This window comes from Centropristis striata, chromosome 4 (genome assembly GCF_030273125.1).
Source record: "Centropristis striata isolate RG_2023a ecotype Rhode Island chromosome 4, C.striata_1.0, whole genome shotgun sequence".
NCBI classification, from domain to species: Eukaryota; Metazoa; Chordata; class Actinopteri; order Perciformes; family Serranidae; genus Centropristis; species Centropristis striata.
The window spans coordinates 7951012-8095190 of record NC_081520.1 but is presented as its reverse complement, the minus strand read 5'-3'; the positions used below and the strand labels follow the sequence as shown (position 1 = coordinate 8095190).

General features: G+C 38.0%; 3 protein-coding genes across 4 annotated transcripts; all 3 read right to left on the bottom strand.

Annotated features, from left to right (window-relative positions):
* Positions 1-27093: 27093 nt before the first annotated feature.
* wsb1 (WD repeat and SOCS box containing 1) lies at positions 27094-44799 on the bottom strand. Its single transcript, XM_059331049.1, has 9 exons — positions 44406-44799; positions 41938-42106; positions 38745-39028; positions 37195-37326; positions 34947-35047; positions 32414-32586; positions 31294-31407; positions 29196-29303; positions 27094-28545 (listed from the first exon to the last, which is right to left on the bottom strand). The coding sequence occupies exons 1-9, from the start codon at positions 44443-44445 to the stop codon at positions 28383-28385; spliced, it is 1284 nt and encodes a 427-aa protein (XP_059187032.1). The 5' UTR covers positions 44446-44799; the 3' UTR covers positions 27094-28382.
* An 8609-nt stretch (positions 44800-53408) lies between these two features.
* Positions 53409-84439, bottom strand: cuedc1b (CUE domain containing 1b). 2 transcript variants are annotated; one of them, XM_059331051.1, is made up of 11 exons: positions 84093-84439; positions 68628-69306; positions 67618-67745; positions 66308-66434; positions 63546-63807; positions 59991-60056; positions 59675-59755; positions 59473-59566; positions 58302-58360; positions 57726-57795; positions 53409-54253 (listed from the first exon to the last, which is right to left on the bottom strand). In XM_059331051.1, coding segments are annotated over exons 2-11 (1200 nt in total). In that variant the 5' UTR covers positions 68940-69306; positions 84093-84439; the 3' UTR covers positions 53409-54252. The 2 variants fall into 2 exon arrangements, with proteins under 2 accessions (XP_059187034.1, XP_059187033.1); XM_059331050.1 differs by having other exon boundaries at positions 63546-63810; positions 84093-84437.
* A 16449-nt stretch (positions 84440-100888) lies between these two features.
* On the bottom strand, positions 100889-132991 carry akap1b (A kinase (PRKA) anchor protein 1b). Its single transcript, XM_059331045.1, has 11 exons — positions 132636-132991; positions 122355-123961; positions 113231-113355; positions 111686-111812; positions 111468-111595; positions 109355-109532; positions 107548-107698; positions 106719-106786; positions 105819-105892; positions 105667-105732; positions 100889-102020 (listed from the first exon to the last, which is right to left on the bottom strand). Exons 2-11 carry the CDS (start codon positions 123934-123936, stop codon positions 101958-101960), a joined length of 2562 nt encoding a protein of 853 aa, XP_059187028.1. The 5' UTR covers positions 123937-123961; positions 132636-132991; the 3' UTR covers positions 100889-101957.
* Positions 132992-144179: the final 11188 nt, after the last annotated feature.

Here is a 144179-nt window from a genome sequence, read left to right as displayed (position 1 = left end):
ACAGCCTTTATAGGCTCTGCTGCAAACGTTCACTTGAATTTATCTGTTTAAGATAATAAAGCTCTACATGGTTCAGTTTATGGTAACAGTGTAGTTAAATGTAGGCATGGGCACGAATATAAATGCACCCAGAACGTGCCAGTGATTAATTGTGACACAGGTCAATTAGTCAGAACTAAAGTTGACTGGTCAGGAAGTACGTAATGTGCACAGTGATTTTGAAGATACAGGTTGTGCTCTCCCTAGTGGCTAAGCAAAAAAACCCCGAATCTGAACTAAAAATGAACTCCTTGATGTCTGTTTTATGTTGTGTCAAAGTTTTAGATTTCAATTTTGCTTTATTTCAGAGAAATAACTATATAAAAAAATTCAGTAACTACATTTTTTGGCCTAAAACAGTGATTTAAGTTTGTAAAACTTGGAAATATATTTTTTTGACATTTAGGGCTATAATGTAAGTTAGCACAACAAAGGAAGCCAGTTTTATGCTCAAAAACAAGTTGGTGAGTTGTTGTTACTTATATCTTTAAGTTGGGGTTCACAACAAGGGACAATAGTTCTGCTAACTCTTATTTCTTTGATGTGAAATGCGGGAAAGCGGTGAAATTCATTAGCGTAAGCTAGCGGCTAACTGACGCTAACGCCGCTGCTTGTTACAGCTACAAGAGTAGCCATTAGCGTATCAATGCTAGCTCAAAATTGTGGTCACAACATTAGCTGACATTTCATAGCGGCGTACTGGCGTTACAATCGTGCCAATTCAGCACATTGCAGAAGTTAGCAGAAGTAAGGATTAAAAGTTATTACAGTGTAAAATTATAAATTAGTACAACTTACAGTTGAGTTGACAAAAATCTGAATTCAGAGTTGAGCAAACTCAAAAACAAAACTTAAAATATTTAGTTTATTGTCCAACTTCAAATTTTATTGAAGTCTGTTGCCTTGAAATTTTGAGTTCACCCAACTTTTCTTTTTTTGCAGTGTACAAAATCCAACTCAAAACCTAAGCAGACCGCGGTAATTGCACACGGTCACACTTTGGATATATATTAATTTAAACATAAGACCAAAACAGACCTTGTATTTCTTCATGTGTTGAATAGTGAAGACAAGACTAATACAAACTATGGGGCATCACACCACAGAGGCTCAGTTCTCGACCCGGGTTCTAATCCGGCTCGGAGTCCTCTCTCTGTCTCCCCCTTCACTCTCAGTATCGGTACTATCAACAAAAGCTACAAAATGCCCAAAAAACATCTTAAAAAAGAATAATAGAAACGATAAGTGAATTTGATAGGGAAATTATTATCTAGATATTGATTAAGTAAAAAAAAGTAAGATAAAATTATATTACGACTAAAATATTATAAATAAAATATGACTTTATAATATTAAGTCTAAAATATGCTAATCTTTGAATAGAGCTGTTAAACACTTTTAAATACACTTGTAACAAAATCAATTTGAAAATGTTTATTCACTGAAAACAAAATATAAAAGCTGAAATAAGACGACAACATTGTATCTACTGCACTATGTTTGTGCATTACTATTAGAACCTTTAATGCACAAGCAGAGTGCAGTAACTACATTTTTGGGGTCAAATAAAAAAAATTGTCATGATTTTTTAGCATAAAAATTACATCTTCAATAAATAAGTGTACATATCTATCATCTATCATCATATCATAAGTGTACTTATCTACCTACAACCCATTTTGCTGGCAACAACATTTTCAAACTTTAAAACAGTTTTCATCAGTTTTATCCTTTCCGTAGTTACTGCAGTTTGGCTTTGTAATGCAGTATAAACGTCAATGATAGCAATCATCAGTCAAGTCAAGTCAAGTCAGTCAAATCAAGTCTCCAAATGTTTTGTCAGTAGAATCACTGCACGTTTACGCTAAGGCTGCCCCCTGCAGACTGAACATGATTCAAATCAGTTGTCAAAGCATGCAGACTTCTTCCTGCTGCGTCATCATACACAAAGCAAAGCAGGATGACAACATGGAAGGCTATAGAATTTGAACTAGCCCGCTCTTCTTTCTTCTTTTACTTGCAATTAAGATCAGCGTTAAAGGCTAGTAGAACTCCTTGGGCGCAACCCCCTCACACCACATCTATTTCATAAAACTTTGCACAGCACAAGAGGTACAAAAGGCCTAGTCTCCAAACTTTATGGGTTTATATTACGACGGGCATATAAACCTCTGGCATTGGATAGTATGTGGAGAACCGATGTTCCCGACTTGGACACAGTGTTGGATTGGGACAAAGTCTGGTTTAACATACCGTATTTCCTCAATTTAAAGCCGGGCCCCTATTAATGACCGGCCTCATTTAGTAACCGGGTGTAAAAACTATTTTTAGTAAATAAAAGCCGGCCTCTTTTATAAGCCGGGTGTCTTACCGGTGTTATGTCAAAGTCTGTTCCCCCGTCGATATGTGTCCCCCTTACCTTAACCTGCACCAACCTGACCCCTGACCCCAACCAGTCCTCCTTTAAGTTGTTAACATGAGCCCAAGTTTACCTTAACCCCAAAGAGTTCTCTCTACAAGGCCTAACCTTAAACTTAAATCCTAACTCCAACCGTGGAGGTGATGCTACGGAGAACACCATTCAGGAAACATCATTTGACGGGTAACAGATTTCAACACAACACCTGTATTTTCAAGTTTGGCCACACGAGTTAGTACTGTAGGTAAATATGGTTGTTTCTCCCGCTGTCCTAGTCATTCTCTGTAAAGTCGAGCCGTTTTCACACGTTCTTCTGGGCTTTTTTAGTAGTTTAGACATTTTAAATCCTGCTTAAAATGAACATTCAGCGTGCTGTTCATTGTTTGTTTACATCCGAGTACTTCCAATATGGCTGACATCCGGGTAACTGGCTACAATGCGCTGTGTAAAACACTCTAAAAAGTGCTGGTCAGAGCTGCTCTGATTTTCCTTTTTTAATAAAAGCCTCCTTCAAATAATAGCCTGCCCCTATTATTAGCCGGGTCCCAAACTGATTTTTTATTAATAGAAGCCCCGGCTACTATTTGAGAAAATATGGTACTTCTGTCTTCCAGAAACCCTGATCACCATTAAATACATTATAACTTTATTAACAGAACATATCTGACACAGAGGAAGCTCTGTTTGATGAAAATGATAGATGACTCCCCCTGCTGTCTGTGTACTGCGAAGGCCGTAGGTACCTATTTTCATATGTTCTGGGAGTGCTCTCCAGTGGCTAGGTTTTGGGTGTTAGTTGCGTCTAACCTCTCAGAGATGTTTGAGACTAATGTTTCTTGTTCACCCATTACTCATTTTGAATGATCAGTCCAAGTTAGGCTTGACACTGGTTAGAAAACAAGCGTTACTAGCCACAATAGAGATGTGGCAGTCACTTTCAGTGAGCCTAAAAAAATCTTGTGTCATTTTTTATCTCTTTCTTTTCTCTCTTGTTTAAATTTAGTTTGTACCTTTTGTAATACATGTTCGTTATTCAACATATTGTTTGGAAGTGGCTCTGACAGATTGTATTGCCTTAACTGTCATTGAATACTTGACATTGTACATTGCTGGATGTTCAATAAAAGGAAAAATTTGATCACAAAAAATGAATGTTTTTGTTAAATGTTAAATGATATGACTTGATTTGCTCTAAGTCACTTCTGGAAAGGCCACCACTCTATAAAACAGAGAAAAAAGTTTTGACTAAATCAGTCTCATAAAATTACTAAATTATCAATTCGGAACTCTGATTAATAATTACCATATCAATATTTAGTAAAAGGTTGAAGGAATTTGGAGGTCCAGAGAGGGGAAAGGCCAAGCCTGTGTGGCAACAAGCACTGTTCTTCGAAAGTCCAAGGATACGTTTTTTGCTGTCGAAAAGCAAGAAACTGGTTCAATATTAGGCTCAGAAACCAGCCCTGAAACTGTCTTGGTTGAAACGGGGAAGGAGAGAAAAAAAGGTGGACAAGAGGGAACAACGATATAAAAATGTTTTTTTATAACTTGGAGTACCCTGTTGTGCCAGAGGTTGTTCAGCCTGGTTGAGGCTGAGCTCCTCTCATAAAGGTGTGAAACTGTGAGGGATCCTAGGAAACAGAGTTTGGTGACTGTCTCCACCAAAAAAGGAGATTGTAGCTGCCACATGAACCCATTTAAGCCGGGAGAGCATTATCGCATTTCTACCATTAAAACCGGGATCGCTGTTACGTTATTCTACCATTAAAGCCGGGAAAGCGGATACATGGTTTTGTAGGTTTTTTTCACCTATTTTCGGTCTCTTGGCCAATGAAGTGCATCAGAATACATGTGGTAGTGTCACAATGCAGCACGTGGTTTTTTAAAAACTTTATTAAAGGTTTGGACAAATAAACTCAACTTCTCATGAAAGCCACATATATAAGCTATCAAATACTTTGAATTTCATTTCTTTCTGCTTAAGAGGCTGAAAAATCTGTTATTTAGTAGGCGTTGACACTTTGTTGAATTTCCAGAAAAACTCACATCGCCTTAGTGGGTTAAAAGGCTGACAAATGTAAAATCATGGTGCATTTTCCATTAAAATCAGTCCAAAAGCCACAAATTAATAAAATCCATCTGGGGTAGACTTGTGGTTCCAACAATGACAAATAAAATGTTCTATTGAACAGCACAAAGAAGGTAATGAATGAGTATGAGCACCATAGAAGGAGAGAGAGATTCTCTATTGGTTGATCAACTGATTGTTTCAGCTCTGCTAAGTCTATCTATAAACACATGCATGTATTGAAATTAAGAGCTTGCAGTAGCTGACAGGAGGAGTCTTATTGCATGCATTATGCAGAACAGCCTCCAGCAGGCAACTCTCTTTATCTCTGCTTCTTCATGTATTTTATTGAACTGTCAAAGTCATGTTGATATTGTGGGAACATGTCTGATCCAAGCTCTGCCCCTTAGGGGCATTGCTCACCTCTTCCACAGCAATACATGACAGGAACACACATGCAACATGTCAAACCAGGGACATATTTATACTGATGAACTATATGAAAAGATATACAATAACAAACTGACTCTTTGAGATTTGAGATATCACAATGTACAAAAGAGATTGTAGACAGATGCTACAAAATACTGTAACACTTTTGCTGTTCGTGTCCCCTGGAGGCTACAAAGTCCATCACACCTTACAAATAGAAAGCAGCCAGTATGATTCATCTGCTTTTCATGTGGTCAAATATTTCAGAAACTCCCTCCACCAACACCTTTCCAACATCACTTTGAGGGGGTGTAGGTGTGGGGGTGTAGCTTGGTGACACAACTATTTATTTTACTTTTTCACATGAACAACCAAGTGCAATACTATAAATGTTTCTATGACAGCCAGCTTTTTTAATCTGCCTTCCAATCTATTATGGTTAATTCTATTTTCCACTAGATCTTAACAATCAGTTGGACAAATCAATTAATAATCAACAACTATTTTGATAGAAAATTAACTAGTAATTTTTAGAGCAGAAAAAAAAACATTCGCTGCTTCCACCTCCACCTCCACCTTCGCCTCCAGTTAGATACAGGATGAATCTAACTGTTGGGGGAGTTAAAGATCAGCAGGAGCCCCTTACTTACTACCACCAATAGCCGTGTTTCCACTAGGGGAAAAAGTGTCCACTGGGAAAGTCTCAGGCCACACCCTCTGTAAAGTCCGCTCACTCTGCGTGTCTCCACTACAAGTTAGCCCCCAGAGGGATTTAGAGACTCCGGAGGTGACGTTTGGTTTTCGCCCTAGCTAACTGTACACAACATCAGCAGCTGTAAGCAGCATGGCTAATTATGCACAGAGTCTCCGCTGATCATTAACATAGTGAATGTGAATTAACCAGCATCGCTAACTGTGCACAGAGTGTCTGGTGCTTGTTGTAAACAAACAGAGATCGCTAAGTGAACACCTCCTGCAGCAGCAGCACATACACACTGTACTGCTACAGAGCTAACTGTAGCTAACTGCTGCTAACGGCACGTAACGCAGTGAAAAGGAGTTGCTGGATTTGTCTCCAGTCGCTTTCTTGAAAAATAGTAGCTAAGGGGGTCTGAAAAGTCACTAAATATAGCAACAAAGTCGCTAAATTGGGAACACTGCTTCGCCGGCTTTTACAAATGTCGGGTAGAGTACTACGTCACATCCTGTTTAGAGATCTATCCAATCAGCAACCAGGCTTTTTTCAGGGGAGAACAAAAACCCTGCTCTTCGACAGGGCCAAAAAAGTCCTGACAAAAGTCCGCTCCGGACTGCTCGTATTCAAATTAGGGGCATTTCAGCGAGTGAGACCCGCCTCATTCCGGGTATTGGGCGGTAGTGGAAACAGCACTAATGAGATGCCCTCGGGGAAGTCCCTCCAGTGAGCTGCTCAGTGACCACTGGTCAGACTGGTTGTACTGTGTATGATTGAAGTGTTCCTGAAACTGCTCTCAGTGAAACTTCCATGGACGAGTAAAGGTTAAAAGAAGCATTGAAACTTTGCATGAATGAGATGAAACTCTTACATTTGGCTCCTTCTTGTGGAAAAGTAAACTTTTTGGCCTGATGGTGGTGTTAGTGGAAAGGTCATGGGATCAAACAAATTAGAAATATCCTGATATGTGAGGATTGACATCATTACATTCTAGCACAAGTAGTACAAACATGTAGAATGCATGTGATAGTTATAAACTGATACTCAGTCACACATTTATAGATGCTGACAAATAAAGCATACACAGACGTGGTCAGAAACAGAAACTGACAGCAACCGGTGTTACCTATTATAAACTTATTTTGCTCAGTGACCAAACATTCCTGCAGAGTGACTCATAGTGTGAAGCGAGCCACAGTTCACAGAATGACTACTGTTGCTGGTCAGGACACAGAGGGCTGCCAGGGACTAGGACACACTTCAATGGCTCCAACCTGAACCTGGGAAACTAAAACCACTGAAACATAAACTGTTGTTCCTTTTACCAGTGCCTCTGATGACACACAACTAAGTACAACCATTTAAGAGAGGTTGTATTATAGTCTTAGATATTTCAAACCAGCTTTATTAATAAGGGGACTGCATTTTTTTTTGGTTAGTTCTGTGGTGGGAAGGACCAAATACTGTGTCTACACAGGAGGCGTTTCTGATCCTCCACTCATTCAGTCTCACTTTTTTTTATCATTTCACAAACAGACCCCAACACACTTGAGTTAAGAAGAAAAAAAAAACTTCAATTGATGCTCAGGGACTTGCTTAAGCACATGTAACAGAAGTAAATCACAAGCCATTATAATTATTAATTAAGACAGTGCATGTGAAGAAATAACAACTTAGAAGCCTATTATACGTGTTGTAAAACAACATAAATCCCACTCAACCAGTAATGCATCAAAACAATAACTATGGCAGACACATGCCTTTGCTGCACCTACGAAGCCTCGTCAACAGACTGATTTAGGTTTGCTGGTGACAACAGAACAGAGCAAATGGTTTGAAATGATTCACCTCTTTAAACAGTAACTACATTTTTAGTGTAGAGGGACAATATTCTCTCCTCTCTGTGACTAAAGATTTTAATTCCTCTTAGGGGAAAAAGCATGAATCCAAAGAAACAGTGCACCATATAATATAGACTTGTTGTCCTACCTCAGCGTCCTACATGTGATCCTGTGAGACTGATAAAAGCCTAGCTGCTCCCATGCAGTGTCTCTCTGCTGCTCTGCGTCTCTCAGCCCACCTGTCGCTTCCTCCTCAACACAGTGTCAGGAAAAAAGTGAGTCACCCTGAGGCACAGCTCTAACCCTGCCTCCACTGTGTTCACTATTGTTTACAAGTCACTTTCAAGTCTGCTGAGCTGTGTGTAAGTGTGTGCCTGTGTGTAGATCAACCAACATGTGTATGTGCTTGTTCCTGTGTGTGTGTGTGTGTGTGTGTGTGTGCGGTTGGTATGTGTAGAGGCTGGTTTGGGTGTGTATAAATAGCACACTGGGGAGGGACAGAGGCTTGCAGAGCAGCTGACTCAACACATTCTAGTTTGGGTGAGTGCTCATCACAAAGAGCAGTATGGCTGCTGCTATTCAAAACACTGCAGGACTCTGTCCAACCAACACACTGCTGCACATAGCTGCCAGACCTCACTCGTACTGTCAACATAACAGTAAAGAATTTAAGATCCACTGAAATTCAAGTTATCGAAGGCTCTCCTGCATACTTTTTCAGAAACTATGCATTCACATTGTTGGGAAATTGACTTAAAAGTACAAAATAACATTATTATTAAAATCTTTTTATTGGTTTTCGAGTTCTTTATCTGTTACACACACATAGCTCGGTTGATATGTACAACATCACACTACAAACAAACAAATCAGCAAATAAATAAATAAATACATGAATAAATAAATATATTAATTAATTTAGAAAAAATAAAAAGTAATAAATAAAATAATTTGGGTGGGTGGGGGGGTCATTGTATTCTTCACAGTGGGGAATCCATGTTCAAAGTACTTTAACAAAGGTTGCCAAACCTGAAAGTAGGTCTGGGTGGAGCTTCAAGTTGTTGACTATTTTATCTGCTCCAGTTTCAGATGCCTATAGCCTCCTCCATCCATCGCTTATGCATTGGTAGGGCTGTGACTTTCCAATTGTGGAGAATAAGGTGCCTAGCTAATAGTGTGGAACAGGTTATGGCCTCATGCTACCAAATACCGCTACAGAAGAATCAGGGCAAATTTCCTTATCACATATATACGTTAAAGTTTCAAAAATGGTCGTCTGGGACAAGACTAACTTAGGACAAGACCAGTACATGTGACCAAGGGTGTACTGGTGACACCAAGTCCAGGATAAATCTTAATGAGCCGACTTTAAGAAGGGTCGAGTCTTTGCAGGGGCGGACTTACCATTAGGCAAACACAGGGAATTGCCTGGGGCCCCAAGATTTCCAGGGCCCCCAAACATCTCATAAAAACTGATTAATAAAGATTTCTTCAATGTAACACAATTATTATTGTTTTAGTCTTAATTTGTGTTTAAAAATACATAAAAATGCTTAATCTATCATGATCGTTTTGACTGCTCTCATTCTCTTCTCATGCAGTGGACTATTCCATGTTACTGCACATGTGCAGGCTTGATTCAGGAGAACGGTACCAAAACAAAGTTGTTGGCGCGGTTTTGAGTTGAGAAAAATGAAGCGGAGTTATCCTAGTGGGGTCAGTGAAGTGCTGCTCCATCAGCACTTCACAAAAAGGTTTTGGGATAAACACAGGAATTGTCTGAAACAGGAACAGAAACCTTGGCATTATTGCCATTTTAACAACATTTATCCTACCAGCAAGCGACAGTGGGAGTGTGGACTACCATGCCATGCCTTGTTTGGCTTTCTCAGAAGCTGTCTTAAAGTTGTGTTTAAAGAGATCTGTGTATTTGCAAGCCACACTAACTCCCAGTTATGTAAAGGAGTCAATAATTACTTTGAATGGATATTTGTCAAATAACATTAGCCGAGCTTCGTCATTTATAAGAAAAAGAAGTGAAGTTACTTTTGTAGCCAGATATCTGTCCAAAGTTGGAAATTATCTCCAATGCTCGGGGTATTGATATGTTCAGTTCTGACAGAAAGAGAAGGAGATCATCTGCATATAACGAGAGCTTATGAGTCTGGCCACCCCTCTCTATTCCCACTAAGCCTGCAGTTCTTCTTAGGGAGATGGCTAAAGGTTCAATTGCAATATTAAACAATAATGTGACAATGTACAGCCTTGTCTTGTCCCCCTAAAAAGGGGAAAGTATTTAGATGTTATACTGTTCATACAGACTGATGCCTGTGGGGAACAATATAGCACCCCTATCCACCTAGAAAATATTTCAAATGGTCAGTGCTACAAGAACACTGTCAACTTGTACTCAGTACAGGTCAAACTACGTCTTAGTATGGAAAGTGTCAATTGAACTGATGCCAATCTTCAACTATCACCACTATGTTTAGCATTCTATCCTGGTCTGGAGTATAGATAGCATTCAAACCAGAAAAGCTGATTTCATCACTTGGACTACAGATGACATATCAGTGTTTAATACTTCAAGTGAAACCTCAAATGTGCTTTTGTTTGAACTGCAAGTTACACAAAAATTCTCACATGCAAACAATAAAGATTTTAAGACATATAAATATCTTTCCATACATCCATCCATTTTCACCATCTTATTCGGGGCCGGGTCGCGGGGGCAGCAGGCTAAGCTGGGCATTCCAGGCGTCCCTCTCCCCAGCTGCAACGTCCATCTCCTCCTGGGGGACCTCTGGGCTTTCTCAGGCCAGGCGAGAAATATAATCCCTCTAGCATGTTCTGGGTCTTCCCCGGGGCCTCCTAGCAGTCGGACGTGCCCAGAACACCTCTAACGGGAGGCACCCGGGAGGATCCTTACCAGATGCCCAAACCACCTCAGCTGGCTACTTTCAACGCGAAGGAGCAGCGGCTCTACTCCGAGCTCCCTCCAGATGTCTGAGCTCCTCCCCCTATCTCTAAGGCTGAGCCCAGCCACCCTACGGAGGAAACTCATTTTAACCACACTGCAAAAAAGCAAACTTGTATTTTTTGGCCTGAAACAGTGATTTAAGTTGGTAAAACTTAGAAATATCAATTATTGATATTTAGGGCAATAATGTAAGTTAGCACAACAAAGCAAGCCAGTTGTATGCTCAAAAACAAGTTGGTGAGTTGTTGTTACTTATATCTTTACGTTGGGGTTCAAAACAAGGGACAATAGTTCTGCTAACTCTTATTTCGTTGTTGTGAAATGCGGAAAGCCAACTTTCCGAGTTGCACTTGAAGTCTCATTGTGGCTGTGCTGCCTCCAGCTGGAGTCCACACAAAAATGACAAAAATCAGAATTCAGAGTTGAGCAAACTCAAAAGCAAAACTTAAAATATTTAGTTTAATTGTCCAACTTAATTTTATCAAAGTTTGTTGCCTTGAAATTTTGAGTTCACCCAACATTTCTTTTTTTGCAGTGCACTTGTATCCACGATCTTATTATTTTGGTCACTACGCAAGGCTAATGACCATAGGTGAGGGTTTGTAATGTAGATGGACCAGTAAATCGAGAGCTTTACCTTCTGGCTCAGCTCCTTCTTCACCGGTCACATTTATATAGCCTGAGAACACATAGGGAAAGTAGCCTTATCTAATGAGCTTTCCCTAGTCCTCTCTCGAAATATTCATCATCAGAGTATCTGTCCCTAACACCAGAAGCAGTCAGAATTTACCTGTTGTTATTGTTATTTGCATGCCTGTGTCTTTTGTTAGACAGAGAGGAGAGAAGCAGAGCAATGTGTATCCACGGCAACGTGTCAATAAAGTTATATATAACGTTATATAGATATAAAAAAGGACGTTTACCAGTTTACTGGTCTCATAACTTTGACCCTTTCACTGTATTTTCACTTAATGACAGTTTATTTGAACGTTTTTTTCATTAAATGTCTTGTTCAGCATTTGGTTGGGCTAATAGACACTCCAAGTAATCGCTGTTCAGTTTTCTGAGGTAAGTAACTTTCCAAGGTTTTTTTTTGCTAGCAAAAAAAACTAACATCCCAGTTAATGCTCCAGTTAATGCTAACATGAATTAGCAGCAGCTTCTCTCAGTCAGGTTGAGGTGTACAATAGAGAGGCTGTAGTCAGTGATCAGATCCCTCTCACTCCTCCACAGTCCAGATATGGTCTGCTCTGCGTATCGGAAACAAGATGGCGACGAGTGTAACGCTAAACTCAATGCTTCCAACGGGCCACAAACCAATGGGTGACGTCACGGTGACTACGTCCATTATTTATATACTGTCTATGATTTAACCTGTGCTGGACCTGTTCAGCTGTCACTCTGTCACTGTTATAGCTTCTCCAGTCTGCAAAGTACTTAATTCACTTCATTGATGAACCAGAGAATTATACAGCAACAATCGGCTACATTATAGTTTTTTTATCATATCTACACTTCCGACCATAATGGCACGCTGCCTCTTTCTCTTTTATAAAAGCGATCACTTCCTCTCCCTTTCTATCTCTCTCTCTCTCTCTCTCTCTCTCTCTCTCTCTCTCTCTCTCTCTCTCCCTCTCTCTCTCTCTCGGGTAGTCAGTTATGTTAAAGACAATTAACCACACATTAAAAAAGGCTCCAAACCTTTATTTTGATCAGTCTTTTATTTTTTATTTTTTAAAACAACTGAAAAAGCATTCTCAGTGATAAGCTTATTTTGATTTATATAGGCTATTTGTGTTATGTTATTTTTTATTTACATATTTTGCAGCTGAATATTTTCAACAGTGCAGGAAACCCTCTCTGCATAATATTTTGATTGCACTCTTTGAATATAAGTGGTGGTGATATTTCACATGTGGTTTTGACTTACAACTGAACATTTAGGCCACTTTGAAGTAAATACTGAGATATACACACATATTCTGCACCACCATTCAGCCTAAAAATACAGAGCCACATTGCCCAGCTCTAGTCAGTGTTGAAGGAAACTCACCACCACTGCCAAATGCCCTGAGGGAAATCAGACAACACTAAAAAACACAGTTCCAGCCCTGTTCCTAATTTGCATATTCCTTCAAAATACAAGACTCCAGACCTTGTGACCTATACGGTTATTCTGTCCTCTGCTTGATTCTGTGCAATGGCGCCACCTAGATGTCTCTATGTGGGTCTGTTGCACACAGGTATCAAGAAGCCATACACCAACAACAGAAGGAATTAATACGCTCAAGAAAACAATGACAAGTTTTTCATTTATTTTATTTTTTAATTAAATTTTGTTAATTAATTAATTAATGTTTCTATCAAGGTAATTTGGAATTTTCTTTTTCTTCATAGTTTTAATGACAACAACGTGCATGTAAAGTTAATACTTCACCTCCTGTCTGCAGGTAAGAGTTTTATACTGCAGGTGTTTATCCTTCGTGTCAGCTCACTCTGAGCAGTTTCAATAAATTTACCATAAACATCACAATACGGGCGCACTCCATATATAGGGGCGACTGGTTTGACTACGAAGAAGCGAATGGCGACTCACTTGACCGCAGCAACCAATCAGGAAGAGGATCAGTGTCCAATATGTACCTAACTTTTCTGCTAAAAGGTGCCATATAAATAGTTGTTTTTATTGTTATTATTACATGTTTTAGATGTTACACCTAATCAGCTCCTTCATTATTCAAACATGTAATGAGAGATATTATTCTGTTTTTTCAGTGACCCCTGCTTTCTGTAAACTGTAGAAGGCATTAAGTGTTGAAAGATGTGGTAAAGCTGAGTCCCTCCATCAGACCTCACTGCTTGAAGCTTTACAGGATTTTCCAAGTTTTCATATTAATTGTAATGCTTTGCAGATAAATAATAGGCTGCCTAAAATCCTTCTTTGGTGTTTTTGTAATGTATTGTAATTGCCAGTATTTCTTTTCTTTCTCCAAAGCCCCTACCGCATCATCATCATGACCAATAATAGGGTGACCATATTTTGATTTCCAAAAAAGAGGACAATCAGCACGGCCTCGAGACACAAATTCAGACAGGCTTCTCGGAGGTTGATGAACATGCTTTATTATGCTTCAATTGTGCAAAATTAACTTCTGTAATAAAATAAAATGAAATCTGTAAAAACTTGTAACAAAATAATAGCTCTCGTAGACTCTTTTCAAATAAATGAATAAATAATATGAAATAATGTTCTAGATATGAACTCTTCTGTTAGAAAATCTAGCTTCAACAATATATCTCTTAATAACTGCAATAAGATAAATAATAGAAGAGTCTCACAAAGATACTAACTTGAGCTTTGAGATCTCCAGCACCTTCATTAGACACTGAGACATATGTGCCAGCTTTGCACACGGTGCACTCCGCCTCCCACCTGTCCCAACCGGGACACATTTTTTTTTGCAGTTCATCTGTGAAGCTGCACTTACGCTTTGGCATTTCCCGTGCAATGTTGCTCCGCTGTTCGATCTGCCCTCTGTCTGCTCTGCTCTCTGTCTCTCTGTCTCTCTCTGTGTGTGTGCACGGCGCTGACCCGCCCACAAGGCAGCCTCTTGGTAATTACGTCTCGTAAAATTGTGTGCAAAGCGCCGGTCAATTTACGTGCACGTGTACTGGTCCTATGAAAAACAGTGAACACCGGACATTTTCATAAATTTATAAAACCCGGCCGGACGCCCCGGACAGGACGTAAAAAGTGGACATGTCCGGGCAAAAGAGGACGCTTGGTCACCCTAACCAATAAGACCAATGAAAACATGTATCATTCATTTGATTTGATTTGTTTATCTTCAGTGTGATTGATTCGGGCTAGTGTTTGTGGGCTAATGTTAGCTGGCTAGCGTTAGCTTACAACAAAGGCTAGCATTAACATTTCATGTTTCCATAGGCCACAGATGCCATTAATATTAATTTTAATGTTAATGGACTGCACTTGTATAGCGCTTTTCTGGTCACTTTGCAACCACTCAAAGCACTTTAACACTACAGACTGCCCTCACTCACCCGTTCACACACACTTTCATACTGGTGGCAGAGGCTACCCTATATGGTGCCACCTGCCACCATCAGGAATTAATTTATACACAGATGAACGCAGCATCAGGAGCTATTTGCTGTTCAGTATCCTGCCAAGGGATACTTCGACATGTAGGCTCAGTTAACCCTATTCAGTGTTAATAAGAATGCAATTCTTCATCCATAGCATTCAAGACGAGCGTGTGTTGACATATTCACATGTCAATGTAGGCTCGCAAAGCCAGGAGCAACATTTGTAAAAGACATGATGAAGACCCTTGTTGTTATTATGCTTGCGGAGACGTATACAGTTTTGTTTGACAACCTCCTGTACTCAGCCAGGACACTGAAAGTGGGTCGTCTTCCAGCACGACAATGACCCAAAACATCGGCCAAGGCAACAAAGGAGGGGCTCGAGAAAGAGCCTGTTAAGGTCATGGAGTGGTCTAGCCATTCTCCAGACCTTAATCCCATAGAGGGAGCTGAAGCTTCGAGTTGCCATGTGGCAAAGAGGAGTGGACCAAAATCCTTCCTGAGATGTGACCAACTACAAGAAATGTCTGACCTCTGTGCTTGCCAACAAATCATGTTTTGATTGAAAATATTCTGTCTCTCACTGTTAAAATAAACCTACCATTAAAATTATGGACAGTTCATTTATTTGTAAGTGCAAAAATCACAAAATGGCCAAGGGATCCAAAACTTATTTCCCTCACTGTAAGGTCAGGTAAGCGAACACATCTTTGAAAACAAACCTTGACCTTTTTACACCAACCATAAATGTCAAGTAGTGTTTGTATTCAAAGCAGGAAAGCAGTCTTTTCAGACAACTTTTAGGCTGTAATGAGACTAAAAGCAAGTAGGCTATAAAATTGTAATAATTAAGCAGCTCTTTAATGTACAGTGGGAGACTCAAATCCTCCCACACATTGCAATGATTTTTAATCTCATATTGAAATAATCAACACATGTTAATGATGTTAATGACGTAGTGAAGAACTCTCAGGTTTCTTAATAGTAATCAAAGGGGTCATGTGACCTCTGATGTCATGATAGCCCTACTCACCATGCTACTTTATGATATCATGCATCTTAAGGCAGAAACCAGATAAGAGGAAATGCTTTTTCTCATGCATTTATTTTTGTCTACTGTATTTGAATATTTCTGCATACTAAGGTCTCTAAACAGGCTGTGAATTGCATAAATGATCATTTGGAACACTGATACTCTTGTGGATGCAATAATCCCAGTTTTATTCATGTAAGATTATGTTGGTCATCAGTAGTAGCCAGTTCATTGCATTGAGGGAATTTCATGAAACTTGACCTCCCTGTATAAAATGAGCTGCTGTGATCTCTTTAGTATAATCACAGCCTCATGATACTTTAAAACCAAAAGAGAACCAGTGCTTTCAGAATATGTATGGCTTTCACAGTATTAAACAAGGGTTTTTCTCAGCAATTTAAAGAACAAAAGTGCTTGCCATTCAATCGCTGATAATACAGAAATAACCAAAAAGTTATAGAAACGAAATCACAGCATGGATTTTTCTGTGTTGTTTCAAAGGTCTCGTATCGACATGTATTGAGGTGTATTGATGCAATATCAGGTGGCAACCTCCATGTCTGAGCATGAAGGCAAACCAGGAAGTGCCTTAAGCTGCATTGTACTGAAAATTCCAGCAGGGGGCGCTACGTTTGGCTGCAAAAACATTTCTGTCCATTCATTTCAATACAAAATGAGAAAACTTCTCACTTGATTTATTTCCTCAGAAATGTGTTTTAGGACAACACTATGGTCTCAATCACTAGTAAAAAATCTTCTTCAAGACAATTTGATGTTAATAATGTAAATAATGACCCTATTTCAGAGAAAATAGAAGATAAAGAATCATATGATTTGGGGCGTGGCTACCTTTGATTGACAGGTCACCAACAAGGCGAGCCGTCATCAGGAGAAAAGAAAACATGTCAATAAAGTTATATATAATTTATACGTCCATTATTTATATACAGTCTATGTGTAATATTCTGGGATTTCTTATCATTTTTATCTGTTTTCGATATTTTAAAAAATTGCCTAGGTTATTGCCACTTTTTGAATTGAATTACTGACACAAATAAACTTTTCCATTACTGATATTCTAATTTATTGAGATACACCTGTATATCCTCATCTAGTCTAACAGCAGTAGAAGTGCTCATAAACATCAGATTGAAAACAAAAAGATGTTTGCAAAAACAGAAATGTGACCTAAGAATTATGTATTTTACATCTCATCTTTAGTTTCTCTGTACATTGCATTTCTTTCATCCCTAAGAGTTACTGTGAACCATTTAGACATGGCTCATTTGAAACTATAACGTTTCTTTTTGAGGAAGGGCGTCGTTCTCACCTTGTCTATTAAACCAAACTCTGTCTGAATCCTCTGCTGTAGTCATGCTTGGGGTGAGCTCCATTGCTGCTTAACGTAGCTAATGTTCTGCCATGTTTCCAGAAAACTCTCATTAAACCTGAAATATGTTTGCAAGAGGTTATGAAAATATGATCCAGACTAAAAAAAAAATCCATTTCCAATAGTTCAAGTCAAATAGCCCCAACCAAGTATTGAGTGCATGTACATTTCCATATTAAACATACTTTTTAAAACGTGTCCTTTGTAATATTCAGTTTTTTTGAGACACTGAATTTTAGGTCTTCATTAAATGTAAGCCATAATCATTATAATTAGAAGAAATTAAATCAATTAAGACATAAAATGTTTCATTCTGTGTAATGGATCTATATAATGTGTTATTTCGACTTTTTTGATTTTTTAAAATTGAATTACTGACATAAATAAACGTTTCTATGATATTCTAATTAATTGAGATGCATCTGTATCTGTCATCATCAGTCTGTGTCCGGTAGCTTATGAGTGTGGGTACAGACTTGTTGTTCATTCCCACCATTGCTTAGCTGCACATTGTCTTTTGGAAGAAGTAGTGTAAGTGTGTGGGCCCTTAACCCATTGAGGCCTGAAACGCCTGTAAAACCTCCCTAAAACCTGAAGCTTTTCTGGAAATTCAACAGAAGTGTCAACGCTTCTACTAAATAATAGATTTTTCAGCCTCTGTAGCAGATAGAAATGAAATTCAAAAAGTATTTGAGAGCTTATACAAATACTACAAAACGACGTATCTGCTTTCAAGGCTTGATTGATTGATTGAGAATTTATTTGAACACAAAATAAAAGATGAACATTTAAAAACAAACGAACAACAATAAATACAAGACAACAACACAAATGAAACCACAACAAGACTCAACACTTATTTGTGTTCAAAAGGAGTGGGAAGAAGCCAAAGCTTATTAAATCCCACCCCTTCTCCCTATGTTAATTTACTATATTCAGTTATATAACAATAATATTTATATATATGTATGTATAACACATGTAGTTTATAAACTCATTATTACCATTATTAACACACATAACTTGTTATTAACTTACAAACACATAAGTACACATACACCCACGTAGTCCTAATGAGACAACAATGAACAAACAAACAACAATAACACACAAAAAAGAAAAAAATAGTAACACATTTAAAAAATAAAACGTCAACAATAACCACCTACTGTCATTTTACACACCCGTTTTCATCCCTATATCGTGTGAAGACATGCTTTTTATATTTGATTTTTAAGTGTTTCATGTTTGAAGATTGTTTTATTTCTTCAAGGCTTCAATGGGTTAAGGAGGGATGCTATATACAGTCTATGCTTAAACCCCTGGATGCCATTACAGAGTGTGTGAGGTGTGGAAACAGTGCCCTCTACTGTGTCTGCTGCAGGTCACAGCTGCTCTTCAGTAAATACTGATGAACACTGCAGCCTGCTGGGGGCAATAACAGAGCATGTCTGAGGCTCTGTTACTGTGTTGGCTGATATTTCTGACCTGATTTGATCCTCAAAAAAAAATGAATGCCAATGCAAACACATTCTGCAGTATGATGGTGAGTCATTTCTGTGCCATTTGCATATTTTTTTTTCACATGAGCATGACAACTGTGTAAACAAGTTATCATTCTAAAGTCCTCCACCCTGAGTGTCCCTTTATTTCTCCAACAGAGTTCAGAATCTTCTAGAAACATGAGCAGCTATGTGCACTGACAGGATTCCTGCAGCCTCTGTCAGGCTAATGCTATCTGCTGGTTATTTGCATGTATCTCTGCAGCTGCCTGTTTGTACATGCTTTGTTGAAGGAATGCCAGGGCAGGGTGTAGTCCTGCTCAGGACCCTGCAGTCACCACAGACCCCTACGCAGATTATGTATCATTTGAAGAGACAAGTTGACGACTTGCACTGTTTTTGTATTTGTACATTGCATGGGGAAACTGAAATGAAATGTATTTATATTACTTATCCTTATCAGTTTGTTCCTGATAAAAAACCTACTGACATATTTGCCTTGCATTTGTTCGAGATATATCTAACACACACACACACACACACACACACACACACACACACATCCTTGTACTTCTATCTTTGTGAGGACCCTCATTGAAATAGTGAATTCCCTGCCCCTTATCCTAACCCTAACCTTCACCATCACAACTAAATGCCCAACCCTAACCCTAACATTCACCTAGTCATAACCTTAACCCTAAAACAAAGTCTGAACCCTCAAACAAGCCTTTAAAGAAGTGAGGACCGGCCGAAATGTCCTCAATTCACAAAAATGTCCTCACTCTGTTGGTTAAAAACATGTTCCTGTCCTCACTATGTAGGGAGTACAAGAACACACACACACACACACACACACACACACACACACACACACATTCTTGTACTTCTATATTTGTGAGGGCCCTCATTGGATCAAGGTTTTAATAATTTTGAATTTTTCATTAGTTTTAGTTTTAATTGGGTTGTGAATTTTTGTTTTCAAATTCAGTTATTTTTAATGAGTTTTTAGAGTGAGTTTGCTAGTTTTAGTTTGGTATTTATTTTTTTGAAATGCTATAGTTTTAATTAAGTTTTTATTAGTTTTAGTTTTTTGTAATGGGGTATTTGTTGGGTGGGAGATTAAAAGAGGTCACAGTAAATTTTGCCTTCATTTCCTTTGTCTAATCCATCTTCATTATGTATGAAAAAAGTTGACAAAGACGAAAAACGAAGGACATTTTCACTGTAATTTTAGTTAGTTTTATAACCACACAATACAGTTTCAGTTAGTTATCATTATCATGTAGCCTTAACCCTTAAAACAAGCCTGAAATCTCAAAAAAGCCTTTAAAGAAGTGAGGACCGGCCGAAATGTCCTCACTCTGTTGGTTAAAAACGTGTGCTCACTATGTAGGACACACACACACACACACACACACACACACACACACCTTATTGCCTCTGTTTGCCTCAGCAGGCAGCTGTGAGTGCCATAACTGTGAGTGTGTAGCTGTGGGGAGGAACCAGATCTGCTTCTTCAACAGGATTCTGTGTGCAGTCTGACACGTATCACATTCCTCCTCCACAGCAGCTCCCCACCCAACTATCAGGGAATATTCACAGTTTACCGTGTGTCTTACATTCTGGTTCTGCGATTATAATTTGTCATGTAACAGAATTATAGACACAAGGCTAAACCAAGTAACTGGCAATAAAAGTAAATGAAAAACCAGAAGCCTGCAGAGTGTTTTTTCTCTGCGTGCTGACTGCTCCACTCTACTGTCCTTTAGAGCCCATAACACAGCGATGACTCACTTCCTGTGTGTGTTGAAATCTTTCTCTCAGATCCTCATGAAGCCTTGTCATGATGACCTAACAAATTATATTGGAACATTTCAATCATACCTAATTTGAACAAAGTGTACAAACACAAGATGTTTAATGTGATGCTAGTTCTGCAGAGCTGGTAACCTTGACTCAAAAAAAAAAAAAAGAAAAGAAACTTGAACAAAGTAGTTCTAAGAAATCACGATGAAATGTTTATTTTATTTCATTATAATGCAGGCTTACTGTAGCTTTAGTATGCACTATGCAGTTTTATATGTTAAATGAAATATTAAATATAAATAATATAATATAATATAATATAATATAATATAATATAATATAATGTAATATAATATATATAAATACTCTCAATATTTAAATTCCATCTCAAACGTTGTGTTTTTTTTCTGCTAGGGCATGAAACCTGTTTTCCCCTATGAGAAAAAAATGAAAGGGATACATTATAAATCATATGTTTTAGTTAGTTTTAGTTAGATTGTGTCCCTCTATAGCTTTGTCTGAATGCCATTAATTCTCCATTTGCATAAATAGAGAGACCTTATTTCCATACAGCCACTCAAATCTCCTCTAACATGAACATGTCTTGTCCTGCATGTTAGCTTGTTGCAGAGTAACAGCCCTGATGACAGCAGACTGCAGCATGAAGGCCACAGCAAGTGTCTTTTGTCTGTCTTTGTCTTTGTCTTGTCCCTGCTGGGACTCACACTGCCAGCTTCTGTCAATACCAAACACAGATAAGGACATTTTTTACTTCATTGTTTTACTCAAAAATAACTAAGAGGATCTTGACATAACTGTATATTGCACTACATTTATTTGACAGTTTTGTTACTTTTCAGATCAAGGTTTTATGTTGTTAAACAACATTTAAAAATCTTATAAAATTCTCATTTTAATTATCTGTGAGACAAGACTTGCATTGGTTCCCCTTCATTTATAAAGTCTTGTTAGGCGACATGCCACCATACCTCAGCACTTTATTAAACTGGTCACATAGTGATTATCCAACACGCTCTAGTGATTAATGATTAATGCTAAATGTTCCCTGGAAAAATACTGAATTTGGAAAAACTGCTTTCAGTTTTTCTGCTGCATCTACCTGGAACATCTTACATTCACTCAAACTCAACACAGTTATAACTCTGGGCCAGTTTAAACTATGAAACTATAAAAACTACTGCCTTTCACTGTAACTGTTTTTAATGTTTTTGCATGTGTTTTCTCTGCACTCTGTTTTGTGTTCTCTCTGTACTCTCGACATCATTGTAAATGAGGGGTTGCCCTCAATGATTCCTCGGGAAAATAAATAAAAGATTAAATTATAAAAGTATTTTTCCACTTGTATCTGCCACCATTGGACTCTGCTCTTATTTTTCCTCTGTGCAGTTACAAAAGAACAAAACTTGTTTCACTCTTGTTGTATGGTATTTGTTATTGTTTCTCATCTATTTTATTATCTTATCTACATTTGACATTTTGGGGCTTTTTTATTACATTTTCATCACTTATTTTCTGTTGTGAATCAGCTGTTGCTATCATCAGCTTGCCATTTGTTTGTCAGCACTTTGCATTGCACAAACCTGTACAAAAGGCACTGTACACAGACAGTTCAGCAGTAGTCAGTGAGTTATCATGAGGAAATGGTGTTGCTGCTGAGTTTTTCAAATGGCCTTCAGAGCTCAGCAAATAGTGTCAATTAGATTATTTGTGCTAGCAGCCTGAAAAGCTAGCCCTTCAAAATAAATAAATATGAGTTTTCACAGCTGGTGTAATCAATATTTAGTACTTAAACTCTCAATGAAGACAGAAGCTGAGCTTTTTGATCTCTAGTCTCTCAGATCATGTGCACACTGAGCACAGAGCTGCATGTGTGTATGTGTGTGTGTGTGTGTGTGTGTGTGGGTGTGTGTGTGTGTGTGTGTGTGTGTGTGTGTTCAGTGCTGGTAGTTTTCCATTCATAGGAGGATCCCTGAAGGTCAGGAAGTATTTTTCCAATCAGTGTTGTCAGAGTTTTACAGTGTTTGTCCAGATATTTATAACCACTATTTCCTTATCAGTTATTGTGATATTGTACCGCCGGCAATTTTTTTGTTTTTTTTGTTCAAGCTTTAAATTGTAAATTAAAATGTACGGTTTCCAATATTCCTTTAATGTTAACTTCTTTATTAATGTACAATTTTTAATGTAACCTGCTGCAATAGTCAAATATGGATTTTAAGGAAAGCGAGAGCTTTTATTCTATAAGTGTCAATCTCCTGTGATTGACAGACACATCTCTCATTATCTGGAGAGACAGAAAACACACACTGACGCTCATATGATATCATTTTATACTAATATGAAAAATACAAGTGTGAATTACACATTGAAGGATCTTTGACTCACTGAAGAAGTTATTACATGTGTATCTTTTCTCTGGGAAAATGAATGCCTCCATATTGTTGGTTGAAGTGCAAATATGTGTCCAGACCAAATAAACAAGACATCGTGTCCAAAAGACCGGAGAGACAAAGAATGCAGATAAAACTGAATTTACCACATTCCTCAGAAATCATGCGAAGACTATGACCTTTAATACAACTATCCGAAGACTTACACTGAGACTACGCTGTAAAAAATGTTTGTAGAAATTACAGTAAAACACTGTCAAAAAGTATCATAAATAGGGCGTAAAATAAAAAAAATTGTATATCACTGTAGTATATACTTAATTACCATAAATCAAGAAATAGTACAAAACTTAAACTGTAAAAATATTTAAAGAAAAATGTATGTAAAATGAATGGAGAAACACCATAATGTCATAAAGACACAATTACCCTAGAAATAACTTATTATTCAGTCTCAATTATAGGTTTTGCTGTATTTACATTAAAATTTACATTAGAAAATGCACTCACTGTGTTTTTTACGGTGAATTCTGGCAACCACAGCTGCCGGTATTTTGTATATATATATATATATATATATAAATACTCTACTCTTCTCTTCTTCAGTGTACACTCCTGTAGCGATTACAGTTGGCTCTTTAACTTATGTGCTTACTTGATTCCTGTGGTCTAAGGCTAGTACCATCAGGTTGAATGCACTTATTGTAACTTGCTTTGGACAAAAGTGTCAGCTAAATGACATGTAATTATAATGTAAATAATGTAAATGTATTCTCTCCCTAATATCAGTTGTCTCCCATCATAACTCCAGTATGACCACCTTGACCCTGGCTCCCTCTCCTCTCTGCCGAGTCACCAGATTTATGCTGGTTTTCTATCTGACCACTATGCAAAAAAACAAACTTCTTTGAGGATTGATTGCAAAATCAGAACAGACCAAACAAACAAACAGTAACTCCAGATCACTCTCTTGATCAAACCCTCAAGAAAAACAGATGTTGGAGCCCTTTTCAGCACGTCTTACCCTGTCTCCACCCTTCAGTCTGTATCTCTGGAAAGCTACTGTAGCAACATCCTTTATAATCCCTCCCAATCAGCATGTACTCCACCAGAGAATAATCACGTTTAATAACATTTTCATTTCCTTAATGGAAAGAGAGTCGCCGCCAGCCTGGGACATCTTTTCTTTTCTTTTTTTTAAACTTTCTTTTTATTGAACATTTGAACAAACATTTTGCATACATCTGGTATACATAAATCAAACCCCTCCAATAATGCATCCTCAGATTACACTTGCCATCTTTCCTCAATCTTTCATCTTGGATCAGATATGAAATAACTTTACTTTTTTATTCACTCCAATAAAATTGTGCAACTGAAATAGTAGTCATCCAATAATTATGACTAATCAAAGAGCAATTTGTTCCAGTGTAGCATAATTAGATAGATAAAAATAATAATATTCATAAAAGAAAAAAAATAAATCAAATTATAAATAATTGTAATAATAATAATAATAATAATAATAATAATAATAATAATAAAACATAACTTTTCAACTTCTGTAGCTACGAACCAGGGTACTTTTCCTTCTAATGATGGTCATCTCAGATAAAGTCAGACCTAATTGGTTTTATGTACTTAGCAATTTTTCCATATTCTTTTAAATCTGTCCTCCTCCAGTCTCACGGAGAGAGTTAATTTTGGGACATCTTTTCAACTGTCGAACTATCCTGCCATGATTTATTTCCAGTAGCTGCAAATAATCAGGCTATATGTGATCAAGTTAAACCAACATTGTCGAGGCTGTGCTCTCTCTCTAGTCCCTGCAATGACTCCCAGTGGGTGAACATTCATTCACGACACACTCCCGTCTGTGCTCTTCTCCCTGCTTTCACATGGGTCGGGCTCAGTTAGGAAAAATCTGCTTCTGATTACAAATCAATGTGGCGTAATACTTCATTTAAAATGTGATGACGGTCATGTGGTTGTTTCAAATCCACTGCCAAGCAAATCTGATTAAATACTGATTTCCCCCTCCAATTTAAACTTTGACTGATAGTAGTTCATTTTATGAAGAAATGTATAAGATTTGAAAGCAGATTTTCAGTGGCTTTAAGTCCTTTAAACTTTATCATGTAGGTCAGGGATGGGCAACTGGAGGCCCGGGGGGCGCATACGGCCCGCACCCTCCCTTGAAGTGGCCCTCAGTACAACTACATGCATTTGAGCATGAAATCTTCAAAGTGCAGTGTAAAAATGCACAAAATTACTTCTTGCAATTAATGTTAGTCTGCTGTTCTTGCACTGAAAAAAAAAATCACAGTAAGTGATTATTTTTTATTTGCTTCAAACCTTTTATATTCCTATTTATACTGTTATACACTGCACATTATTTGGTTCTTAAGATAAAACAAACTTAGATTTAGAAGTGTTAGATAATTTATCTTGTTTTAAGAGTTAATTTCTTATTTTAAGTGTACAGCATGCTTTTTTCTAGATCTAACAATCTTAATTTAAGAAATCTTGTCAAGTGAAATTATCTGTCTAAGCAGCAAGATAATTTCCCTCAAATTTTGTGTTTTATCTTGTTTTTAGACACACCTTTTTTGCAGTGTACATGCATTTGAGCATGAAATATGTTAAGTTACTGCACTGTAAACATATTTAAAATTGCAGTTTCATCATATCTGGTGAAGTGCACGGTCCTATATGTGGCCCTGTGGTAGTGTCAATGAAAAATTGTGGCCCCCTCCAGCATTTAAGTTGCCCATCCCTGATGTAGGTTAATACAGGTGGCCCTCAAGGATCACAAATTCATCGAAACATTTTAGACTCTCAAATGAATAACCATTATTTGTCAAAAACCTTTATTGAAAACTTGAAACTGCAAACAGACAAAAAAAATACATGAAACTTTATACATTCATATATATTTGATATATTTACCACATCATACTGCAACTCACTGAGGCAGGACTGTGTTTCTCCCATCACAATGGTTACATGTATACACATCATGTAATGCAGAGCCCCGTTCAGCCTCTGGATAGAGAACTAAACCCTGCTGCCCGTTCAGGAGAACCCCCCCCCCCTCCCTCCCTCCCCCCGCCATCTCTACACAACATGATGAGCACTCAAAAGTATTTGAAAAGGATAAACCTTTGGCATTAGCACTGACTGCCTGAGAACTTATTGCCAAGAATGATTGACAGCAGTTCTGCACCCACCTTCCTACAGAAACACAAACAGGACGATACTAAACGCTCACTTTCCCTTCTTCACACCTCATGTCACCGACACAAACTGAAAACGACAATCCAGAAACAGAAGATTCTGCTGCATCTTAAAGGGTCACTGTGATTTATCATGTGAAGGGCCAAGGCAGAGTGATTGGTTGGTATCTTTTTTTGATTACTTTCAGGGTTGTGACCTGTGGGGACATGTAATATACCTTTTCTTTCTGGGCTGGAGCTTTAAGACGTAGTTATTTTAGACATTTTCACATTTAAAGGAGAACAGAAATACAAAAATTCAACAGAACTGGATATAAATGACAAAGTGGGAAAACATCTTAAATCTTTATAGACATGATACAATTTTATATATACATACCTAACACATGGAACTCTGTATACAGCAGCAGAGATGCTTTGCTTTAATGAGAAACCATCACCGGCTTTGTGCTGGCAGGGCACACTGTGTCAAGTCTATTCAAGCATAGCATCATTAAGGTCCCCAGTCTGGAGACTGTGGGTGGGCTACACCAGCATCATGTCAGGGTTGGAGCAATTGAATGGTTGTAATTAAGTGAAACTCTGAGGACAAGTAGTTAGTTAGTATGGTTTGGTACAAAGTAGCAGTTTGAACATAAAATATTCTTCAATCAGTTTTCAACTGAAAAGATTGGAAAATTCTTAGCAAATGATCATTTTCTGCATTATTCAATTTTTTTTTTAGAATTAGGGTTGGTCGTTGTTGGAGTTTTAAAATGTTTTTTGGTGCATTACCACCACTAACTGACATCAGTGAGACAGTGTGGACCCTTTAGCAGGTGTTTGTCACCAGAACAGGTACATGCAGTAGAAAACAAAAATGGTGGCCTACTTAACCCATTGAAGCCTTGAAAGCGGATACGTCGTTTTGTAGTATTTGTATAAGCTCTCAAATACTTTTTAAATTTCATTTCTATCTGCAGAGGCTAAAAAATCTATTATTTAGTAGAAGCGTTGACACTTCTGTTGAATTTCCAGAAAAACTTCAGGTTTTAGGGGCTGATTTTAAAATCGCCCAGAGGTTTTACAGGCGTTTTAGGCCTCAGTGGGTTAAAATAAAAAGCTCTCTAAGGTCTGGTCCACACAGTTGTGTTGGCAAAACTTTGAGCCAATCAGTGGAGCACAGTGATGTAAGTCCATGCTGAACTTTGACTCTGAGAAGCCGATCTGAATTGCCAATAACAACAATTATTATTTGCAGTTGGATAGTTCAGAAAGTGCAGATGAAGTCAACAGTAATCCAAATGAAGGATGATATCCTTGGTGGCGTGATGTTTCCATACAGGATTTAAGAGGGCAATTCAAGGATTAATATTTAAGGTTTAAAAATCCACTAATCATATATTAGTTACCTTAATTTTTTTTAATATATATATAAAACTTTGTTACCAAGAAATGTACTGGGCAGCACATGTAAAAATAAACTGCACTACTATTTATTTGGTGGACAAAAATTTACATACTCCACACTGTTTTCAATTATTTGTCATTGAAATTCTCCGATACCAATAAATCTGTCTGGAGGATTTATCACTCTGGCTCCACGGCTAGTCAAGTAGCTAATAGCGCTGCTTGTCATTGAGTTTTCTGTCTGTCTGTTTCTGGTGTGACCAAACAGAAACTAAATCAAACCAGGTTATAAACTGCCTCAGATCACAGAACAGCAAATGCTGATGCACATTAATGAAGTTCAGGTTTCAGTGGCAAGCAGGTAGTGTAAATACTGTTTCAGAGAAATATTCAAAATCTAAAGAGAAGAACAATAACTGCTTGGTTTGTTTATCTTTTGTTCCATGACAATAATGTCCTTCAAAGATACTAAACATCCACAGTATCAGTAGTTCACAGATCTAATTATTGGCCTTCAAAACCATGCATACTTTAAACATCCCACGTCTCTTCCCTTCACTCACAGAAAACCTGACATTAAGAGCAAGCTTGGCTGCAAAGCTCCTCATATTACGTGCAAAAGCCATTTCAAGTTGACTAAGAAATAAAAGGGTTAAGTGAAGGTGGTGGAAAGCAGCAGCCAGTGGGAAGAGGAGCTGCTGGAGGGGACAGGAGGCCCATGAAATAACATGACCTTAGAGGTATGGACAGTGCGCTGGCCCTAGCACACTTATTTACTTAAGTACTCACGAAAATAAATATTTCCAAAATAATACAACATCCAGCTGTGGATGGATGCAGCGGGGGTTTGAGACAAAGACGTGGCTCTGTTTCAGTAAAATGTAACTCCTTTCCTCCTGATTGCTTCTGTTGGTTTAACGAAGTTTGTTTGAAAAATGTTCTATTTTTCAGAAAATAAATCATTGGTTTTCCAGCATGATGCTGCTGTGGCAAGTGCAGTTGAGTCAGCGGGTGCTGCGGTGGTGGGTGGGGGTGTTAGATGATTTTGTAGGTCAGGTAGTCGCGGAGCGGCGTAGGAATAGCCAAGGCCTCCACCTGCTGGGTCGTGGTCAGCCGGCGGACAGACATCCTGCACATGTGCTGCAGACTGGCAACGCTACGAGGACACTCCCAGAAGTGCATACTACCACCACGAGTCCTGGAGGAAGAAATAAAATCATCTCAATCACAAGGCACTAGGGTTGTCAAAAGTATCGATACTCAAAAAAGTATCGACACTAAAACGATGTATCGGGATACGATACTTATTTTCAGAAGTATCGATACTAAAACGTTGTATCCGGATACAAGAGTCATTTTCAAAAGTATCGACACTAAAACGATGTATCCGGATACAATACTCATTTTCAAAAGTATCGACACTAAAACATTGTATTCAGATACAATACTTATTTTCAAAAGTATCGACACTAAAACGTTGTATCCGGATACAATACTCATTTTCAAAAGTATGGAGTATCTGAAGCTTGTTATCATAGTTGGAGTTTCTTTTTGCACAACTGTTTTTTTATTATAAATATTTAACCTTCTGTTCTGTTAATCTTTACATGTTGCATTTTTCTAGTTAATAAAAATATTTCTGTTAAATTTTGGGGTCTTTGTTTTTATCCTTGTGGTATCGAAAATGGTATCGAGTATCGAATATTTTCCTGAGTATCGTATCGAGTTGAAAATTTTTAGCATCCTGACAACCCTACAAGGCACAATTCAACAAGGGGTGATAGGGCCAAAATATCACAATCTGTGTGTTGAGGATGGTGTGTGTCTGTAGATGCAGCAGTGGCTTACCCAGCAGCAAGGACACTTCCTTCAGGAGAGAAGGCACAGCAGAGGCCGTTGGAGAGAGAGGCGATGGCCTGAGGAGCCCTCTCCTCTATGCTCCAGAAACGAACCAGCCTGAGCAGAGACAGAGAAAAACACAAGGACACTGCCGTCACAATACAAACTGACAGACACAACTAGAGGCTCAGGGTAGATTTAAGGCCACGTTATTCAAAATAAGCACAGTGGCAACATTTAAGTAACAGAATATTAGACTTCAAATGACCTTTCTTAATAGTAATGTGCAGGTTCTTCAGAGATATTTCCTATGTATTACAACCTGATTCCCAAAAATTTAGGACATTGTTTAAAGCTTAAATAAAACAGAATACAATAATTTGCTTATCCTTAGAGTTGTTCCGATTCCGATACCAGTATCGGAAATTGCTCCGATACTGGCGAAAATGCTGGCATCGGAATGGGCGAGTACTGGAGTCCAGGCACTGATTCGATACCACGTCATTTATTAAATTAGCTCTACACGAATGTCAGAATTTTCGATGTTGTTCCGAGCTCCAAGTTCTGACTTTCAGTGTAAATATAACACACCATAAGGCGTTACGGTAAGAACGTGTTGGAGCATGCAGGCTGCGTGACCACAACACAAAACTTCTTCTTCTTTGTTTTAAAGCGGCAGCGTTTCGGCGCACTACCGCCACCTTTAGATCCGGAATGTATATCACACCATAACAAACACTTGTAAAGCACATGTACGTATAATGCGATCGGATCGGTGATTTTAACCTTTGATCTAATTTTTCGATCAATCGTTTTTTTATCACATCGGGCCAATCCGATCAGTTGCCGATTGATCGGCGTCATCCCTAGCCATAGTAAAGAAGGCAACGTTTGCTTCCCGTAACATCAGACACTTAATATCTTCACAGAAAATTCAGATAATCATATTTTTCTCCTCTTTAAGCAGACATTAAATCAATGCAGGTACATTTTTAACAAGCTGTTCATCCTAAACCAGTTGTCCCTGTCCCTGCTTGGTACCAGGCTCCAGTCCAGAAGCAGGTTCATGTCTCTGCGTGGCCGTACCGTCAACCAGTGAAGCAGCAGTTTTTACACAAGCGCCATTTTGTGGAGCTTCCTCCTGCCTCTCTTCTCAACATATTTTCCGCCAGCGCTCGGCCAGCCAGTGATCCAAGTGATTAATGGCTACCTTGTGACAGTCATGTGACCTGTCCAAACAGACCAGCATACAGTAGCTCTGTGCTCTCAAGCCCCATTAAGACTCATGACTCCCTGCACCATTTCACAACAAACTACAGCAAACAGTAAAGCTTTTCTGCTCCACTGTGCTGTTTACATATCTGCTCATGTGTCCCAACATGTGGATATGTCAAGGCTGCTAATGAAAGCACTTCTCTCTCAGGGTTTAACACGTAGAAAGATTAACGTTGCAAATTGTAATTTATTTATCTCCTGCTCAAACATTCATGCTTAGTAGGACTGTTCGGTAGTATATTAGAAGTTCAGTACTATGTCGGTACTACAGTGTACCAATTTAATCATTCGGTGCCACACGCGCACACAACTACTTTGTTTACATTCAGTATCATTGCAATGTAGGAAGTAATCCAAATAAAGTGTGATATTGTTACATTTCACATACGCCTGTAGTGGAAACAGGTGGGTTGAAAACTTTGCAGAGCATTATTTGCAGGTCCACGTCTGACATTTTCTAGTCATACCAGCTCCACATGACTGACCTTAGGTAGGAGTGCTGTTTGTTTTGGTTGGGCGGAGTCTGACACCATTACTGTATGCTGTGCCCTCTCCAGGCTTCAAAACAGACACATCTATTGTTCATTTCAGCTTCACTCTCACATGTAAAGATCAGAATGTAAAGCCGTGTCCAAATTATGTTCATTATAATAATAGATATTGCAGGAATGCTGTTTTTTTTTTACATTGAGATAGAGAAAATATATACAGTAGACATTTTCTGTCGTTTGGACGATATTTCTTGTCATATCACCCAGCCCTAACCCAGCTGAACACAGTACAAACACAACAGTGGAAGCAGAGATGGATGTAAATGAAGAAAGAGCCATACCTGTCATCAGTAATGCTAGCAATGTGGCGGCCATCAGGGCAGAAGCTCACAGAGCGAACCCAGCGGTCATTTGCCCCTCCAGCAAAAATGGGTGATGGAGGAGGGAAGAGGTGGCTGGAGAAAGAGGAAAGCATCAGTACCATACACAGCAATGTTTCTCACATTCAAAATGAACATCCTTTACAAAGAATATGTATGGATCGTTTAACTAAAGAAACAGCTCATTTCTTCTCTGAAAAGAAATTTGAACTAAAGCACACTTGGCTCTTCAGTTTGCTCAGAGGTTTTGCAATCACAACCCTATTTATAGTATGATCAGCAATTAATGTTAGCTAAGATAGATACTGTTGTGTAAGTGACATTACTGAGTCAATTTACTGACTGTATGACTCTTCTGCATCCTGTGATTACAACTTGTGACCATCAAAATATGTCAAAAATAAATAATAGTATAACATATTTTTTTTATATATATATTTTTTATAGCCCACTAGGGCTGGGCAATATATCAATATAAAAAACATGTTGATATATATTTTTAATTGTGATATGGAATTAGACCATATCGCATATATCGATATAGTTCAATTTTTTATCTTTCATATATAAATGCTGCCCTTACTAGGATTTGTCATATTTAGTTATTTTGTAATGTTAGTTATTCTTTTATCATATAAATATATTTATTTCAGGAAAAGATTGGCCTATTTTATTTCATAGGCTATTTTCATTTTGATATTTTTTTATTTAAATGTCCACTTTATGGAGCTTTAATTAAAAAAAATAAAATTAAAAAAAGGTACTCCTGTTATACAGCATTTATGTTGACTTAAATGAACACTTTAAATAAAACTACGTGTGACATGTCATATTTAGCTTTGACTGAACATTTGCTCTCACTTTGCAATAAAAATATCAGGATATATATATCGCATATCGATAATCAGCCTAAATTTATTGGAATATGACATTTGGTCCATATCGCCCAGCCCTACTACTCACGATTGATTATAAGCCTTCACTCCATGACTCATGCACTGCAGTCAACACAGAAATAGGCGTTGATGATACAATACTTGTATTTTACTCATTGGCAAATAGAAATATACAAGATATTTACCCCAGTTCAAGCAGGACCGTGGCCTTGTGGTGGTCCCATACAATGACCCGGGTGTCATAAGAGGCAGTGGCCAATAGCGCCCCATCTGGTGAAAACTCACAAGACACCACATCATTGTGGTGCCCCTCCAGCTTCCTGATCAACGTGTACTTATCCATGTTCCATAGGAACACCTGCAATGTGAAGAGGGGACTGTTATAGCCCATGGAATCATTTGGGCAGTATAGATTTATTTAATAATTTTACACATATCATTACTATATGCACATAATGCATTTAGAAAATTAAATTAAGCAACGTGTATTACAACAGAATTAAACAGAGTAGTACTCAAGTTATGCTCAGTGTCACTGTCATACTTTGTAACCTTTAACCAGGCCCAACAAACAAAGAGCACATGCTACACAAGCAGCAATGCTATGTCAAAATGCAACACTACACCTACATTGATTATATTTATATTTATAATAACATCTTCATATACTAGTATTCAACTAGAACAGCATCAGTTAACTGTATACATCTTTAAGTGCATTATTAAATATAAGTACTTTAATTATTATATTAAAAAAGGTCTAGACAAAAAAAGAGAAAATAAAACAAGTAGTAACTTAAGGTAACATAAGTTACTCCACTGGTTTCCCCTTTTCAGAGTTTTAGTTCACTGTGTTTACAATAGGCTCGCACCTCCGGCAGAAGCCTACGAAGAGAGACAGATACTGCAAGAGAAAAGAATATTTTATGGCCAAAGGGTTGATACCTCTGGCAAAATACACACATACACACACACTCACACACACACACACACACACACACATGTATATATATATATAATATGTATTGTACACACACATACACACTTGTAGAAAAGTAATCATGTGTGGAAGCCTTTTGTTTTTAACAGTCAGCCATGGTCAGAATCTTTAATATTATTATCGCTGCACTTTGTCTCTCTAGAATTGTTAAAAATTGAAATCAAGGTTTGCAAACAATGATCTGCATAAAAATCAGAACAGTCACATGCACATGACTCTCTACTAGCTAGTTTCCTAATTTTCTAGTTTCTGTATTATAGTTCATAACATGCAAATCATTTTCTCTTGAATTACTAAGGAGTTTTCATCACAAATGTGCTGATGTAGAAAATCTCTTGCTTTTCCACTGTTGCTGCCAAAAGCATAAACAGAGCATTTTTAAATGTTTTTATAAGTGCTGATGGAAAGTTACCACATAACTGGCCAGTTCTAAACTGTTTTTCTCAGCAACAGCTCAGTGTTTATATATAGCAACATTTGTAGCATACAAGTGCTCTGCAAATGCACAACAAATATTTACATTTGAAATCCCATTACAAAAGGACGTTTGCAACAGTTGCAAAGCACTGCAAGCTATTGGCTAACTGACAGTAAAAGGGAAAGGGCAGGGCCTTCGTAAAACTGTTGTGGCTGACTGAATTGTTTTCTATGGCTTTATGACCATTAGCGGCATTACAATGTTACACTGTATTCTACGAGGGACACATTTATACTGACAGTGACAAAAGAGAAGCTAGTATGTGCAGAAAGTGGATGGAGCTATTTAAACATGTGGTGAGGGTTGGGGTTGGGGTTAAGGAGATAGGTGGGGATAGAGGAGTATCTAATAACAGTTTTAAACTGAAATTAAAATAAATAGAGGAACTGCAACAGCAGAGGTAGACAGACACAGAGCAGCACCTACGTACAGACTGGTGCCAGGCTGCCCCTGGCTGCCCCTGGCCAGGCCTTTGGGCATTGTGCACTGTGCGTCCCCGGTTTACACCGGCTGCTCAAAATGTCAGCGCGGCGCTCCCTTCAAAACCAATCACACACTGAGCTCTGCCCCCACCTGTGACAGGGAGAGCAAGACACACACTGTAGGGACATACACAGCCTAACAAAGCTACCACCATGTCTACCATTACAACCATGTTCAGATTGATGGAAAGCTGCAACACTCAAGTTAGGGTGAACTAATGATGGCCAGTCTATGGGATCAATATCCACAACCATAAATATGGGAAGTCCATTCAACATGCCATAAGAACATTTCTGTTATTTTAATCTGACCTTTGATAATGAGCAACATGTACATAAGGGTCAGAATTGTTTTTTTTTTAAAAACTGCCAAAGAGTATTTTTCTGGAACTTAAAAAATATCTTAAAGACCCCCCTGCTGTAATGATTTGAAGTTTTAGTTTGGTCTAACCCACTTCAACATATACTGTTAGGAGGTATCTGAATTAATAGAGAAACAGTTATCTGCATGCAAACTTCAGAACAACAAAAGCCTGTTTTTCCACTGCAAACAGAACCAAACAGAATGTAGATGCAGGCTGCACAACTTATCATGACACCGAGCATGGTTTGTAGTAAGGTGGAAATGAGAGGGCAGGGCAGTGGGAAGTGTCTTCATTTGTAAGTTGATTAAGCATAACTGGTCATAAGCAACTGAAAGATTAGCTAGCAATCCATCAAACCCATCAAAACAAGTAATGAGGAACTTGTGTACGTACTGCTTTGCCGGCACCGACCGAGCACAGGATGGAGGAGTCGGGGGAGAAGGCGCTGCAGTACACCCAGTTCTGATGCCCCCGCAGGACCTTCACCATGTTACCTAAAGCACACAAAAAAACAACTTTTTATACATGGGCAGGGCTTGATTGATCAAGATTATATATTAAAGCTATGGTGAGTAGTGTAATGATAAGTGCTAACATAGGTGTGGTGGATCTGAACAGAAACTACAACAGGTGGTGCAGTTGTAATAGTCTGACAGCTGCAGGGATAAAAGTAAAAAATTATATGTTTATACATTTTTTATACAGTGATGTAGGGCTTGGTTAAAAAAAAAAAAAAAGATTAAAATCAATATTAAATGTCATTTTCGGAATTCAGAGATCTATCTTAAAATAAATATATGTATATTCCAGCCTCAATGTGAAGCTTTTTTGGCCAACCCCTCTTATTTTCACCTCTTTTATCAACACCATCACAATTACTGTGCTTTTAAAAACACTCAGCTGACGTGACATTTAGCTTTTTTTTGCTACTAGCTAACAGTAGTTGGCTGCTGCTCCAGCTGCTCAGACAGAGAGCCCACAGTAACTTTACACTGTGAAGCTCTGGATAGTCACAACTGTGTGTTCCAAGAGCGCTCTGGCGCTCGGAGCGAATATTTACGAGCACAAGGTTTTGCTCGAGAGATCAAGAAAAGTCTACACCAGGGATGATTAATATGCACAGGCCACCTGCTGAACATTAGTGTGAATTACTTTAATTATCTGTCAAAATGATGGACGGCCCTCAGAAGATTCCGTAATTTAACGTCTGGTTGCATTTTGGATGCCAAAATCTCTGAATACTATTCTTATTGTACAAATTAATATTTTTGATAATGTGGAGGGTTTCTTGTACAACTTACAGCCTTAAGTCTCTGAAAATGTATTTCATAATACAAGAGAAATTGGTATTGTAACTGAAATATATGCAATCGAAATTGATATCGGATTGAATCGGAAATCAAATTGAATCAGGACATTGTGAATCAGATCGATTTAAAACATCAGTGGTATACCCAGGCCTACTGGGATCAGGTCCTGCTTATAATCAAGAACTTTTTCATCAATCAGCTACTTTTTGTCCTGTACCCTTTTGGAAGGCATCCATAAACTCAGCAGAGAGTTCCGTTATCATAGGTGACAGTTTGCCCCGCCACCCATAATTTACCCCATCAAAACTCATGCACCACTTCTAGACGGAGCGTGCTACTAAATTTGAGATACCCAGGACAGTGTAGCTGTGTGCGGTGGTTGCAGTAATGCGTGGCTGGTTGGCCGAGTCCTGCTGGCACCCAGACGTGTGTGCAGGTGCGAGGGCCTGTTCAAGGCTGCTTGCAGCTTTTATTGATATTAGAGTTTAAATATTTGTTTAGCTTTAATCTGACGGGGCCAGCAACTGAAGATAAAAAATAAAAAAAATAAAAGAATACAGGCAGACAGGAAACAAGGGGAAAGAGACTGGAGGTAGGATATGCAACAATCTAACCACTGGTTCAGTAGACATGATGTATGTGCTTAAATCATTTAGGATGGCACACATAACATGTAACTTACTTTGATTTCACAAAAAAATGTCCACAAAAATATTTAGTAGCATAGCCTTCTTGTAGTTTATACTACAAAGGATAACACTGGCTTTCCTCCATTAAAGAAGTTGCATGTTTAAGCCTCAGTGATTTCCTACAACAGCAGATAACTGTCATTTAGTTAATGTTACTCAAACAGGAAGAAAGGGTGTATTTGTTTACTTAGTAAGATTAAATTCATTGTTGGTTTTGGTCTTTTTATGGGATTTGTTGACAGTAAACCAAGTATGAGCAGAATGTGCAACTGAACCATTTCTGGATGAAATGTAGGTCACACCACTAATGCAATTCAAAGGGTCCTCATGCATGCATGACCCAGGCCTCATCCACAGGCCAGGGCTTACACGATCTCTGAATGCTTGCTGGGAAGTATGTGGTCTTAAGCAGTGTTGAAAAGCTGCATTTTGTGGTGCACGCTCATTGAGCAGAACATTTTGAGCACTCCTAAAATGTCTGTAGGGAACTGTATTTCCCTCCGCAAAAAAAACTACTATTACACCAGGAATTATCTGGAGCAAAACAAAAGGTCAGAGTCCTGCTTCACCTTTTAAATGAAAGAAAAACAGAAAGTAGACGTAAAATAAAAGTGTTCTGTTAAGAACAGCTTAGTGACATACCATCATCTTTGAGGTCCCACACTCGGAGGGTCTTATCTCTGGACGCAGAGACCAGCATGAGACTGCCATCAGGAGCAAATGTCAAGTCTCTCACTACATCAGTATGGTCCATCAGATTCAGCAACAGTTTTCCTGCAGCGAGAGAGGATTCATGAAAAACGTATCCGTGGTGAAGTGCAGCTACTACTCCGTCCAGTTTAAAACCTCAACTTAACAATGAAAATGTCAGCAATACATAGTGTACAGGCACAGCAAGAACTTCACTCTTGTTCCAGTGCAGAACATCAGATTGAGCCTGTTTACACAAAATATGGAATGTGAAGAATGTGGAGTATGAAATCACTTGAGAAAGCTGGTGATTACAGGCTATTTGTTGGTTTTGGAAAAAAAAAAACTGGAGATTGTGTCAACTTAAGAAAGGAGTATTTTACTTTCAGACAGTCCAAACCAGACTCCCTTTAGAGTATATATCACCTTTTAGCCAGGTGGACTTGAAATAGTGTTGACTTAACTACGTGCCTCCAAAATCCTGCCTGCCCAGTTTATGGACACATTAATAAGTGGCTGCCAGCATCATCACATTAATAACCCTACAAAAGTCTGCTTTGTGCTGACAAAGCCTCTCAATAACACTGTTAGCTGATGACATACTAGGACTTTAAACAGAATGGTCACTGGAGCAATATGCAGTGTAACTGTTGCCAATTTATTACAACTGATAAAGGAATTAATTTAACCCATTGACGCCTAAAACGCCTGTAAAACCTCTGGGCGATTTTAAAATAAGCCCCTAAAACCTGAAGTTTTTCTGGAAATTCAACAGAAGTGTCAACGCTTCTACTAAATAATAGATTTTTCAGCATCTGTAGCAGATAGAAATGAAATTCAAAAAGTATTTGAGAGCTTATACAAATACTACAAAACGACGTATCCGCTTTCCAGGCTTCAATGGGTTAAGTTGTATTTGTTTCTTTAAATGTTATTTTATTTGGTATACATTATAATGCTTTTATTTTGAAGGTGAACTAAGTCACCCGAGTTTCGTTCAATGGTTCAGATGGAATTGTTCGTCAAGAGAGACTGATCATTAATATGAAGAAGACTAAAGATAAAATATAATTCCCTTTATGTAGCATGTAGCCAACAAGGTATTTTGTTTCATTTATCTGTATTTTACTTTGTGGAATGTAATGTTAAATTAATTTGATTTAACATTTATTTCCTTATAATTTATGTGCAGTTTTCACGGTGGATTTTGAGATGGATGAATGACGCCCAAAATAAATCAGTTGAAGGAAACCGACTTGTGTTTGCCTGGTGCTTGGAGGGAGTTACATGCAGTATTATATGTAGATATATCCAGAACTGGATTTGCTAATTGCATTTCCAGCTTTAAACAGAGCTTTGTGTGCTTTGGCTGCTGATGTCTAGTGACTGCTTGACAGAGATAATGAGCGTTTGTTACCTAAACTGAATTTCCCAGTCTGATTACCAACGATTGAACATGAGGAAGGAAACTACTTGTAATGAACAAAAAAATGTGCGCTCACCAGTGTAAACATCCCAGATCTTGATGCGACCATTGTTGAGGCCTGTTGCCAGCAGCAGTTGGTCCTGACCAAACTTAAAGCGGTGCCACTCTATATTAACACAGCGGCTCTGCTTCTCTGGCACCGAGGAGCCGAAGGCCAAGCCCCAGACGATGTCCCCGCAGTCGATGGTGTGTTCACGTGGCTCATCGGCCGCCGGGATCACCTGGCCTTCACTGCTGTTCTGGCGGGACAGGCGGCGGGGGCTAGAGGCATTGGTGACCTCTCCACCATGGCCCACTGAACTACAGTAACAGAGAATGGGGAGAGATGCAAGAAGAGGTCAACAAGAGACAGACCATATGAGCAGAAGTTTTGGTTTTCCCTGCACTGCAAAGCAACTAGGGGTGGAACGGTACACAGACGTCACGGTTCAGTTCAGACATCTCGGTTTGGTACGAGTTCAGTACAATGGAGGGAAAAGCAAAACAGAAACGTATGAGGGAATCTTTTTTTTTTATAGTGCATCAAAGTTTTTGCCAATAAAACCCCAAATTCGTGGCCTCTCGCATATTCTAATGACACAATTCCATCATATACATTAATCTTAATTATTTGTCTTAAAATAATGAGTTTGTCTAGATGATTGTTAACATGTAGGGAATTATTGTAAGGGAGAATAAGGCTTCTTGTGCTTCTGTTTATTTATAGCATGATTTTTTTTACAGTCTTCTAATCAATTCTGTTGTAGATTCTGTTAACACTTTAATGTGCTCCTATTTTTTAAAGTTTACAGTGATGTTGATGGACTCGTCTTAGAAACTCATCAGAAATAAAGACGATAAACTCTTGCTTTTGATACCTGCTGCATGAACCCACAACACAACAAATTCAACATTAATTTAATCCATAAAGATGAACTTCATTTTGCATTTTGCCACTCAAAACAGTTTGTGTCTGTAAGGTACTTGTATGTCTGAAAGTAGTTCTGCATTATATTAACAAATTTTCGCACGAAAGTTGTATTTATTTTTATACCGTGTATTCTTCGTGTAAATCCATGCACCAAACCATGACATCTGTACCGTGTCGGTTAGGTATTAATGTGTGTTGGAAGTGTGTTTGTCACAAACCACAGTCCCTGCAGCCCCCTCACCATGGCAGTCTCTATTTGGACTGTTCCTCTCTGCAATATTTAAAACGGATCCACTGACCAAATATGGCAAACTATGTCCATATGTCTGATTGATTAGACCTGTTTTTATTGACATATCATTGATCATGAAGCTTGGTCAACTATTTTGAAAGACATTGCATTTCATTTCACTTTGACAGAGTAATATCAACATTGCTGCTTTGCCAACATAAAGCTTGGGAAGCAGCACCAGCAGGGAAGGTTTGGTTTGTTTTTTAGCAAACTGAACTTAACACAGCTCCAATATGACTGAAAGCAATCCGTAAAAAGAAGGCTGATATGTGAAAGTACACACGGGAAGACAGGAGTTTGACCTCAGTGCAGAGAGACATTTGAAAACAGCTTTTTATTCAGCCTCCAGCACAGAAAAACATTAAAGTGCCACCAGGCAGGCTATCCTCTGTTGCGAGGCTCTAGTGGAAACTATTGTCTTGACAGTTTGGCTTGGCATGGCGCTGCTTAAGCAGACCGACCCATGCCAATGGTGAAAATGTTATAACAAAGGTGCTAGTCAGCTGCCAAGCTGAGTGTTTCTTGCCACTACAGGGAAAAAAGCAGCTAAACAGCAGCTGCCTGCTGTTTAGAAACAACCAGCACTTGTTCTGCAGACAGTTTCAAAAAGTGTGGCTCTGAGAATCACAAGGCCCTATTGAGTGGAAAAATAGCCTGTTAGGCGGAAAGAGAGCTGATAATACAAGCCACATGTCCTTGTACAGGGGAGCACCCTTTAGTGTACGTTCTGTTTTCTGAGTTATGTGGGGAGGGAAACTGGGGGCCTATAAATTGCTAGATTGTTCTATTAGTACAGATATACACCAGAACTATATACATGTGACTTATTCAGACAGTATAAAGTAGCACATAATATCACAACTTGATTTCATGCAGTGAAACTTAACATTTTGACTTTAATTATCTGCTTTCAACAGCTATCAGCTTATCAACTTTCTTTGACCACTGTAGATAAAACAGCACTGTAAACACTTCATAATCACATTTTACAGCAAAACTTGCAGTGGTAATATTCTCCAGCTGCTAACTTTTTGCTTCTTTCAAACATTTCCAAGTTGTCCTTTCTGGATAAACAGCTAAAAGTATGTTTTGTCAATGAGTGTTGGTGAGTCATGCGTGTGCCAACTGCCTGTGCAGAACAACAGGTCAACATGTTGAGTTCAGCTTCCTGTTAATCTTGGGGAAGTGGCTGCATAAAGCATACTTGAATAAGACTGTTTTGGTTTGAACCTGTCGTGAAGTCGTGAAGTGCCAACTACTTCCCCACCCAACTTCAATCAAAAGCAAATTTCACCTTCCAACTGTCAATTTCTGAAATGTAAACTTAACGACACACTTCTGGTGCACCCTAAAATGTCAAAGACTGCAGCTTTTTTGGTATTTTATCACGTGCATCACCTTTGGTTGCAAAGGTTGTACTCACACAATATCTTTTTTTAGTATTGTGTGAGTTTTTAAACTTTATCTGCAGATTTTAGTTGACACAGGCCTGGTGGTTTCCATGACCCAGATACTTCTAGTGGATAACAATAACATTAATAATAAAGATAAAACAAAGAATTCCACGATTCAGACCTAAATATCACCCAGGTGACTCATAAAATAAGTCCAATCAAATAATAAAGCGATCATAGCCGAAAGAGTACTCGCACACTGTTTACAATTATGGGGTTTCAGATGGTAAGAAATTGAGTAAAACCATAATGTGCAAACCTTATTCTAAAAAAAGTTGGGATGCACTGTGAAATGTAAATAAAAACAGAATGCATCAAATTCAGAGTGAGTGTTGTACTACATTCAACTAAATGACTGGAGGTCACTAAGGATATGCAAAATATGTATAATGCAATGCATAAAGTATGTAAAAAGCATTGCCTTCTGATTTTATTATTTTTTCACAGCATCCCAACTGGAATCCAGGTTCTGGGTTAATGTTTTAATAATCATGGTTGGTACATTTAGGTACCAGTAGTAGCAGAGTGAACTGCCGTCTCAAATGATACTTACAAGTTCTTCAGACATTTGGTCCAGGGAATGAGCCTGACAATGCGATGCCCTTGAGACCAAGCGAAGTAGGAACCATTGGGTGCAAAGGCTGCAGTCCAAGCCTCGCGCCCAGATTTCTGGTCAAAAGGAGCAACAGGCACCAGGAGTTCACCGATGAACTTTGCCTTACCTAGAAAAACAACAACAACACGGTCACTTCAGCTACACCGATCGATAGGATCACTTATTAACAAGCTATAGCACCTCCACTTATTTTGACCAACCCACAGGAACCTTTTTACACACAGATATATATGAGTGGGCCTGTCACTGATGAAGGCATCTGATTGGCTGACTGTGCTCACCACACAAACAGCAGGTGGGAAGGTTCCAAGATAATAAGGTTTATTGCTCTATAATAAAGCAAGTTAAGCAACTACTCAAATGCACGTGGTTTTTCTAAAGAAGTGGTCTGTAAAGTGACCTATATCAACTAAACTCTATATATCTACATTTTTATCAATACTTGAGCTCTTCATGTATTGTATTTCTACCTGTACTTTCACCAAGACGATCTCTACAGGACAGTCAGACTTGACATGTAACCTTTGGCAAATATTTCCCCTGTAAATCTTATAGATTCTGGAAACGCAGCAAATTGATAGAGACTATTACACAACTTCCTCCAACACACATACAGCAGTTTTTGTTTTTTTTACCATTATAAAGAAGAATGGGGTGTCTACAGATATAGAGTTACTTCAACACTTTTTATGGCCAAATGTGAATCAATTTGAACATTGTTTTATTAAGTTAGGTATTCATAGATACAAAGTTATGGATTATAGAAAATAGAATTTGTTCAAATATTGAACTGAATAACCATTGCATTCCTTTTTACAGAAGCTATAACTCTTCATTTGTCCCTGGAAGATGACGACTGTCTGCCCTTTCATTTGTTTTATGTATGTGCTCTTCCTTTACCTGTCTCCTCTAGTTTTTTTATTTACTTACCTATTTTATGTATAAATAGAAATATATAGTGCAACGCTCACTGTTAGTTTGGGGTGGGACTTATTTTGTTTTGTGCTTTGTTGTCAGAATCGTTTTTGTTTTGTTTTTTCTAACGTTTGTGCCTATAAAAATGAAAAACCAATAAAAAAAGAGTATTAAAAAGAAAAATATTGAACTGAACAAAAAAAAACTCAGATATATTCACACATAGAGCGTTTTTTTAATAATACTTAAAATAATATTATTAACCCATAAGAATCCATGGTGACACGGTTGTAACGGACGCATTAAATCTTCTAGAATCTTCCATATTCATCTTTCTCCTTGACCTTAACGCTTTAAATCCCTAAGCAACACATACTCAACACCCTGGTATGGTGGTCATGTGACTGTAACAAGAAGTGACTTCTCCAAAATATGGGTGTGACTGGAAACAGAAATGTGAAAAAAGTAGCTAATTTCAAAAAGGTTATTTCTGTTACAAGGCTAAGTTTAAACCCATTAACAATTCTAATCAAATTATAGGGTGTCCTTTATTGACCCTGTTAGGGTTTACTTTTTTTTAATTATTATTATTTTGTTACTTAAAAACAAATCTGAAAAATAATTTGTTGTTAAACAGCACTATTAATGTCACAATTTTAATATATGTTGTGGAGATGCAGAGAAAAAGTCAAATTTGTGTTTCTGTAAGTAGAAAAGGTGTTAAGTGTATTTATATTAAAATAAGAAATATCATAAAAAATAAATACCATAAATCCCCAATCCACATCACAGATCTTTAACATGTAGGGGTAGTTTAAAAAAAAACAAAAAAACAACATCATAAATGTGTTCTATGTGGTCCACTTGGTCTGTGGTATGCCCCCCGTATTTTTCTTTCAATGATACATAGGTCTGGGTTCTTATGGGTTAATAAATTACATATAAAGCAACGTTATGCACTAGGCAGCGTTGCGCGTGTGGGCACGCACGTAGTCTACGTCTCGGTGTGAGGCGTGAATCAGCCAGTGGTTGTGGGGGAGGGAAGGCTCTGAGCAGCGCTTCCAGCCAGCGACATGTTTATTATCAAACATAAACGTATACACAAAGGCTGAAGAGTGAAAACAATAAACTGTAGTGACGTCATTATATTATATGTTTCTTATCCCGAGCAAATGCACTTTCGTTAAACTGAGACGGTGACGTTGGCAAGCCCGGGACTCAGTGCAGCTAACGGCACAGCACCATTATATACAACACAACACCATTGTATACAACACAAACTGATTTAAATAGCATCTTAGCTACTGAACTGTTAATAAATAATGCTCAATGCCGCCCAACGAGCTGTACTGTAGTTAAAGATAACCCCAGCTAGCTGCTATATTACACCTATTTTTTAGTTCCATGTTATTTGTATTAGGTTATAACCATACACTGTATACAACGGACCGTTTATAAATTATAAATGCAATGTTAACATTTCTACTTACCTATGTCATTTTCGTTTACAGAGTCTGGAAAGCTTGCCATCTAAATAAGGGCACAAAACCGAGAGAAAAGCCAAGCACGGACTATAAAATGAAGATATCTAGAGGAAGAGGGCACTTGGTGCGGAATCAGACGATCGGTGTTCAGATGTCTGCCAGTCGGTTGTATCCCTCCGCCGAGCGTAACGTCCCAGGTAGGAAACACAGTCGTCGTTCAAACAGTAGAAACGTTGTTTTCCTTCACGTCCTCGATAATACGCGTTATTTTACTGTTCAACTCTGTAATGCTGTTGCACGGATAGTACACTCCTAGATTTAAAACGTGGCGTTTCCTTCAGCAGAGCACCTAGCGATCTCCGGTGGTACAATGGCTTCTGACTGGATGTTAGCGAGCTATTTTCATCTGAAGGCGTGACCCGACCCGGGGGAGGGCTTTCGTCACACGTCAGCAGGGTTGCTATGGTAATACTATTTTAACCCCTCCCCCTGCTGCGTTTCTTTTTTTTCTTCTTCTACTTCCTTTGGCAACTGACAACAAAATGGTACATTACCGCCACCAAGTGGTGAAAGTCACACTGTTAAAATAATCGCCTCAAGAGCCACATATGCCTCTGGAGCCACAAGTTGCCTACCCCTGCAATAGAAGAAAAGAAAAAAAAAATAATAATAATAATAATACCCATAATAACATAAAATATAAAATCTCGGTTTATTATTAAAATATCAGAACGTCTCTACGCGTGATGTTCACCTGTAAACATAACACTAAAGATATATCGTCACACTGTTAAAATAATTGCTTAAGTCATTTTTTGTCAAAATTGTTGTTGTTTTTTGCCTCAATCATCTCCTCATGACGCCGACCGCCTATGGTAAAATCACCTACATCCTCAGTTGATCAGATCATGTGATTTTACGCCTTTAAGATCATCACTTCTTTGACAATTTGCCACATTCATAGGCATCAGATAAGAACCCAGCAAAGAAGAGCTAGAGGAAGATTGTTTAGTTATCAGTTTAGTTTATCAGTGTTTTATTGTTGACACTAATATTGGTAACACTTTACTCTAAGGTGTCTACATAAGAGTGACATGAGCGTGTCATAACCATGACATGGGATGTGTCATGAACATTAATGACACTTTGAAGTAACATTAATGCTCATGATACTTGTCATGTCATGTTTCTGACAGGCTTGTGTCACTCTTATGTAGACACCTTCAACCTCTTATAAGGTTCATTATATATATGTTATGTTACATATGTTAAGGTTCATTTTCCAATAATATTCTAATAGTTTCCAGCGTCAAGTGTTTGATTTTTGTGTGTTTTTGGGCTTAATATGTTAATAAAGTGATTAAAGTGAAAAAATAATTGCCAGCTCATATAGATGAAGTTGTGCGGAAAGACTGGATACCAAACATGGGTATGGTAAACATTTGTATGTCGTATATAAAGGGTAAAATAGTATTCAAAAACAGCCAAAATAGGCTCAGACCCCAGAGGGTTAACTGTAGTGGAGCATGCTCTCAGATCCCCCCGAGAAAATGTGGGCTCTGATAGGTTGTGTTGTTGCTGACAATGATTAGCTAAGTTAATTATTAATCAGTGTTCCAAATTGTTAAGTTTGTAACTTCATGAGACTAACTTAGGTGAATCTTTTCTCTGTTTTACAAAGCGCTGCCCAAAATTGAGAGAAGACTCAGTAAATCAAGTCATATCATTTATTATAATTAGTAATTATTCATGATAATTATTAATCATTCTGATAGCCATCTAACCACGCTTTATACCGTGAGATAGACACAAGTGTTGCTCAGGTTCATCCTTACATATTTGATATCCTTATGGGAGGTATAGTATTTATGATAACCCCCTTTTTTCTTTTTTTTAAAAACATATTTGATGCTCCGTGCAAGCTATCATTTATTTATAAAAGAGGCATCCTAATATCCCTCAGTGGCATTACTTTTTTTTAAAATCCAGAAAAAAACACGTTTAACACTTAAAAAAATGTGTACTTAACTCAAAACAGCAGCCATTAGTTTGACACATCTCCAGAATTAAATTAATTTTATTGCTTAGTTTGTTGTAACCTGGTTTACTCATGTGATGTGAAGAATGACTGGGAGATTGATTAGAGTAACTGGTGAGTACTGTAAAATGTAAAAAATAAATGCCGTATTTTGAAGCCAATAAATAAATATATCTGTTCTACTGGATTGATTCAAATGTTATTCATTTATGATACACGGTCACCCATAAAGCTGGAATAATTTTGTTTTCAGACGCAAGTTTTGAAAAGATACACACTTTATCTGTCAAGAATAAATCACATTGTCACAAATATTTTATAGAAAGAGGTAAAAAAAAATATTTTATTCCAACTTCATTGGCGACCGTGGATTTGTACCAAACCTTCATTTTGGGCATGATTCATCAGACGGGACAAAATAAAAAAGTTTTGCTTTGTAGAAAAAAAACCCTTTAATGATCATGTTAATATATTTACAAATATAACTTACAAACAACTCAAACAAGGTACAGCATTATTATATCAAGGACTACTGAATTTCCTTGCCATCAAGAGAACTTTGGAAATTAAAACACAATCACTAACAAGCGTTACATAAATATGGGGCAGAAACAAACATGTCTAATCTTTGCCTTCTTCAGAAACAAAGTTGTTGGGCCAGAGGTGTAGAGTTCTTTAAGAGAAATTGAAATCAAACAATGGCTGATGTTTTCTTCCTGTTTGGCATTCATGACTAATACACAGAGATAATGAACATATAAAAAGGAGGACAAGGGTGTAGCCCTGCTCTCTGGATATGGCATACATTCTTACCAGATCATATCAGGGGTGTCAAACTCTGGCCCGCGGGCCAAATAAAATTACACTGCGGGCCAAATTTGAGGCAATACAGGAAAAAAATGATTTAAGTTAGTAAAAATAACTGGAAAACTGTTCACAGACTTTCTGCAGTTATTGTGTGTCAATATTTAGTTTATTTATCCAGTTAATAAGTTCTGTACTGTTATTGCTATGCATTGAATGTAATTTGAAATGAGGCAATACCAAATTATTATATTATTATTGTACTACAAAAGCTGACCTGCCGGTAAAAGGTTTATTTGTTCAATTTTGGCCCGCGGTTTTATTAAAATTTTAAATTTTGGCCCATTGTGTATGAGTTTGACACCCCCGATATACACTGTGCTGTAAACAATTGAATCTTTCTAAATGACTCCAGTTCAGTTCATGATCTCCATGCTTCTCTTAGAAATTGATGATTCAGCTGCTCAGTGATCCTCAGCAGCAGTCATGTGTGCTGACTAGAGCTGCAACAATTATTCGATTAATCGAACAATAATCGATTATTATAATAATCGTCAACTATTTTGATGATCGAATAATTAGTTTGAGCAGTTTTTTAAAGACAAGAAGTCCAAATTCTCTGATTTCAGCTTCTTCAATGTGAATATTTCTGGTTTCTTTGTTCCTTTATGACAATAAACTGAATATCTCTTTGGTTTGTGGACAAAACAAGAGATTTGAGGACGTCATCTTGGGGTTTGGGAAACACTGATTGATAATTTTCAACATTTTATTGACCAAACAACTAATCGATTGATCGTTTAAATAATCGACAGATTAATCGGTAATGAAAATAATCATTCGTTGCAGCCCTAGAACTTAAATCATTCACCTGAGCAGATATCAGAATGGAGGAATGCATACTGAATAATTTGCATTTTAATGTTAAAGTAGGAGAAACACAAGATTGATTTGAATCAAACATACATTACATTTTAAGAAGCATTTTTTTTTTCATTTTTACATTGTTTTAATTGATGATGGTGGACTTAAAGATGTTTCTGCAGTGTGTGACACTGTTCATGTCCTCAAATGGAGAGAGAAAAACAAGAGGTGTCTTTAAAATAGAGGGATAATGAAACTGAATTAAAAAAAACTGTGCAATTCTAAATAACAGACACAAACAGACACATCAGTGAAGGGATCAACAACAACAAAAAACATTTAGCTCCAGCTGTTTAATTGTTTCCTACATTTGGCCCAATGGCTATGCAAAGACATGAACATAATATTAATAATCAAACACACACACAGGGACTGAACTGTACGTGGCATCTTTAATCTACAGTGTGATTGATCAGTTCTACAGAATAATAATTAAAAATGTTTTGGAAGACTAATCAAGAGTATGGAAGTGCAGTGATCAAAGATAAAATCAGAATATGTGGTGATGTGATGAATAGCCCAACATTTGAGATAGAACACTTTTTCACAAGCGATAGATGAAAAGAGCAATATTAGCTTATTTTCAAATGTTTGGACTAGCTTTAAATGATTTTTTTCTGTTATAATTAAGAGCTCTGAATGTTACTAAAAAGTCTTAGAGGAATAACTGGCGGAGAATCATGGGGGTGGGTTTCCCTGAGAGGAGGAGACATCAACAAGTTTCCTAAAAACATAAACACACTTACACATGACAGCGAAGCCCAGACCGACAAATGTTGCCCAAATCAACTCTGGAAGCCCACTCATGAATATACATTTAAACAGACAACAATCCAAGTATCAGAGGGTCTTTGATTCTTTGTTCTTTTTCAAATTTGACAGATCTTGGATATAGGAATATGTGTTGATTTTGTAGATCTGGACTGTTAGGGTAGCTGGCTGGAAGGTAATGGACTAAAATGCTTCCTGTGACTCATGTTGACCAGCTCCTGTCTGAGTAGATCTTTCCAGGGTTCCCACACTTTTTCACCAATGAATTTTCAAAACTTTTCCATAACTTTTCCATGATATTTTACCAAATTTACATGACTTAGTTTTGAACCAATACGACCCATTAGAGATCATAGAGCGCAATAACGAGCCTCTCCGGCACCTGGTCTCACCACCTCATCCATGGAATAGCCACAGATTCGATTAACTCAAAATCCGTGGAATAGCCACAGAATAACTGCAATTTCCGTGAAACTGACACGGATTTCACTACAATGCAAGTTAATGACAGTCATGTCCCGTGGCTATTCCATGGATATTTTTTCCTATTGGTTTGTTCCAAGTCACGTGACTTTCAAGGTCCCGGCGGTCAGAACGAAAAACATGGCGGACAGTTCTCTCAATTTTAGTGAAAAAAATCAATATTTTGACTTAGTTTCTGCATAAAAATGGATTTTGATCACATTTCTAGCAAGAAATATATGTTTTATTTTCTAAATATTCACTCAGTGAATGTACATAATCACTTTGTATGTTGGAATAGCCACGGGATATGACTGTCATTAACTTGCATTGTAGCGAAATCCGTGTCAGTTTCACGGAAATTTGAGTGATTCCGTGGCTATTCCACAGATTTTGAGTTAAGCAAATCCGTGGCTATTTCACGGATTCCTGAGACCAGGTTGCTTTCTGAGATCTTCTTCTGACTTTTCAGGTGCCGCGTTCGTTTTGCGATAACGCTGAACATTAATGTAATTTAATGCAACTATAGACTAAATTTTAAACATTAGACAAAACATTATAGCCATATTTCCAAAACTTTTCCAAAACAGTCCATTTATTCCATAACTTTTCAAGTCTGGAAAAAAAGTTTTTTAAATTCCATAACTTTTCCAGGAATTTCATGACCGTGGGAACCCTGTCTTTCTTTACATTTTAAGCCATTTTAAATCATTCTATTATATTAAAATAGCTTTTTTTCCATTGGTATATGGTGTATCTTTTATGCAAATCAAATTCCCAAAAATGTATGGAGGTCAATCATTTTAAAGACAACTTTAATATTAATTTCACTTTGACAAAAGGGTCAACTTGCAGAGTTCTCCGTTATTGTTTAATGTTCAAACAAGCTGAAGAAAATTAGACTTCATGGTCAACATCAGAAAATAATCTGAATGAGAAACACAACAAAACAAACTGAGATGAGCGAATATTTCACCTCATCTATCCAAGATGGGATCGTTTTAGGGGTTTGTCTCTTCAGAAATCACTGCTCCTCCTTATTTATACAATACCTGAACCTGATGAGCTCTTTACCCAGCTGCATGGTGACTAAACAGTGTTTTTGTATGTTTCAGCCCATTTATTAAAGCTGCATTAACTTATTTTGTGGCTACCTGGTGGCAGAAGAATGGTGCAAATTAAACAGACATATAACCACCTCATGAAATTATGAGAAACATGTTAGCAAATAATTGACAACCAGCAAACACACAGCAACATTTTCATTCATTTGGAGTTATTTTTGTGTTCACCTTTTAGCTGTTTTTGTCTCCACAAACTCCAGAGGAAAATATGACTCTTTAGCTTGTAAATGCTCCACTATGTTCTGTCTGCTGTTTGCTGCCGAACAGGTGGAGTACAAGAACTTTATCTTCATCATTGAGATTAGCTACAAAAGACTTAAAAACTGAGGTGCGCTGCAGAACGGTCATCATTTTCTGTGCGTTTGTCACTAGACATGTTTGACACAGTCATTTGATCCATTGTTGAAATAACCACATTTATAAATGGTGCTTTGAAAATAATGTAATGTATGACTTCTAGTACATGGTCTTAAACATGCATAAACAGTAGAATGGTCCTCTAACAAATGCCTTATTTAAAATCACTGTCATACATCAAAACACTAAATAAGCAAATAACACATTTAATTAGTTTAATCAAAGTGGATATATATCACTGAAAACATTTGGAAAAAAGATTTTCTGAAGTGATAAAAACATTTTATGCACAAAAAGTTGATTTCACTAATAGTAGAAGCAGTAGAAATGGGTTGTTTTTGTTTTTTCATATTGTTCAACTTCAGTTTTATCCACATCCTATCAAAATGTGTCTTCACAGAGTGATCAGCCAATCACGTTTCAGATACAGAAACTTTATCCTTCTAAATAGACATAACCAGCACGTATGGAAATCACAATATGGAATTCTCTCATGTCCAAACAGGATGTTTAAAATGACCACTGATATCACTGACAGTAATAACATTGGACTAAAGAACTGTGTTCGCCTTCAGTCAGGAAGATGACATCAACAGATAGTACAGGGACAGTTTAAGACATGACAGATGAGTCTGGATCATATTTCCAGAACCTCTTGCAAACATATTTCAGGTTTAATGAGAGTGTTCTGGAAACATGGCAGAACATTAGCTACGTTAAGCAGCAATGGAGCTCACCCCAAGCATGACTACAGCAGAGGATTCAGACAGAGTTTGGTTTAATAGACAAGGTGAGAACGACGCCCTTCCTCAAAAAGAAACGTTATAGTTTCAAATGAGCCATGTCTAAATGGTTCACAGTAGCTCTTAGGGATGAAAGAAATGCAATGTACAGAAAAACTAAAGATGAGATGTAAAATACATAATTCTAAGGTCACATTTCTATTTTTGCAAACATCTTTTTGTTTTCAATCTGATGTTTATGAGCTGCTTTGTTTGTGCAACAGTCTGCACATGTACAACACTTCTACTGCTGTTAGACTAGATGAGGATATACAGGTGTATCTCAAAATAAACTAAATTGAAATATCAGTAATGTAAAAGTCTATGTCAGTAATTCAGTTCAAAAAGGTGAAATAACACATTTAGATCCATTACACACAGAATTAAATATATAATTTCTGAATTTATTTAATTTATTCTAATTATATTGATTATGGCTTACATTTAATGAAGACCTAAAATTCAGTGTCTCAAAAAATGTTATTACAAAAGACCAATTTGAAAAAGTATGTTTAATATGGGAATGTTGGCCTCTGAAAAGTATGTTCATCTATATGACTGTTTGACTTGAACCACTGGAAATGGACTTTTCCATCATATTCTAATGTATTAAGATGCACCTGTAATAGAATCTTAATATATCATTGCAGTTATTAACATCTGTATGACAATAATATCCTAGTGTTTTATTCTGAGTGTTGTTTCAGTGTGTGTTCATGACCAGCACAGCACAGGTGTTGCACATGGACAGTTAGCTTGTATCTACACAGGCTCACTGCTTCATAAGCCTCTCACACTCCCTGAAAACTCGTTTGGAATGGTACTTATTAAGGCAGACCCTCCATGTGAACAAACATGTGTGGAAGTGTGTAGGGAGAGGGTGTAGTTTGAGGAAAGCCCTGTGTCACCCACTTTTTCACATAGAAAGTTGCAGCTTCATTATGGGCTGAAACATGTGCCACCAGAAACTGAATTTGAATTATTTATATTTGAATTTGAATTGCTTAACTTGAATAATTGCATTAAAAACTGAATTTGAATCACATAATTTGAATTTGTATTTTTCAATTTGAATCATTAAGCCTGTGAAAGAAAGATAATGTCATAATGTTGCGCTCTATTGTGTGCAGAATGTTGCATGCATGTCTGCACAGTGTTTTATTTTCACAGCTCACTGTCAGTTAATATCACATAGTTGCTAAGTATTAGACTAAAAGGGACATGTAAGCCTTCAATGGTAATAGCTATTTAAAGCTTGGAGTGGCTCAGTGGGGTTCTGGGTGTGCGGCTGGCGTGGCCTGTGGTAGTGGTGGGGCCCAACGTGATATCTTTTCATGGGGCCCTAAGAACCCCACATCTTTCTCTTTTTTTCGGACTTTGAATTCCAAAACTGAATCCCACAATCACTTAGCGTTTTAACTTCTCTCTCAGCTGACTCTTTTCATTCTCACACAGCTACTTCTGACACTTTTCATGTGATTTTTAGCTTGTTTAATTTTTATTCTGTATATAGCGGTGTATGTTTATGTGTATATTTGTTTTAAACTAGGGTTCTGAGAGAAAAGTAATTTCAGTTCTCTGTATGTGTACATGTGTAGCAGAACTGACAATAAAGTGACTTTTGACTTGACTTGAATGGTCCAACATTGTGGATGCTGTTAGGGAGTCTGTAATATGGATTGCATCATGCCTCTCAATGACAGCAGCCCCCAACAGGTAGAAACATTTTAACCTTTAGACCCTGGCATGGTTTTTAAATTGTTTTTATTAAGTCATTCTGTTGAAACTTAGAAGGCAAGTACCCATGTTTGCTCATGGTGCTCCATCTGTTCTGACTGCTGTGCTGTTACTGGTGCTACAACGGACTGAATGACACTGTTTTCACCTCGCCAAACAAACCAAACTAGTAAACTGCTCCTGATGCTGCAGCCTTCAAGTGAACTGCCCCAAACATGTTTTCTAAGAACACAGTCCTTTAAATATGATCAGCTGGTTAATTGACATTCGGGCAGACAAAACAGAATTCTAACACATAAGAGTTTTCAGTTACATGGTGCCATAGTGACGTTCAAAAACAGTTGAATATTACAATCTCATTAATAAGAAAATGGTAAAAAAAAAAAAAAGAAAAAAAAAAAGAAGAAGCTCTACATGGTTTAGTGTATATAAAGGAGCATGTGCACACTTTAGATCTGAGATGCCAAGCCTGAGGGAAACCAGTCAGAAACACAGTCTGGAAAAGTTATGAAGGTTCATATGGCAAGATCATCACTACGCTCTCAGTGGATTAAAGGAAGCCATTAACAAATACTGGAAGGACTAATGCATTTTCCTTTACATTTAAAATGATATATTAACAAAGTGTTATAACACAGAGATAATGCATTTATAGACAGTCAGGCCAGGGCTGAGAACAGTCCAGCTCCTCTCCCTGAGAAGGAGGGGGGTCTCAACCCATTACTGAGCCTTACATTGGCTGGTTTGGATTAGGGTGGGGTAAGAAGGTGGAGACAGGAAGAGCTGCAAGGCCACGACCCATGGGTCATGCTGCTGTCGCCATGGTAACCCTGATATGGTGCAGCACAGGAGGATCTGAAATGCAGAAGAAATTCTGTTTGGCTAGGGCTTTCATCCCAAAATAAAACAATGAATGAAGATAATGCCTAGGCTTTTTTTAGAGGCTTTTAAAAGTGAAAGTGCTTGTCGACAGAACTGCAGCGATCAAGTATTTGATACTCTGAAAAGAACGACAGCTCTATTCTTAGCTTTGTTTGGAGGAACAAAGCAGAGAAGTAGTAGAAGGTAGTCAGTGTATACATTGAATTCAGACAGAGCGATAGATATTAATTTTTTTTTCCACGCAGCCCTTTTACTCATGTCCTTTGTTCTCCAAATTGTCTTATTACTTCACCGTCAACCTTTTCCAGTCAGTTTACTGGTGACATCCTAGATGCCTCACACCAGACCAAATGGAGCCAACTGTCATGACTTACAGGTTTACAAACGCCATCAAGGTACCATATTTCCTCAAATAGTAGCCGGGGCTTCTATTAATAAAAAATCAGTTTGGGACCCGGCTAATAATAGGGGCAGGCTATAATTTGAAGGAGGCTTTTATTAAAAAAAGAAAATCAGAGCAGCTCTGACCGGCACTTTTTAGAGTGTTTTACACAGCGCATTGTAGCCAGTTACCCGGATGTCGGCCATATTGGAAGTACTCGGATGTAAACAAACAATGAACAGCACGCTGAATGTTCATTTTAAGCAGGATTTAAAATGTCTAAACTACTAAAAAGACCAGAAGAACGTGCGTAAACGGCTCGACTTTACAGAGAATGACTAGGACAGCGAGAGAAACAACCATATTTACCTACAGTACTAACTCGTGTGGCCAAACTTCAAAATACAGGTGTTGTGTTGAAATCTGTTACCCGTCAAATGATGTTCCCTGAATGGTGTTCTCCGTAGCATCACCTCCACGGTTGGAGTTAGGATTTCAGTTTAAGGTTAGGCCTTGTAGAGAGAACTGTTTGGGGTTAAGGTAAACTTGGGCTCAAGTTACCAACTTAAAGGAGGACTGGTTGGGGTCAGGGGTCAGGTTGGTGCAGGTTAAGGTAAGGGGGACACATAGACGGGGGAACAGACTTTGACACCCGGCTTATAAAAGAGGCCGGCTTTTATTTACTAAAAATTGTTTTTACACCCGGTTACTAAATGAGGCCGGTCATTAATAGGGGCCCGGCTTTAAATTGAGGAAATACGGTACTTAAAGAAGCCCATGGACACCACAGAGAATACTATTAGTGAGGAGAAGCTTAACATGGTTCGGATGGAAACTAAACTTGCTGACCTTGAGAACTCAATCTGTTGAGATGCAATTCATGTTGGGGACCTGCCCGACAGTTTACCTCTAACTCTCTGACCAAGGGGTTTCCTTCCCTGAGAGATGATAGTAGAGGTCATGAGAGCTCATCGTATCAGCACCTTCTGGGTATCAGCAGTCTCAGAACTGTTGTTTATTGTTTGTTTGTTGCACCGGTCGAGACCAGGTCCTACAGGCTTCCAGCTTTTCTCCTCTCCAACGTTCACCATACAACACTGCCATCCTTTTCCACCAATTATGGAAATAAGGCAACCAAGCCTTCCTTCTCCACCCAGTGAGAATAAAATTGGTTTAGGAGTCTTAAAGACCCATATCCAACACACACAAATAACCTTTTTCAGTGCAGGCTCAGCTTCAGTCCAGTAAACTCCTGTATGATGTTTAGACAACAGACATTTTCAACATAAAGTTTATTCCAGGTTGGTTCTCAGATCCAGGAGGAGCAATATGGATTCTGTCCTGGCTATGGAACAGTGGACCAGCTCCAAGACTGTGTCCTCTGGGGAGTCCCGTGGGAGGTAGTGCAGGAATATGGGGTATCGGAGTCATTGCTACAAGCCACCTGGTCCCTGTATAAGCAAAGTATAAGCTGTGCCCGGCTGTGGCTCAGTTGGTAGACCGGCAGCACATTGATCGGAAGGTTGGTGGTTTGATCCCAGACCATGGCAGCCTATGGGCAAGATACCGATGCTGCGTTCATCGGTGTGTGAATGAATTCCCAATGGTGGCAGGTGGCACCAGTGTGCCCTGGTAGCCTCGGCCACCAGTATGAATGTATGTGTGTACGGGTGAATGAGCGCAGTCTGTAGTGTAACGCAATTTGGATAAAATCGCTATATAAGTGCACTCCATTTACCCCTAAACTTGACAAGCACATTTTCAGTGGCTTTCGCCAGGGCTGTCCCGTCAACAATTCTGTCCTTGATTTTCATGGACACAATCTCAAAAAGCTGCCTGGGGGAGTGTCTAATTAATCATGTCTAACATGAGAATTTCTTTGCCCTTTGGGGAGGATGCCGTTCTGTTAGCTTCATCAAAGTATTAACTTCAACCCTTAATGGAGTGGTTTGTAGCCAAGAGTGAAGTGGTCGGGATGAGAACCAGTCCTCCCAATCTGAAGCTGTGTCTGCCAGTAAATGGTGGACTTTTTCCCTCTAGGTTACTGCACCAAGCAACAGAGTTCAAGAACATCTGAACGAATTAGGAGAAAATAGAGTGTGACATGGACAGGCGGCTTAGTGTGGCTTCAACTTTTATGCAAGCATTTTACAGAATGGAAAACGAGACGGAAAGTAAAGCTTTACTAGTCCATCTGCATTCCAACTATCACCTAAGGTCATAAGCTTTGATAGAGACCACGAGAATGAGATTGTGGATCCAAGCAGCTGAAATGAGTGTCCCCTGTAGGGCTGCTGGGTTCAGCCTTACATACAGGGTGAAGAGCTTTGACATCCAGAGAGGGCTCGGAGTAGAACCGCTGCTCCTATGTGTCCAAAAGGCCCAGTTAATGTGGTTCATTGATCAGATCATGATGCCTCCTGGGCCTCTCCCATTAAGGGTTTTCTTGGCATGTCCAACTGGTAAGAGGCCCAGGAAGAGCTGGATAACGCTCCTCGAGGAGAGGGTCATCTGGAAAATTTTGTGTAGCCTGCTGCCCCTGCGACCCGGCCCTAGTTAAGGTGATGAAAATGGATGGATGGATGCTTAAGGATAGTTGGATGACGATTACTACACCTTTGAGCAGTGTGTTGGGAATGTTCAAGGTACTATTCAAACACAATGACCCTCATTCACATTTATTACAATGTAGTCTTTATGACAAGACCAAGGGGCCACCTCTGGGCTGAGCAGTGAAGCCAATGTGTAGGTACCTTAAACCTGCATTCTTTCCTATGGTCAGCAGGGGATGACACCACTGGTTGCAAAAAAGTCAGTTTTGAGTTGAAAGTCAACAGGAATATGACCCACCATAACTTTTTTTTACCTCAGTAAACAACCTCATAATAAGTTTATGTTCTCAATCCTAAGTTTCAAGACTTCTTCAATACAGCACGATGTTCACTTTGTATTATGATCCCAATTGGAGCAAAATAGATCATAAAGCAGGGTATGCTTTGGGGCTGGGCTACCTAATGATCCACAAGTCACTACTTTCTAATGACATTATGAGAAGTACATTACCATAATGTTGGCTCATTGCGTTGTTCATTCTCTTCCTGAGTGTTGGCTCTTCTGGGCTGACCATCTTCCTCTGGACACGGAAAAAAAACAAATTAATATAGTTATGTGTGCCTTTTCCCTAAATGTGTCATGTTTATTTAGATTTGTTGAAGATATTCACAAAAGCAGGTAAAACCAGACTGACACTGCTGCTGAATATTATGAGACTGCTCAGCGGTATTGGCCAAAGGAGGAGGCACATCTTTAGCCATACAGATGGATTTCATTATTTGAATTTTCTTTTATTACATAGTGTTTTGTTGTCAGTCATTAGACACTCACCTCTTTAGAAACAGTGTGACACTAACGTATTTCCTACATTAGGATCATCTTTTTAAGTCCAGGTATGAGGTCAAATTTCCAAAGCTACACATTAATCCAGTCTAAGGCTACATTCAGATGGAATCTGATCCTGCCCATTCTGCTGCTGGTGTCAATTCATATCGAAGGCTGATTTCAATCAATTTTCCAATTAATTGAAATCATGATACCCCTTACAGTGATTATGTTTAACATTGTGTGGGCAGCAGTTCTTACCAGAAGGGTTTCCCTCTACATCGTCGAGAAGATTAGCTGTCGAGTTGGCTGTGCCCAGTCTGGAAAGGGGCTTAGTTAAGAACACCATAACCAAAGCCTTGCAAGGTAGATTCATCTCAAAATTGACGGACTCACAGAAATCGTGTTAAAAAGTTATTGAGGCTGATCTATGTCTGACGACTTATGTGAGCAGCAAAAACCTCAAACATACGCTATGTAGACAAAGTAAATGGAGTGCACTTATATAGCGCTTTTATCCAAAGCGCTTTACACAAAGTATGGCAGTGCCTTAATAGATAATGTAAGACTTTGATGGTATAAATGCATCCCCAGAGGCAAGGACTCCGCTTCCTCCATGTGGATCTCGCTTGTTCAACCAGCAGTAAAGAAACAAACAACACTAACAGTAAAACAATATGCTTGTTGTGTCTCTGGTTTGCTGGAAATGAGAGTTTAGTTACTGTGAAATCACTTTGTGAACAGAAAATTTAAGTTGCTTCCAAACTTTTGGCCTGCAGTGTATGTTTGCTTTAATAACACAATTTTCTCAGAAACCAGTATGGATTATTTGGATTTTTGGATGTGTTTACTGCATGATCACACTTTACCTTTATTGAATTGAACCATTTTCCTCAGTTTACCTTTAGGCATACATTGATGTTACCAGACCATTGCTGAATAAATGTTAACAAAAGAAAATACATTTTAGGGTTGAGAAGATTTGGAGGAGTCACAACAACAAACCACAGTTTGCATTTTTCACTTTAGCTCTTTGGCTTTTGAGAGTTTGAATACAAAAATCCCAATAAATCTCAACTATGTTCATATCTCTGACAAAAGAAACAAGAGTACAGATTTATACATTAAGGAAAGAAGGATACACAAAGTCTAAGCAATAACAACCCAAAGACCTGATAATTATTGTAAATATGTGTTGTAATAAGTGACTCTTTTTTATAATAATCACATTTATTTTGTTGCAAAGTATAGCAATGAAACTATGATTTTTTAATATAAATTTGATCTTGCTTCCAAACTTTTGGCCTGTAGTGTATTTGCTCAATTTAAATAAAATATGATCATGGTAAATAAATATGATTCGTACACTGTACCACCTTACAAAAAATAAACAATTAGCCAGATAATGTGACCAAAGTTAAGCAAAGGATACGAATGGTGCTTCAGCAGCATCTTCCTTTTTGACTTTCTCCTCTTTGTCTTTTCTGAGAATGTTCTTGCAATTTCAAACAGCTTCTTTCTTGTTGCTGAAAGAGAGAAAACGTCCTAGGTCAGTAACAGTGATATGGTAAATGTGCAAATGGTAATGCAATTATTTATGAAATATCAGTAGTATTGTAAATCAGTACACTTACATTTGCCCATGTGTTTGAGTTTGTCTCTGAACAGAGCATCATCTGAGACTGCCTCCATTGAAGCTGCAGAGTACTGTTCTCCTGCACACAGACACAGCAACACTGCCCAACTGTACACTAGTGCACTGGCACAAAAACACATAAAGTCTAGAAACAAGTATTTATAGTATGATGCCCATAGTACAAATCCTGGACACAACCAACAAATATCACAGTGAATGCATACACACACACAGACCAGTATTCAGTACAATTCAGTGTGCAAAGACACAGTTGCAAATAGCTTGGCAGAGGAAGCTTGATGAGTGATATCTACCTGTGGAATTCTCCATACTAGATGAATGATTGGACTTTGATTTCTTTGATTCATACTTCAAGCGATCTAAAAACAGAGAGCAGATGTTATGACCACTGATGTGAGGAAAGATGTGATGAGTTCTGATAGAATGGTATCATGCCCAGACTTCTAAACCTTTATATCAATAATCTTGACCAGTGTCTGATGAGAGGGGAAAAGATGTGCATTGTTGCACGCCTACAGTTAAGGCAAGCATTTTGCTTATAACATATTTTTTATTATTATTATAAGCTTTTTTCAGCAACGCCTATACTTCAGAAGTGCGAAAAATGTAATGTTCCCACTGCTGACATAAACATCACTGTATTAAACTAATACAACTAATAATAAGTAAAATAAGTCACTGATTGTTCATCGTGTTCATGTTGTCCAGCTTGTCAAAGAATATGGGAATTAGGGGCAAATAAAAAAAAATGTCCTGAGTTCACACTCTGATTTTTACATTTAGACATCTACTTTCTTATAAAGTCACAGACTTTTCTGCATTAATTTGTCATAAAATGTGATCTGATCTGCATCCAAGTCCCAAGTATAGACAAACACAATGTGCTTAATCTAATACCATGCAAACAATTATAATTTTTTTTATGTCTTTATTGAACACATCCATTAAACAATCATAGTGCTTGTGGAAAAAGTAAGTGAACCCTTACGCTAATGACTCCATTAAGAGCTAATTGGAGTCAGGAGTTAGCAAACCTGGAGTCTAATCAATGAAATTAGATTTTAGTGATGTGTAGAGCTACTTTAACCTATAAAAACACCCAAACTTTTTAAGTTTGCAATTCAGAAGAAGCATCTGCTGATGTGAACCATGGCTCGCAAAAAGAGATCTCTGAAGACCTGCGATCAATAACTGTTGATTGACACTAAACTGGAAGTAATCAAAGTAACCTCAAAGACTTCAGGTATTCACCAGTCCACAGTTAGATAAATTGTTCACAAATGGAGACAATTTATTACTGTGGCTACTCTCCCTAGAAGTGGGCGTCCAGCCAAGTTGACTCCAAAGGCCCAACGCAGAAATCTCAGTGAGATAAACAAGAACTCCAGAGTAACAAGTAAAGACTTGAAGGAATCATTGGAACTGGTTAACATCTCTGGCGTATTTTAGACTCATGAACAAAGATTGAACAGGCATGGTGTCCATGGCAGGACACGACAGAGGAAGCCGCTGCTTTAAAAAGAAAAGAAAAAAGCATCCCTTTAGGCCTGTATGGCAAAAAGCATCTTGACTCTCCACAAGGCTACTGGGAAAATGTTTTTGTGGACTCATGAAACGAAGGTTGAATTGTTCAGGAAGAACACGCAGCACTACATATGGTGTAAAAAGGGCCCTGCATTCTAATATGAAAACACCATACCAACAGTGAAGTATGGTGGAGGGAGCATCATTATTTTGGGCCGTTTTGCTGCCTCAGGGCCTGGACTGCTTGCTATCATTGAGGGGAAAATGAATGACCAAGTTTATCCTGCAGGATAATGTCAGCGTGGCTGTCTGCCAGCTGAAGATCAGTAGAAGTTAGGTAATGCAGCAGGACAATGAGCTTAAACATCAAAGTAAATCTACTACAGAATGACTTCAAAAAAAGAAAATCTGCCTTTTGTAGTGTCCCAGTCAGAGCCCAGACCTCAATCCAACAGAGATGCTGTGGAATGACATCAAGAGAGCCGTTTATACTAGACATCCTGAGAATATGTCTGAACGTTGTACAGGTCTGATCAGCAGTTACTGGCAGCGAATGGTTAAAGTTATTGCTGCCAAAGGAGGCTCGAGCAGTTACTAATTCCAAGGGTTCACTTCGTTTTACAACAGCATTATGAATGTTTCATGAATGTGTTCAAAAAAACATGAAATATTATAGTTCTTTGTGTGGTATTAGATTAAGCACATTGTGTTTGTCTATACTTGGGACTTTGATGCAGATCAGATCGCATTTTATGACATATTAAGGCAGAAAACTAGGTCATTTCAAAGGGTTCACATACTTATTCTTGTCACTGTATAATATATATTCCTGAGATTAAGTGAATAATGTGATTAAAGAACTTGGAAGTCAGAAAAGTTTATCCTTTGGAAAACACCTTAAAAACCATGAGTGGGGATCAGGCAGAACTGGACCTCTAGATTTACCTACTGCATCAATGGAAGCAAGGGCCTTGAATCTGACCATAAGCTGAAGGATGTAAGACTATGACAAATGGAGACGAATGGAATTCATGTTGTCCAAGTAAAGAAAAGCAAAGAATTGCACAATAACAAAATAACCACCAGCAATCCAACACCATTAACAGTGCTTAATGCAACAAAGCTAAAATGTGTAAAGGAAGATAATTGTATTTCTATTCAGAATCATAGTTTAATAAAGACATTTTGGGATATATAGGCTTGTACGAAATGAAAAAAATGTCTCTGTAGATTGGATGCTGGACAGAGTTAGGGGAGCTGTCTAGGAGACTTACAGATTTTGGCTTGACCCATAAAGTGGATACAGCCTTGTAAGCAAATTATAGGAGACTTTTACAGATTTTGGGGGTGCAGAGAATACCAGAAATGTATTCAGTATTTCAGTGAGAGCCTCACAAAAAACCACATCACCTGACTGCATGCTACAACATTAGGTTCACGTGGCAACACGATACATACAGTAAGCTCTACTGTAACTTCACGGCTTTGTTCAGTGACATTAATGTAAATTTACGACATAAGTTAAAAAAAATGTATATCTAATTTACTCATCTATTGATCATAGACTGACTATTGACTACAGAGTGACACTGTTTCAGAATGAGTTTAAGGCACTTTTAGGCAGATTTCAAGCTGAAACTTGGGACAAAAATTGGTCCTGACCAGGTTAAATTTGCAGCATAAGTTACCATGGTGATCTAACCAGGTTCAAAGAGAGCAACCTTTGTAATGCTAAAAAAACTTTAGACTTAACCTACCTCGCTAACACACAGAGCTCTATGGTAGTGCTGCTTTGTTTTTCTCTCACAACTGAATATTCATTTTCAAAATGTAATGTCTTTTTATAATTATTTGAATATATATTCAAATAAAGAGTATTCACCGACAGCCCCAGAACTGCATAACATGCATCAATCCAATGCCTATTGTGCGTGTGGTTGTGTGCATCGAACCCTGACCCCGTACTGTGACACTTCAGTATGAAAACACAAACTGTTATTATTCTCTACTGGAGCTTTGGGTTGCTGATATTGCTGTGTGGGTTTGTAATCACACATTTCATTTTCATTACTCAGACAAAAATAATTCCAAAGAGACAAGCATAGGACTGGAGCATTAAGGCAAATTGTTGCAATAATGGCACAAAAAAACCCAAAAGCTTTCAAAATGTGCCCTGTGGACGTTTGTTGTAAAGTTTACATTCAGTATTACTCACCAGGCACATTGTGTGCAACCCTGAGCAGTACAGCTACTGACACTGACCTCTTGCGATGCTCTGAACAGACTTTCTCTGTGTATAATGGAACGATTGTATACAGTCATACCTCTCTCCAAAGCGATGAGGAACTCGCGGTTGCGCTGCAGCTCTCGCATAAACTCCTCGTTCTGTAGGAACAGGGCAATGCGCTCGTCTTCCAGATACTGTTTCAGTTTCTTGTCTTGTTCTGTAGCTCCTGTGGTCAAACCTGGACCTCCAGCGGTCCCTGCAGCTCCAGACTGAGAAGCAGATTGGGCTGTCCATTGGCTTATTGAAGAAACTGAGGAAGATGATGATGATGAAGGCTGGGACAGACTGCTCTGAGAGCCCTGCTGAGGTAAAGACAGGAGAGGTTATTAGTTAGGGTCAGGACAACTACCATTAGTACTTTACAAACACTTTGGAAAATATTTATTTGTTCCTGAGAGTAAATTGAGAAGAAATGTGTATGTTAAATACAAGGCTGTACTGTACTGTTTGAGTAAGATGCTTGTCATTAAAAAATATCCGTTTGTAGATTTAATAAACAAGATACATTTAATTTAATTATGGGGTTTTTTTCAGGAGTACTGTAAGAATTTTGTTTTTCAACAATTCCAGACATCCATTGTTTTCTTATTTTCTGTAGTAAGAAACCTCTTGAAACGTGCTTGACTTGCTTATGTATTCACTTATGGGAAGCACTCATTTTGTCAAAGGTTTGTTATTGTATAATGCAGTGCAGGTAATGCACATCAGACCTCTCAAATCAATCTGCACTCAAACTGCATTAGCATAATGTAACACTAATAAATATGAACTTAGACCTGATATTCCCTATAATGGACGACGCAACTTAAGCATGTTTCTAACTGGTGTATGGAAAAGGAATAGACACTGGAATGGCTGAAACAGTTGGGAAAAAAATCCCCCAAAATGATTCAACTGAACTCAGGATGGCTACCAGAAGAGAGCTCTTTACCAAATTTGTAAAAGACACACTTGATAGATAGCCAGATAAGTAACCTCCTGGCAGTTAAAGAGCCAGCATTTCAACATAAAATAAAAGCCCTCAGTGATTGACAAGACATCTATAGTCGTGTTTCCTGGCCGCCGAGAAAGTCTCAGGCCACGCCCTCTCAAATGTCCACTCACTTTGTGTGTCTCCATTACAAAAAGGCCCCCAGAGGGATTTAGAGACTCCGGAGGTAACGCATGGTTTTCGATTGTCGCATAATCGCTTAGCAACAGTTTTGACCATGATCTGTGATCACATACGCGACAGATTAAACACGGAAGATGCAAATGTGGCCGCCCTAGCTAACTGTGCACAACGTCAGCAGCTGATCATAAAGAAAGCAGCATGGCTAATTATGCACAGCTTCTCCGCTGATCATAAACAGTGATAGTGAATTAACTGGCATCACTAACTGTGCACAGAGTGTCCGGCGCTTGTTGTAAACAAACAGAGATCGCTAAGTGAACACCCCCTGCAGCAGCAGCACATACACATTGTACTGCTACAGACCTAACTGATGGCCTATTAGCAATTTGCAGACTGGACGCTAAGGGGTTAAGATCCCCTCCGGCTCTGTGACTGCAGCTGGGAGAGACTGCTGCAGGAGGATTGTGCCTCTTCAACTCGTTCTTACTCTTCTTAACGAGCCGCCGGCCCCCGCCGCTCGTTAAGAAGAGTAAGAACGAGTCTCCAATAACACCAAAAAAATTGCTGGATTTATCTCTAGTCGCTTTTTTGAAAAATAGTCGCTGGGGGGGGGGTCTGAAAAGTCGCTAAATATATCGAAAAGGTCGGTAAGTTGACAACACTGCTTCGCCGGCTTTTACAAATGACGCATGTTGTTGTAGTGTCAAGTACTGCGTCACTTCCAGCTTAGCGTTCTATCCAATCAGTAACCAGGCTTTTTCAGGGGAGAAAAACAGCCCTACTCTTCGACAGGGACAAAAAAAGTCCGGACAAAAGATCGCTCAGGACAGCTCATATTCAAATTAGGGGCGTTTTGGCGACCCGCCTCATTCCAGGTATTGGACTGTAATGGAAACACCCCTTATAGCACCTTTTTGACCGCACAAACTTTTACCAGGGACTAGAAGTCTTTTGAGGCACTCACTGTGCTTCAACAGCAGGGATGAGAGTCTAAATCAGCTTTTAAGGTCTTTTTTGGGGCCCGCACTGTTGGTGTTTCACTAGATAATAAATTACATTACAGTAATTCAAATCAACCCAATGTAAAATTCATGACATTCAGCTTGCGGCGGAAGTCAACTACATTACCAACTTCCCCACTGTCATCTTTTTAAATCATAGAAATAAAACAGATTTGATTCACAAATCAGTGCCCACATTCATCAAATTAAAAAAAACAACAACTCTAAGCACTAAGCTTGTCAAAAAGTTGGACAACTGGTGTAGTCAGATTATTATGCAACGAGGGTAAGGGGAGTTGTTCTCAATATACATCCATGCAGTGGACTGACAAGACCATGGCAGAGGATTAGGTATTGTATGAAGTTTCCTGATGGACAGAAACCTTTACTTGTTGTGAAAGTAAAGCTAACTGTTGCCAACTACAGCTGTAGGGATGCTGAATTGCAATTTTTTTTTTTTAAATCCTACGTAATGATAAAATTGTTGACCAAATCTCTGAAATGAGAACGGGACATACCTACTGTTTACAAAGCACTTTGTTAGAGCCAACACTGCCTTCCATACTGTATTTTATAATGCATATTTTCTGCCTTACAAAATGAAACAGTGAGTACATTTTGAAATAGAACCCAGAAACAAATGAACACATTTACCATCTGTATGCTGTCTTTTTTTTCTTTTACCTTTATACTGTCCAACTGCTGTGGCAGGATCCGCAAAAAATCATCAGGGAGATTTCCGAGCAAAGGAGGGTTCCAGTTCCGGTAGCTCCTGACCTGTTTGTGACCTGGAGGTGGCTGGGCTTCAAATCTATGAGAGCCCATGGGGGTAACAAGACACATTATTAATTATACAAACTAAAGTATGTACATTCTCAACTTATCTCCAGCCATCTTAAACTAATAGTAATTATTTATATCCTTTAATTTGCCTATTCAAAAAATTGGATGGGATTCAGAAAAGAAACACCTATTTGATTTCCATATTTCATCAAGAGAAAAAAAGCTTGATGAGTCACTTACAGGAACAGTGTATTAGTGTCTAATGATCCAACCGCTAGTTTATATTGTTTCAGATATAATACTGTCAAGGTGTGAGTTTAGCATTAACTATCCTGTGTTGTCTACACTGTTTTTTAGCCACACAAGTCGCATGGCTTGTTTTTTTTGTCATCTCCAGCCTCCAGAGGATGAATCCAAATGACTGGTCATGAGAAAATATCTCAAAAACTATCCCATGCATTGCCATGACATTTGACACAGATTTTACAGGACCTTTGAGGATGAATCTGTGAGGGCTCTGTTTTGGGTTTTCTTCCATTTTCTCTCTCCATCCTCTTCCCTTTTCTGTTCTCCTCCTGCTGGCATGTGTGTGTGGCAGGCTGTGTGGTTGGCTTCCCCACTTCTGCAGACATGCTGCATGGCCTTTGTTTGCTCTGGTCCTGAATCCTTCCATGTGACATACATCTGGTGAATATTCCTCAAGCCAGCAAGCTTTCCGCCTCTCCACTGCCTGCACTTTTTGCTTTATGTGGACAATAAACTGCTTTTTGTATATATTCCTGTGTCCGTCTCTGCTTTGGGGTCCAGACAAAATCAGATCCTTAACAGAATCTTAATCTATATACATCTACCTTACTTTAAGGATTGGCACCACATTGTGTACAGCCTTGTTTTCTTTTGGGTGCAACCAATGAATTGTTCCCCTCACTTCTAGTACCACCATCAGGTTAGAAGGTCACTTTGTCCAAAAGAGCAGGAGGCCAAGCCATTGGTTTAGTGCATAAAGTAAGGAAATGGTCAAGAGTATTTGTTTGGCCCCAAGCAGAAACAACTCTATCAAACATCACACCTTGAGGACCCAGTAGGACTACCAGATAGCCCTTTTCTCAACTCCATCAATTTAATCAAATTAGAGGCAAACATAACTTGTTTAACAATAACCCAAAGAGAATAAAAAAGCTTTCAAAGTGGTTCCAGTCCCTCTTCCTTACCTTGGCGGGGGTGTTGGTGGGGCTTCTGGGTATTTCCTGTCATAAATGTGCATATCATACGTTGGTGGAGAGTAGACTGGAGGTGGTTCTTCATCTGAACTGTCAGGTTCTAGTGTTCGCTCCAGAATCTAAAAAGAAACAAGCAGCACAAAATAAGCCTTGAATTATTAAATGTTTTAAACCTGCCTGAACCTCATGGACTTACATTTTTTTCAAAATTTAGCACTGATTTCAATTAGACTCCAGAAATTGACACAATAACTTGGTTTCCACTGCTGAACATTTGACTATTTCTTAAATTCAGACATGCTCAAAAGATAAAACCATACTCGTACTACTGAGCCTGTCCTTTCACTGATCTGTCAGCCCTAAGACCAACACAAATGTGTTTGTGATGGGAGATACAAAAAAGTCATAGGCCAATAGATTATAGTATATTTTAATGCTCAGGTTGGGATCAAATTCAAGATTCCAATGGAAATGCTCTGTGACTGAGTGGAGCCATTATCTAGTTATCTGCCAAGGTAATGACTGACAATGTTGACAGCTTGCCCTAATCTGCACAAGTTTATTATGAGCTCATTGCATACAGCAACGTCTCATGTACATGTGATTGAGCTCCAATAAAAAACAATCAAATTGCTCACTTTGTGGTTGGGACTAGAGTAATTACTTAATAGCCAAAAGGGTTATTTAGACCAAAGATTGTTGGGGTCAGTGATTGTATGCCAACAGAGAATTTTCAACAAGAAATGGCTTTTGAGGATTTTTTTTATTTAGATTTATCAGATTTCATGTCCAGCAAAGTTCTGAGACTACTTAAAAATTGATTAATGGTACCAAAGTCCATTTATTTAACGCACCCTTATCCCCCCCATCATATGGACATATTCATCCGTCACAAACCCTACCAGGTAACCCTACAGTGTTGTCAATTCTAATGGCCCATCAAGCTGGGTCTGCATTTGATTCCCCAGTGGTGTCTATGGCCTTGGACCCTTTCCACTGACCTCTGGTGGGATGCTGTCGTCAGAGTCTGAGCTGTCATCCGAGCCCTGTCCGTCAATGCTCATCTGAAGCAGCTGGTCGATAGTGGCGTCCACGGCTCCATTGTTGGAGCGCAGCACACACTCAATCACCTCATAGTCCATAGAGGGGAACATGGTCTTGAAGTCCTCCATTGCCTGGTTAAATTCCAGGCGTCTGACCTGCCGGTTGGGCCTGCTGTTGTTGAGCTGCCCCTGGCCACTGCCACCCCCACCACCACTTCCACTGCTTCCAGAGCCTCCATTGCTGCTGCTGCGCTTGAACAGGCTGGTCATCCTCGGGGCCTGGCTGCCTCAGGTGCTGCCAACCTACTGACAGGATGGCTCTTCTTTTATGCCACAAACCCAATGCACTTTGGCCCCTTTAGTCTAACTTACGTTCCACTTTTCCCCCACTTAGTTTCTCATTCTAACACAAATATGGCAGTCTTTTCAAGGGAGTTTAAAAAAAACTCAAGGCCAGACCCCCAATGCTACTCGTTATTCAGCTGCATCCAGCATGGCTGACTATAATTTAGGGTGGTCAGGAACTCAAATAGTCAGGCGGTGACAGAAATTATATGTCCAGGGTCCTGTCACCAGGTAGAGATTAGAGTCAAAATCTGCCAGGAAACACACATCGCTACATCATAGTCATCAGCACCTACAGAGAAGGACGACAAACAGCGTGTTAGTAAGAGCTAGTAATACAAAATGTATAGAGTTATAATATTTATCTATTAAACTATATTATTGCTTCTTGACTGGGAGCCAGACCTGCTGATTTTCATTCTGCAGTTGCCCAATGAAGGAACTTTACATGCAGAATCACTAATAGCAAGACGCTGAATCCGAAGAAATCTCCAGCAGCACAGAAATCCATTTAAACAGCAAAGTCAAGAAATGAAAGGAAAATGTGGAGAGGCTAGTGTATCATCATAGTAGGGGAGAGTGTCAGAAAAGGATTGTTCAGGTTAGGGGAAACGCAAACAAAGAGGAAACAGTACCCTTGATTCAGAGTAAAAAGAAAATATACATCAGTACCACGTCTTCCACTGTTGTATGTCCAACTGTTGCTTACTTTAATTACCAAAAAGGACAAAAGACTAGGGGTGAAACGGATCACCTCCCACGGTGCGGCATGCATGTGAACCGTGGATCAATTGCAAACATTTGAATACAGTTTTACTGCAGCTGTTAATCCATGCAGAGTTTAGGTGAAAATACAGAGAAAAGATAGATGTGAGCCGTTTTGGTCTAGGGGAAAAAAAGCATGATCGTGTGTGATCATATGAAATTTAAATTGCACTCTGACTTAGGCAATGGTGGAGAAGCAACAACATCGCTGTGTTGCTGTGCCTGGCACCTCTGTTCCTAGCAGAGAGAGTTCTCCATGGCAGGGGACATACTGACATCTACACTCTCCCTACAAAATGCAGACATCTTTATCTATCTGAAGAAGAATTAAAAAATATAATGCTTTGGTTTCTTTCATTTTTCACAAGTAAGTACACTGGTTATTTCTGTATTTACTGTCCATGTGTTTATTGAACTTAAATTTGTTTTTATATACTTTAATTTAAACACTGGATGGACATCTTGAGTTTGAGTTGTTTATTTAATTTCACCAAATAAAACTGGAAAAACTGAAGCTATAAACTATTTCCTTTTTTTTTGGTTTTTGCTTTCGTTTCTGAAAAAAGATCCGACTCATGAATCAAAACCGTGACACTGATCTGAACCCTGAGTTCTGTGATCTGTTGCACCCCTCTATGTGTCTCTATGCCTATAGTGAAAATGTAAAGAAGAACCAAGTACCAAGCCTCATCAGAATCTTAATATTCAGGTTTTTTTTAAAAAGCCCTAGAAATAGAGTTGTTCACACATTGGAAAACAGCTGTCCCAAGTCTCATAAATACTGTAGATGTGGTATCTGGTGGACTCTGACAACTGAGACAACAATTTGGTATTCAAGAAGTCTGAAGTGAGAGAATCTTGTTGTAGCTTTCTTTTAATCAATTTGCAATTCCTGCCTCTCCCTTCCTGTTTCTCTGTTGTTGGTGACTGCCCAGTGACACATGGCAGTGCCTGGCCCCTCCACAGCCTATTAACTCTGTGTGTGTGTGTGTGTGTGTGTGTGTGTGTGTGTGTGCGTGAACAAAGAACAAAAGGCACTGAATGAGTATATGTAATGTGATGAAAACAGTCACAATACATAGTTGTGTGCATAGACATGTAGATGAGAAGTTAAAAAGGCCCTCGTTGGGGGCCTTACCAGAGACCATTTTGCTGATTTTGCATCTGGTCAGTCATGTTTCCACTGCCAAACTTTTAACTCTTAATGCCCTATGCATGCATCATGTTCCAGCAGAATCACAGCTGTAAAGTCGTGGCTCTATTACCACTGCAGGCAAGATGGAACACAGGCTAAGCTAGCGCTTAAAGTGAAACTTTGCTGATTTCCAACCAGCTCTGTGTCACTGCAGCACAGGCATTACACTCAGATAAACGCTGCCTGGCATCCCGGCCTCACTTGCTCCCAAAGTTCCTCCAAAATGAGGTGTTTCGATTATTTCTTTCCTTAATCACTGCACATTGGATTTGTTAAATGTAAGGTGAATATCAACAGTAAAATATCAATCTTTAGTGTTACCACTATAAAAAAATAATATATATATATATATATATAATACCAACAAAGAGAAACAGTAATGAGCAGTAATGACATTTCTCAACAAACAAGTATTACTATTAGTGTGTACGTGATACCACGTTATGGCCATGCACTCACAAGATATCTTACCAACATCATATCAATCTGCACCTAAGAACCATGCTAAATTTAGCACACAAACCAGGACTCTCTGTCCCATATGAGAGAGAGAGAGAGAGAGAGAGAGAGAGAGAGAGAGGGGGAGAGAGAGAGAGAGAGAGAGAGAGAGAGGGGGAGAGAGAGAGAGAGAGAGAGAGAGAGACAGAGAGAGAGAGAGAGAGAGAGACAGAGAGACAGAGAGACAGAGAGAGAGAGAGAGAGAGAGAGAGAGACAGAGAGACAGAGAGACAGAGAGAGAGAGAGAGAGAGAGAGAGACAGAGACAGAGAGACAGAGAGAGACAGAGAGAGAGACAGAGAGAGAGAGAATGTGAGAATATGTTTACAATAGTAGCCTAAAATAACAACTGTTATCTCTACTACTACAGTGGTAAGAACCCATTAGTTAAACCAACCCATTTTGTTAAATCAACAAATAATTGTGGTTATTAATCCTGATCTCAATATTGATCAAAATAATCGTGATTATCATTTTGACCATAATTGTGCAGCCCTACCATGGTTGTAACCAGTGGTTATTGGAGTTACTGTTGCCTCTCTATCATCTCCAACCAATCTGGTCATCTCCTCTGACCTCTGGCATCAACAAGGCATTCTGGCCCAGAGATCTGTCACTGGATATTTTCCTCGGACCATTCTCTGTAATCCCTAGAGACGGCTGTGTGTGAAAATCCCAGTAGATCAGCAGTTCTGAAATACTCAGACCAGCCGTCTGGCACCAACAACCATGCCACGTTCAAAATCTCTTAAATCACCTTTCTTCCCCATTCTGATACTTAGTTTGAACTTCAGCAGGTCTTCTACACCATGTCTACATGCCTAAATGCATTGAGTTGCTGCCATGTGATTGGTTGATTAGATAACTGTGTTAATGAGTAGTTCCAACAGGCGTACTGAATGTAGTTGCTGTGAGTGTATTTGCAGCACCAAAGCCGTTTTAACCATGTGCCACCTTAAGTACACATCTGTCAGCTCTACTTGTAAGAAGTGTTCATTTATCAACCACACAAGACCAGAAAAGGAGCCTCTAGATGCTTTTTCTGCAGAAAAACAATGGAATTTTCTATCCCAAGCTTCATCTGAGCTGTTACCTCATTCGATGATTGAGGAGACATTTTTTCATTGAGAAAAAAGGACTCTGTCGAGTCATGGTTTGTAAGTGTGTAATGTTAATTTTAACGTAATGTAATGTTTTGTTGCCTCAAAAAAGCCCAGAACATTATTAAGGACACACACCATCCCGGTCACTCACTGTTTGAACTGTTGCCCTCAGGCAGAAGGTACAGATCACTCAACACAAGGACTAACAGACTCAAACACAGCTTTTATCCAACTGCAATAACCACCCTCAATACTGAAAAAAAACGATAATATTGGCATTGCATTCACATTGATGGCTCAACACATTTGAGATATGTTCTGTACTGTTGTTGTCTCGACTGTGTGTTCATGCTGTTTGTTGTTGTTTTTTCCTGTGCGACTATACATGTATGTCTGGGTGTGTTTATGGGTTTGTCTAAACTGGGTATTTTGAATTGTACATATTTTTTTTTCTTTTTATATTTATATTTTTAGAGACTCTTAAATGTTGCACTTACTGGAGAGCACTTTGAATTTCGTTGTACATGTGACAATGACAAATAAAGACCTATTCTATTCTATTAAGAAAGATCATAGCTTTAACTACTTGATTAATATTAACAAATTATTGAAACAGTATTTCAACAGCTTTTTGATCCATATCAGTGGTTGATAACTGTGACCGTGATAATAATAAGTCTGTATCTTGCGTTCTCTTTGCTTAGAGTCTAGGGACGAGTGTTTGGGAGAAACCTGCCAACTCGAGCATCTATAACGTTAACGATCAATTAACCACTATGTTTTTATATACACCCCAGTATGTATAAAAACATTCAAACATAGGCCAAATAAAATACAGTACTATGCGAAAGCCTGTTTTTGATAACGGCCACTTTTATTTTGAAAGGACGAAAAGAGACTTCCTGTTGATCGAAAAAATAACTGACATGAGATTATACTGTAGTAAAGGAGTTCAGTGTTTTATGTTTTAGCCCCCGAAAAGACATGAGGTTAGTTTTCACAGTAATCTTTCACATTGAATCATATTTTGTGTTTAAATAAGTTTTGGATCAAATTAAACTCAGTAATTAATGCTAGCAAGGTTTGATACAGTAAGATAGTTTTGCTCGAATTAATTCTGTTGTATTTCTGTGTGTTTTATAATTGTTTTTGCACTTTTCAGTTTGCAAACTGTAGTTTTATCCAACTTAATTCTCAGCTCATTGGCTTATTCACGTCAGGCCGCAGAACTTGGCTTGTTTCGGTTCAGTCATACTGATAGACTCATCGATAAAATTAAAATGTTTAAAAATACACAGATCAATAAAATTCCACGTGATCGACCAAATTCTTAATGACCATTTATTGATCATCGATTAATTATTCCCGTCCCTAATAGAGTCTTAACTTTGTAGATGCAGTGACGAAAAGTTTTCTGAAATGTTTCTGAGGCCATGTAGTAATGTCCTTTATACAATCATGTCGGTTTTTACTGCAGTGCTACCTGAGGTGACAAAGGTCACTGGCATCCAATGTTGGTTTTCAGCCTTGCCCCTTACATGCAGAGATTTCTCCAGATTCTTTTAATAGTAGAACCGCAAACTCTGTAGTGTTATGGGTACCGACCGAATGACGTCGGGACTACAAAGTACCAATTCACATTACAATCAACACATGCGCCTGTGTGCGTGCAGATCAACGGTAGAGAGGTGATGGAAACAGTGAAAGATAGCGAGCTTAAGTCAATGCTTGCAGCAGTGAACTGAAAGCAGTCAAAAGAACACCTCCTCTTAGACAGACAGTAGCCTTCTGATGCAGCACACTGTGCCCTATTGATGGACTAACAGGCAGGTTGAAATGACAATTTTGTTATCACAGAGCGAGTAAAGTACAGAAAAAAGGACCGTTGGGTACCAGTACCGAATTTAAATTTGGAATGTAAATGCTACCAACCCTAGTGGACATACTTTGACCTTTGAGTCGACGATACCGCAAACACTGGACCACATTTTAGCTTGCATCCCAGTTGAAGGCCAAGACGACATACTGGACTAATTCCAAAATATGTAAAAAAAATTTAAAAAATGTGTGTGTGTGTGTGTTATATTTATATATATATATATATATATATATATATATATATATATATATATATATATATATATATATATTTATTAGGGCTGGGACTTGATTAAAAAAAATTAAGAAATTCAGGTGCACTATAGGTAGGTAGACACTAGCTATAGGCACACTAGCGTCCACGCGAGCTACCACACTAGTTGCTAGCTATATGTTTAGCATTGAGGTGATACTTGAGGCTCGATGTGCTGCGGTGATATGTGAATTCCTTGTTGCATAGCACCACAACCATGCTCTTATCGACGCTATTGGTGCTCCAGTATAATCGGTCCGCCTGAAACTCTTCCAGTGAGAAACGTTCCGCGGTGCAAAAATAAGTGCAATTAAAATGTGTCCGTTTTTTTAACACATTCATTTTTGTGTAATTAATTAATCTTAATTAATGCATTAAAGTCCCGGCCCTAATATATATATATATATATATATAAATTAATGAATTAAAAAAATAGGGCGCAGGTTTAAAAATTCCTGAGTTTGTTCACGTCCCAGCGGGGCTTAGTGAAGGTCCAGTTAAAAGGGATTCCTTCAAATACACTTGAAAATTCTGGTATATGAACTGTAACAAATAAATATGACACTGATAACACAAGCACAAATGCTTTTGTCATATACATTTCTTTTATTCTTATATTTTATTAGTTTTAATTGTTGAAAGTTTAATTTAAAATCCTTATTTTGATAAACAGCATTGTTACTAAGTTACATTTTTTGTGATTATGGGTCTTTTTTGCACTCAGGCTGGCCTCTAAAGCAGCTCTTCTTCTCAGGCTGTGTGCCATTCCCAGCGAGCTCAACCAATCAAACGATTCTGGAGGGAAATATCTGCTGTCTGAGAAGCTCAAATCAGGGCAGTTTCTTCTAACTTTGATAAACAAACTTAAAACTTTGATCTAATTACATTTGTATTAGTGAAATAAGCATAATTATACAAACGTACATTTGAACACTACTTTTTCAGATAAAGTTCATGGTGTGATGTGACAGTGAAGTTGACCTTTGACAATTTGAATATAAAATGTGATCACTCCACCATTTTACCCAACTAGACATTTGTGTCATATGTCATAATAAGTGTATGATTTGCCCTTTGAGTTATGGCCAAACAAATATGTATTTTGCAAGCTCACAGACCATGATCTTTGACCTTTCACCACCAAAATGTAATCAGTTCATCTTTCAGTCTCAGTGAGCGTTTGTGCCAAATTTGAAATAATTCCCTCAAGGTGTTCCTGACATATCACATCCATGGGGTCACAATGGCCTTAACCTTTGACCTCCAAAATGTAATCAGTTCATCTTTGAGTCGAAGTGAAAGTTTGTTTCAAGTTTGAAGAAATCCCCTCCAGGGATTCCTGAGATATTGTGTGGGATAGATATACAGAAGGACACAACTACACGATGGCCTCGGCTACATAATAAATAAGCTGACACATACAAAAACACATTACTCATCATGAGTGATTCCTGAAGAGACAAATCCCTAAATTGATCCCATCTTCAGGTGAAATATGACTCTCAATGACTAATCTTGTTGCTATATAACTGCTAAATGTAGAAATAAGTACATCTTTGGAGACAACATTGTCATTTCAATATCACTAAAAGATTAGCCTGGTATACCAATACTGCCTTGCGCGCTCAATTTAATTTCAAACCTGCAGGCGGTCTGGAAACGATGGCCGTTTCTTAGCCCTGTTTTAGGGATCCAATCACAGAACGGGAAGGGACGGCAAGATGATGACGTGTACTACTCAACAGATGGAAGCTTGTAGTTTTCTTACGGATCCAACATGGCAGCAGCAGACGCGAAGCTCTCTTTGGATCTAGCTGTAGACAGTGTTCTAGATAGTTTAGGGCTATGAGCAGCCAGTGTCAGAACATGCTGCAGAAAAACGTTGCAGAAGCAGAATTGAGCATTTTAGTCTCAAAGTAGAGATGGGCTAGTCCGGCTATGTAAACATCAATTTCTGTCGCTCTACATACATCATCTGGTATAACTGATACGATTGGCTAAGAGCTACGTACAGACGCTTTTGATAGAAATTGGTAGCGCCCAATAAACGGCTCTGGAGGATCGTAAACCACGCCTCCTCTACAGAGAAATGAAATACTGGTGTCAATACTAATCTCATTTGTGATTAGTCTGGCGTTAGCCAGGCTACTAAAAGATGCTGATGTTGATATTGTTTTCCAAACTAGTTTTCAGTACCTAAAGATAAGTTTAAAGTAAACTTTAAGAGCAGTTTAATTTTGGTTGAAACCACTACCATGTAAGCCCTGCAGAATAACGTTGTTTAGTTTGTTTCTATGTCCAAAATCTACACCAAGCACAAAGCATCACAGCTTAGTGACTGAAGCCAATGCAGAAGACGCCACAAAACGCCTTTCATGAAAATTGACATAATACCAACGTCAACCTTCACAACTATTTCACTGCTGCTTAACATGGACCTAGCCAAATGTCTCAAACACCGTGGTCTACATTTCTGTTGACTGCATATGGCTCCTTGTTGATTGGCTTGAAGCCTGAGTGCCCTGATGTGTCGGTCAACACAGAAGCTTTTGTTTTTCCCTCGTAAGATAGGAGGAGTTGCTCCTCACAAAGCACATATAGGATCCAGCCCATGCAGCGCTGCATCAAATTATGGGACACAAAGCATTTTATGTAATTTTATACATACATTACCCTTTAAAAATGCAGTATTGGTTTGGCTCTAAACCACACAGACCCAATCCCTTAAAACAAACAACACAGCCACTGACTGTGACCTCGCACATACACACGTCCATGTTAACCTACAGCAGGGATGGGCAACTTAAATGCTGGAGGGGGCCACAATTTTTCATCAGCCCTAACACAGGGCCATATATAGGACCCTGCACTTAACCAGATATGATGAAACTGCAATTTTAAATATGTTTACAGTGCACTAACATAAAAAAGCAATAATAAAAACAAGATAAAAACACTAAATCTGAGGGAAATGATCTTGCTGCATGGACAGATAATTTCACTTGACAAGATTTCTTAAATTAAGATTATTAAATCTAGAAATAAGCATGTTGAACACTTAAAATAAGAAATTAACTCTTAAAACAAGATCAATTATTTAACACTTCTAAATCTAAGTTTGTTTTATCATAACAACCAAATAATTTGCAGTGTATAACAGTATAGAGGTTTGAAGCAAATAAAAAATAACCACTTACTGCGATTTTTTTTTTATCAGTGCAAGAACAGCAGACCAACATTAATTGCAAGAAGTAATTTTGTGCATTTTTACACAGCACTTTTAAGATTTCATGCTCAAATGCATGTAGTCGTACTGAGGGCCACTTCAAGTGAGGGTACGGGCCGTATGCGGCCCCCGGGCCTCCAGTTGCCCATCTCTGACCTACAACGATGTGGTTACAGTGATATGTGGTCCATTTGTAAATCCCATGCCATTTACACATACTATGGATACATATTGCTGTTGTACCTATACCTGTGACTAGAGCTGCAGCAATTATTCGATTAATCAAACAATAATCGATTATTAAATTAATCGTCAACTATTTTGAAAATCTTATAACTGGTTTGAGCAGTTTTTTAAAGACAGTAAGTCCAAATTCTCTGATTTCAGCTTCTTCAATGTGAATATTTCTGGTTTCTTTGTTCCTTTATGAGAATAAACTGAATATCTCTTTGGTTTGTGGACAAAACAAGAGATTTGAGGACGTCATCTTGTGGTTTGGGAAACACTGATTGATATTTTTCAACATTTTATGGACCAAACAACTAATCGATTAATCGTTTAAATAATCGACAGATTAATAGATAATGAAAATAATCTTTAGCTGCAGCCCTATCTGTGACATGTGTTATACATTTCAGCCATAATCTATATTGCAACAGCAATTGCTTTTATTACAATCACCTGCCGTATTATGATGGCCATGGTATGTTACCAAAAGGTGCCTCTATAGAGTTAACATAGGGTTTTTAATTTTGAGAGCAGTTTTTACAAGTATGCTATTAGCTGGTGGCCAATGTCACAATAACAAACCATCAAAAGTACAAGCTGCTCGCAGATAACTTGATAGTAAATATATATATATATTAGGGTGCATCAAAAAACACAATTCTTGAATTTTGATATGGCTGGGTGCTAAAAGTGTTCCAATATATGTAGAAACAACACATGCAAAATATTTTCCCAGTACATGATGATTTAGGGGTGCCACCGCACACCTGTTTTTGTTGGATAAAGTGGTTAACAGTGCTCAATGGTCGCCATGGAGATCTGAGGTAAACAATATTAGAGCTCAAGAAAACTGAGGTAATCTTTCTGTTTGAGGTGATCTTTCTGTGTTGAGTATGTATTAATACATATTACCATCATATCTGTAGTTGTGTCTTTGTATACTTATTTATCATAAGTCATTTAAGTCATATTTATAGGTATTTAGACTATATACAGTTAAAATTTGAGTATCTACTATCACATGACCATAGGCCACTACTACTATTGCCATCACTATAGACCAGTACTCCTATCACATCACCACAGACCAGTACTCCTATCACATCACCACAGACCAGTACTCCTATCACATCACCACAGACCAGTACTCCTATCACATGATCACAGACCAGTACTCCTATCACATGATCACAGACCAGTACTCCTACCACATCACCACAGACCAGTACTCCTACCGCATCACCACAGACCAGTACTCCTATCACATGATCACAGACCAGTACTCCTACCACATCACCACAGACCAGTACTCCTATCACATGATCACAGACCAGTACTCCTACCACATCATCAAAGACCAGTACTCCTATCACATCACCACAGACCAGTACTCCTATCACATGATCACAGACCAGTACTCCTACCACATCATCACAGACCAGTACTCCTATCACATCACCACAGACCAGTACTCCTATCGCATGATCAGAGACCAGTACTCCTACCACATCATCACAGACCAGTACTCCTATCACATTACCACAGGCCAGTACTCCTATCACATGATCACAGACTAGTACTCATATCACATGATCACAGACCAGTACTCCTATCACATGATCACAGACCAGTACTCCTATCACATTACCACAGACCAGTACTCCTACCACATCACCACAGACCAGTACTCCTATCACATCACCACAGACCAGTACTCCTATCACATCACCACAGACCAGTACTCCTATCACATCACCACAGACCAGTACTCCTATCACATCACCACAGACCAGTACTCCTATCACATCACCACAGACCAGTACTCCTACCACATCATCACAGACCAGTACTCCTATCACATTACCACAGACCAGTACTCCTACCACATCACCACAGACCAGTACTCCTATCACATGATCAGAGACCAGTACTCCTACCACATCATCACAGACCAGTACTCCTATCACATTACCACAGACCAGTACTCCTATCACATGATCACAGACCAGTACTCCTATCACATGATCACAGACCAGTACTCCTATCACATTACCACAGACCAGTACTCCTATCATATCACCACAGACCAGTACTCCTATCACATCACCACAGACCAGTACTCCTATCACATTACCACAGACCAGTACTCCTATCACATTACCACAGACCAGTACTCCTATCACATCACCACAGAACAGTACTCCTATCACATCACCACAGACCAGTACTCCTATCACATGATCAGAGACCAGTACTCCTACCACATCATCACAGACCAGTACTCCTATCACATCACCACAGACCAGTACTCCTATCACATCACCACAGACCAGTACTCCTATCACATGATCAGAGACCAGTACTCCTATCACATGATCACAGACCAGTACTCCTATCACATCACCACAGACTAGTACTACTATCACATCACCACAGACCAGTACTCCTATCACATCATAGACTAGAGGCGGCTGTGGCTCAGTTGGTAGAGCAATCACTGATTGGAAGGTTGGTGGTTCGATCCCTGACCATGGCAGCCGCATGTCAAAGTATCCTTGGGCAATACTGAACCCCAAAAGGCCCACGATGCTGCGTTCATCAGTGAATGAACTCCCAATGGTGGCAGGTGGCACTAGTGTGAATGGGTGAATGAATGAATGTGCCATCTGTAGTGCAAAGCACTTTGGATAAAATCTCTATATAAGTGCAGTCCATCCATTTACCATTTAGACCACTACTACTATCACCATCCTTGTACACTACTACTATCACATGAATATAGTGCTGCAGGCAGTTGAGCATGACCTACCAACAGCCAAACATTGCTGCTGCAAATGCAAGCTAATCCCTGAATAGGACGGTTACTCTTGGGTGGCGGGTGGGGAGACATATCTGGGGGGAGACGCACTGGCTAGGTTCAGAGTTCAGGTTCCATTTCCTCTCTCTTTCTCCCTGGTGATGTTGTTCAGTGGAGCAGACTCTGGCACAAGTTTAGTTAGTGTCAGCTCTTACCATTAGGCCCTGTTAGTTGCCAATGAGTTAGCCACTAGAGAGGGTGTCTCAGTAATGCCCCTTGTGTTTAGCAATAAAGTCAATTAAACTTTATATGTGTGTCCAACATCCATCACTGCTGCACAAAATTCAGGGTAAGGCCATGTGAACATGTCCCATTGACTTCCATTCATTTCGTCTATTGGACAAATGAATGGAGAATCTTGAAAGTTGAATTCTGGGAAATGCCCTAGTTGCCCAAAGGGCAAACAAACAACTTTTGCTTTGATAACCCTATAGAACATGTTAGTGTATAAAAGTTCACTGTACTCAACATTTCCAGGTCAACCTTTTGGCAATTAGACCAAAAATTGCAAATTTTTCGAAATTTCACCAAAGTTCATGTGTTAGGTGGCACCCCTAGATCTCAATGGAATTCCTCAAAACTTTGCAAAAGTCATTTTTATGTTAAGTGGAACAAAATGCAATCCCAGCCAAATTGATATTTTGAAATTAAAAATTCCCATTCAAATTTGATGCACCCTAATATATATATATATATATACACAGTAAAATGTCAGTTAGATCGTCACACTGTTAAAATAATCGCCTAAGTCATTTTTTGTCAAAATTTTTTTTTTTGCCTAAATCATCTCCTCATGAGGTCGGCCACCTATGGTAAAATCGCCTTCATCCTCAGTTGATCAGATCATGTGATTTTACCCCTTTAAGATAATGGCCTATGTCAAGTGTGTGACTTAAGTGGATTTATTATGCCTAAATCAAAATAAAATGTGACTTAGGCAATTTTTGAACATGCCTTTGTGACTTAAGCAAGATATGGTAACACTTTATTTTGAAGGTGTCTACATAAGAGTGACATGAGCGTGTCATAAACATGACATGGGATGTGTCATGAACATTAATGACACTTTGAAGTAACATTAATGCTCATGATGCTTGTCATGTCATGTTTCTGACAGGCTTGTGTGACTCTTATGTAGACACCTTCAAAATAAAGTGTTACCATATCTTGCTTAAGTCACAAAGGCATGTTCAAAAATTGCTTAAGTCATTTATTTCTCTTAAGCTACATAATTTACACACAGTGTTATTACTATGCCAATAGCCATGCTTTGTTACATCATTTTTGAGTGAAATGATCTAAATGTCATATGTTACACTTTTGGTGAAGTTGTTTGTGTTTCCTGCAAAACTTGAAAAAAATTAGTTAGGCGATTATTTTAACAGGGTGACGATATTCAATTTAGTAATTTTTTCATTAAACATATGATTACCAATAGTCAGATTGCACGAGAAATACAGTAAGAATTTCAAGCATCTTCAAGCACTTTATCCAAAATCAAAGCACTTTACAAACCTTGAAAGTACAACATTAAAATTTAAGCATTTTCAAGGATTTCAAGCATCCGTATGAACCCTGATATATACACAGTAAATGTCATTGTTATTGTAGCATACTATAACTGTATAACTAATTTACACACAGTGTTATTACTATGCCAATAGCCATGCTTTGTTACATCATTTTTGAGTGAAATGATCAATAAATGTCATATGTTACACTTTTGGTGAAGTTGTTTGTGTTTCCTGCAAAACTTGAAAAAAAATTAGTTAGGCGATTATTTTAACAGGGTGACGATATTCAATTTAGTAATTTTTTCATTAAACATATGATTACCAATAGTCAGATTGCATGAGAAATACAGTAAGAATTTCAAGCATCTTATCCAAAATCAAAGCACTTTACAAACCTTGAAAGTACAACATTAAAATTTAAGCATTTTCAAGGATTTCAAGCATCCGTATGAACCCTGATATATACACAGTAAATGTAATTGTTATTGTAGCATACTATAACTGTTCATAAACAGTTATATGGGACGTTCATGCTTTTTTTTTTTTTTTTTTTTAACTTTATTGATAATTAAGGAACATTACAATCATGAGGTCAGACAAAAAGGGATTTCAAGAAACAAACAAATCTCATGAAACAAAGAACTAATCAGGAGAAATAGTCGTAAAAAATAAAATAAATAAAAAGAATAATGAAAAGAAAAAGAGGTACATACAATGATCATGCAGAGAGTACGAGGTACATAACGTCTGAACATTCTTTTTTTTTCCACAAATTACATACATTTATTCACTGAACATTGAAAACACCAGGGGTTTCAAGAGTTCATTGCCAGTCCTTTAAAATTAAAAGATCAAATCAAACGTACAGTCTTTAACAGTTTCAGTGTCTTTGCAGCTTTGTTGTTGTTTACACCTTCAAGTGTGGTGCCATACTGCTTAAGTTCAATAATAAAACGACGAAAGCAGGGTTTGGAGTCAGACCATTTAGAGACTATTCATAAACAGTTATATGGGACGTTCATGCTCTGTGCATGTGCTCTTATGGTGAACAGGTCGCTGCTAAGTGGCTAACGGTAACGGTAACGGTGCTCTGACGCTATTAGCCAACTCACAACCGTTAACTGTTAAATGTCGTGATTTAACGTTGTGTTAGTCGTCCGGACGAAGTTAATAAAACGCAATAACGTTGACTTGACGCTACAACAGTGAGTGTTTATCGGCGCTGTGTTAGCCGTGTTAGCTGCTCCGGCTAAGTGAGCAGGAGCAGCTGGTTCGGTCCCCGGACAGCGGGCTGTCATCCCCGCTACCAGGCCTCGGTCAGGGACTCTAACACACATTATGTGTCCGTTTAAATACGTCACCGTGCTCAATACACCAACCTTACACTCACTTCAAGACATGGCTTCTTTTAAAAAACGCCACTTTTCCGTGGCCGTGTTGGTGTTTACAAAGAGGAGCTGTTCACCAGGAGAAATATTCCCAGCAAAGCCAGTAAGGTTTGTTAAAGGTGTTATTATTATTATTATTATTATCAAACACAGGGTCCTGTTAGCGGTACTCACTGACTGAGACGTGAAGGGTCCAGAGGAGCAGATAGGATCCACAGAAGCAGAGCCGAGCAGCGGGACGCTGGATCCAGCATTGTAATGGGAACCAGAAGGATTCTGTCCTCACTACACCAGCAGATATGCCATTAAATTCTCAGCTGGCAACCGGATGTGTCAGGTCAGCCAGCACAGTCCCAGCTTCAAAATAATACATGTGCATATAGCCAATAAAGATTTGTGCACATAAAAATAATTACCAACATAAAGTGTCCTCTTTTGGGATCATAGCTCATCATTAACTTAATTTTAAATAAAAGCAGAAATTGCTAAAAATAAAAATATTTATCATCTTCAAATATCAAAAATAAGACTTTCTTTCAAGTGATTGACTTGTTTTTAGGATAATGAAATTGAATAGCCGGTGGATCCAGCATTGTAATGGGAACCAGAAGGATTGTGTCCTCACTACACCAGCAGATATGCCATTAAATTCTCAGCTGGCAACCGGATGTGTCAGGTCAGCCAGCACAGTCACAGCTTCAAAATAATACATGTGCATATAGCCGACTCTGGATCATATGCAGTATTTCAATCAAGATGTTTTATTATTATTTAAAGATCTATGTACACACATTTAAAAATAATATAACTGAAAGAATGCTTCTAAGACATTACAAAGTTTGGGTGGTGGTTCTCAACCTTTTTCAGTGATTTTTCAGCATTTTTGGTTGAAAAAAAAAAGTGTCTGATTTATTAAACTTTGGAACTGATAAAGACATACACAATTCAAACGTTTGAAAAAAAAAAAAACTATTTCAAACGTTTTAAATGTTAATAATCCATGACTTAATTTATTCAAATATTTCTCATCACTTAAATGTAGTGATTCAAACTAATGTAGTAAAACAGTAAACAGTGACCATATAACCATTTACTCCATAAATGTGCAAAACACTGCTCATTTGCAGTGGTCTCTCTTGAACTATTTAGAAAAAAGAAAAGAAAGAAATTATTAACTTAATTATAAATAAAGATTTGTGCACATAAAAATAATTACCAACATAAAGTGTCGTCTTTTGGGATCATAGCTCATCATTAACTTAATTTTAAATAAAAGCAGAAATTGCTAAAAATAAGAATATTTATCATCTTCAAATATCTTTTTAATAATCAAAAAGAAGACTTTCTTTCAAGTGATTGACTATACCATCCTGGTATGGGTGAGACTCTGGGTTTTTAGGATATTGAAACTGAATAGCCTACTGAATATAACATTTATTTTATGAACTTATACTTAAATTTTCCTAAAATATTTAGTAAATAATTCTTTTTAAAGGATTTTTGCATGGATGCTACTTTTTAAATGTATATTTTAAAATCTCACGTACCCCCTGGAGTGCCTTCACGTACCCCCAGGGGTACGTGTACCCACATTTGAGAACCACTGGTCTAACACGTAAATTAAGCAGAATGAAGAACAGGAGATAAAAGTAAAACATTTTAAGTGATGTATTTTCGGTTGTATTTTAGCCACATTCTTAACAAAGAAACAAAACTAGAAGATGTTAACTTTCAAATAAATACATGCATTTGGCCGTACAGTTCTCTTGTTAAAAGCTTTGGCTCAACACATTTTTGTTGGCTCAACCTATTTTTTGGTCATCCTAACCCGTTCCCTACCCCTAAACCTTCCCAGGCAAGTTAATGTCTTTTCTGTAAGTAGCTTTGGATAAAAGCGACTGCTAAATGACTAAATGTAAATGTTCGAACTAATAAATTTCTTAAATATACACGCTGAACTTATATTCTATATTCTGTTTTTATTAATGTTTCACACATCGTCCCAACTATATTGGAATCAGATTTGTAATTTGATATTCTATTAAGAGTAGTCCGGTAATATAAGTGTTTACAGTAATATATGCAATATGATAAGTGTGTAAAGTATGTAGGAAAAACAACAACCAGCTTGTCAGATGGAGAGCAAAGCAACATTTGGGTCCCGACCATGGACTCTATGGTCCTGACAGCCACCGAATGACGGAAAGTTGTATAATAATATTGAGTTTGCTTGAATTAATGTTTGAATTTTGAACACTCAACTGGACTTTGGTTTGCACCTCTGCAGGAGAAGACTGTCAACTGTGGAAAGTTAAAGAAATTGCCCACAGAAGCTAAGACCCTTGAAACACGCCAATTCCACTAGAGGGTAAAATTGCCCCGTGCACAGTTATTTATTATAAGAGCAACAACTCAAGTCGCTATCTTGCTAGTAATACCCTCGTAAATGGCGCGGTAACGATATGAGTTGTCAAAGTTTTCTCTGGACTGAATCTTTTGCTCAAATCGAGATTAGACATCCGGCTTTACTTGCACCACAACCACGTTCATCAGTGCTCCTCTCCATTTTTACAACCGTTGGCAACTGTCCTCTTGTCTGGGACGCATTAAGGTGTATCGGCATTAAATCTACAGAATATATGTGGTCAAATGTGTCCCGGCAAGTGGTTTGAATGATCCGATCACAATGGGCCTCATTCACCAATATCTTCTTAAGTCCTTCTTAAGAAGATTTCTAAGAAGACCCTGCGTCAGATTCATCAACGTGTTCTTAAACCGCTGAATTGCTGCAACCGTGTTCTTAAATTGATGAACGCCATCTCCTCGTAAATTGAGCACATGTGCCAGGTAAGTCTAATTAACATAGGATTAGCATAGGTAACCGCCCATTAATGCCCATAAAAGGGCCCATAAAAAGGAGTGCAGGGCTGTGTGTAGACGCCACACAGAGGAAACAGCAACAGAATGCCTAGAGCAAATATATATATATTTAAAACGTGTGACCTGTAAGGCAGGAGTTTACCATAGTGTGTAAGCTCAAAATATGTCTTTAGTATTGGACTGAGGGGTTGCAACTTTGGCTTGATTTTATTTTATTTTATTTTACTTTACTTTATTTTATTTATTTATTTATTTGTTTGTAAATTTTATTTATGCAAAGTTTTGGCACATATATATATACAGACACATACAGTACAAGAAACATAGAAAAAACCCAACAGAGAAAAAAATAAATAAAATAAAAGTAAACAAACAGATAAAACAAAACAGAAGCAACAGACAGCCAGCCACCACTTACTCATTATTTATTTAATTTTTTTAATCACAGATGAAGTCCCACAGAGCCAACTTGCAACAGAACCGGAAGGGACAGAGCCCTCCTGCAGCAGCAATATATATGCCATTGTTTTCTAGGCCATGGATGGAGAAATGCCACCTATAAATTGGGTGGTGTCACTAATTGACGGCATGATTTCCAATTGACTTGATTCATGTTAAAGCGTTGGCACATTTAATTTAATTAAAATGAAAAATGAAAACAAATGAAATGAATAAATAAATACATAAATATGATGAAAATTTCACTGTAATGTATTTTATTGAACTTATCAAAAGAAGACAACACAACCAGGCCAACATGTCAGCACTGAAATGTGCTTAAGAGTACTCCTGAGTGTTCCTAGGATTTGTTCTTACCTAAGAAAGATCCTGGATAAGAAAAAAATTCATGAATGCCACAATCTTCGTAAAATCTTCAGAAGTAGGACTTAAGAACAAATTTGTTGTTAAGAACAGTTCGTGAATGAGGCCCATTGTGTCTTTGACCCTGTTTACACTTGTATTTAGTGCTGACCACTATTGTGAATAAACTGAAGAAGGATGATCAGAAGTTAGTGTGCTGAATTATACTGGAGCAGAGTGATGCGTTAAATGATTCTTTACTGAGCCAGTTTACTTTAAAAGACCCTGAATATGCAGGTAATTACTATACAAGAGAAGGATTTGCAGAACAGATTCTCAAGCTTCAGTCTCCTCTTTGCAACATATTATTCCTCTTAATTCAAGGGCAGACATGTAACATGTGTCCTCTGTGTCTTTTATTTCTTTTTATTTATTTTACTACTTTTAACTGTGTATTTTATTTTATTTTACTATGTTTATCTGTTTGATTGTATTGTTTTATTTGTGGCATCATTTTAGATTTATACACTTATTATTTATTGCTGATTGGTATATGGAATTGTTTGTTTTATTGTTGATTTTATGTACAGCACTTTGGAGATGTTTGTGTTGTTTAAATGTGCTATACAAATAAAGGGCATTGGATTGGATTGGATGTACAGTCCGTTATATTCATATGTTTATAGCTGCGTGCTAAGATTGTTTTCAAGGTAAGAAAATTCGAAAGCATTTTAAAACCAGGTGTAAAGAGTTAAAGAGGTTAATATACATTTTGCCTTGTTCACAACATCACTGTTCTTTTTAGACACATTTCAAAGTTTATTTTGAAGGCCACATTTTTCATATCCTGTCTCGTATTTTCACACAGCTTCAGGGCCTCTGCTCCTTTAAACAGCCCATCAGATGAATGAACACAGACAATAACACAGGTTTTCCAATAAATGGCAACTAGCAAAAACTGACATGGAATTCAGTGTGTAGCTGCTCCGACTGTGAGATGAGACACTATCTCAACACTAATCCTCTTTGACACAACCAACAGTGACTGGACAGAAGTAAGCTTCATTAAGGCTGGATTTATCTCAGGGCTGGAACATACCTTATCAGTGCTGAGCCTGATCTAGACGCAACTGTTGAAGGTATGAAGAACCTACCTGTAGTGCTGAGCTTGAAGCTTTGATAAATTACTTTATGTCAAATAACCTTGTTGTGAATATAACAAAAACATAAAGTATGCAAACTGAAAAGTGCCTACACTGTAAAAAATGTTTGTAGAAATTACAGTAAAAAACTGTCAAATTGCATCAGAAATAGGCTGTAAAATTAAACATTGTATATCACCGTAGTAGACACTTTTAATAACCATAAATCAAAGAATAGCATAACACTTTGAATTCTACTGTCATAAACTGTAGAAAACACATAATTTTGCAGTAAATATAAAATTTTCATGTACAATTTATGGAGAAATGCCATGATGACACAATTACCCTAAAAGTAATGGGATTTTTCAGTAAAAAATTACAGTTTTTGCTGATATTTACATTTACAAACGCTCACTGTATTTTTTACGGTGAAGTTCTGGCAACTACAGCTGTCGGTATTTTACCGTAAATTAAACAGATTTTTTTTTACAGTGTAGACTGTTAATCTGCAGCCTCCTTCTGTGAGAGCCCCACAGCCAGCTACATACACAGGCCATAAATCTAAATCAGTAAATCTGACGTGGCATGTAAAGGGATACTGTAAAGCAGGGATGGGCAACTGGAGGCCCGGGGGCCACATACGGCCTGCACCCTCCCTTGAAGTGGCCCTCAGTACAACTACATCCATTTGAGCATGAAATCTTAAAAGTGCAGTGTAAAAATGCACAAAATTACTTCTTGCAATTAATGTTGGTCTGCTGTTCTTACACTAAAAAAATAAATCACAGTAAGTGGTTATTTTTTATTTACTTCAAACCTTTTGTATTCCTATTTATACTGTTATACATGCATTTGAGCATGAAATATGTTAAGTTACTGCACTGTAAACATATTTAAAATTGCAGTTTCATCATATCTGGTGAAGTGCACGGTCCTATATGTGGCCCTGTGGTAGTGTCCATGAAAAATTGTGGCCCCCTCCAGCATTTAAGTTGCTCATCCCTGCTGTAAAGGATCTCATGTTCATAGGTTGGAAGCCAAGAATAAACACAAACCGGAGAAAAAAGACTGGTATCAATGTAAGCTTTTTATTTAGGTCACAGGTAAAGTTATGCAGTGCTGGACTCAGACTAACACAGCTCCCGATGTCTGTAATCATTCACATTTAATCATGGATTTACACGCAAACCAAGTTCTATTGGCTAGTTACCTTTGACATGGACAGGCCAACAGCTGTTCAAGTCTTTTCAAAGATTTTGATAGTGTGTGTGTGTGTGTGTGTGTGTGTGTGTCGTTCTTACAGCCGTGTATATATGAGCTACAAAGCCTAAATAAGATAACATACTGTGGGAACACAAACCAAACTGAGCTGTCTCAGGTCTGTCTGTGGGAAAGACGAAAGCTACAGTTAAGAAAAACATATTGGCTATCTGCCTTCTTATAGTTATTCAAATATAATAATATGCTTGTATTCTCCCAAAAAGCACAAAGGTGTTTGTCTCTCCTTCATAGTAAGATTGTGGACGTCATTGGCAATTTCACACACACACACACACATCAGTCTTATTTGTTTCAACTGGTGAAGCTTTAACACACAACTGATGATTTAACAGACAGGACATGTGTAGCCTACATAGATACAGTTAGAGAGATTGTGTGTGTGTGTGTGTGTGTGTGTGTGTGTGTGTGTTTGTGTGTGTGTGTGTGTGTGTGTGAGTGAGACATGTCTGTATATAAAGAAAGACGGGAAAATATATATAGAAAAGAAAGAAAGATGGTATATGAAGTAGGATTATATAGGAAAAATAAATGTGGAGCTTTATTAAAATAGGATAGGGGATTTTACTCCTGTAAAGAGAGGCTGTTTCATTTAAATCTCAACCCACTGATCAAAAACCTATGTATATGTGTATGTATAGGTACATATGTATAATGTACTTAAGAAATCCCAAATCATCTGAATGGGCTCTCTCTAATTGGGTCTGGGAGCTGTTTAAGATGAGGAAAAGGCAACAGAATTAACCATCTGCCAGAATTTTTATTTTTTTATTAGCCAGGTAATGGCCTTTAAGATGTCTGTAATCAGGAATTGATGTCTGATAAAAGGCACATTGTTGGGCATTAATCCTTACATACAGCAGAAGAGAACTCAGTGCCTCTGGCTCTCAAACACTAGCAGACTAGAGACTGAAAAATAAAAATAAAATAAAATAAAACATCCTTCATCCAGATTTCAACCAACAATCATGTATCTTGTGTCCCTTTTTCGGTGGATTTTTCCATTACTGCAGATAATTTTGTCAAATCGTAATGTATATTCATTTTGTGAGTATATTAAAATGTGCTTTCTCAACTTCTATAAGGTAGAATGTACACTACTGGTCAAAAGTTTTAGAACACTCCAACTTCTCCAGAATTTTATTGAAAAGGATGCAGTTTAATGTCTCAGTGTGCTCTGAAATTAATGCATGTAACAAATAAACAACTGAAGTTAAAAAATAAATCATAGAATCAGTTTAGAAAGGAAAATGTATTCTAAACTGTTGACTCATTGAAGTAGCACCTTAACAGATAGAACAGCTGAACACTGGCATTCTTTCTACAATGGAAATCAAATATTCTTCAGAAAATTCTTCCCAACTCTGTTGCAGAAGTTTCCATAAATGTGGAGCAACTTATAGGTTGTAAGTGATCAAGAAAAGTTGGGACACCTGTAGGAATTGGTAGCAACTTAGCAACTTTCAAGGCTTGATCAACCTCCATTGATGCAGAACTGCTTTAAGTTTTTAACCCATTTCTTGTTCCCTGAAAAAGGCCTTTTTGCATAATTATGAAATGTACATTATTTTTCAGTTTTGGTTAACCTTACCTTTTTTTATTTACCTCTGGCAGTTCACCACTTACCTTTGTACCCATTCTAGCTGTTCATTGGACTTGAACTGCTTGAATTTCAATAAAGAATTGAAAAATTGTGGTGTTCTAAAACTTTTGACTGGTAGTGTATGTAGGTAATGTATTCAGTGCCTTTGTAAAATAAATAGATGATTTGCCAAATGTTTGTGAGGTCTCAGATAACAATTACCCATTTACTGTCACAAACTGCTCCTCAGCCCACCTTACTCCTCCATCACCATCTCTACTCCTTCATTTCCCAGACTTGCCATTTTCCATCTACCCACCAGATGTCCCCAGACTGTCTTCCTGTCCCTATGTCCTCACCAGGCATGGATTAAGAATGCAGAGGCCCCTGAGCACAAAATCCTGAAGTGCCCCCCAAGCACAATTATGTAGTCTAACATTATTGTTATAGGCCTTTAGCGTGCTATCTCTTGTAAACAGTTGTAGTTTATAAAGGATTTGCACTGACAGGCAGTGGCGGTTCTAGACCAGTTTTACTGTGGGGGCCAAGCAGGGGCCAGTGTTTAATCAGAGGGGCACATTAAAAAACGCCAAAGATGATATTTAAGCATTCAAATCCTTTATTTTAGCTTATTTAAAAATCTAATTTAAGTATATTTGGAAAGATAAAAATACATTGATTGAAACAATGAGACTTACCCACAATAACAATTATTTTTGTACGACAATGAAATTTCTCATTTTTGTGCACAATTACTTTTTTTTATTTTGAAAGTGCAGTACAGTGAAAATTATCTTTATATATATATATATATATATATATATATATATATATATATATACATATACAAGCTTTTATTGCACAATTCAACTATTATGCAATGTACACATTCTGGGTTCATTTTGTGTACAATGAGATATTGTTTGAACAAAAAGGCTGCTGGAAAAACCTGTAGTGTATTATAATAATAATAATAATAATAATAATAATAATAATAATAATAATAATAATACTACATTTTATTTGGAGGCACCTTTCTTGGCACTCAAGGACACCGTACAAAAGGATAGAAAAGAAACAGCAATAAAATACAATATAAAATACAATGCAATACAATACAATAGACATATTGACATATTGGACAGGGTAAAAGTCATCAAAGGGAATAGGCAGTTTTAAACAGATGTGTTTTGAGTTGTGATTTGAAATGGGGGAGTGAGTCAATGTTCCTGAGTTGGGGTGGTAATGAGTTCCAGAGGCGGGGAGCAGAGCGGCTGAATGCTCTGCTCCCCATGGTGGTGAGACGGGCAGAGGGGACAGACAGGTGTATTGAGGAAGAGGATCTGAGGGAGCGGGAGGGAGTGGGAACATGGAGGAGGTCGGACAGGTATGGGGGGGTGAGGTTGTGGATAGCCTTGAAAGTTACCAGGAGGACTTTGTATTGAATCCGGAACTGAACAGAGAGCCAGTGGAGCTGTTGGAGGACAGGGGTGATGTGGTGGATAGAGGCGGTTCTTGTATAACCCTTCCTCAGTGTCCGGTCCAGCTTTGGAAAGCACTATCACCCATTCTGGGTATCCGCTGTATGAAGGTTTGTATGTGGCCTTGGACCAGGTGTGGATTAATAGTTTTATTTCAAAGAATTAAAATAAGAAAAAAATGGACAAAAAAAAAGAAAGCATGCAGTCATTTTTAGATGTTGAACTATGGTTTTATTATGTCTTTTTTCTTTTACGTTTATTAAAAAAATGTTGTCATTTAGAAAATGCATTGAAAGAGTAAAACAAAAACATTTAAAAGGCAGAAATGACCAAAATGAATAAAAAACATTGTCACTTATTACATTTTTTTAATGGATGTGGAGAGATCAGCAAGAGGCATCATCCCACCCATTGGGTCCTTCCCACCATGGGAAGAGGGACACAGTGGAGGCAGAATGTCAGTGAGTGGGAGGGACAACTGGTAAAGTGCAAACCCTCTGGAGGATGTAAACACGTATCCTTATGAATGGAGAGGGCAAGAGGCTCATTGCTCACAGTATCTGCATGATAGCCATGTGAGAAAACGGAGGTGGAAAATGGGCACGGCCTCTGTGTGGCATGTGAATGAGTGGGGAGGCTTGTGGTGAAACAGATTGTCTAGGCGGTCTCATCTCTTCCTGGCAGAGGGTGGCTGGGTCCGATCCACATCGTAATCACACTGGGACTGTTGATCTCAATCTGTTCCTCTTCTAAACAACTGCACAACTACATTTTATGGCTGATTGGTCATCTAACTCTCTTGATAGTTTGTCTTTCGAGTTCGTGGCTGCACCAAACTCTGAACTTTCCTGAGGCAGATCAAATATCCATATGAATACAATATTAAATACTAATATTTAGCAGTTGGCTGTGCTGTTGGATTCTCTCTCTGTCTTTCAGCATGTTGCTGTTCTGGCCCTTCACCTGCAGGTGTTTTGTTAATGACAGCTCTCTGTCACTGAGGTTAGTGTTAGGCATCGTTGCATGCATCTTTCTCTTGACATATATGGGTGATTCTTCAATTAAGGGAGTTTTTCTGTCCCCAAATTTTGAAAAAATAATGTTCTTTAATCTGTTTTTTTCTATTTCAAAAAGTTTATCAATTGGTCTGGAACAAAGATCTTAGCATAGCTATGATTGTATTTCATGATGATTTTGATATTTTTATAATTTTTTCAAAGTTGTCAGAGCAAAATGTCATTACCATCACAAAAACAAAACACTGATTTTAATACAGAATGATTTGAAAAGCAAAGTTTTCACAATCATTCCAGTAAGTACAAAACATGCTCTTTAAGAATCATATTCTAAATATTTGTAAGTACACTTGAAATACATTTTGGTCACTGTTCAATTATGTATCATAGTAAAGTAGTAAATAGTAAATTAAGCTAATATATTCTAGTTATAAGGTAATAAACAGATAAATTGTCATTACCATCACTGATTGTCATTACCATCACAGTGATGTGATGAGGGTGAGGCTAAATATAAATGATGCATTTTTCTTCTTCACTGCTAGCTAGCATATCATGGAAAAGTTTGTGTAAGTACAGCCAGGTAAACGACAAACAGAAGATGAATCCACACCAAATGTGACAACTATTTAAAAAAAAAAAGAAAATATGATGAGCCATATCTGGCCCTCGTGCTGAGGAGTAATGAAGAGAGACCGCAGTGTGTTGTGTGTCTCAAAATATTAGCTTCTGACAGTATGAAGCCGAACAAATTAAGACGCCACTTGGAGAGTTCACATCCCCGAACACAAAGACACAAAGACAAGCCCATTTATTTCTTCAGAAAAAAAACTAGTCAACTGTCGAGTTGTTTTACTAAAGCAACTTCTGTGCCTGCAAATGCTCAACTCGCCTCCTACAAAGAAAAAAACTTGACAGTTTTTCATTTTCAAAAGTGTGGCCCAGCAGAACAAGTTTGGGAACCACTGCATTATAAAATGTAGTATCACCAAAACTTATACCCAATTCATGGTTTTATCTTACAGTTTTCTCAAGCTTCAGTCTACATAAGGGATGGGCAACTGGAGGCCCGGGGACCGCATACAGTCCTTACCCTCACTTGAAGTGGCCCTCAGTACAACTACATGCATTTGAGCATGAAATCTTAAAAGTGCAGTGTTAAAATGCTCAAAATGACTTCTTGCAATTAATGTTGGTCTGCTGTTCTTGCACTGAAAAAAAAAATCACAGTAAGTGGTTATTTTTTATTTGCTTCAAACCTTTTATATTCTTATTTATACTGTTATACATGCATCTGAGCATGAAATATGTGAAGTTACTGCACCGTTAACATATTAAAAATTTTAGTTTCATCACATCTGGTGAAGTTCACGGTCCTATAAGTGGCTCTGTGGTAGTGTTGATGAAAAATCAGCACAGGAGAACAGAAGTCTAAAGGGATCGTGTTTATCACAGTTCGTCAGGTCCATTTTTAAGGCTGTGGTGTCATGTTAGAGGACAGAGACAACATGCTGACTGTGGGGATAAGGGGGAATTTTTTTTTTAATGCAAAAACAAATGTGAGATCTGTTGTAGATGAAATGCTGTTGGCCAGAAAGGAGGATTTACACTGTATGAATCAGTTGTAGTGAAACAATGTTATAACAGGTTTATTATGGGTATGTTTCAACTGTTATTGTACTGTATGTTTACTGTAAACAGGTACTACGTGCACACTGGCAGCAAGAAATTGTTGAATGTGGAGTTTTTGTTGAAGCCAGTATTTGATCTGAGTTGTTAAGGGACACAGTTTATAGACAGGACTGTGAATAGCAATGAGACCTTTATCCACCAGCCACACTTTTAGGTACAGTACAGGCCAAAAGTTTGGACACACCTTCTCATTCAATGTTTTTCCTTTATTTTCATGACTATTGACATTGTAAATTCATCAAAACTATTAATGAACACATGTGGAATTATGTACTTAACAAAAAAGTGTGAAATAACTGAAAACATGTCTTATATTCTAGTAAGCAAAGGGTGGCTACTTTGAGGAATTAAAATACAAGACGTTTTCAGTTATTTCACACTTTTTTTGTTAAGTACATAATTCCATATGTGTTTATTCATAGTTTTGATGCCTTCAGTGAGAATCTACAATGTAAATAGTCATGAAAATAAAGAAAAACACATTGAATGAGATGGGTGTGTCCAAACTTTTGGCCTGTACTGTATGTAATAATACAAAAAAAATGTCTTCATAAAGTTTGAGAGGCAAAAAGGAAATAATGATCTGTTGTTATCATAAACAAGATATTTAAAGAATACTTTGAATATTAGTATAATATAATAAGTTATCAAAAGATAGAGCACAGAAACAGCAGCATTAAATAACATGGGAAATGAATGCGGGTCATTTTTGACCCATGTTGTGCATTAGAAGGGATGTCAATATGTTGTGCATCAAAGGGTTAATGATCATGTTTTCATATTTGTAGCTGTTTGAATATGGACTTTTCATCCTTTCACATGGTCAACAGTAGGTTACATGTAGCCCCTCCTGCTGAGACCCATTTAATTCCCTATTGTATAGTTTCATCTGCCATTCAGAACTAAAAATTAAAAAATATAAATCCATTCACCTAATGAACATGTGGGAAATAAAGTAGCACAAACACTTTGAATAGCTTTTATTTTTTCCCTTAGAATAGATCTGTACAATCAACAAATCAAACTTAAGATGAGCCTAGCAAAACTGATCTGTACATGTTAAATGCTTTTGGGCACAATAGCTTCACACCCATTTAAATAATCAAATGATGACTTGTCTAGCTATGCAAACACTTAAAAACCAGTCCCACATCTTGAGAACATTGAGTGACTGAAACAGGGGAGTCAGGATGAACCAGAACAAACCAAACAGAAAAACAAACAGTAAAATCATGTTCCCTTTATATCTCTTTCTCTCCAGTGTTATAGAAAAGTACAGTCAAATATCTTATTTACAGAGAAATGAACAAAACTCTAGTTTGATCAAACTGACGTACTAAGGTGTGTTGAGGGTTTCTGGGTTTTTGTCTGCGAGCAGGTGTGTGTGTGGAACCTGGTCTCACAGGAATCCGTGAAATAGCCACAGATTCGCTTAACTCAAAATCTGTGGAATAGCCACGGAATAACTCAAATTTCGCTACAATGCAAGTTAATGACATGTCATATGTGTCATAATGTCATATCCCGTGGCTATTCCACGGATATTTTTTCCTATTGGTTTGTTCCAAGTCACGTGACTTTCAAGGTCCCGGCGGTCAGAACAAAAAACATGGCGGACAGTTCTCTCATTTTTAGTGAAAAAAAATCAATATTTTGACTTAGTTTCTGCATAAAAATGGATTTTGATCACATTTCTAGCGAGAAATATATGTTTTATTTTCTAAATATTCACTCAGTGAATGTACATAATCACTTTGTATGTTGGAATAGCCACGGGATATGACTGTCATTAACTTGCATTGTAGCGGAATCCATGTCAGTTTCACAGAAATTTGAGTGATTCCGTGGCTATTCCACGGATTTAGAGTTAAGCGAATCCGTGGCTATTTCACGGATTCCTGTGAGACCATGTTGGTGTGTGTGTGTGTGTGTGTGTGTGTGTGTGTGTGTGTGTGTAGGGAGGGAGGGGAGGGGTCAGTTCAGTTCAGTTCATGTGAAACAGAGAACAACAATATGGCTACTGCTCCAATTCCAGCACCAACTTGAGGACACCTTCAAAAACTCAGATGTATCTTTGTCAAAATGCCCAATTCTCTCTTTCCGAGCACAATCATGCCCCGTTCCTCCATCAGCTGCCCTCAGGCACGTTGATTCACTAATCAACCACCTAACGAACCATTCCTGAGATACATTACTGAAATGATGTGTTATTGAGGAGTTGTATCAGTGTTGTTTACATGTGTTAGGCAGTTCATGTTCCTAGTTCTTAGCTGTGTCCAATATAACACGTAAAGCCCATCCTTTCCCCATTGTCCTTCAATTTCAAAATAAAGCTGCCTTATTGCTAGGGTAACAGTGATGCCATTCCCATTTAAAAGAGACTTCAAAAATATGAAATAACATGATGTTAGTGTTACTTAGCATTACAGTCATAGTGGAAATGAATCCCTTACTGGGTTCACTGAACACTGAAGTGCAAACACAGGGAAGGTCTGACTTCTTGATACTGGATAAACATTGCAATTTCTGAAAAAATAAATCTATACTACAGTGACAAGACACATTCAGTTGCAGCTTTAGCTGAAAAAAAAGGTGAAAACTGTGGTTCTTCCTGCTCAGCAGGACCTTGTTCTTCAGATGTAATTAAACAATCCAAAGGGCTGGTTTTTTTAATAAATATATATGTAGGGGTGTCACAATACATTTTCCATTAATATCACAATTCAATTTTTGATTAAGCTATTTTTGCTACAGCACTGAAGGTTATGCCAATGTAGAATACGAGTCCTGATTGATAAAAATCAACAGATAATTAGTTTCATGTCCTGACAACTGTCATTCACATTTTAGATTCTTCTTTAAAAAGAACAGCTACATAATATCAAGTGTTGTATAACTGATAGAATGTACCAAAGTAAGGACACATGGTCAAATGTTCCATTTCAACTATCCTGATTTTAAGGATTAAAATAGAAAGCTGATTTTTGATCCACAATAATAAAGAAACCTCTATTTGTAAAACATTATCAGGTTTGCTTCAGTCAATCAAGCTCATTTTCATTTTTTAACATAGCAACTTTAAATAATTAAGATCCTATATCACAGTTCTCTCCATGTCTGTTTTCATCATTATGAATGGAGGTGATCTGTTCTCTGTCACTAATGAGCTCTCTGCATACATTTTCTCTTTATTATTTTCTGTTTGTGGAACATTTCAAGTTGTGTCCTGGCTGGAACCTGGTCTCACAGGAATCCGTGAAATAGCCACGGATTTGCTTAACTCAAAATCCGTGGAATAGCCACGGAATCACTCAAATTTCCGTGAAACTGACACGGATTTCGCTACAATGCAAGTTAATGACAGTCATATCCCGTGGCTACTCCATGGATATTTTTTCCTATTGGTTTGTTCAAAGTCACGTGACTTTCAAGGTCCCGGCGGTCAGAACAAAAACATGGCGGACAGTTCTCTCATTTTTAGTGAAAAATCATCAATATTTTGACTAAGTTTCTGCATAAAAATGGATTTTGATCACATTTCTAGCGAGAAATATGTTTTATTTTCTAAATATTCACTCAGTGAATGTACATAATCACTTTGTATGTTGGAATAGCCACGGGATATGACTGTCATTAACTTGCATTGTAGCGAAATCCGTGTCAGTTTCACGGAAATTTGAGTGATTCCGTGGCTATTTCACGGATTCCTGTGAGACCATGTTGCCTGGCTGAGACTGTTGAATTTGAAGTTCTACTAAATTCTGTTTACACATAAACACTATGCCTATCAGCTAGATCAGCTAACCCCTCTGGCCACACCATGTCGTTGGGCCATCTCTGAATGTTGTATCAACCATGCCTCAATGTGACCACATTGGTTTAGAGCTGGATTCATTAAAGTTTAATCCTTATATAGATCCACATACTGAACAGTGACTATCTGCATTTTAATTATGTAAACAAGATTTCTCTCCTCAGTGTTGATGCTTTTACACTGTTAATCAAAGTGTAGTTCAAACTTCAAAACTGTCAAGTATTCTTACTGCCGTCTTATCTAAACTATATATCCACTCACTTAATAAGCTCCATTAAATTACAAATGCAACATTTTGGTCAGATAGACGATAGACTAATTTGCAATATGAGCTCAAGATGATCTAGTGGTGAACCTGTGCTAATTATTCAATGAATGCAAATTATTAAAGTGTATAAGGGTTTAGAACATTATGAGTATCTGAAGTCATTTCCATGCTCAATGATGTCCAACATGGTTATTGCAGCAGTTTCTGGGTCCACATTTGTTACACACATTTGGAACAAAATTTAACAATTTTGATCCTGTGCCAATTAATAAAATAGTCACAAATCTCTCACCAGAGAAAAAGCCATGCTATAATTTGGTTCCAAAAATCTTTGACATTTGGAGATTTCTTAACTAAATACATTTTTCTGCAATTGGACAGCACTTCTGTTCTGGAAACTGCTGACCTAGGACAGCCATCCATCCTCTGAATACTCTAGGTGTCTAGTTTGTGGTTGTAAAGTTTCATGAGGCTGTGATTATCATCTTATCCACATGTGAAGAACAAGGCCCTGCTCTGTTAGTGCACACAGGCTGACTGACACTCAGTTCAGCATCAAAGTGGACACAGTGAAGAGCACAGAACAGAACAGAGGTGCTCCTGGGCAGCTTTACCATGCACGCTAATGACACAAACTGGATTTAGATGAACAGTTAATATAAAGTTGACACTGAAGAGCAGCGTTGCAAACTAAATCCTTCCATGTCAGTCAGTTTGCAGGTTCCCTCAGAGCTTCAGGTCTTTGTAGGATAAGAGCAGCACTCTGCCATCACACTGACGCTCACATTGCAGCTCAGAACATCCTGATTTCTTTGGATTAACCAGATGACACCCGAGACATTCGGTAATTGACAAATCAGTGAAAACAACTAAACGGACCTTTAGCAGCTTTGTTTCCCTTCAGATTTAGATGTTTAACCATTTGTTACCAAGTGTTATGACAGATTTAAAATGCACACCAACTCTGATGTGGTGTGGTTAAAAATACTAACATTTCAGTGGGTTTCCCATCGTTTCCTAGTCATAATTCATTTTATTTTGACTTTGTGGACACTTCACTTGGGGGTGGATGTGGAGGTGGATCTTAACAGTTACGTCAGTCTTTAAAAACAGAGCAAATGTAATGCAAGGGTTACAAACAGTCCCTGTGTAGTGATCTGTGTAGTCAGCCGTTTGTTGCCTCACTTGCTTCTTGGAAATATTGAGTCAAAGAAATTTGCCCAACTTGGAGTTCCGATTTTAAAAGCCGCTCGTCTGCATTTTGTCTGGTAGGTTGAAACTCCTGGCTCCTCTGTGACACGGGGTCACGTTGGTGGAGAAAAGGTGGAGCGAAGGCGACGGCTCGCTCCTGTCTGGTTGGAGGTGCAGCAGCAGCAGCTCTAGATGGAAACCCAGAGAAGTCCATGTCTCTTGAGGCCACAGTTGCCGGGCAGACCAGCTGAGTGCTCCACCAGGGACCACCCTCTGACCACCGTAGCTCTCGGCCACACTATCACCTATCAGTCTCTAGAGCCTTTCTACAGCCTACACTATCCAGAGAAGAACTCCCCCCAAAATCTGCTAAATCAACGTTGAAATGTAGGGACCTACAGACGACTACAAGCGAGGTGTCAATGGAACTCAAATTTGTTCACAACACATCTCCACAGTCTGATGGACACGTTTGTCCGTGTTTGCACACAGCATGATGATCCACAGTCAGTGAGCAAAGGCCCAGAGCAAAAATGGGGGAGGAAAAAATATTGGTTGAACCTTTATTTAGTTACAATATAGATTAGATTTTTTTTAGTTTTTTTTTGTACAAGTACCTCCTTCCTTTCCTTCTTTGAATTCTTTTTGTGTACAAGAACAAGAAGGGGAGGTTGTCTTATGCTGTTCTTGTAGATTATGCCTGCAAACAATTTCATTTCAAAGGAATTTTGGGGTAGAAAAAAAAAAATAAATGAAAGGAAAAAAAAAAACAATCTTCTTAGATCCAGTGGTGAGTCTGGTGAGGGTGGGACCCCAGGAGCACCTAGGTCCCAGACTGCTGATCACAAGACATAAATGGGTTGCGGGCGGAGATCAGAGCATGTTAGGAGTTCAAAATCCATCCACCCAAACACCCAGGCCCCTCTCTGCCAGCGTACGGTTCACTGAGATCACCTGAAAAAACAAGAGAAACGCCGTCATTACATTTCTCACCATCTTAAATTTATCATATAGACCAGGGGTGGCCAACCTCTGGCTCCAGAGCCTCATGTGGCTCTTTAGGCTGCCTGCAGGGGTTCCCCATGGCTGAGACATAAAAAATGATATACATATTTTTACATTAAAAATGTTCATTTATCAATGACTCATCCTTACCAATCTACTATCTTTTATTTATCATTTTCAGTACATTGGGCCCCATTCCATTCCATTTTTTTTAAACCCCCTCCTCTCTTTTTGACTCAAGTTACTAGGGGTAGTGGTTAAAATCTTCCCCTATGAAATGGGACAACCCTTCAAAACCCTGATGGTCAGGTTGGGCCAGTGGAAAAATGTTCATACTAGTTTATATATATTTAGCCTAATACTGGATTGGATTGGTATACTTCATTTTACCACTAGGTGTCACATTTGACTCAGCAGCCGCTTGTAGTAATGCACCTCTAAATTAGCAGAAGAAGAAGAAGAGAGCGAGACCTCTTTCCATCCAAAAGTCCATACTGGCGCAGTTTGTTTTCTTTGAGACCAACTCTGCCGTGTCTTGTCTCGTCACCTCAAAAAACACTTGAACTTCTAGTCAACGAACAATGTGACCTGTTTGCATGTTCACCCCCCCACCTCTACTCATCTCCTTCATGTTGCCAGTGTTCAGCTCTGCAGTCTTTCAGACAGGGGCTCCATTAGTCCATTTATAAACCAATATATTATGTTCATGACATTGTCATATTGCATTGTGTCCATGTCCTTTAACGTTACTTCATTAGAATGTCTGCAGAACATGTGTGATAGAGTGAAGGGAAATCATTGGATAGCACCGTCCTCTAGGGCTGCAACGATTCGTCGACGTTGGACAGCTTTAACATTATGTCTGACAAACATATTTTAGATTAAATGCATGCAGTCTGAAGCAGAGAGCCAGCATGGAGCCTTTCTGCAGAAGAAGCAGATGTGTAGCAGTAACAGGTGCCTCACTGAGTCAGTACTGGTGCTGGTCTGTGATACGAGGTTCCAACAGATGAGCCCAGTTCAACCCAGACTACATCCAGAACCCAGAACCAGTTCCACCCACTTGATGGAGCAGAAATACAGTTTTATAAAACACATTTTCCTGTCCAGAAAAAAATGGACAGAGGTTTATTTATTTTTTGTATGAATCAGCAGCTGAATTGTTGAATAAAAGATGCATTTTTCATTTAAGTACCCATCTTTCTTGTGTTTATTATCTTCTATTTGCCACATATTTAAAGCAACTTCATGCTAAATTTAAGCAAAAATTAATAATTATCCGATTAGTCGACTAATCGTTTCAATAGTCGGTGACTAGTCGACTATTAAAATAGTCGTTAGTTGCAGCCCTACCGTCCTCTCAAACATTCATTCATTCTCCTTAACCAATTATACCAACGCGGATCGTGGGGGGTTGGAGCCGATCCCAGCTGACATTAGGTGAGAGGCGGGGTCACCCTGGACAGGTCGCCAGTCAATCACTGGGAGGACCCGGTGAGAACCCACGCTGACACGGAGAACATGCAAACTCCACACAGAAAAGCTGCAGGCCGGATTCAAACCTGTGACCCTCTTTCAGAACTAAACATGGAGAGGCAGCAACTCTCAACTCTTTTAAATCAAGACTAAAGCCTTTTCTGTTTGCCACTGCCTTTACTTTACTGCACTGTAACTTTTATCAGCCCGCTTTCAATTTTAAAATTTTATATTTGAATATACTTTTGTATTTTTTTACATTTCTGAACTAAACATGGAGAGGCCGCGTTCAGTTTTTATGCTCCACATATCTGGAATAAACTCCCAGAAAAATAGTTTAGAGATGCCGTTTTTTTCCTAAAAAGGCTAAAGCTCCTCTCGTTTAGCGATATGAGTAGAGAATTTGATATTTAAGAAAATATACATATTATCAAATGTTCTTTTTTCCTACATCTTTTATCTGCTTGTTTTTAGTCTTACATTTTTATAGTTGAATATGATCTGTATATTTCTCCTTTAAATGTTTTTAATGTGTTGTGTAAAGCACTTTAAATTGCCCTGTTGTTGAAAGGTGCTACACAAATAAACTTGCCTTGCTGTGAGGCAAAACAGCTTACCACTACACCTTATAGTCTCTCGAACAGATAACATAAAAAAACACCAAACAAAAAAAAGGCTAAAATGGGTAGTCAGATATACTTTGGTGGCTGTAAATATTCCTCTGCTTCCTGCCTATGAAGAGTCCATATGTGGAAAACACAGTTAATATCAGTTGGATTTTCCACGTTGTTGACGTCAGCTGCTTTTTAATTTAGCAGAACGTGTCATAATAACACACGTTGGTTTAGCTGGTTGGCATAAAATCTAACCTTTTCCAAACTCTTCATGCATCAGATCACCAGCTGACTGATGACATGAAACGTTAGTCATTGTTAGTCATCGTCAAAACACGCCTCTAAAAAACCTCAGTTTGGAGATCCATGTAGCCCTCATACTTAGTCTCTAAACCAGCAAGAACCAGGACACCCTTCCTCTGTGTGTCAACACTCAGGGCAGAGGGGGAGGGCTCCAGTAAGTGGTAGGGGTAAATGTGGGGTTATGGGATTGGCCCCAAGTGTTTCACATTAAACACATTAAACAGAGATTTTTTCCTTTGAGGCTTTTGAAGTCTTTCATGTGAAACACCTGTGCAGCAAGGGTCGAGTTTCACTCAGTGTGTTTACATGCATGTTTACATTATCCTGACAAGCAAACATGTTTACAGGGAGAAAGTGATATTCACGTCTATATTCACAGCAAACTGCATCAACAGTGTAATAAAATAGATCTGACATAATGTGATGAAACAAAAAATAAAAACAGAAAATAAAGACTTAAGGCCTGTGTCCATTTGTACTAAGTGTACACTGTAAAAAAAAAAAAACCCTGTTTTTTTGTTAAAAGCAGCTGTGGTTGACAGAACTTTACCGTAATAAATACGGTGCTACTTTTTTTTTATTATTCCGGTAAAATGATATTAGCACTGTTGATTTCCTGAGTAAGATTGCCATTTTATTCCATATTTTACGGTCCTTTAAGTCCTTTAAAAGAAAAGCTGTTTTGCCATATAATTGACAAGAAAATGTTTTATAAATGCCTCATAAATTAAAGATTTTACCATTAAATGTTACAGTATATATCTTTGTTAGAGATATGGTGTTTAGTACATTTAACAGTGGGAAAAAGTATTTTTTACAAAAAATAGATGCAAAAATTACAGTGATGACTTATAATATATATATATGTTACAGTATATTTTTGCTACAAACACGGTGCCAGTGTATTTTACAGTGGAGTAATGTATTAAAAATAAAATACTGTTTTGGCCGATATATACATTAACGATGTTTCATTGTTACTGAAACTGAATTAACCCATTTATAGTTTCACGGTCTTTTACTGTCATGGTTTAGCAATTTTTCACCGTAAAATCGACAGACATTTTTTACAGTGTAGAAATGTGTAAGACAGTAGTTGTTTTAAAGCTCAACCCTACATTATAATTATACAATTTTGTTACATACAGAGCACTATGCTTTATGCAGAGCATTTATAAAGCAGTATGAAGGAAGCACCGTACCTCATCTCCGACCATGTTCCACAGGTGGACCAGTGGGAGGCCTGTGTTGTTATCGTAATTTGAGACCTTTACAGAGAGAAACAGATAAACAGTCAGTCAGTTACAGTTGACAGATTCTCTCAGGTTGAGTTGAGTGAGGGAGGTGGTCTAACCTGTGCCAGCAGAGCCACTCCTCTGGTCATCTCTTCCAACGCTGATGTGGCCTCAGGTGAAAAACGATCCTCCCCTGATCAATTACATTTAAATATGTCACAACAATGCTGCGGGTCACACAGCAAAACATGAAACTTGGAAGTAAAAATCAATAAAGCAGACAATTTCAACTTCAAAGTTAAAATGCTAGAGCTAGGATCTGCAAGTCTTAAAATTATGTGAAATTAAAGATTGTTGTAAAATAGAGATAGGCAGTCTAACTCATTGCTTATGATCCTGCAGGAATATACAAAAGTTCTGGCACATGGTGGGGAGATGAATAGGATTTTATCTAAGAATCTGCTATGTGACCCATTATGCATGTGGCTTGGGATATCACATGGCTTTATTGTTGATAAATATGAGAAGAAATTGTACAAAATGTTAATTTTCTGTGCTAGAAAATGTATTCTCTTAAACTGGATAACAGATAAAGCTCCCTCTAGAACACAATGGCATAATGTTATTATGGAATATATATCTCTTGACTATCTGACATGTATGCTGCGTGATAAAGATGACCTCTTTCATAGAATATGGGACCCTTTTATGTTATACATTGGTATGAATATTTCAACCATATTTACACAAGGATTTACATAGGACTGGAACATGTGAGGTGCTTAACTCTCATTTGTTTTTGTATCCATATAAGTTCTGAATCATCTGTCGATATGTATTTTTCTCTGTCTGTGCGCCGAGTTGTAGTGTAGTATAGCCTAGTGTGGGTTTTTTTATTTCTTTTTTTAAATTTTATTTGTTTGTTTGTTCTTTGTGTTTGTTTGTTTTTCACTGTGTGCTGTGGAAAATCAATAAACATATTGTTTAAAAAAAACAAACAAAAAAAAACAATGTTGTACCTGGAAGTGGGGCGATGTTGTCAAGCAATACTTCCGCACCTTGAAAAGGTAGTGTTACAAAATCAGACCTAGAAAAAAGAAAAGGAACAATCTGTTAATGAAGACATAATTTCAATAACATCATCGCAATAACACAAATTCTTATTAACGCCACTAATTGTTTTGCTGCATTAACCCTTTATCCGGTAAGGAACTATATATGGTCACTTCCGTGGACATCCAAAATGGCGTTGCTATGCAGCCCAGTGAGGTCGGAGAACCACGTGACTTCTCTCAGCCAATCAGCAAATATTAGGCTATGTCACAGATAGTGACATCACACCATCGGACCAATCAGCAGCGGCCATGAGCCTGTCTTATTTCCCTCTTTCACCGGACGCACAGAGTACGGCTTTTTTTACACCTCCTGCTCCCGGACCGACATTATATATAATATTACATACGTTATATTCTTATATATCATATAAATAACAAATATATACATATAAACATGTGTTATAAATGTTCCATAAAACATTTAACAACATAAAAATCAATGTTCCTTTAAGTTTATATATGTCTTTCCTATATTTTTAATACAGACACCTTTTTAAAAATGTTTTACCCTAGACAGGCGAGGAACCATATATGGTCACTTCATTGATCTTGATTTTCAACATAAAAATGTAATATTTTTAAAAATGTCACAAAAGTAAAAAAAGTCTTGTAGTGTCCTGCAATGACACTTTAGGGTTGAATCACTATTGTACTTGTGAATTTCCAAGTATTTCAATGAGTGCCTGATAAAGGGTTAACACAGGTTGTGTTGTAGGAATCCAACAACACTCACCTGATTTGCCGCAGTGAGTCGATCTTTACTCGGTCATAGCCTCCATAATCAACATATCTGATCTCCACTTCATTGTTTTCTTTATAGAAGGTGATGACCTGCGCTCTCCACCAGGCTCCTTCCACCGCTGGAGCTGCACAGATCACACCAACTGGACCACACACACACACACACACACACACACACACACACACACACACAAAGAGTGTTAATGCTGGGGAACTGGCTGTGTGGATTTGTTTGGCCAAATGGCAATTTGCACCGCACCCCCATTCACCCCTTTATTATTTACACCTTTATTTTCATTCATTTTATTCTACGCATCATGCTTCACCAATGGAAGCAAACATTTTATTTGCCCCATGGCCCGCATAGAATGGAAGTGAACGGGAAGTATTAATTGTTATGTTAAATTCTATGTTAAATTCTACGTCACATCCTGCTTAGCGTTCTATCCAATCAGCAACCAGGCTTTTTTCATGGGAGAAAAACAGCCCCGCCCCTTGGTGGTTGGTGGACTACTGGTGTAGAAAGTGCTTGACTAGATATGCAGGAGAGACGCATTTTAAAATGGAAATATCACCGACGATCAGGTAAATTTAATTGTGGCGGCCAAAATCATGATCACGATTAAAATTTGATTAATTGTGCAGCCCTATGGACATCACTTAAAATTGGTTAGCATCTAACATGTTTTACCTCCCAACAAAGGATTTGACCCTCTGAACCCCGAGCACTGTCGGGCTGTTCTTTGCTCGTGTCACATTTTACTGTCCTCTGCCTTACTTTTACTTTAACCCATTGAGGCCTAAAACGCCTGTAAAACCTCTGGGCGATTTTAAAATCAGCCCCTAAAACCTGATGTTTTTCTGGAAATTCAACAGAAGTGTCAACGCTTCTACTAAATAATAGATTTTTCAGCCTCTGTAGCAGATAGAAATGAAATTCAAAAAGTATTTGAGAGACTATACAAATACTACAAAACGATGTATACGCTTTCCAGGCTTCAATGGGTTAATATATAATAAAAGCCCTGCACCTCTATGGAATCAGCACCATCATGGCTAGAAGTGGGAATAACTCTTAAATGTCTTTTTAGCAGTAAAACAGAGTTATGTCATATATCACAAAAAAGCAAAGTGAATTTCACTGGTTAATTATTGTTAAAAAACTGGAACAACCTGGAAAGGGTGCCTTGCTCAAGGGCACTTAAGTCCTTGACCTGTCAGTCCTGGGATACACTCACACATGCGGTTTTAAAGTACTTGTTCTTCTGCATTAGACATCTACAGTGTTATTCACACATACAGTACAGGCCAAAAGTTTGGACACACCTTCTCATTCATTGCGTTTTCTTTATTTTCATGACTATTTACATTGTAGATTCTCACTGAAGGCATCAAAACTATGAATAAACACATATGGAATTATGTACTTAACAAAAAAGTGTGAAATAACTGAAAACATGTCTTGTGTTTTAGATTCCTCAAAGTAACCACCCTTTGCTTACTAGAATATAAGACATGTTTTCAGTTATTTCACACTTTTTTGTTCAGTACATAATTCCACATGTGTTCATTAATAGTTTTGATGAATCTACAATGTAAATAGTCATGAAAATAAAGGAAACGCATTGAATGAGAAGGTGTGTCCAAACTTTTGGCCTGTACTGTATGTGTGACCACAGCTTTGGTCTAAAGTGTATCATGGGAAAGACACGTTTACTACATGGAGGAGTTGAAAGTTTACTGGAAGTGCAGAAACATGCATCAGTGTACTTGGACTTGAAGCCCACTGTGTGCGTCACCTTCAGCGGGGGAGGGCAGGGCCGGGGTGCCCGGCTGGGAGTAGCAGAGGAACATCTGCTGGTCGAGGCTTCGCAGAGCGTGGTAGGTGGGATGGGTGTGCTGCTGGACAAAGACGTGACCGGCTGACACAATGTTCACCACTATGACTTCAACGGTCACTCCACTGGGGAGCAGAAGCTGAGAAGACAAATGACACAAGACAAACCGTTAACGTCCATGATCCAGTCTGCATTCCCCATGGCTTCATTCAGAAATAGAATGCAGCTTCCTCCAGGTTTCTAATGAGACCAGAGCAGTGCCAGAGTGCAGGAAACGTTTGCCACAGTGAAATGCAACATTATGCTGCAATTTAAAGGATTGGCCAGAAGATATTAACAATTCTGCTTTATCAGTCAGCAAATATAAACTAAATGCATTAACTTCAGAACCTTTAGAAAGGTTGCACTGCTGCAGGTGAAAGAATTTCACAGGTCACAGAATATGATGCAACGACAGCAGGACAATGAGACGGGGTTATGCAACCGGGTGACAACAAATGTTACAAGAGAAAACGGGAGGTGCTGATTGGCCGAAGAGGCGCTCTGTGTATCTGTGCTCGATTGCTCTGCCTCAACTACCCGGATGTTCGTGGCAGAAAATTGAAATTTAATTTTGCGAACTGAATTTGAATTGTGAGAACTGAAATTGAATTGTGAGAGCTGAATGTTCAGTTCCAAACTAATAAATTAAATTTTCAAATTACAATTCAGATTCGGTTTTTCAATGCAATGATTCAAATTGAACCATACAAATTTAAATTATGTGATTCAAATTCAGTTTTTTAATGCAATTATTCAAGTTAAGCAATTTAAATTCAAATATAAATAATTCAAATTCAGTTTCAGCAACTAGGGTTACAGCCGACCGCTATATCAAAACTACTTTGCCTATTATCAGAAACTGCTTTGATATTCATGCACTTGAGTTTGGCAGCAATAGAGGAACCACATACAACTTCATGCATTCAACAGCTGTGATATGCAGCACTGTTTTTAAATAATGAGCCACACTCCTACATAAAGGTCCCAAAATGCTATAAACTCACTCTCTACTTTAAGCTGTCCAGCCTTAACCATTTTTGTTAAAAAACAAAACAAAAAAAAAAACAAGAAAAACCCTGTTGTGGCTAGGGATGATGTCGATCGAGCGGCGACTGATCAGATCGGCCCGATATGATAAAAAAAACGATCGATCTAAAAATCAGATCAAAGGTTAAAATCACCGATCCGATCGCATTATACATACATGTGCTTAACAAGTGTTTGTTATGGTGTGATATACATTCCGGATCCAAAGGTGGCGGTAGTGCGCCGAAACGCTGCCGCTTTAAAACGAAGAAGAAGTGTTGTGTTGTGGTCACGCAGCCTGCATGCACCTACACACACCAACAACATGTCTGCCATATGGAACTTTTTCAAAGTGAGTGAGTCCGATGTCACACATGCTAGCTGCAATTTATGCAATCGTTTATACATTTTGAGAAATGTTAGTGTGAGAGTGAGCAATAATAATATGTTACACTGTACTCTGTAACAATGTGCAATAATGCCAACAATGTTCAGACTGGCATTTTGAGTTTGTTTAGCCTGTTAAATAGGCTTATTTTATACGATATTTGCAACAATACAGCAATTTAAAATGGATAGTATCAATAAATGAGTGAACTTTCAACATGAAGCTCTTGCCTGTTCTTGACTGCCCTATAGAGGCCATGTTGGCATATTGTTTTCCACAGTGCCACTGCTGCTATGAAGGAATATTAAAGTTACTGCTATGCAATAAATAAAGGTCAATCTAGGTAATCTAGTAGTATCTAGTAAATAAATGATATTAGATCATAAATGAAAGACTATAGGCCTGTGCATGAGGGGATGAATTGATGGGGGGGAAACAAGAGTAAAATATTCATATTAATATCGTCCCATGTGATCGATCGGTTCTGATCGGTAATCGGATCGGTGAGGCTTTAGGTGATCGTATCGGTCCCAAAAAACCTGATCGGACCATCTCTGGTTGTAGCAGCTAAAGTCAGTCCAGCTGAGTAGATGTCGGCGCCACAGAGCCTACACTTACCCAGGACGTCATGGGAAGCGATGGCAATGTGAGTGGAGGCGGCGGCGGTGCATAAAGGTTGGTCAAGTCCAGGTCTTTAAACTTTTTCCCAATCAAGGACAGAGCTTTGTCAACCTGCTGCTGCGTACCTGGAGAGGAATACAAGTCAAAGTTTTAGCTGTGGCTCAAAACAACACTCCATCCCACCAACTAGGGGAAGTGTGGCCCCCCTGACTCACCCTCTATGTGACAGATCTGGAACTCCTGTGTATAAGGCAGGGTGGAGATGTAGATCTTTGCACCAGAGTTCTGCTTCAGGAAACTCACATACCTTCCCTGCTTCCCTATTAACCGCCCTACAAGATGCTGGAACAGGAAGACAGGCACAGACAACAACACGTTAGAAGGACAGTTCCCTTATACAACATGTTGACATTTTATAAGAATGTGAAGCAAACCCAGAGTGGAGCCACGGATCACACTTTACTAAATGGAAAAAAAAAACAAATGGACATCTAGGGCTGCACGATTATGGCCAAAATGATAATCACGATTATTTTGATCACTATTGTAATCACGATTATTCATCCTGTTATGGAAAACATCTGTATTTTTATTGCACTAGTTTTAAACAAACAATAGGAACAGTTTTTAGTGTGTGCACAGAGTGTCTGAGTGAGGTTTGCACTGTCTACAGCAGCAGCCTCTACGTTCAGCCCAGTCTGCCAGGCACAAAGAACATCTCCAGAAACAAGAGAACAGTCCTGTTGGAGAAATAAGAGTACTATAAAAGAATAAAAGGAGTGCACAAACTGTAGGCCAGTGTGCTGCTTGGCTGGTGGCGTCACTGCACACGCCCAAAAACTGTATTCTAAAAAGGCAGACCTCAGGGGGTGACAGTCAATGTGCTGGGCTAATTCTTGTCTCATTTGTGGCCTTCTTCAAATTCAGTGCCATATGGTTGTTTTCAAAGCTTTATAAGTTAGGCGGGTTCACGTGAACTGTGCTGGCCAAATAATATGCTATGACTAAAACCACATTCCAATTCTCTGTTTGAGAAAGAAGGTTAACTGTTAAAAAGAAAGGCATACTAACTGGAGATAAAGCTAAAGACACATTTTCAGGAGTACAACACACTTAAGCAAGCTTTTATTTTTCGCTCTTTGAATATTATTTTTGGTGTTGATAGAGAAAACATCGATCCAAGAACGAACTCCTGTTCGTTTTTGGGTATGGCTTCTTGAAACTTTTTGGTGCGTCTTCCCATGATACATGTACCAAATTTCGTTTCTCTACGACAAACCTGTTTCAGGGGCTCAATTCTAGGGGGCGCTAGTAGGTCATTTTGCCACGCCCATTTCTGAAACCAATGAAATACGTAAATTTTCGACGGGATTGAATTTTGTCCCAAGTTTGGAGAGTTTTGGAATATGATTGAGCCTTCAGAAATTAATTTGCCGTTATAATAATAAATGGACCAATTTCAATTGGGTCCTCACACCAATGGTGCTTGGTCCCTAATAATTAATAAAAATAATAACAACAACAACAACCCCTTGGACTTGAACATGCTGGCTAATGTATGGAATTTAAACGGAAATTAGCAACAATTTTGTGTAAATATTCCATTTCAACATGGTCAACCCCCAATAACATAAAATACAAACTTGTTTATACTTAACAACATTCACTCCAGTGATATGGTGGACCATATAAAAAGGCTTGATATCATATCACACTGATCATTTATGGATTTACTTCTTATACCAGGTGTTCCGACTCACCTTTGGCACCTCAATCTCCCAGATGATGAGCTCAGAGCTGGAGGAGGCAGTGTGGTTGTTCTGGCTTTCCCCAGCACCCATAGTGCAGCCGCTGTCCACCGAGTCCATACTGTTCACATCAGAGCCTAGAGACACACACACAATCATCAGCACCTTTAACAATAACATTTACAACAACATAGAAGTTTCAGGGTCGATTGTGTTTACAGTAGGGGTGTGCCACGTATCGTTCGCGATAATATTGGTATATTTTTTTATGGTTAAAAAAAAAAATGCATATCATGACATTGGAAACATTCCTACTTCTTGATGCAGTGGTTAAAGTTGTTTTAATCACAAAAAGCTATTTACTCCCTGTCGCTAAAAACATGCAGCTTTCAAAATAAGAGCAGTGTGTTAAGAGAATACACCACAGAATTTACAAGATTGTCAAAATAAGATGCCTTAAATAAAACCTACAAGAACCTTTATTCTCCTTTACAATATTTCATTAAAATATGCCCCCAGAACCCCTAAATGGTTATTTTTATTATTTGCTCATACTCAAGAGTAATTTTAAATTTAACAGTAAATTTAAAATCTAAAATGTAGTGTGAAGTGCAAATCTCAACAGTTTCCAAATACAAAAAAATATTTATACAGACTAAAAAATAAATAAATCATATTTTCTATATCTTTTTAGGCATTTCCTAATATCAAGAATATCGTTATCGCAAAAAATGGCTGCAATATCGTGATATTCTTTTAGGGCCATATCGCCCACGCCTAGTTTACAGGGTGTCTAACGTATCATTAACAGGAATCACTTTAGACATCTGGAAGATTCTGGAGAGAACTACATCTACATTGGCTTTTACATCACATGCCACCTGGTCACATTTAGCAAGAAATATAGGGGTCAATGACGTGATGTAACCCATTGTCAGCTGGTGTAACCAGTATTTTTTTCCATAAAAATCTGATATCTATATCTATATTAGGGTTGTCAAAAGTATCGATACTCAAAAAGTATCGATACTAAAACATTGTATTCGGATACAATACTCATTTTCAAAAGTATGAAAATGCACAGCATACAACTTCAAAATATTGTTATAATTGTTATTGTTTATTGTATTTATATATTTTTTGCACTACCTCAGACCTGAAGCTTGTTAGCATAGTTGCAGTTTCTATTTGTACAACTGTTTTTTTGTTTTTTTTAACATTTTTTATTTTTATTTTGTGAGAGCATTTGTACAACTGTTTTTTATTATAAATATTTAACTTGTGGTTCTGTTGCATTTTTTTTGTTAATAAAAATATTTCTGTTAAATTTTGGGGTCTTTGTTTTTATCCTTGTGGTATCGAAAATGGTATCGAGTATCGAATATTTTCCCGAGTATCGTATCGAGTTGAAAATTTTAGTATTGTGACAACCCTAATCTATATACAGGAAAATAAAAGTGAACTAAAATGAGAAAAAAATACAATCCACGTTTACATTGCAACATTATGGTACATAACAAATTTTACATTATTTGTCAAAGCTTTAGAAAAAAATTTTTGTTTTCAGAATATGTTCTGCTCAATATTGACGAAATGTGTACATGTAGAAATACTCAGAAATATGCTTTTTTTAAATTAAGTAATTATTTGTATAAGTCCAATTAAATACACTGTAGGTGGAAAAAGTATTTCATATTTATCATTCTTTTGTGGTTACACCATTTGACATCTTGCCAACCCTTATTTGTCAATGACCCATAGATGTAACGATTAGTACTGAGCAAGTACAACATTATGTGTATCTGAGCTACTCATTAATCTGAATGGCCGTGGCAAGCAGATTCATTTAAGCCTCAACTTGAGGGTTGAACATAAGCTGCTATATTTATTATTCATTAAAAACTATTTACAGAACAGATATATTTATTATTTATTTAAAACTATTTACAGAACAGACTCAGACCTGAGATTCAGATCAACATTTTCCATCACAAGAGCAAGAAAAGTATTTACAGACCACGACTACCCCACATGGATTTTCCTTCATTATGAGAAGTGTAGCTGGTTTGACACTTTTTAGCTGACAAATAACAATTAGATAATGAAAATGCACTTGTGAAGTGTATTCTGCTAATGTTGCTGAGTTTTTTTTCATTGTGTTTTCCTCCTTTCCTCCCTCATGTTGTGCTGCATTTCTTTCTCTTCATCTCTGTCAGCCTGTCCTGTTCACCTCTCTCATATTGTCTGTGTGTTTTTTATATGTTTTGGACGGGTTGAAGGCAAATTTTCGTTGTACTACCCTGTGCAATGACAATAAAGGCTTTCTCTGGCTTTCTGAAAATAACAGCTTTTTCCGACCATACTAAACAAAGCAGACAGCAAGTAGCAACGACATATAAGTCACCAAAAGTCAGCTCTGCAAATAGAAATAGACCACAAGTCAATTCAGTTTTCAAGGCGTATTAAATCAAGCAAAATGCTGTGTATGTGTGTGTGTTCAACAGTCTGATTTCAGTCCACTCAAAAAGAACCTGCTTTGTTTTATCACAACTGCAGAACAGTTTAGTCCTGATCCAGTTCACAACAACAAAAAGAAAATCAACTCAAAAGTCCACTCTAGGTTTTTGTATGGATGCCCTCAAAACAACACATCAGGAAATCCAAAGGGAGACAACAGTATCAGTATTTGCGGTTCAGTAACAGTGATTATTTGGAATATATACTAGATTTTATTTACTCATGGTACTGACGATCAGACAGGCAGCTTAAGAATGCTGCAAACCGACAAGGAAATGCTCCTGACACAAACGTTTTGGCAACACCTGGAGAATCTAGGGCTGAGGAATAAAACAGCAGGATTTGCAGTTAGCTAAGTGAATTCAGGGTTAACCCTGGTTAACCTTGGTTTTCTGCCAGACAACAGTGGTTAACTTCTTACCGGGGTAAATCCCAATGGGAACTAAAGGTCATTTTCACCGACTCTGCTTAGGTTATATTCAAGATAAGAGATAAATTCAGACGGCGGTTCAGATGGTAGATCGTTTGTCCAGTGATCGGAGGGTTGGTGGTTCGATCCCAGACCATGGCAGCCTACATGTCGAAGTATTCTTGAGCAAGATACTGAACCCCAGATTGCTGAACGGTGTGTGAATGAATTCCCAATGGTGGCAGGTGGCACTTAAAAACCTTGAAAATGAATTTCATATACAAGAGAAACTGGCATTGTAACTGAAATATATACACTTGAATCAGTATTGGATTGAAACCTTGTGAATCGGAATTGGGCCGATTAAAAAAAAAAAAAAATTAGTGGCAAAAGCCAGCCCTAGGTAAGGTATAATCTATGCTTTCCATATTTCCTTTTTATGAAAAAGAAATCTTGTCTCGACTTCAAAAGAGAAAAAAAAGAGACTGAATTTTGAAAAGACTGAAGCCTTGATCTCTGGTAAGCACACTGTTTGAGGTCTTCTCACCAATAACATTTTATGATTTGACCCTGGAGTCTACTGGACATTTAAAGACTGCTCACGCCAACTGTACATGACCAAATTGTTTAAACTTGCGGCCTCCCTACTTAACCAGCTTGGTCCGCGTCACCGGGTAGCTTAGCATGCTTTGCACAGTGAACTAGTCTCTTCGAATACACAATGAATAAGAGAAAAGTTTTTAGTAGTAATACTAGGACAGTTGTCAAAAGTATCAATACTTTGAGTATCGATTACTTTTTCGGTACTAAAATGTTGTATCCGAATACAATACTCATTTTCAAAATGATCGATCCCACAACTTATTAAGCAGCTAAACCATACAACCTCAAAATATTGTTCTAATTGTTATTGTTTATTGTATTTTTTTTTTTTTTTGCAGGACCTCAGACCTAAAGCGTGTTATCATAGTTGCAGTTTCTTTTTGCACAAGTGTTTTTTATTATAAATATTTAACCTGTGGTTCTGTTCATTTTTACATGTTGTATTTTTCTTGTTAATAAAAATATTTCTGTTAAATTTTGGGGTCTCTGTTTTATCTTTGTGGTATCGAATATTTTCCTGGGTATCGGTATTGAGTTGAAAATTTTAGTATTGTGACAACCCTAAGTACTAGTTCGGATGGAAGTAGGTTTAAGAAGTTTAAGAGGACAGCAAGAGGTTTTAAGAAGTTTTCCTTTTGAAAATGAATAAATAATTCTGTACAACTCCTGTCTGAACTAAATAAATGAGGAAAAAGGAGCAGGACATTTAAAAAAAAAAAAAAAGTCATCTCCGTTAGGAAAGCCATTATTGGTCAGTAAATGTATCTACTGAATGCTACGATAAAGTCTTTGTAAAACATAAATAAGTATCATGATTGTGTATGAAAAGGACATCCTCGAAAGGTTCAGTTATTCAACCAACAAGGAAGGATCCCCATTTTGCCATTACAAAGAAATGTGACTGTTGTAGCTGTTAACTCATTCTGTTTCGATAGTTTGTGCACAATGCCATTAGGGCTGGGTGATATGGCCCTAAAAGAATATCACGATATTGCAGGCATTTTTTGCGGTAACGATATTCTTGACAATATTAGGAAATACCTAAAAAGATATAGAAAATGTGATTTTTTTTTAGTCTGTATAAATAAATAAATAAAAATCTAAAATGTAGTTTGAAGTGCAAATCTCAACACTTGCCAAATAGAAAAAATTTACTCTTGACTCTTGAGTATGAGAAAATAATAAAAATAACCATTTAGGGGTTCCGGGGGCATATTTAAATGACATTTTGTAAAAGAGAATAAAGGTTCTCGTATGTTTTATTTAAGGCATCTTATTTTGACGGTCTTCTTGTAAATTCTGTGGTGGATTCTCTTAACAAACTGTGCTCTTATTTTGAAAGCTGCAAGTAGCTTTTTTATGAGTAAAACAACTTTAACCACTACATCAAGAAGTAGGAATGTTGCCAATATCATGATATGCATTTTTTTTAACTATAAAAAAAAAAATACCGTTATTATTGTGAACGATACGATATGGCACACCCCTAAATGCCATTTTCTTTTTAACTAGTCAAATGGGTTGGTGAACAGTTCAACATCTGTCTACTCTCAGTATATTTCCATGGGCTGTGATATTACTCACTGACACCAACTACAGCTAAGAGAACAATACTTTTAAATCATTGTTTGGAAACTATAATGCTGCGCTTAGCTGAAATTATTTTTCTAGAACAGAGGGCCTCAATCTTTTTTAGTCAAGGACCCCTCACAAAAAAGAGAATATGCTGAAGACTTTCTCATGCATGTCCCTTGGAATAATTTAGTTTGTCGTTACCTGCAACCAAGTTCCTCTGTACCACCTGCACAAGTGTGAACAGCAAAAGACTCTTTAGTGCAGTCTGAAACATCACTGAGAAGAAGAACGGCAAGATTGCTAACACAGCAGAGATGCTGAGTAAGAGTACATGTAACTGAATGTAGCAGCACTTTAACAAGTTTTCCCCTCCCCATATTCAAGTATTTTTGCGATAACGATATTCTTTACATTAAAAAATACTGAAAAATGTATAGAAAATATTTTTTAGTCTCTAGAAATAAATAAAAATCATACAATAAAATAAAAATCAATCATAAATCTAAATGTAGTGTAAACTGCAAATCTCAACAGTTGCCAAATACATATAATGTACTCCTGACTCTTGAGTATAAGCAAATAATAAAAAAATAACCATCTAGGGGGTAAGGGCCCCCCCCTGAAAGAAAATTTAGCACATTTTATAGTACAATTTGATCAATCTCATCATAAATGTAAGCAATCACCTCATATAACATTTTTCACAGTCAACAGGGCTTTCCACTAGGACATGGAGCAGCCAGACTGTGTTGACAAACAGCTGGTTAGGGGTTCTGGGGGCATGTCCCCCTGGAGAATTTTTTTTGGTAATGCTTTATAATAAGGTCCTTAATAACCATTAATTAACAAGTAATAATGCATTGTTCTCGCTTTAGATTTGGTAGTTGCAAAAAGCATAGTTAACTTATAATAGATGAGCAATAAAGTATATTTTAATATCAATAAGCAAACAAAATAAGATTATAAAGGCATGGCAAAGACATAATGGGTGGGTCATGGGTGTTTGTAATGCCATTATTAACACTTATATCAGCTTATAAACACAATAATGTTAATAAGCATCTTGTGAGGACTTACAAGGGCCTTATTACTTGTTAATTAATGGTTATTACAAGGACCTTAATATAAAGAGTTACCTTTTTTTTTCATAAAAGCCCAAATTTGGTGCCACTATTCATCATATACACTGATCTTAATCATTGCCAATTTTAATTAATTATTGTATAGAAGAATAAGGGGTTATGTTGCATGTTTTATTTCAGGCATCTTATTTTGACAGTCTTTTTTAAAATTCTGTGGCGGATTCTGTGCTCTTATTTTGAAAGCTGCATTTGTTTAGCGACAGGAAGTAATAGATTTTTGTGATTAAAACTATTTTATTTGTTAGCTAATGTTAGCTAACGAGCTGACGGCCCGTACAGGTTGATGGTATTTAGTTCGGCTTGCATACACACAGACAGACAGACAGCCGTTTGTTTTGAAGCGCAGTGGGAGGGCAGCTCGGTAAACTCAGTGCATGTGTGTGTGAGTGCGCAGGCATGTCTCGAAGGAGGGCGGAGAGGTGGGTCGGGTTTTTGACTGACTGACTGACGGGTGACAGACACTCTGCCGAGCAGAACACAGAGCAAAATAACTTTATATTATTATTATATATTACGTAGATATACTCTCAGTAGCTTGAAATATGACGTTAGGGCAGCACATGAGACTATAGCGGGTCGTCACAGTTAGTGGTGTCAACAATAATTGATTCGGCGATGCATCGCAATGCAGGGCATGCACGATTCAGCATCGATGCGGCAAAGTGCCATAATCGAATATGTTTATTTCCTGTCCTCCAGTGGAAAGTTGTGGGGGACAGGGTGGGAATTTCACACTCTGGCTTTGATGCCCTGTGAAAAAATGTTCAATTTACGGCCAAGATGGCCTTTGCGCCCCTGTCAAAGTTCCAGTAAACACAACGCTAACCCGACCCACTCCCCTTCCTTTGAGACGTGTAAGCATCAACACATGGCTTATTTGAATATTCCAATGAGCCATGTGTTGATGCGCCACACAGGTAAGCTAGCTGGACAAGGTGTTTTGATATGTTGTGACTGAAGTATGTGGTATTATTTGACAGAACTTAACATTTACGTTTTTATAGAAAGTACTATTGATAGGTAATTACCATTGTATTTGCCTATTTAAAGTCGACTCATTAACGTTAAATTTTTGCGTCATAAAAACTAGCGATAGCTAGCTAGGTGGGATAGCGCTAACGTCTTCCCTACCTCAGGAACAAGGGCTCGACATTTAGCTGATGTAACCTTCACCTCAGCAGGTTCCTTTTTTATGGCAGGAGGAGGCATTTCTCTTTCTTTACTTTTAGATGAACTCAGGCAGGAGATTCATTTTGCCATCTTTTCAAAATATAGCCAATAAAATCTATTGTTATTAGGCCTATCTGACTGCTTGTATTGCCTCATGACTGACGAAAAATGTCCCTTGTTGTGTGCAGTATAATTGTGATGCATCGCAATGCATCGTAGAATCGAATTGAATCGAATCGTTACCTGGTGAATCGTAATCGAATCGAATTTTGAGGGCAGTGCCAATGCACACCCCTAGTCAGTCTAGGTAATTAATGGGAAACCCGTACACCACTTATGTATATTCAATTTTTTACCCATAAAAAAAAAAAATACACCGATATAATCGTTAACGATACGATATGTCACACCCCTAAATAGTATACTAATTTTATTACGCTGCACTTAACATCCAACAAATTAAAACACAATTCTGCTAAGCTAGTACACAACTTCAAAGTGGATTTGTTAATATATTGATTCATTAAAATGCATCACTATGTGGAAATAATAAGTTATGGTGGTCAAGACATTTTGATACTGCTTTGTCACGTGCAAGTCATAATCATACTTAGTACTACTACAACTCTATAAACTTTCTTCATTTTTATAAATCCTCAACATTACTAATGTTTTTCTTCAACAGCAGCAGCATCACACTCAACTCTATTAACAGCCTACACGAGTCTTGTGTTTTACCTGCAACACTAGCATTTTAATGCCTTCGTATGTCATCTGTGATGATCAATCATCAAATGTCAATACAGTCAGAGAAATAAAAAGTGAGCCTCCGGGCCTCAATACATTAAAATTCCTAGAGCACCACAGAGCATCTCCTGCTCGACTGTTGTCAGGGAGTGCTTTGAGCCCAAGTCCTTCATTGTACTGCAGCATCTTGGTTCAAAAGTAGCAGACTTTACTAATATTTCCCAGAGCTGAATGCACTGGAACAGCAAACAGAAAGAAGTTGTGCCGTTCCATGTCAAGATGCCCCCTGTTTCTATCCCATCTCTTTTTTGAGAAAAGATTATTGTTAACCAATGAAACAAATCACTGACATTTAGGGGGGAAAAAATCCATTATCAGTTTGGCTACATCCAGCAACAACTCAATGGTTAATGGTAGAGTACAGGTTGGCGTGCAATACAACAACATTTTTTAGAAACACTGTCTATTCTTTTCAACCTGTTTTCTTATATAACCAAATTGTCAGATGTGATCAGGTTTATTCTTATGTGACAAGGTCAGCTAATGGTGGTCAGATGATGTTACCATGTCCAAAATCAAATGCCTTAAAGAGAACAGTTATTTATCGTGCTATCAGTTATTGGAATAATTGCCCACTGAATATACGTGAACTGAATAGTAAAGTATCTTTTAATTATGACTTGAGAATGCACTATTTAAATTTGTGAGTAGTGAATTAACATATTTACTGTATGAAAATGAGAATTAATGTAATACATATGAATGTAATAACTTATTTGGAATGATTTCTGATGATGTATATAATAATGTCTACAATGTTTAATTGTTAAGTGATTTTTGTTTTGTCTTGTGGACCCCAGGAAGACTAGCTCGTCCCACTTTTGGTGACAGCTAATGGGGATCTTTTTAACAATAAACAATAAACAACACTTGTTACACCACAACATAGATAATTGTCAGATTGCTGCCTCACCTCCAGATTGGTCCGTCTCCACCTCACACGCGCCGTGAGCTCCGTTCCGAAGGCCCATCCCATTGAGCCTCTTTATCTCACACACAGCATCCACAGAGTTTTCTTCAGTTACGGCCAACACAGAGGCCTCCGTGGCAGCCTCAACCAGTGACTGAGGCTGTGTGGCTTCTCTTGCCGACAAGTCTGTAACCTGGATCGCATCCATTTGGTTGTCAAACATGCTGTTCTGGAGGTCCTCGCTGCTGATGCCGTCCTCAGAGTGGCATGTGCTGCAGGCTGAATCGTCAGCCAGCGCAGCTGCTTCGTCACCTTTCAGTTTTATGTTTAGCAAAGGGGTGCTTTGTGCTGCTTGGTGCGACGGTGTTAGCCACTGGCCTCTCTGTGCATGGTTTGTCTGATGAACTCTGTGATTGGCCTCAACGGGCTCCCATACTGGAGCCGAGGGGCATCCGTTAGGCGTCCCTTGCTCTTCCTTCTCTGTGGCCTCTCTAGATTCGTATCCTGTCTGAGAGGCACATGTCAGCAGTTGGGAGCATAGTCTGCCACTAGCCAGTGGTGGGCTGCTACTGCAGCTTGGCTGGCTGGTTTCTGTCACCTGGCAGCTGGTTACACCAAAGACCTCCTGGGTGGCTGCAGAGATGACCTCACTTATAAGTCCAGCTGCTAAAAACTCCAGATCCTGGTCCTTCCCGTGGCAACTGTGAACCTGGATGTCCTCTTGGCTGTCTGATAGGCCGGTGGCGTCTTGGACCGTTGTCAGGGCTGTGGAGGTGGGGGCCGGGGAGGTAGGTGTGCTGGTTAGAATATGTTGGTGGAACTCCTGCGCCGTCAGCTCTGTGTCTTGAGAGTCGACCTCTGATGGGATCACTCTCTGCACTTTGGCCGAGGTGACCGCACCGACAGCCATCTCATCGTGTGTGTTAACAGTGCTGTAGTGCTTAGCGACTTCTCCTTCTGGCTCCGGCCTCTCTGCGTCAGAAAGGTGTGTTATTGTGGGGGAGCAGCTGGTGACTTTGGTAGACTGGCAGGGCAGGATGACCTCTTCTACTGTGGCTTCTGGAGCAGAGGCTGCATCTTTGACTAGGTGTCTCTCCAGCTCTTTTACCAAGGCAGGTGTCGAGCTTTGCTCTGGGTCTATTTGGTGTTTCAATGACACCTGCAGGCCGTCTTCTTTGCCGGGTGAGAGTAGAGTCGAGGCCAGGGGTTTATGCACTTCCTCTTGTCTTATTCTGCCGAGGTGAGGGGCAGCTTCTTCAGAACTTTGTTTCAGTGAAGGAGCCGCTTCAGTGTCCTGGGCATGGCTCTGGGAAATATTCTCATGTTCTGTTCTCAGGTTACTGACCTTTGGAGGTCTGTGGGTGGGGCTTTCTATGTCATTTGTTGGGGATATAGTGCCTTTGTCAAGCAAACCGTTGCTACCCTCTGCTGGAGATGCTCTTAGGCCCATGTCGGTCTGAGCCCCCTCTGGGCTGTCATGGCTGATGAGCCGCTCTTTCTTCCGCGAGATGTACCACCACCAGCCGATCAGTGCAAGAACTCCAGGAAGTGTGTAGGGCACAACAGAACGAAACCTCAGCGGCATTTCCTCAGGACACTAACAGCTACACCTGAAAGTTACAAGCACACATACAGGTTTGTATTAGTTGAGGGACATTTCACATGAAATAGATACGATAGATATACTTTATTTATCCCAAGCTGGGAAATTACAGTGTAGCAGCAGCATTACACACAGAGACAATGACAACACAATTAAATAAAAAGAACAACCTAGGCATACTTCAAGCAATAAAATATAAAAATACAAGAAAATACAATAAAAAATAAAGTGTCTAAAGAAGGAGTATGTATTAAGGAGTAGAATAGAATTCCAGTGCAGAATAAATATGAATATACAGTATAAAAATGTTGGTGCTATGAAACAAATAAGGTGCAATGAACAGTGTGCATAAAAAATAAAATAAAATAAAATCTAGAGCAAAGCTGGATAAACTTGTCTTGATCTGCATGTTGATTTAAGCTTTAGCCTTTCACACAACATATACTGGGAAATATTCTAGATACCATGTGACCCTAGAAAGACTCCGTAGTATGAAAACAGTTCATCAAATCTTCATTATTGTCAAACCTCTTTGGAAATATATAAATGATATTACTAACACTATTATAGATAAAGTTCTTCCCTTATGTCCTATTCTATATCGTATTGGATCTAATCCCAACATTTTAGTTTCATTTCAGCAGAAAAGAATAATACTAGCAGATTCTACTGCTGCCAAGAAAACCATTAAAAAAATAACTAAAAGAACTGGTTTGAACCTGTCACGAATTTCAAGAGAACCTGGCTTTTATTGTTTTTTGATGTCTGTCTTCTTGAGAGGTCAACAGCCAGGATTAATAATGCTAGACCTGAAACCATACTCATCTGGTCTAAAGCCATTGCTGTGGTCCAAGGGTTACTTTGAATTTAGTTAACGTTTCATATGATTCTCTTTTTATCCTGGAATCTGTGCATATTACCAGTCTCTCTATATTTCTGTTTGGGTTTTTTTTTTGTTTTTGTTTTTTCGTTTTTGCCGTGTGGCTTTGTACTGGTGTATCGTTGCTTTCATTGTTGTTGTTGTGGTTGTCCTTTATATTATTCTATGCATGTTATTTGTGTGTACATTATGTCTAATTTGTAAATATGTTTCTGAGTCTTTGTTGTCTAGAAGTGTCTATTAGTGTCTTGTTTTCATATTGTGGCTCCTAATAAGTACTCCACTGTTCTTTTTTTTTTAATTTGTTAATAAAAAAATTAAAAAAAAATCTTCATTCTAAAAAAAGCATTCCATGGTGGGCTTCATGTGACACACAACACTTTGATATCGTCCTCCAACAGTAGGAATGTCCTCTGCAGATTTTTCTGTCCCAATCCAAAACCTTTATGCTGAGTATTGGTCTATATCATGTCCAACCTACAACTTTAAGACTAATTCTCCACATAATGCAGCTACACAGAACACAATTGACCTACAGTAGACTCACGTTACAGTATATTTTATGATTTGATGTCTTGACTTCTCACAAACTTCGCAATAGTAATATGTAATTTCCTATGATAGACATGTAATATTTTACTGTGCCAGGGAACTTTGGACAAGATTTCAACAGCCATTTTTTGTATCATGAAGACAAAACAAAAAGTCTAATGCCGTTTTGAACTTTATCAGCAGCTCTGGGGCTCCCCTGAACTACAGCATCCCAGTTTGTGTCCAATCAGGAAGCTGTCATCTCCAATAAAAGGCTACAAACACCACCCAGCTAGCAAGTTCTGTTAATTTAATGTGCTCCACTCTACACATGCAGCCAAAACAGAATAAGAAAAGACATTGAGGTTCATATAGCTGATGCCCAATCCACCCAAAAAATGTAATCACTATAATGCAATTGGTTAGGGCGTCCCTACTAGGGTTGTCACGATACTAGATTTTCAACTCGATACCGATACTCAGGAAAGTACTCGATACCATTTTCGATACAAGGATAAAAACAAAGACCCCAAAATTTAACAGAAATATTTTTGACAACAAGAAAAATGCAACATGTAAAAATGAACAGAACCACAGGTTAAATATTTATAATAAAAAACAGTTGTGCAAAAAGAAACTGCAATTATGATAACCAGCTTCAGGTCTGAGGTAGTGCAAAAAATAAATACAATAAACAATAACAATTAGAACAATATTTTGTATGCTGTGCACATTAGGCTGGGACTTCATGAGAGAAAATAACACTTTTCATCGATACTTTTGAAATGAGTATCGTATCCGGGTACAACGTTTTAGTATCGATACTTTCTTGACCCTAGTCCCTAGTCGATACTTTCTTGACCCTAGAACTAAGAAGATCTCTAAAAGAAAAAAAATGCAGTTGTCAATGTACATGACACTATATTATATGAAAAGAAAAGTAAATGTTTACCAACCCACCCAGTACCTTCCTACAAATCAGTTCAGGCCGTTTGGACCGCCTCTACTCAGCCTGAGCAGAAGGGGTGTCCCCGCAGAGAGCACCAGGAAAAAAACACTGCAGGGTCATCCTGCAATAAAGTTGATCGTTGCTCAACTTTTGCTCCAACACAAAAACAATGTCAAATAATTACCCTGTTCTCGCAGCAAAATTATCCAGAATCTTGTCTCTGCTGTGCAGTGCACTGCTGCTCACAAATGTCCTTGCAATGCCAGGGCGTTTCATTTTATTTTAAGTTTTTACACTACTTTTAACAACCAATTATTATTTGCAATATGCCAAAATAGTGACACAGACTATGGACTGGGTGGAAGGTTTTGACTTACAAAATGGTCAGCTTGTACTTAAGAAATCAGCCCTGACTGAAGACACTGGAACAGCCCTCTGCATACCTAATTCCTGGTGTGGTGCCAAACAGGAGGTGACTTTCTGTCCATGTTAAAAAAAGGACGTGTGCACATGCCTTTCCTTAACAAACCTAGCCAAGCCTGCCTCCACCAGGAGGAATGCATCACATGGTCTGGATGTGCCTCAATCATATCCCGCCATGCTCCCAGACACGGCTGTTATTGGCAGCTACACTCACATACATACACTCATATATATATATATATATGGACTTTTGACCTCTATGACTGCTGACACTCCCACCTGTTCTACATAATCAACTGCTGGCCCTGCAGGCTAGCACCAGAGTCCTGGGATATAGTTTCAACATTGAGTAAGAGATCAAATCTCTATAGGATTTTGTTGTGCAACACAACAGAAGATAAGTTAAGAAGTTAATGTGCATTTATAAAATCAAACTAAAACTGTGCTAAAGAGCCCGACCAATATGGGATTTTTACTACTGATTTTAGAGGGGAAAATTCTTTGATAACTGATATGGTGACAGATTTTTTTATCTGGATTGTGCACCAGTTTTTCACCACTCTGCAAATATACCCAGAGAGTTACTTTCTCAAACTTAAAATATTTACATTGGTATACATTATAAAAGAATTATTTAAATTGTCAGCCAATTCTATACATAACTGAGAAAATAAATAAATAGGAATGAAATAAATAGATAAACATTGCTGTTCAGTGTAAGTCAATTTCTATTAAGAAAATAAAATAAATTAACACCATGCCAATATTTTCTACACTATATATTATGAAAAAAAAAAAATGGCACATATGGGACAGCATGTACACCAACACCGATATGCCTTTGATAGGCCGATATTATCAGTCAACTGATATCTGTCTGCCTCTACCGTGCTATTCATAAAGTGACACGCTTTGGAAATCCCCTAATTATCGTGTTTCTTTAATGGTTTAGCTGAAATTCATTTCGACACAATCCACAGTATTTTATAATTTAAATGCCCTGTAGGAACTCTCCTCTAACAAAGTCAACATTTGGGCTAGAAGCTGTAAACACATGGATGTGCTGAGGCTCTGGCCCTCATTTTGAATAATGCATAGCCAAGAAGAGTCATTCCCAAAGAGGTGGGAAAGACTACACCATCCACGCATCAGAGTGATATGTGCATGATTGGATTGTTCTTTACAAGGGTATAAAATTGCAGGATAAAGTTACCCGACACATTTCTGTTCATTTCTCAAAAACTTTGTATAAAAACATCACCCTGTTGATATTTGGCCTTTGATTTAATAATTTCTACACATAATTTTATCAATTAGTTCCTGCAGAATCACTGTAGAGTTACTGTAGCATTAGGACCTAATGTTACAGGCATGTGTAGGAAGTCTACACTGTAAAAATGTCCCGTTGTTTTTACAGAAAAAAACTGGCAGCTGTGGTTACCAGAATATTTCTGTAGAAAATACAGTACATGTCAACATCTTTACAGAACTTGTACATTTTACATCCTAAAACTGTAGTAATTTTCTAAAATAATACAGTTTAAAGTTGTAGATTATACCGTCCTTTACGGCTAATTTAACAGGATGATGCTGCTTTTATACTAATTATTTATGCAAAATTAACATGCAGATTTTGCTTATTGTGCATTGAATACCAGTAAATTAACATTCAGTTATTATTTATTGTACACTGACTGAATACCAGTAAAATTTACAAGTTGTTCTGTAAAATTGTTTACATTTGTACTGTATTTTTTGCAGAATTAACCACTGCTGCCATTTTTTTCTGTAAAAGCAACAATTTTTTTTTACAGTGTAGTCAATTAGGAAGAAACCCACAGCTTTAGCAACTGATAGCACCTAGATTTTAGTAAGGAGATGTTCTCACGCTACTGAATTAATTCCCTCAAACCCATTTTATTTTTCCTGGTCTCCTTCATACACCTACAAACAGCTTTGACACTACACTGAATGCTGCAGCAGTGCTCCTTGTTGTGCAAAAGAACTAAGCAAGAACAATTGAGGTTATGGGGTTTATTACAGATGCAGTTTAATATTTAACTGAGAGATACAAGGATATATCCTGTGTTTAGCTGCTTATAACATTTTAAACACTGTATTTGAATCCACTGAACGCTCCAACAGGAAGGATTCTGAAAAACTTTGTCTTTTACAGCCCAGCCACATGTTGATCCCTAAGAAAAAAGCAACAGTTATGATATCCATATGATATGCAGTTTAATATTGTATCAGTAATTGAACTGCTGAATCTCCTATGAGGTTTATACTCGATTCATTTAAAAAAATTTTAAAAATAACATGCTTTTCCACAAAGAAAACATAATTTAAGAAACCGACTCGGGCTTTATTAAAGCACAACTTGATTGAACTGGGATCTTAAATTATGAACCACAGACTTCACTAAATTATTGTAATCTGATTTAATTTATACTCAAAATTGCTGCTCTGGCTTTAATTATTCATCAGATTTTTGGCAATATAAATAAGACTTGTAGACAAATGATTATAATGTCTGCAAATGTCTATATCAAGTAGAAAAGTTAAATGGACTGTCCCTGAGCGCCAAAAATAGAAATTACATGCTCAAAGAAATGTCCTGTGTACAGTAAGTCAGCGGCTCAGACCTGCGATGGCAAATTTCACCTGCAATGTTCACTGTATAATACATTACATTTCTTTAAAACTATTAGAACCAATAACTCTGCCTTTCACTAACTGTTTTTAATGTTTTTGCATGTGTTTTGTCTGTGCCGTTTTGTGTTCTCTCTGTACTCTCGACATCATTGTAAATGAGCGGTTGCCCTGAATGATTCCTAGAGAAAATAAATAAAGGATAAATTAAATTTCTGAATGAACACATTAAATCTTTCCATGAGAACACTAAACTAAAACAGAAAGGTACTGATCAGCCTGTATACTTATGTGCCTATGAAATGGTGGCCCACACTACATTCACCTTGGACAAGGTTACCAGCAGTTCAGCAGTGAAACTAATCTACAGCGCTGCTTACAGGTCAGACTGCTGTTCACTGGTGCTTTCTTGACCTCAGAGTTAAGACTCAGACTGTGACCTTGGTGTTCACAAAGGGGAGGGGCCAGGCTGTACTCACATGACACAACCTTCCTGTCATATATTTTCAAAATTGAATTTCCCCAAATGCACACGGTGCCTAGTACAACACGACTGAACGTTATCACCAATAAGGTTAATCATGGTTAGTTCAGTGTTGCATGTAAACAGTACAGTAGATTGCACTGTGTACCTGTGAAACTTGACTTTATTATAATTCGTCCCCACATTTCGCTGACGTGTGGCGTTAGCCATTGACACCTACAAGAGAATGGTGTGTATTCTTCGTTCTGATTATTATAACATTTCAACTTAATGGGCACATGAGTGACTTATGTGGTCTGGCCAAAAGATGGGACGGGACATACATGAGTCAGTGACAAATAACGGTTGGCAAGTATCAAATGGTGTAACCACAAAAAAAAAAAAGATAAATATTAAATACTTCATCCACCTACATTGTATGTAAGTGGACTTATACGTAATAATAATTAAAAAAATAATAATAATTAAAAAAATAATAATTACCGGTACTTAATTTAAAAAACCCCAACAAATTAATTTATTTTTTTAGTATTTCTATATTTACACATTTCGTCAATATTGAGCAGAACATATTCTAAATACAACCACTTTTTTTTCAAAAGTTTTGTCAAATTATGTAAAAAAAATTATTACAAACCATAGTGTTGCAATGTAAATGTGGATTGCATTTTTTCTCATTTTAGTTCACATTTATTTCCCTATATATATAAAATCAGATTTTTATGGGGAAATAATAACTGGTTACACCAACTGACACTGGGTTAGATCACGTCATTGACCCACTGACGTCACACTGCTAGAGGCACGTTTATACTATGGTTCATGTTAGCTACAACCACAGGCTAATCCCCAATTCACCAAAACCATACCAAAATAGTATCGTTGTCGTTTACAATCCCACAATGGGAGTTAGCACACTGACTCACCGGGCTGTGTCCTGGTCCCGGTGGTAACGATGCTAACTTTCAGCGACTTAAAGCCAAACCATTCCAGCTAGCGTTAGCCGCGTGCTAAAAATACTCACAATGACTGAGTGTGGCTCGTAATAAATAATTCCGGTAGAGTTGTCGCGTGCAGCGTGCAGGTCAAGCTCCATGCGACCTTTAAAAACACGTCGTTTGACGTTACGACCATTTAATCACAACTTAGAGCAGCTAATGGACTTAATAGGCAGCTAGCAAGTACAAAGACCACAGCTCAGTGAACTACACTCAGAGTTGTGGTGGTTTGTGTTTTCTGGCAGTGGGCTAGGGGGGATGGCATGTTACACACATCTAAATGCATGTAGAAATAAAACTCATGTTCTTATCCTCCTAACTAACAAGAGTACCTTTATATTTGCACACCTAAATACACCAACACTGCTTTTGAGTGCCTTAGAGACCAGTGCAAGCTATATTTGATAGAAACGTGTGGGTGGTAAGTTAGCAAGCATGGGAGAACAAAGTATAGAAACTATAACATAATAGGTGTTGCTAGAAGCCTGATTTGAATGCCGAATTAACCAGAAAGCCCTAAACATTCACCAAAGAATAAATATCCAGTACTAACGTGGAGAACATTTTGCCGGCAGGGTGGTAAGTGTGAATTGCCAGATATAAACAGAGACTCTGGCACAACGCGGTGTGGTCTTAAATGTAGCAGGAGGTGGTTGTGACTGAATAAAGCATGGCTGGTAGGAGGCCGCAGTGCACGATACAAAGTGTGAACTTAGCAGGCTAGCGCTGCATACTGGTTACAAAGCTAAACCGTCTATGAACATTAACCCTTTATGGGGCAAAGAACCATATATGGTAACTTCTGTGGGTATCCAAATGGGCCCCCCACATGGCTCTCTGTAAAGTCGTAGAACCACATGGATTTCACCCAAACCATTCAGCTTAGATCAGGAGATCTATCTCATGGTATCTCACCAATCAGTATAATAATAATAATAATAATAATAATAACTCAATTGACCTTGATTTGCAACAAAAGAATGAGACATTTTGAAAAAAAAAGTCACAAAAGTCTTGTATTATCCTGCAATAACACTTGATTGGGTTGACATTTTCAAATTCCAATTATTTCAATGAGTGTCCTATGGCAGCTAATCGCACTAGGATGGCTGGGTTACACTATTCCAGTCGCATGTATAGTGCCACTTCAGACCATATGGCGTTAGGCCACAACATATAGGCAGCACATCACATCACATAGCATGCGATGTGCAACCAAATGCACCAGCGGGGCTCGTCCCGGACTGACGCAGGGTTTAAGGACGCTTCTGTCCTGCATGGGCCTCAGACCTTCGCTTAGCTTACTAGCCGGCCTGGCGACAATGCTAGCCCACTAACTTAAATTTCCACTGCTGACAACCTATAAGCACTTGCTACCATTCAAGGCACATGGCCCCGTTGTTGGTAACTGCATAGAGACGGCACGGGAAAAGGAAATAGGATAATCTAAGTTACACAACATGGAAATAGGCTAACCGGACTGTGCTGACTGTTCAAGTTAAAGAAAGATGTGTATGCTAGTTGTTCAATGACATGGGATTACTGCACTCAGCCGGTGAAACAGTAAACCCTAGACAGCTTGCACAGACCGGTGGTAATGTCAATGAATGAGTTTTTGTACACTGTGCGTGTCTTGCAGCCCTGTGAGTTGATTTGAACTAAGTCACGCTGTGAGAACATGATGCAGATCGCTATAGGTTGGAAGGTCTTTCCCCTCGCTTGATAAATACGCTCTTTCGTCTCCACAGTTTTTTATTTACTTACAGTATTTTAGGGTCCTTGGTGCCGCCACGATGAGACCAATTCTGACAAAATGAGGTTTTTCAAACGTGTCCCTGTGGAAAGTCAATCTCTCCTCCCCACGTGTTGACCGACGAGCAGCACCAGTCTAAAAAAAACAGACTAAACAGCTGGTCAAGTCTCGCGATACTCAGGGGTTCAAGCCGTCTGTAGTCCCGCGTTAACTGAGATTGCAGTAAAGTCGCCTATTTCAGACAGGCACTGCACCCCTTTACGTTATCTGATGGCTCTTTAACATATGATTATCTGAATAAGCAGGCAATCCTACAACATTTTGACCTGCTAACACTTCCTTATAACTTTCAAAACGGCGCAAGTGAGAGTTCAATGCAGTGAGATCAACCCAAGGGCTGCAGCTGCACAAGGTTAAAGGGTTAAACCCACAGACAGAGAGAGAGAGAGAGAGAGAGAGAGAGAGAGAGAGAGAGAGAGAGAGAGAGAGAGAGAGAGCGTTAGTTATGCTACCAATACTGCCCTACAAAGTCTAACTGCAGTAACTACATTTTTGGTCAAAATTGAGTTATAACTAAAAATGAACTGCTTGATGTGTGTTTTATCTTGTGACAAAGTTTTAGATTTCAATTTTGCTTTATCTCAGAGAAACAATTAAAAATTGCAGTAGGCCTAACTACAAAATCCAACATAAGTAAGTTCACTTACCATGGACTGCTATCTATCTATCTATCTATAGATAGATATGGACTGCTATCTATCTATCTATATATATATATATATATATATATATATATAAATTTGTATATATATATATAATATATATATATATAAATATATATATATAAATTTGTATATATATATATAATATATATATAAATATATATAAATTTGTATATATATATATATACAAATTTATACATAAAACCAAAGCCAACTGTAGTTAGTTCACCACGGTCTGTTTCAGTGTTGCCTTGTTTTTCTTCATTGTGTTGAATAGTGAAGACACGGAGAATAGAAATTATAAGGTTATTTGATAGGGAGATTATTATCGAGATAGTGACTTTGTAAAAAAAAGTAAGATATGATCATATTAAGACTCAAATATAACATTACTTTATAGTATTACGTCTTAAATACACAAATATTTGAATAGAGTTGTTGAACACTTTTAAATACACTTATAGCAAAATTAATTTGAAAATGTTTATTCAATGAAAACAAAATATAAAAGATGAAAGAAGACAACATTGTAGTTACTGCACTCAGCAATGCAAAACCAGAGTGCAGTGACTTCATTTTTGGGGTCAAAGGTCAAATAAATCATAATGATTTTTGAACGTAAAAATGACTTCATCAATACATGTAGACATAAGTGTCATATCGCTGACCTGTCTATAATTGATTTGGCTGGTCAGTTAAAAAGTTTTTCTCAGATTCACCCTTTGCGTAGTTAGTGCAGTTAGACTCTGTAGGGCAGTATACATCAGAAGACTTTGAAAAGATTTGGGGAAGACTATCAGCTCACACCTGCTCACATCTAAAGACAAGTGTTTAGAATTTTTAGTCCCAGCCTAGTCTCACACTGAGGTTTTAGACAGACTGTGAATCCTGCAGGGTCACTATTTACAAGACTACAACTAGATGTTTTTAGCATTTTTTTCCTACCATTAAATGTTTCCCCCCATCATGCTCTTAGTAAAAACTTACAAATGGAGGAGAAGCAGTTTTTGGCTCCAGCTGTTTGAGTGTGTGCAGTGGTTTGTGTTGAAAAAAAAAAACAACAAAAAGAAGAGAAGAGAAAAGTCGACTATTTTACAGTAAAAATAGATGTAAGGAAGAATAAAGGAAAGGGAAATTTAGAAATGAATTCATGATATACATCTAATCTCATATTTAATCATACTTTGTTTAATTGAATATTATATTTATCAGCTCTATCAACTTTCATTTAGTTAATCATACATTAATCATTGATTATTTATTACTTATTTATGTATACATTTACTCATAGATTTTAACTGGGTCTCCTTACTGTTCTCTTTACTAAGAAACAGCGCCCCCCAAAAATCCCCCTTGTGGCCGTAAATATATAGTAAAACTCCTAGATTTACTAAAGAATTGCAGTTTTTAGTCTGAGACTGTAAAAATCTTTTGGTGTAAGCCCAGTACAAGAGAGTTAAGAAATGTGCTCTTGTTTCAGCGTAATAGCCTACATTTATTATCTCAATCATGTCTCATGCACACAATCAGTACTTTAGGAGACACTGAAATAGCCAAATTTAAGCTGTTATTGTTGGCAACATCTTAAGTTATTAGAAAATTGTTATTTTACTGACTGATTTGAAAGATAAATAGTTAATGTATGTAACTCCTGTTCTACGAGTCAAGGCCTTCACACACGGAATCTGTTTTTTTGGGGCTTTTTTGTCTAAAATAGTTGAATGTTAAAAAAAAAAGGGTTGATTTCCTGCATTTTTGTTTCCGTTAAAAACCTCTCAGTGGCGGAGCAGGAAGCTGCATCATCATCTCTGACTCTAACCTCATAGAAAAAATTTTCTGTAACACACTCAGGGCCTACCAAAAACATGTCTGAAGCAAGGTTATTAGTTAACGAAAACCAACAAAATAACGAAAACTAGAATTGAAAAAACTAAAACTGAAATTAAAATAAAAACGAGAGTTTTTTAATAAACGATAACTAACTGAAACTGTATTTTGTGGTTTCAAAACTAACTAAAATTATAGTGAAAATGTCCTTCGTTTTTGTCTTTGTCAACCTTTTTTCATACGGAAACCTTTTTGGTTGATATGAAATCTATTTCATCTATCTGGTTTTATGACTTAATAAACTTATTGGAGCTGAGATGGATAAGACAAAGGAAATAAAGGCAACATTTATTGTGACTTTTTTAAATCTTGCACCCAACAAATACCCCATTACAAAAAAACTAAAACTAAGCATTTTCCAAAAAATAAAAAATAAAACTAGCAAACTCACTCTAAAAACTAATTAAAATTAACTAAATTTGAAAACAAAAAATCGCAAGAAAATTAAAACTAAAACTAATGAAAAATCCAAAACTATTATAACCTTGGTCTGAAGTGCATCTCAACACCATGTTTGTAGTCCTTATCCCCCTTCATGGGGCATTTTGAGGCTGATGTCTTAGTTCGGTCTTAGCAGTAATTACTGCAAGGGCATGTCACTTTCATATGTTACAAACTCCAAATGCATGAATTTTCTGTGAATTTTTTATTTAATTTCATTTATGTATTTGCACAAACTGCAAATTGCATCTTCTATAAATATTTTTTTTAACTTCTTGCTAACCCATGGAAGATGTTTTTATTTTTAGATTTCTAATTTTTAGACTCTTTGTGGAGTACGTTAAGCAGACAGCTGAGCAACAGCTGTTTAGTGTTCTCCATGATGGTTTGATCATCAGGACGTGCCTCTAGAGTCCTAAAGACACACACACGCACACAAATACATTAAAGCAGCAGCAGGTAACTTTCATTTTGTGTTGAGTTTGGTGGCCCCTGTGAACAAAAGTGAGTGTTTCCACGAGCACCGGACTCCCTTTAGAAAATGTCTAAGTTTACTGCATCAGGGTCTGACAGTCTGCCCTCCTCAGTCCTGTTTCCTTTTCTAACACATTTTCATGCAAATTATTGGTAAAGTTTCAAACCTTCAAAAAGGGAATATTTTAAATTTGTTTTTAGCCGTTAGTTAAATACCACATTTAAAGACATAAGCTGTGTTTCCTTTAGGCTGAAGAGTGTCCACCGGGAAAGTCCCAGGCCACGCCCTCTCAAATGTCCGCTCACTCTGCGTGTCTCCATTACAAAAAGGCCCCAGAGGGATTTAGAGACTCTGGAGGTGACATATTTTCGATCGTTTCGTAATCGCTTAGCGACAGTTTTGACCGTGATCTGTGATCACACACGTGATGGATTAAACACAGGAGACGTAACTGTTGCCGCCGTCGCTAACTGTGCACAATGTCAGCAGCTGATCATAAACAAAGCAGCATGGCTAATTATGCACAGCGTCTCCGCTGATCATAATCATAGTGATCGTGAATTAACCAGCATCGCTAACTGTGCACAGAGTGTTAGTGCTTGTTGTAAACAAACAGAGATCGCTAAGTCTGCAGCAGCAGCACATACACACTGTACTGCTACAGAGCTAACTGTTAGCCTATTAGCAATTTGCAGACTGGACACTAAGGGGTTAACATCCCCTCCGGCTCTGTGACTGCAGCTGGAAGAGACTGCTGCAGGAGAACTGTGCCGCTTCGAATTGTTCTTAATCTTCTTAACAAACGGCTCGTTAAGAAGAGAAAGAAAGAGTCTCCAAAAGTCTCCAATAACACCAGGAAAAGTCGCTGGATTTGTCGCCAGTTGCTTTTTTGAAAAATAGTCGCTAAGGGGGTCTGAAAAGTTGCTAATTATAGCAACAAAGTGGCTAAGTTAGCAACACTGCTTCGCCGGCTTTTACAAAGGGCGCGTGTTGTTGTGGCGTCGAGTACTATGTCACATCCTGCTTAGCGTTCTATCCAATCAGCAACCAGGCTTTTTTCAGGGGAGAAAAACGGCCCTGCTCTTCTACAGGGTCAAAAAAAGTCCAATCAAAAGACCCTCAGGATGGCTCATATTCAAATTAGGGGCATTCCGGCGAGTGAGACCCACCTCATTCCTGGTATTGGGCTATAGTGGAATAAGCCTTATTTATTTAAATAACACATTAACTCTTGAACCCCACAATCCCGCCTGGTTTGAAAAGTATGTTTTCTTTTACAGAACACAACAGAAACTATCGCCAGAGTTTGAATTTTACAAGAGTCTTTGAATGAATCATCGGTTACGAATGTTTCTGTTAACCCAAACAAAGCTTAAAATTGTGATATTTTTTCAAAATCACTCTTCGTGTCCCATTTAGAACATGTTAAAAAACGTAGTCATAAAACAATGTAATAGGCATATGTTTCAGACACTTACTACTTGAATCGGTTCAAATTTCCTTAAAATCTCAGCAAAAACTAATATTTCATCTTTCCGATGTAGTTGAAAAGATAATTGACAAAATCATGATCATGAGTGTTCGCATCCAAAAAAAACCCCATTCCAAAATGTCATAAAAATGTATTTCCCCACTCCTATGTGCCTAACCACATTAGTCAAACCAACAACATAATATGCAGGATGACACTGTGTTCAAGAAATATAACAACATTAAGCATTTCAAATAGATGTTAGTAAATTTCTCTTTCTTAATTTTTACTACATTATTTTCACTATACTCTTTTCGTCAACAGCATATTTTAAGATGGAGGAAACCCTTTAGCCAATTGCGTAGTCTAAATAAAAACAATAATTGGACGTTTCTGGACCTAGCTCCCAGTCAAGCTTTTCCAAGCTTTACTTTAGTCTATGCCCTCTTGAATGTCTTATTTTCTGACCATAAAGTATATATAACTGGTTGATCTGAAACATGAATAAATTAATGGTTTAAACCTCTTGTTCTCTGACAACACCATTCATTGTTACTGTTCCCCCCAGCTACTTATTGAATGGCAGCCATGCACAACATGGTAAGTCATTTCCAATATTTTGGTGGTCCACTATGGACTATGCTCATTATTAAAATGGTGCTCTCCTATTTTAATTCTACCTCTTTCACCATGCTAAGACAATAAAAAGCAGATCAGTTTTAGAGATTTTACTATCATTTAAAACATAAAATACAAAAACAACCAGGTAAACACAAAATTATTGGAGCACAGTCTCTAACTTTTCAATAGCCCTTTTGAAATTAGGAGTTCAGGGTTGAAGGAACTGAGATATTTTGAAGTTTACTTCTAGAAGGAAGGAATGATGCATTTTCTGGCTATCCTGTGTTATTTGTGTTAATAGTATCACAGTACCACTCAATTAATTTTTCAGCAATGTTCTGACTAAGAATACCAAAATTTAAGCTGATGTTAGTAGGCCATTGCCAACAGAAAAAAATGATAGGTCTCATACTAGTGAGTAAAAGAGGATCATAATTATTTTATAATGGGAGTCAATGGCACCAAACTTGGTACATTTGGAGAAAGTGAAGATATAATCACAAATGCCAATTTTCATGGCGTTACCACTTACTGTTTGGGAGTTATACGAGCACCAAATTTGAGAGTAGGCTATACAATTTTTACAGTTTTGGAAGATATTTATCATGTGTCTTCTCTCTTAATCTCCTATGATTCCTTTTTTACTAATTATGCAGCTTTAGTGTTGGAAAGGTTAACTTCAGGTATACACTCTACGCTACGTTTACATGATGATGGTCTGAACAGAAGACGCAAAAGTGTCATCGCGTCTTCACTTTTTATTCCGCGTTAAGACAAGTGTTTTCGGGAGGAAATCTGTGTGCATACGGTGACGCAAAAGTGTGTGAATTGGATTGGGTATGCAGGCGGCATCACTTAAAGTAATAAGAGCATCTTTGGGCATGTTGAAGTTTTCACGCCACGCATTTTCATCAGCTACTCCTTCCACAAAGTTATCCACCATCCACTAGATCTCCCAGGTCCAAACCCGACTGGCTCACCTCCGACCAATTGGTGCATCCAAAATGTGATAGAGGTAATTCCAGATCCTTCTCTGTTCAGTAATACTATCTCTACATATCCTGTACATTTGGTGGAAAGACTCCTGTAAGTTTATTAGAGCTGCCAGAGCAGCTTGAAGGTCCGACGCATGGAAATAATCCCACATGTTTGTTTATTTCCCTGTACTGGAGCATGTATGTCACGTAAACGCGTACGTGACGTGAGAAGATCTGAGCAGAGTTTTGCGTCTTGGCAGTGTAGACGGACACGCTACGGCGGAGCGGATTACAGTTTTCCATTCTGGAGGGTGGTTTCAAGCCATGTTTATACATAGCAGGGTATTTAGAGAAACAAATATTTCCCCCCCTCCGTTTTCAAAAATTAAACATCATGCACACAACATCGTTTTCAAAGAAGTTGTCATTTACATCAACCCGCATAAATACGCCATCGAGCGCCACTATTACTATGCCAAACCTATGGGTGGCAGTGTAGGGAGAAGGATAAAGCCATGCAAGCCAATCAGAATCCTCAGAATCAACAACAACGAATAACACGAGCGACTTCCTGTTCCTTTCAAAACAACTAGGGAGGACGACTTCTTTCCCGAAATTTGTCCACCAGACCGCAGTTCGCCCATGTCGGATCCAAAATCGGCAGAGGCGACGTTGGCAGGCAATGTACATATGTCTTGGATGGGAAAGCTGCAGGAAAAATGATGATGTGCACTCCTTCACCTCTGCTCCTCGATATAGTATAGCAGTTGTATTTTCAATTTCAAACAGACCAAAAGCGTTTGCACAAACATAGGGCGCTCACATGACGTGAAATATTTTCTGGCGCATAGAATGAGCGTGAGAACCTAAAACCCCGTTTTTCCCAGTTGACACGACAACACATAAACGTTTTCCAAATTCTCCACTTTGCCCGGAGTTTTTAGAAATAATTGTTTTCTGTGATAAAAACGGGGTTTTTGTGTAAATGAGAGGCCAAACCACATGGAAATATCTGTGTTTTCCCTTCGTGTAAACGGGGCCTCAGATTTTGGCGTTTTTAAGCCCAAAAAACGTCATCACCGTCTAACGATAAGGCACTTCCAATAAAATATTTTGTCGTTTTTACCCGCAAGTGTCAGTGGGTAATGGTAGAATTGTAGAGCTGCTATTGCCATGAGCTGGCCAGTGTATTGCTTTTGGCTCACCAGTTCAGCTGCCCAGTCGTCAGATTTATCTTGCTGTACACACACACACACAGGCAGGAAACCATTCAACATGAGTTGTTGTGATATAATTACTTTTCATATGATATGAAAAATTATTCAAAGTCAATGAGATGGAAAGTGTTTTGCAGTCTATCACAGGAACTGGTATTGTTTACTTCCCTCCAACACATCATTTGCTCTCTCACAGTCACAATGATTCTCTCTGTCTTACTGTCATACACATTTCACAGCACTGTATCACAGCATGCCTCATTTAACTAGACAGCAGTGTGCAATCCCTTATGTTTTGGGTGCAGCATTGTTTTTTTTTTTGTCTATTTGTTTTCATTTGGATGTCAGTTGGTGTTTGGATGCATCTGTTATTAGATAAATCCCACTCATGTTGAGCTCTGCTTACAAATATCAATGTGTTGTATATTCTGTATTAACGCATAATGCAGACGGGGCTATGTTATTTGGAAATAAATGTGTTAAAGCATGCTAATTTTGTCCTTTTGTCATCTTTGTGTTGTTGACGATTAAATACATTTTGTATTCATTGCCTAATGTAAAGCGACCTAAGGAGTCCCTTATTTGAAGAAAAAAGACACAGATGACAACAATTCACAATTAAGGAAACTTGATTTGTTTTGGTTGTCTGGTTTAGTGAAATGGATTTTTTAATGAGGAGATTACTTTTTTACAAAACTGATATAAAATGAATACCCTGTATTATTCATTATAAGAAAGATCTGTTTTGTAAATGTAACCATTTGAAATGGTTTGAATTTGTGGATTTGTAAAGCAGCATTTGTCATGTGATCATGCTATTTGTCGTATGCACATGCGGGCTAGGCACAATGTGATGACTTTTAATTACTTAAAAACATTACTATTGAATTAACTGACATTTCATTAAAAGTTAGATAATATTGACGGTCTTACTTGCACATGTTGCCAGTACTGTCAACAGACTTTCAATAAATAAAACTAAAGATTGTTTAGAAATGAAAACAGTTTTTTTAACAGGCTATCGAATTAATGCAAGGTGTAACTGCATAGGATGTATGGGGAGTGTGTCTATGTTCCCCTCTTTGTATGAGACTGGGGAACCCTTTTCCTCCCTTTTCCTCCCGCTTTTCCCAAAAAAGGGTCTTATATTCCCGGTCTGTTGCTTTTTCCACCATTACTGCCAAATTCCAATGGCAAAAAGGCCTATGTAGGCCTACGGGCTGTTTGATACGCATATGCAAATAACCTAACCCTAAAAGGAAAAAGCTAAGCCTTGCAAGACAATATGATTAGGGGTAGGAATATACAAATATGAGTAATCCTAGATTTAAAAAAACAAAAAAATGAACTGCAAAGTAACCAGAAAATAGCTGCTGTGCAAACAAGTTTTGGGCTGCTTGAGCTAAGGTGGGCCATGCGACGGTAGGCCTGCTGGCCATGCTGAGAGTCTACTGTAAAGATTAATAGATTGATAGATTGCGGGGAACTATGCTCCCCGGTATGTATTGCTACAGGGGAACATAGGACCCTTTTTGGGAAAAACGGGGAACATAGGACCTTTTTTTCCCGAGCAGGGAACATAGGACCTTTTTTTCCCGAGCGGGGAACATAGGACCTTTTTTGGGAAAAACGGGGAACATAGGACCTTTTTTTCCAGAGCAGGGAACATAGGACCTTTTTTAGGAAAAACAGGGAACCTAGGACCTTTTTTTCCCGAGCGGGGAACATAGGATCTTTTTTTCCCCAAGCGGGGAACATAGGACCCTTTTTGGGAAAAACAGGGAACATAGGACCTTTTTTTCCCGGGCGGGGAACATAGGACCTTTTTTTCCCAAGCGGGGAACATAGGACCCTTTTTGGGAAAAATGGGGAACATAGAACCTTTTTTTCCCGGGCGGGGAACATAGGACCTTTTTTTCCCGAGCAGGGAACATAGGACCCTTTTTGGGAAAAATGGGGAACATAGGACCTTTTTTTTCAGCACTGGTGCTGTAGTATAAGTGTATACAGTGAGTATTAACACCACAGCATAGAAATACTATGTTACATGTAAAAGTCCTGCATTTAAAAGTGTACAGGTATGTACAATATTGTATGAAACATAAAACTGTGTTTTAAACATGTGGTGAAACAGAACCACTTAGTGAGGCGGCATAGCTCAATATATCAAACCAATTGTTCATTTTGTGATAAAAGCACTTCATTGGCAGATGTGTTGATAAATATATTGGGAACAAAACTGGATATTGGGCCATCACAAACTCAGACCCTGGTTGCCGTGGCAGCCATTTTTTAAATAGGCTCACTTTGCACTATGGTAACAACAATAATACAAAATAATTATAAATTCCGAAAAAAAAAATGAAATAAAAAAGAAGACAAAAAACCCTCATGGGGCTTGATTAGTGGGATTCCCTAATATAACCAAAAATACATACAAAACAAGAAACTAGAAGAACAACACAAAGGCACAACATAAACAATGAAACAAGCATTATAATAAGTTACTGAATAGTAATAGGTTTTTCAGAGATTTTTTTAAATGATAAATGAGAAAGGTTGACTATGTAAGGAGGAGGTGAGTTCCATATCCTGTATATGTAATGCTACATTGTGATGAGGTGGTCAGTGATTTGGGAGGCTGACGTTGTAAAGCTTTTCTTGTAGGGTAATTGTGAAGCTGATTATTGGTTATGAAGAGATTATTAAAAACCGGGTGTAAGTGTTTTGTTTAATGAACCAAATACAAATTGTGCAACTTGGAAGCTGTTGATCTGATAAATGATTAGAATGCCAAGTTTGTGAAACAAAGGTAATGAATGACTTCTTAGAGCTGAGGCAGAATTGATTCTTACCGCTCTTTTTTGCAAGCGGAGTATTGGTTGCAGTTTAGTATGATGAGTTCTGGCCCAAGCAATATTACAATAACTAATGAATGGATAAACCATTGAATAATAAAGATTGAGTGAGACCGTTGTATTTAAAAGATATCAAATTTTTCCAATTATTCCAATGTTTTTTTGCAATTTTGGATGTAATGAGTGAGATGTGAGGTTTCCAGGATATGTTTTCATCTACGAAGAAAACGAGTTGATTTTACTTAAGTTGTTGAACGATTATCAATCAGCACAGTTATATTTATTAGTTTTCTTAATGTTTCATGAAAATGTATTTATTTTGAGCCATTTTGCAATTTTTTCCAGTTCCTAACAATAACATATCCACGTCTGCATTATGAGTTTTTGGATCTGAGTGAGATAACAAAAGAGTAGGAGGATCGTAATCACAGGGTGGACACACAGATTACTATTGGCTTTCACAGCCTTGGTAGCAGTCTGTGCTCTCCTGGTGTCCTTCTTCTTTGTTCAATTTCATATGAGAAAAAATCATATCGTCACCTTCCTAAATGAATGGCCTAAGTCCTTTTTTCATGATGCTGGCCACTTCTGGTAAAATCGCCAGAAAAACCTGAAAAAATGACTTGGGCCATTATTTTAACAGGGTATCGATATGAGGAACGCATTTCCCAGGAACAGATTTTTTTTTCACACTTACAAGAGTATGCACAGACATGACTCTGTCAGGATGTGTTTTTGGCTGGAAATATTAGCCCAAGACAAATGCAAGATGATTTTAAAGTAATCCAAAGTATTTAGAACACATTTCTTAATTTCAGTAATATAGTGGAATATAGTACAAATTACATTTAGGGCATGTATTCAGTTATCTAAAAATAACCCTCCC

Coding starts and splice junctions, on each gene's coding strand:
- akap1b (XM_059331045.1), bottom strand. CDS start 123,936: ATGCCGCTGAGGTTTCGTTCTGTTGTGCCCTACACACTTCCTGGAGTT. Junction 111,596..111,685: donor CCAGATCTGTCACATAGAGG/GTGAGTCAGGGG, acceptor ATTCCTCTCCAG/GTACGCAGCAGCAGGTTGAC. Junction 109,533..111,467: donor CGCTTCCCATGACGTCCTGG/GTAAGTGTAGGC, acceptor TTGTCTTCTCAG/CTTCTGCTCCCCAGTGGAGT.
- cuedc1b (XM_059331050.1), bottom strand. CDS start 68,939: ATGACCAGCCTGTTCAAGCGCAGCAGCAGCAATGGAGGCTCTGGAAGC. Junction 67,746..68,627: donor ACGACAGCATCCCACCAGAG/GTCAGTGGAAAG, acceptor GTTTCTTTTTAG/ATTCTGGAGCGAACACTAGA. Junction 58,361..59,472: donor ATGCTGCTGAAGCACCATTC/GTATCCTTTGCT, acceptor GCCCCTTTCCAG/ACTGGGCACAGCCAACTCGA.
- wsb1 (XM_059331049.1), bottom strand. CDS start 44,445: ATGGCAAGCTTTCCAGACTCTGTAAACGAAAATGACATAG. Junction 42,107..44,405: donor TGTAAACGAAAATGACATAG/GTAAGTAGAAAT, acceptor TTGTTTTTCTAG/GTAAGGCAAAGTTCATCGGT. Junction 31,408..32,413: donor ACGGTCCTGCTTGAACTGGG/GTAAATATCTTG, acceptor CTCTTTCTCCAG/CCACCTCTTCCCTCCTCCAT.